Source organism: Suncus etruscus, chromosome 7 (assembly GCF_024139225.1).
Source record: "Suncus etruscus isolate mSunEtr1 chromosome 7, mSunEtr1.pri.cur, whole genome shotgun sequence".
In the NCBI taxonomy this organism is placed as follows: domain Eukaryota; kingdom Metazoa; phylum Chordata; class Mammalia; order Eulipotyphla; family Soricidae; genus Suncus; species Suncus etruscus.
In genome coordinates this window covers 58,127,379-58,270,643 of record NC_064854.1, presented here as the reverse complement: position 1 = coordinate 58,270,643, position 143,265 = coordinate 58,127,379, and the positions used below count along the sequence as shown (strand labels likewise).

General features: G+C 48.7%; 3 protein-coding genes across 5 annotated transcripts in view; 2 read left to right on the top strand and 1 right to left on the bottom strand.

Annotated features, from left to right (window-relative positions):
- CREG1 (cellular repressor of E1A stimulated genes 1) overlaps window positions 1-3,815 on the top strand; it is a 10,705-nt gene extending 6,890 nt beyond the window's left edge. Inside the window, exons 3-4 of one of the 3 annotated variants that reach the window (XM_049776601.1) lie at window positions 1,492-1,676; window positions 3,640-3,815. In XM_049776601.1, coding sequence (XP_049632558.1) covers window positions 1,492-1,676; window positions 3,640-3,643 — 189 coding nt within the window. In that variant the 3' untranslated portion in view covers window positions 3,644-3,815. Of the gene's footprint in view, window positions 1-1,491; window positions 1,681-3,639 lie in introns of all 3 variants that reach the window. The other 2 variants (XM_049776600.1, XM_049776602.1) reach the window with 2 other exon arrangements.
- A 24,750-nt stretch (window positions 3,816-28,565) lies between these two features.
- On the top strand, window positions 28,566-35,253 carry CD247 (CD247 molecule). The gene is made up of 9 exons (XM_049777593.1): window positions 28,566-28,601; window positions 28,857-29,007; window positions 33,081-33,184; window positions 33,388-33,444; window positions 33,780-33,860; window positions 34,186-34,218; window positions 34,461-34,517; window positions 34,786-34,827; window positions 35,188-35,253. Exons 1-9 carry the CDS (start codon window positions 28,566-28,568, stop codon window positions 35,251-35,253), a joined length of 627 nt encoding a protein of 208 aa, XP_049633550.1.
- A 7,732-nt stretch (window positions 35,254-42,985) lies between these two features.
- Window positions 42,986-128,901, bottom strand: POU2F1 (POU class 2 homeobox 1). The gene is made up of 16 exons (XM_049777592.1): window positions 128,841-128,901; window positions 76,823-76,888; window positions 65,516-65,616; window positions 64,113-64,166; window positions 62,300-62,419; window positions 59,004-59,192; window positions 57,764-57,890; window positions 56,617-56,711; window positions 55,718-55,891; window positions 51,678-51,819; window positions 49,617-49,762; window positions 48,262-48,441; window positions 46,952-47,060; window positions 45,405-45,714; window positions 45,199-45,287; window positions 42,986-43,758 (listed from the first exon to the last, which is right to left on the bottom strand). Exons 1-16 carry the CDS (start codon window positions 128,899-128,901, stop codon window positions 43,448-43,450), a joined length of 2,274 nt encoding a protein of 757 aa, XP_049633549.1. The 3' UTR covers window positions 42,986-43,447.
- Window positions 128,902-143,265: the final 14,364 nt, after the last annotated feature.

Genomic DNA, 143,265 nt, shown 5'->3' with positions numbered 1-143,265 from the left:
AAGACTCCCAATTAAGTCTTTTGATATATTCTTGTAGGAAGTAAAAGCCAAGGTACTTTTTGATTCACAGGCCTTGGAATTGAGTTTGAGAGATGCTTTGCTGCATTACGAGACCATATAGTGTCTTTGAGCCGGGAGTTTTGCTGAGGCTGATTTTTGTATCGTGCAACAGTCCATGATTTGGTGGGGGTGAGAGGGGCCATCAAGCATGAGTCAGCAGGCGTGCTGGTTGTAGTTCTTTGCCGATGCATGAGAACGGGGACCCAGAGGGTGTCTTTCACTGAAGAGCTGGAAGGTGGTCTGTTGGGGCAGGAGGTCAATCTTGGTGCCTACCGAGTTAGGAACTGAGGGTAAAGAGGGTTAAATTAGGGGAAGATAAAGGATCAGGATTGAAAAATGAGGGGATAGAGGAGACACAGGGGAAGGGGAGAGGCAATACATGACAGGGGCTATATACAATACACATATATGAATTGTTTGTGATTTCGGCTTGGAGTCAGTACGGAAAGTCACATCCATAAAGACTGACTTTAAAGATCTATTTGAGTGTTATCATCCAAATCCGTTTCCTTCCTAGGAACCGTCTAGAGTGAAGAACATTTTTAGATAATGCTTAAAAAGTATATTTGTCGCGCAGGCGCATTTGCGCCTGTGTGATTATAAAAATGAGTATTAGTAAGAAAAGAAACCGCTGCAGGGGGTCCAGTATGAATACGTGAGGAGTTTCCCTCCTCTCCCCTCCCCCCAGAGCCCAGTTGCCAAACCTGGCCCTGAAGACCAGTTTGGCATGGGGGGGATCTTGGTCTCTTGGACTAGGTGGTCAGCCCAGGAGGCCATTGGCCAGCTGTCTGTCCAGATTCCTAGCCATGCCAGTAGAAGAGGAACAGTAATCCTGGCATGTGGGATTTTCTGGGTCCAGCTGCAGCCTTCCTCTCCAGTTTGAAAAAGCATGGGATTGGAGTTTCTCTCCTCCCCCTCCCCCCAGAGCCCAGTTGCCAAACCTGGCCCTGAAGACCAGTTTGGCATGGGGGGATCTCGGTCTCCTGGACTAGGTGGTCAACCCAGGAGGCCATTGGCCAGCTGTCTGCCCAGATTCCCAGCCATACCCGTAGGAGAGGAGCAGGAATTCTGGCATGTGGGATCATCTCGTAATCTCAGTTCTTTTTTTTTTTTTTTTTTTGGTTTTTTTGGATCACACCTGGCGGCACTCAGGGGTTACTCCTGGCTGTCTGCTCAGAAATAGCTCCTGGAAGGCACGAGGGACCATATGGGACACCGGGATTCGAACCAACCACCTTTGGTCCTGGATCGGCTGCTTGCAAGGCAAAGGCCGTTGTGCTATTTCTCCGGGCCCGTAATCTCAGTTCTTAAGGGGAAAAGTGAGAAACCGCATAGAGAGATGTCAGCGGTGGGGACCTGTGGGGCCTGAGGGTGGCGGATGAAGAGCAAGGCGAGGCGTCAGTGGGTCTCAATCTTTCTGGCACCCCGCAGGTGAATGAGACGGAGCTGGAATTTGCCAAGCAGGCCCTGTTCACGCGGCACCCCGAGATGAAGAGCTGGCCAGCCAGCCATAACTGGTTCTTTGCCAAGCTGAACATCACCCACATCTGGGTGGTCGACTACTTTGGGGGCCCAAAGACGGTGACACCTGAGGAGTATTACCACGTCTCCTTCCAGTGAGTCAGCTTGGCCCTGCCTGTCCACTCCCTGAGTTGCGGGGGCTAAACCATCCAGGGACCCTGAATCCTAAGCAGTGTAGAGGTTTGGGGGGTCCCTCCAGGTGAACCAGCTGGGCCAGATTAGGGCTTAGACCCTATCCATGCTGCCTGGCCATGCTGAGAGGACCAAGTGGTGCTGGGGATCCAACCCTGGCTGGGCACTTTTCAGTCAGGCACCCTCAGCTGTGCTGCCTCCCCACACCCCCTTTCTTGTCGTTTGTGCTGCTGTGAATTCTGGGTGTCTTTTTCACTTCTGCTACCCCTTCCCCAGCTGTGACACTTGGAGGATGCTTGCATGGTGCTGTGAGTCCATGTGTGCTCTGGGACTGGCCACAGCTCTAGTCCACGAGTCTCCTGGTACAGAGGCAGCTCTTGGCTCAACTACGGGACTCCCTGTGGTTGAATATTTCTTTTCTCTGGGCTTATTCCTAGTTCTGTGCTGGGGATCCTTTCTGGCTACTAGAGGCGCTTCCGGGACTGTGGTAATGCTGAGGGTCAAACCCGGGTCAGCTACATGTTCGAACTCGTGCCTTTCCTGCCGCACTCTCTGGATTAGTGTTATCTTTCCTTTTATTTATTTAAAAACATTTTTTTTTTGGTTTGGGGCCTTACTTGAGGATGCTCAGATGGTGTTTGGGGCAAAGTCAGCCAACCGGTGTACAGCAAGGGCTGGGAGGAGTATCAGGCCATCCCCCAGATCTTGGGTCTCCTAAGCCTGGGATGGAAGTTCACTGGTGTGGCCCCATGCTCTTCAGAAGTTGCTAGGTCAAAGGTGCTCTGCTTTGCTGCTGTGTTGAGTGAGACACATTCCTGTCGCTTAGCCTTTGCCACACCCTCAGAAATTATAGGAAGCATCTTGACAGGGGAGAACCCCAAATCCTCAGTGCCTCCCCTTTGTGACTTGTTTGAGCTGCCCCCCATAGTCCTACTTGCCCTAGTTGCTGCCCCAACTGATGATTGAGGTTACCTGCAGGTAGGGACAGACACAGGGGTCTGTGTGTGTGTGCTCATGGGGGACCATGTCAAGGGACCCTGCAGTTTTCAGTACCCCCAAAGGCTGGCACCTCACTTATGTGCTCTGAGGGTCTCCATGGGCTGGACTAATAGGGGACACCATGCTAAATAGGGTTCACCTGTGGCTGAGGTGTTTCAGACCCCTGATAACATTCTTGCTTTTTTGTTTTGTTTATTTTGAGGGAGCACACCTAGTGTTGCTCAGGGTTGACTCTTGGCTCTGCACTCCGGGATCACTCCTGGCAGTCTCAGGGGACCCTACAGGATGCTGGGGATGAAACCGGGTCAGACATATGCAAGGCGAATGTCTTCCCCATTGTGCTATCACTCCGGCCCCTATTCTTGCCCTTTAAAGTGAAACATCACCTTTACCCACTCTGTTTTGCATGCTGACCTTGGCTCTCCTGGGGAGCCCACATGTCCTCTGACAGGGTGATGGGAGGTCCTGGGGATCCCAGCCACCCACATCCAATTGCCCTGATGTGGTCAGGGCGGCAATAAGATAATGCGCTGGGGTCACTCATACCTGCCCCGGCGCAGATTCGAGATACCCAGCCACTCAGGACCACTGTGTGCCCTCTGTCCTGTGTTCCTTGCTATTGCTTCTATCTTACAAACTGCCAGCTTTTTTCTGAGCCATGTTGCAGTGATGTGTGGATAGGCCACGGACATCAAGAGTCCTAGGTCCAGCCTAATCAGGCACCTGGGAATCTGCATTCAAGTAGGCTACTCCAGGTGAAGTGCTCAGGTCCCTATCCCCCCTTGCTATGGGAAATTCCCGGAACCCCTGAGAACCTGGAGTTCCTCCAGCCCTTGGAAGTGGCTGCAATGGCCAGCTAAATGATCAGTAGCTTTCACTCTGGCTAGGACCAACCTGGGGTCATAAGCAGTTTTCGGTCCCCTACAGGTGAGATCTCCAGGATGCCTCTGGATCCCTCAGCAAGGAAGCCCTGGATGTGGTGTTTCCTGGACAGCAGAATGTTCCTCCCCACGTGTGAGCATTCACCTACCTGCTTGCTTAACCGAATCGACTTGGATCCTTCCGATGTCCCCATAGATGGAGCCATTAGAATTTCCCCCTCCCCTTCACTTCTAAAGAGGTTGCTTCCCAAGTACCCTCAGCTCCAGTATTCTGGCACGGGTCCTTGGAGAGAGTGAAGTAAGTTCTGAAGTTCTACGTTCCTTATTTCTGGAAGCAGATGGGACACTGTCACCCAACACCTTCCATTGCTGCTTCTCCTGGCACTATGAACACGGAGAAATCCCTCCAAGAAATTGACTCTCCTGGACCATCAAATCTCACTGGCCTGCAATGGGCAATTGTTCCACCAGGGGGCGCCACTCTACTCTCAGGAAAATATTTTATATTGTAATTATCAAGTGATTATTAAACTAGAACAACGCAAATTCGCAAATCATCTCCTGAATTTGGTTTTTCCCACCCGCGTGAATGCTAGCCAACCCATTTTCTTTCTCAGTGCCTTTTGCCACTAAAATGTGTCCATAGCCCGTGGGGGATGGAGGAGGATCTAGCATAGCACTTGGGTGCTCAGCTTCTGGTCATATTTTATGAGATTTGACCCTAGAAGTGGAACCAAGTCACCCATTTTTTGTGGGGGGTCACACCCAGCAGCGCTCAGGGGTTAGTTCTGCCTCTGCGCTCAGAAATCATTCCTGGCAAGCTTGGGGATCCATATGGAATACCGGGATTTGAACCACCGTCCTTCTGCTGCAAGGCAAACACCTTACTTCAATGCTATCTCTCCAGCCCCCACTTCATTTATTTTACATGAAGGATCCAGTCCTCTCTTGGCCCCAAGTTTCAGGGCTGCTGAAAGAGGTGACGCAGAGAAGAGCACTTAGAAACGAGTCATGTGGGCCCGGAGAGATAGCACAGTGGCGTTTGCCTTGCAAGCAGCCGATCCAGGACCAAAGGTGGTTGGTTCGAATCCTGGTGTCCCATATGGTCCCCCGTGCCTGCCAGGAGCTATTTCTGAGCAGACAGCTAGGAGTAACCCCTGAGCACCGCCGGGTGTGGCCCAAAAACCAAAAACCAAAATGAAAAAAAAAAAAAAAAAGAAACGAGTCATGTACCATTTGAGGTGAGAAAATCCTTCTAGGAGGCTGCACTCTGCATCTCTATGGTTACAAGGGCCATTTCTTCCTTGGCTGAGAGGGAAGAAGGAAATTGGAAGTGAACCCCAACACTCGACACCCCCAAACATGCATTTCCCAACTGAAACCTGGTCTCTGGTGATGATTAAAGGCTTATTCTTGTGCTTTGTGTTGGCTGAGTGTTCTGGGGTGCCGGTGAGAATCTTTGTGTGTAATCAACACAAGGGTTCATTTAAAAAATTTTAATCTAGGGGCTGGAGAGGTGGCGCTAGAGGTAAGGTGTCTGCCTTGCAAGTGCTAGCCAAGGAAGGACCACGGTTCCATCTCCCGGCATCCCATATGGTCCCCCCAAGCCAGGGGCGATTTCTGAGCTCTTAGCCAGGAGTAACCCCTGAGCATCAAATGGGTGTGGCCCAAAAAACAAAACAAACAAAAAAACAAAAAAAATTAATCTAGAGTCAGAGATATATAGCACAGCGGTATGGCATTTGCCTGGCATGCAGCCGAACCAGGAAAAATAGTGGTTCGAATTTTGGCATCCCATATGGTCCCCCCATGCCTGCCAGGAGTGATTTCTGAGTGTAGAGCCTGGAGTAACCCTTGAGCAATGCTGGTTGTGACCCCAACCCCCCCCCCACGAATTTTTTTGGGGGGTTACTCCTGGCTCTATGCTCAGAAATCGCTCCTGGCAGGCTCGGGGGACCATATGGGATGCCAGGATTCGACCACAAAATTTTTTAATCTATTCGAGCTGAGGGGATCTCCCAAAGGGTCCCCAGCATTGATTCTGGGCCAGCAGCAGGAGCTTATGATACTGGGTCTTGCCTGGGGGGAACCCCGCAGATGCTGGGTTCTGGACAGGGGCCGACTGCCTGTAAGGCAAATGCCTTCTCCCATGTGCTCACCAGCCCCTGTATGGTGGTTTGAATCTGCCACTGACTGTGTTAGAAGTTAGCTTGGCAAATACCTTTAGACAACAGGTCCTTGGATAAGTGTTCTGTTGAGGATCACGATAACATTGGCAAGAATCTCAGCCAATGCAGAACAGGATGAGGTCAAGAAGGGACCCCAGTCCTGTTTCCCCGACCCCAGGCACAGGTTCTAGTTGAGAAACTACAGTGTCCCTGGTATATCAGAGTTAACCAGAAGGAGGCACTCCTCACTGCTTTTGCCTGGTACCCTTTGGTACCAACTAATGACCCTTTGGTTTTGGAGAGATGATGCTGGAGATGATATTAGGAGAGAAACTGAAACTTGGTCTCATCAATCCCCTGAGCCAGGCCAGAGGAATCCCCTTGACAGCTGGAATCAGAAGCCCCCTGTCCTCAATGTCCCTCCTTTTTCCCCACCTGTCCCATGAATGGGGCCCCTTCCAGCTTGTTTCTGGGACTAGGGGGTTCTGGTCTGTTGGGATCCTGTGACCCTCCCAGCCTACCCTGTTTGCCTTTTTGCAAAGGACACAGAAGTGGTCTTTGAAAGTGTCACTTGCCTGCCAGGACCACAGGTTGAGGGAATCATGGTTCCACATGAGGCGGTTTCTGAGAATGGAGTGGGTGGGAGGGGAGGAGGCTGGGCACAGCAACAGAAGCAGCAGCCCCATGTAGAGGTGGTTCTCACCCCAGGAGGGAGAGAAGGTGCATCTGAGTTGGGGAATAACCCCTCTTAGAGGGAGCAGTCATTAAGGGAGACAAGAGGGATCCAGGGAGAGATAGACTTCAGCGAGAAATTGGGGTTTCTTCCTATCCACACTGTTGTTTTTCTGGTATTTTGTTTGTTTGTTTTAGGGCCATACTTGGCAATGCTCAGGGTTGACTCCTGGCTCTGCACTCTGGAATCACTCCTGGCAGGTTTGGGAGACCCTATGGGATGTTAGGGATTAAGCCCAACTCGGCCACCTGCTAACAAGTGCCCTCCTCCCTGTGCTGTCCCTCCAGCCCCTGCCCATTGCTTTCTGATCAAGTTAGAACTTGATTCCACAGAATCCTCTCTAACCCTTTGCCATATAAAGAGGTAGGGGGCGCACACCAGATGGTATGCAGGGCTCTGTTTTGGGGATGGTGCTGCAAGCCACACTCAGGGGGACCATATGAGGTTCTGGAAATCAGAACAGGGTCAGCCACATTCAAAGCAAGCTGCCTTAACCCCTGTACTATCTTTCAAGTATTTTTCTTTTTCCTTTCTTTCCTTTTTTATGGGGAGGGGTGTTGGTTTGGGGCTACACCCAGCAGTATTCAGGACTGACTTCTGGTTCTGCACTATGGAATTACTCCCGGTGGGATCCCAGGGGTTCCTTGTGCATTCAAGGCAAGCACTTCACCCACTGTCCTAATCCTCCAGCCCCTCAAGTGTTTACCTTCCTTCCTTCCTTCCTTCCTTCCTTCCTTCCTTCCTTCCTTCCTTCCTTCCTTCCTTCCTTCCTTCCTTCCTTCCTTCCTTCCTTCCTTCCTTCCTTCCTTCCTTCCTTCCTTCCTTCCTTCTCCTTCCTTCCTCCCTCCCTCCCTCCCTCCCTCCCTCCCTCCTTCCCTCCCTCCCTCCCTCCCTCCTCTCTCTCTCTCTCTCTCTCTCTCTCTCTCTCTCTCTCTCTCTCTCTCTCTTTGTTTTTGGGCCACACCCGGTGGCACTCAGGGGTTACTCCTGGCTCTACGCTCAGAAATTGCTACTGGAAGGCTCAGGGGACCATATAGGATGTGGGGGATCGAACCCAGGTCTGTCCTGGGTTGGCCACATGCAAGGCAAATGCCCTACCATTGTGCTATTGCTCCAGCCCCTTCTTAATGCTCTTAACTTTGTTCCCCAAAGTTTGTTTAAAAGGCAGCAGCTGAGGAAATCCTTGTTTAGTTCAAATTCTGCTGCTCAAACTCAACCCTGTCTCAGCAACTGACCCTCGTAGGGATGAGAACACAATTGCATAGACAGAGCTGGGGGCCTTGTCAGGATCACCTACTCAGTTAGGGGAGGCAGGGACGGCCCTGAACCCCAGTTTGGTCTCACAACATACTGGCCTCTTCTGGCCCAAGCTTTGTCGTCCCCAGACTGGACTGTCAAGAACATTGGCAAATGTCCCTGACATTCATACAGGCCTGTGGGGGTCTGTGTTTGCCTGTGGATCCATTTCTGTGAAGAGGTATTGGGGTGAAAGCTGGGGGCGGGTGGTGGGGAGCGAAGAGTGAGGGGAGAGCAGACAAACACGCCCGCACACACAAACACACCCCAAACCCTCAAACCTCCTGAGCTTCCTGCCCCGGGGTGGTGTGTGGGGGTGATCGCGCAGCCCGAGGCAGGTGCCTCCCTCACCAGGGCCCCTCCACTTCCTGAGGCGGCGGCAGCATCACCAGCTACTCCGAAGTCTTTCCCGGCCCCCTACGCCTTGGCCCGCACCCTTGAGGGACGGTCAAGATGTCCTGGAAGGGCCTGGCTATGGCCATCCTCCTGCAGCCCCAGTTCCTGCACACAGGTAGGGAAGGGCCCCTGGGGTATCAGAGCCCCTCTTTGCACAGCTGGATCCCCCACTGCCTTCTGGCTGCCGAGTTGGCATCAATGCGGTCTCTGCTGCAAGACTGTGAGCCTAGAATCATCCCCAGAGCAGATGTTCCCCTGAGCTCTAGAAAGTTCCCGAGTTCTAAAAGGTTCCCAATGCAGGTGTTGCCTGAGTTCTAGAAGGTTCCTGATTCTGACATCTTTCCTCTGTCTTACCTTCTTGGGGAATGGAGGGAAGTGGGGGGGAGACAGTCCTTGTTTGGGGGCCCCAACAAGCAGGATGGAGAGACTGACGACAGTGGCTGAGGCAGGCTGGTGTCAGCCTCACCCTTGTTTCTTCTTCCTGTGCCCACAAAGAACATGTCACTGTTGGGGGGAAGCAGGGGACACCAGGGCTATGCTCCTGAGGGCTCTTGATGGGCTAGAAATGATGGGGGAGGCGGGAGAGAAGTTGCTTTGGGGCATCCATGGCTCCTGTGCCCAATGATGTGATCGCCCCAGGCCTGCTCCTCGCTGCACCCCTCACTCAGTTGCTCCCAGAGAGCTGCTCGGCCAGGGAGGGGACGGCAGAGGACACGGGTGTGAGAACACCAGCAAGAGTCCCCAGAGGAAACTCATCTCCCACTCCAGCCAAGGTGCTAGGGAACAAAATGCTGGAAAACCTATCAGGGGACCTCAGGGCAGGGGTGGTATCTCAGTGAGTTACTAAGACACCGATCAGGGTTTTTGAGAGCCCCTGGATGCCCAGGGCAGGTGGAACCCAACAGGATGAAGGATAGAAATGGCACTGCCAGAATGCCCGAGGGTTTTCTGGAACATTCACCTTCTCAGCAGGGCCTGAGTGGGAAGCTGGCAGGCTGGGGACAGCAAAGAGACAGAAGCGTCACTAGGTGGGCCCGAAAAGGAGGAAGGCCCCTGGCCTGCATGGGCCCAGGAATCGGTGATTTAGCAGGGGCCAGAGATATGGGGGGGGGAGCTGATTTCAGGGGAAACTGGCAATTTGGAGGGGTAGCTTGTGATTTTGGGGGGACTTTTAGGTATAGAACATGAGCTACATCCAAGTCCTGCCTCTGAACTGGGGCCTCAGGGCTCAGGGAGAGTTGGACAGGCTGCTGGCAGGCTTCTCGGGGCCTGAGTACATACCACCCATCATTCCCTCTGTGGAAGTGGGCCTTTGTGCCCCTGCTGTCCCCAGTGCCAGTATGTCCAGGTGGAATCCCAGGGGGCCTTGGGGTATCTGAATCCCTCCCTGGCCATACCCACTTTTCCCAAAACTCCTGTTCCCTCCCCTCATCCTTTGAGAGTGGACCTGGGGGTACAGTGCCTGTCCAGAGCACACCCGGTGTGACCCCTGCCCTGTCCTCTCCCCCACCAATGGATCCCTGGGATGGCGGTCTGAAGTGAGGACTGGTTCCCCCTCTCCGGACTCTGCAACCTCCAGCTGGTCTCAAAACACCACTGGGCCTTGCTGTCCCATGCTGAGGTGGGAGAGAGCAGCCTGAACCCTAGAGTTTGTCATTGGGGATCCTGGGAATCCCTGAGCCTGCAGGCATGGCCCTCCGGTGAAGCCCAGCTCACCTCTCCGGATTTCTGGGGTGCAGAATGAGGCTGAGTCACAAGGGACTCAGGCCCAGCTGGTTTACCCCTCAAAAAGAAACAGGTTTGGAAGGAAGGAGCGGCACAGTCTAACTATTAGGGGGAACGTTCGCCTGCAACCAAGGCCACCAGCTCATCTCCAGGCCTTGGAGGTGCATCCATCCATGCCTGAGTAGTTAGGCATTTATTACTCATCCTGGAGCAATCAAGTGGTTAAACTCATGGCTGAGTAGTTAAGTAGCTATTGCTCATGGTCGAGCACTTAAATGTTTAGTACCCATGACCAAGTATTTACTATTCACGCCAGAGTAACCAAGTATTTATACTCACAGCAGAGTATTTAAGTAGTTGTTATTCATGACTGAACACCTTAATGTTTAGTACCCATTACTGGGTATTTAAGTATTCACTACTCACACAGGAGTAATCAAGTATCTATACTCATGCCTGAGTATTTAAGTAGTTATTACCCATGGCCGAGTATCTAAGCCTTCACTACTTATGCTTGAATATTTAAGCATTTATTACGTGTACGTGCATTTCAGCAGACACTTCTGAAACACCCTGCCTTTGCTCGAACTGTTAGGAACAGGGCTGGAGGGGAGCTTTGCTGTGACAGCAGGGCTGGGGGCTGCAGGCTGATGCCCTCCCAGGACGTTCTGGCTTCCCACTGTGTTTCTAGCACCACCCCCAGTAGGTCCCTCTTTCTCTTGGGCCACATTTACTTCATAAAGCTTTTTACTTTTGCTTTTGTCTCTGAACATCTAGATTAAATTTTATGTGTTTCTCTTGGGGGTTGATAAAAGTTTGGGCCACACCTGGCAGTGCTCAGGAGGGGGACCCTGTGAGATGCCAGGGATTTGAACCTAGGTTGGCTGTGTGCAAGGCAAGTGCCCTCCTTACTGTGCTACTTCTCCGGCCCTGGCTTATCTTGCTGTTTTATTTGAGGGTCACACATCCCAGTGTTCAGGGATCACTTCTGGCAGTGCTTGGGGACCCTATGTGATGCCGAGGATCAGTCTGAGTTGGATGAATGCAAGGCCAATGCCTTCCCACTGCACTATCAATCGGGCTCCTCTAGATTTAATATAAACCTTTCCCACTTGTTGTTCAGGCCTAATAGTGCTAATGTGGCTTTGCCTGCAGTTCTAGCGTCGACAGTTCCTGCCTCACCCCAGCTCTGTGGCCAGTGGGCTCTGTTTCAATGGTTCCACAGTAGTGGTTTGACTTCCCAGTGGTCCCAGCGTGGGGCTTCTGCTGTTTTTTGAGGGTGCCCACCCATTGGGGACTCCCCATATTTAGCCTGTTCCAATGCTCCAGGACTCCCTTCTCTGCACTGGTACCCGGGTGGCCTGTTGTCAGCCAAACAGCTCTGCCGGTTCCCTGGGCCCAGGCACGGAGCCCAGGACTGAGGATAGGGAAACAATGACTTGGATAGTCCTGACCAGGGGTTGAGTCTTGGTGAGAAGAAGGGTCAGAGCTGCTACTGCCAGCCAGAGTGGTGGCGCAAGGGGTAAGGTATCTGCCTTATCGGCACTAGCCTAGGACGGACAGCGGTTTGATCCCCCGGTATCCCATATGGTCCCCAAGCCAGGATCAATTTCTGAGCACATACCCAGGAGTAACCAGTGAGTGTCACCGGGTGTGGCCCAAAAAACAAAAACTGTAGCAGGACAGCCCCTGAAGAGGTTGACTGATGGAGGGATGGAGAATGAGGCCCTTTTCTTCCAGCTCGGAGCACGTGTCTGCCACCCTGTCTAGCCCACGGTTCTGAGGTGAAACGGCGGGTAAACAGCTCGCAGACAATCAGGCTCGTGGAAATATTTGCTTTATTCGGATGGACAAAACTGAAGTCCAAAGACTCAGATTCAGTTCCAGCCAGCAAAAGCCTCTCGCCTTCCACAGACCCTTGCTCTTATAGTCCAGAGTCAGGTCCCACCCAATGGTGGGATCAGATACCAACCAATGGTGGAAGCAGAATCAGGTCCTACCCTAGGGTGGGGGCAGAATGCCAGGTCACACCCTAGGGTAGGGCACAATCACCTAATCAGATTAGGGTGAGCAACATAGTAATCCCCCCAAATATTTACATACACAACAAAAAACAAAGGCCAGAAAAATAGCATGGAGGTAGGGAGTTTGCCTTGCATCCGGAAGGATGGTGGCTCGAATCCCGGCATCCCATATTCCTGAGCCTGCCAGGAGCAATTTCTGAGCACAGAGTCAGGAGTAACCCCTGAGTGCTGCTAGGTGTGACCCAAAAACCAAACAGCAACAACAACAACAACAATAACAACCACTCTGAGTTTTGGGGCCGGAGTGGTAGTGCAAGCCATACGGCGTTTGCCTTGCGCATGCCAGCCTAGGACGAACCATGGTTTGATTCTCCCGGCATCCCATATGGTCCCCCAAGGCAGGAGCGATTTCTGAGCACATAGCCAGGAGTAACCCCTGAGCGTCACCGGGTGTGGCCAAAAATAAAATAAAATAAAGAACTGCTCCTGCCAGCCCAGACATAAGCAGATGGACAAGGCCTGGTTATTCTCTCTCTCTCTCTCTCTCTCTCTCTCTCTCTCTCTCTCTCTCTCTCTCTCTCTCTCTCTCTCTCTCTCTCTCATATTCACAGATCTACATACACATTCACTCACACAGACATTCATAGACACAGACTCAAATTCACACACATACTAACTCATAGATGCATCCTCGGGCTCAGACACACACTTATACTCACACTGAGTCTAACACACTCATATACATATAGACACACACATATATATAGATACATGGAAACACGAACACATATAGACACAGACATGCATATATACAGATACACAGACAATGCACACATACATATCACACAAATACATTAATACCAGACAGACACACACTCGCACTCACATTCATACACAGACACTCATAGACCAACAGTCACAGGCTCACACACATCCACACCCCTTCAAAACAAACCCTGAGCCCCGTGGAGGTTCCAAGCTGCGTCTCCTCTTTCTCCCATGAGAGGGTCCCCCCAGCCAGGACCAGCCCCCATGACCAGCCCTGCTCTGACCAGAGCATCAGTTGTAGATTTTCTGTGGGCCTAGAAGGGAGCTCGGACTATGGGGGAAGCAGGTCACTGCCTAAGGTTACACAGGTCAAGCAGGGGAGGAGGTGTGAGTCGCCCTGGGCTCCTTTGCCCCCTGTTCCCAAACTCAGGAGAAGGAAGGGAGTGTGAGAGTGAGGCAGGGGCGCCGGGTGTGTGTGTCCTACGAGGGGGCAGAGGACACCCCTCCAAGGTGGTGCTTACCCACCCACAGTTTCTCTTGGATTTGTGTTTCTGTTTGGGGTCCTGGCCTGCTGCTTGACATTTGCTTGGAGCCAGGAACAGAGCCGGGGGTGCCATGTGCAAAGTGTACCCTCAGTTTTGGGGTCTCCCAGCTCCCTCGGACTTTATCCACGAGGACGGCAAGATATGGAGCCAGGTGCCCGGAAACTGTTCTTTTTTTTTTCTTTTTTTCTTTTTTTTTGGTTTTTGGGCCACACCCGGCAGTGCTCAGGGCTTACTCCTGGCCGTCTGCTCAGAAATAGCTCCTGGCAGGCACGGGGAACCATATGGGACACTGGGATTCGAACCAACCACCTTTGGTCCTGGATCGGCTGCTTGCAAGGCAAACGCTGCTGTGCTATCTCTCCGGGCCCCGGAAACTGTTCTGGTCAGGGCATGCCTTCTAGAATGTTCCATGTACACTCTGGAATATTCCAGCTGCCTCTCTCAGTATCATTTAACTTGAGGTCTTCAGCTGAGCGTCTAAACCTGTGTTGTTTAAAGAGACCCCGGCTTTTCTCTGGCCACTTGCTATTTTCCAAACTCCAAATTACAGTGAATTGGGAGAAGCTGAAATTTCTTACTCCTAGTGAACACAGATACTTGGTGATTTGTTTTGTTTTTTTGTTTTTTTTTTTTTTTTTTTTGGTTTGGGGACCACACCTGGTGGCACCCAGGGGTTACTCCTGGCTCTGTGCTCAGAAATTGATCCTGGCAGGCTCAAGGGACCATATGGGATGCCAGGATTTGAACCAGATCCTTTCCGGGTCAGCCACATGCAAGGCAAACACCCTACCACTGTGCTATCACTCCAGCCCCATACTCAGTTTTCACTAGACAGTTCTAGCTTCTCTCTCTCTCTCTCTCTCTCTCTCTCTCTCTCTCTCTCTCTCTCTCTCTCTCTCTCTCTCTCTCTCTCTCTCAAACACACACACAGCAGGACTCCTGGCTTGTGGGGGTTCATGAGCAGCAGTGCCATAATCTTCGTCAAACCCAGGGAGTCGGTAGAAAGGAGTGACTGTCAACTGCAGCTCCCCCAGTTTCGTGTGAGGTTCATAACTCCTACACTAGGTGTGTGATTTGATCCCTGGCAACACCAAGGCAAAATATTGGGGTATCAGCAAATGCTGCACTGGGTCCTGTGAGGACCTCTCGAGTCCTGTGACAAGATGGCACATGGCTCAGTTTGGATCTAGATCTGATGCTGTGTGCCCCGAATGCAGACCAGCCACGGGTTAAGGGTTAAGCAAGCACCCTCCCCACTTACTATGGCTCCTGCCCCGAATTCTTGACCTTAGGAGGGGGGACTGCACTGGTTCCCCTGCTGAGCTTAGTAGCTGATGAGGGTCAATTGGATGTTAGGCTGCTTCAGAAACCATATGTTTGCTCAGAAAATTCTGCCCCATGAGGCCGGAGTGGTAGCACAGTGTAGGGCGTTTGCCTTGCACACTGCTGACCTGGGATGGACATGGGATCGATCCCCAGCATCCCATATGGTCCCCAGAGTCAGGAGCAATTTCTGAGCGAAGAGCCAGGAGTAACACCTGAGTGCTGCTGGGTGTTGCCCCCCCCTCCCCAAAAAAAGAAAGAAAAAAAAAGGAAAGGGGCCAGAGGGGTAGCTCAGTGGTAGGGCATTTGCCTTGCATGCGGCTAACCTAGCATGAATGAAAGTTCGATCTCTGCATCCCATATGGCCCCCAAGCCAGGAGCATTTCTGAGCACAGAGCCAGAAGTAACTCCTGAGTGAGCACCACCGGGTGTGGCCCAAATAAAAAAAAAAAGAAGAATATTCTGGCCCAGGACCCGAGTGATAGTAGCAGCAGACAGGACATTTGCCTTGTATGCAACTGACCTGGTTTCAATCCCTGGCATTCCACAGAGCCTGCCAGGAGTAATTTCTGAACACTGCTGGGTATAGCCCCAAAATCAAAAATATAAAATAAATTTCTGGTCTTTGTCTTCTGTCCCTCCATCCATATGGCAAAGCCAGAGTGTCACAGACCTTCCCCAGTGTCTGGCCTGTTTCCTCTGTCCCCCACATCAACACAGATGGAGCTGCTGGAAGAGTCCACAAGGTCCCACAGCTCTGAAGGGCAGAGGCCACCAGGGAAAGAAAGGGATTCATCAATGGGCAGTACTAACTACCGGCCTGGCGTAACCCCCCTTTTACAGAGCGGCCCTCCTGCCAGCCCCAAGGCTGACCTGCAGAGCCTGGTCTGGCAAGTCCATGGGGCAAGAGATGCCTCCAGAGTAGCCCCAGTGTCCCCTCTACGGTGTCATGTTGAAGAGGGACCCCAGGGCTGTCTCACGGAGCCCAGCACCGGTTGATGAGGAGGTGGAAGAGATGCGGCCAACAGGTCTGGTTTCATGGCGGTTTCTCCAGTTCATTGTTTTCTTCTCCTCAGAAAATTCCTGTTGACCATGGAATGTGCTTGGGGCTTTTGTTAAATGATAGGGAGGGGAATGTGTGTGTGTGTGTGTGTGTGTGTGTGTGTGTGTGTGTGTGTGTGTGTGTGTGTGTGGTGTGGTATGTGTGTGTGTGTGCGCGCGCGCGCACGCGTGTGTGTGTGTGTGTGTGTGTGTGTGTGTGTGTGTGTGTGTGTGTGTGTGTTTACCTGGAACTGGGCAGGGCTTACTCCTGTCTCTTCCCTTAGGGATCCCTCCTGGTAGTGCACAGGGGACCCTTTCTATAGGGTGCTGGGAATCAAACTCAGCTTGGCTGTGTGCAAGATCGGTGCCCTTCCTGCTGTGCTGTCTCTTGACCCCACAACAGCATTTTTGTGTTGTTTTGGGGTCACTCTTGGCAGTGCTCAGGGCTTACTTCTGACTCTGTGGTAAAAGGAGGCCAGAGACTGAATTTCGGTCGGCCGCATGCAAGGCTAGCACCTTGCCCACTGTACTATCACTCCAGTTCCCAAGGGTGTATATTATACTTTTTAAAAAGTAAAAAGTACTTTAGGGCCGGGTAGGTGGCGCTGGAGGTAAGGTGTCTGCCTTGCAAGCGCTAGCCAAGGATCAGGACCGCGGTTCGATCCCCCGGCGTCCCATATGGTCCCCCAAGCCAGGGGCGATTTCTGAGCACATAGCCAGGAGTAACCCCTGAGCGTCAAACGGGTGTGGCCCAAAAACCAAAAAAAAAAAAAAAAAAAAAAAAAAAGTAAAAAGTACTTTAAAAACAAAATTTTATTTTTTGCCCACACCTGGTGCTGCTCTAGGGTTACTCTTGTTTTTGTTTTTGTTTTTTTGAGCCACACCCGACGGTGCTCAGAAATTTCTGAGCTGTCTGCTCAGAAGTAGCTCCTGGCAGGCACAGGGGAACATATGGGACAAGGGGATTCGAACCAACCATCTTTGATCCTGGATCGGCTGCTTGCAAGGCAAACGCTGTGCTATCTCTCCGGCCCCAGGGTTACTCTTGACTGCACTCAGGAATCACTCCTGGTGGATCTCAGGACTATGGTGTGTTGGGGATTGAACCCAGGTCAGCAAACCCCCTCCCCGATGTTCTATGACTCTGGCCCTCCAGGGTGGATTTTTTTTTTTTTTTTGATCACATGGATGGTTCTGCGCTCAGAAATTGCTCCTGGCTCAGCTGGGCTGACCATATCGGATGCCTGGTGTTGGTCGCATGCATGGTGTTGGCCACATGTTATTGGCCTCATGCCTTACCTCTGTGCTATCTCTCCGGCCCAAGGGTGGATATTTTTAACGCAACATTCAAGCCTCAGGTGATTTTAGTTTAAAAGGACAAAAGCATGCACAAGCTCACCTCTAAAGGAACTAAATCAGCTCAAATTCAGGATTCTGTTAGGGAGCATGGGGGCCACTCTAGGAAGCCTTCTCTATGGTTTTGTGGGGCTCTTTTTATAAAGTTTTTTCATATTTTCCTATGAAGTCTGGCTCCAGTGGTTGTCCCTTCAGTCTTCCCTCCCTGCATACGTTCCCTTAAAGGCTCAAAAATTAAGCCTGTTGGGGGTCAGAGAAGTGGCAGCTGGCGGGCAGGTACCTCCAAGAACAGAGTCAGAAGTGACCCCTCCAAATCTTGGATTGTGAATTCATGTGGGACTCTGTACCCTCCAGGGTCCTTACTTGTTGCAGACTCACCCTCAGTTTAGATCTAGCTTAGTCCAGGCCATCCCCTCAGCTGGACCCTCTGCAGACACCTCTTTTCAAATGAGGGTCACTTAGAGGGATGAGGGCCTGGCCCCCATATCCACTTGTGGAAACACTTGCCTTGTGCACCCCCTCCTGACTTCAAGGTTGGGTGGTGAGTGAACCCCATTTCAGATGGGCCCCTTCTCTGACCCCACAAACGAAGGGACAGTTTGGGGGACATCTGAATTCTCTAGACCTGGCAGGCCACTTTCTGGGTCCCCTCAAAACAGCTTCAGCAGTGTGTTGGCCCTGGGAATCAGCATCCGCTGAGCCCCAGGGGCCCGGCAGGGGCAGGGGACGAGCTGGGGGCTTGTCAGACACAGCAGCACTTGGGGGGGTTCAGCAGCGGTTTGGGGGCTTGGCCGTGGGGACACGACCTCGGCTTCCGGCTGGGCCAGGCCTGAGTGCAGCTGGGAGGCAGCTTGGGGGTGCGTAACTGGAAGGTGGAAGCTATGCGCCAGAGGGTGCCCCCAGCACCGGGGTTGCCCTGAGAACCCGGTGCCAGCGCATTCTGTGATCTCGAAATGAATGGGGGGCGGAGGTGGGTGGGGGCTGGGGCCACCCCTGCGATGAGCCCAGCAATTCTCCTGCCCCTCCGAGGGCCCCAGCACGGAGTGGGGGACAGAGGATAGGGCACACTCCCAGAATCTACCTCGTTTTAGGGACTCCTGTGCCCTCAAACAGGGCTCGGCTCCAACTTGGGGTGACATTTTCTGTGTCGTTATGAGAAGAGAGTGTATAGAGAGTGTATGACAGAGACAGTCTGTATTAGTGTGTATGGGAGTGTTAATATGTGACTGAGTGTCAGATGTGTGTGAGAGTCAGTGTGTGTGTGTGTGTGTGAGTGTGAGATCATGTGAATGTGTCAGTCTGTGTTAGTGTGCAAATGAATCTTAGATTGTTGTGTGTTAGTTTGAGTGTATGAGAGTGAATGTGGGATTATATTAATGTGAGAGTCTGAGCGTTTGTGTCTGAATGTGTTTGTGAGTGTGTGAGAGTCTGACAGGCAGACAGACAAGACTGGGAGCCGAGTCAACTGCCAGGAGAGGAAGGCTCCTTGCTGTGTGCTCCCTTCCCTGTTGGGTTACTAGCAGGAGCCCCCTTGGTGAAGCCCCCTGAGCCCCTGTCCCAGCCGACTCACCCCAAAGCTCCCTTGATTTTGGGTCGCGGCCCTGGGCCCCTTTCTGCTCACCCTCAACTTCCGTCTCTAGCAATTCAGGTCACATTTCTCTGCACCTGGTACCCCTTACCATACTCAGAGTCGGGGCCCACCAGTTTATGGGCCTGAGAGCCCCTGCACTGAGCCATGCTAGGCTGGCGGGGTGGGAGGACAGGTGCCCCTAGGATCCGTGCTGAAGGCTCCACCATTGGACCCAAGGGTGCTGGCGCACAGTCTGTCTGCCCGACCCAGGGCTGCAAGTTCACTTCTCAGGACTGAAGTGTCATCCCCTTGTGGAGATTCTCAGGCTGCTGAGAAGAGACACAGGGGTGAACACTGCTGAGGATTCCCTGAGCCTTGCAAGGGGTGAGCCCTGAGCACAGAACCAGGAGTGATCCAATTCCCCTTCCCTTGAAAAGCAACAAACCCAAACCCCAAAAGGTTCTTATAACCAGGCTCTGCCAGGCCCCTGTTCCTGATGTACCCCAGAATTTGCCATTCAACTTATCCCCTAAAACTTTCTGGGCCAGCAACTCTACCTCTCCCTACCCTAAGAACCTGGTCACAAACTATAGGTTTTCTCAGATCAGTGTGTGTGTGTATGTGTGTGTGTGTGTGTGTGTGTGTGTGTGTGTGTGTGTGTGTGTGTGTGTGTGTGGTGGCGGGCACAGTGACTAGAGAAAAAATAGTGGCCAAGGAGGAGGCACTGCTAAGGGGTTTCATTTACTTTTATTTGGGGGGGGGGGGGCTCACCTGGCAGTGCTCGGAACTCTTAACTCTGTACTCAGGAATCACTCCTGGAAGTCTCGGGAGACCATATGGGATGCTGAGAATCAAACCCAGGTCAACCTCGTGCAAGGCAAGCACCCTCCCCACTGTGCTATGGCTCTGAACTTTCATTTACTCATTTTTCTACAAACCAGGCAGCTTTGGCCCACTGGTTAGGGACAATGGGTCAGAGGTCACCCTGCTCCTCAGCTTCATTTCTGCTCTCTGACTTTTATTTTGATGGGGCCAGAGAGATCGCACAGCGGTAGGACATTTGTCTTGCATTCGGCTGGCTGACTGGGAGATACCTGGTTTGGTTCCCGGCATCCTATAAGGCCCCCAGCCTGCCAGGGGTGATTTCTGAGTGCAGAGCCAGTAATAACCCCTGAGCATGGATGACACTCTGGGCCACACTTAGGGGCCCTTCTTAGCATGCAGATGCCAGTTTCTAGCCTGAGCCCCCTGCATGCACAGCTGGGATCTGGTTTTGGAACCATCCCCTCTGCCTCGACCACAGGGTGTGTGGGGAGAGGCACCCACATCTTCTTTCCCTCTCTGCCTCCCCATGATCCCTTGCGAGGCAGCTGGGGGTGCCCACCCTGGGGAGGAGGGTCAGTGGCCCCAGGTGTTGGGTCCCCCAGTCCCCCAGGCCCAGCCTCCAGCTCCACTGTCTTGGGCAGCCATGCAGGCCCAGATTTGACACACATTATTCTGAGTGGTTCTGTGGGGCTACCTGCTGCAGACGTGTTAGCGTCCCTAAGCCAAAACTTAGTGGGTTAGATAAATCTCACTAGGAATAAGCAGGTACACAAGGAAGATGAATATGAAATATGAAAATAAAATAAATGAGACCACAAAAAAATGAATTGTATGGGGACCCACGTCCAAGGGACGAGAGACTAATTTATTTTTCAGCTGATGACATTTTTAAGCACGAGCTCTGGTGTGCAGGGTGTCGTCAGGGAGAACAAAGAGTAGGAGAGCAGTACAATGGGGAAACAGGCCTAGAATCTACATATCAAATGACTATCCTATAGGTGAGAAAGACCCTTGTTGGAGGTTGGTGGTGAAATGTTTTTGGGTAAACAGAAAATCAGGTTTAACAAGGAAACAGGAGGAGAGAGATAGAAATATTTATGATGTTTATCTGGTTGCTGGAGAGTAGATTTTTTGGGGGATGGAAATAATAGTTTACCATCATAGAGCTAGACTCAGAAAAACAAGCTGCTGGTGCCAGGTTATACGAGTCACAAATAAACTAGCCAGTGGGGAACTTTTGGCGGGCTTTGGTACTGACATTTCTTTGTCTGTAGGAAAGCTGAGGCCGGATTTCTATAGTGACCAAATAAAGAGAAAATGTAATGTCACAGCCATGTTGGAATTACAGCCAATAATCCACGTAAAGGGTCAAATGATTGACTTCTCTGAACGGGCCTTTTGGCAAATAATTCTTTGGGAGGAAGGCACTGCACCAGGAAGACAAAAAGCCATGTCTGGTGTGTGCTTTCTTTAAGTGGGGGGGTAACAGCTACCCAGCTCCTGGGATTCTGTCTTGGGTCCACACTCATGTACTGGCAATATAACCCTGAGACCCAGCAGGCCAGGAGCTCTCAAGGAGAAGCACTGGCTCAGGTGAAGGGGTTCCCGCAGGCCCCTCTCTGTGGAGATGGAAAGTCTGGGTTCAGGAGGTTTCGGAGCCCCGACTGAAAATGATGCCTCACCTGCTCCTAGTTGTGTGGCTCAAGTGGGGACAGTTAGACCAGACCTTTCTCCGTGGGAAAATTGGGAGATTCTTTTCACTCTTGTTATCTGGGTTGCACTCAGAAATGCTCAGAGGTTACTCTCTACTCTGCACTTAGGAATCACTCCTGACAGTGCTCAGGGGTACCCTATAAGGTGCTGGGGCTACAACAACATGGGTTGGCCATGCACAAAGCAAAGCTCTCCCTGCTGTGCTGTTGCTCCGGTCCCTGAACTGGAGACAATTCTACTTCTTTTCTTTTGTTTTTGTTTTGTTTTTTTTTTGGGGGGAGTCACAACCGGTAGCGCTCAGGGGTTACCCCTGGCTCTATGCTCAGAAATCGCTCTGGCAGGCACAGGGGACTATATGGGATGCTGGGATTTTAACCACTGTCCTTCTGCATGTAATGCAAATGCTTTACCTCCATGCTATCTCTCCGGCCCCAATTCTACCTTTTTCAAATTGGGATGTGGTTTGGGAGATTTGGGGTGGTATGTAGCACCTTGAGATGGGGCTGGACACAGGCTGGAACATGGGATGGTGTTTCAATGTGTCTGTAAATATAAAGAGGATTGGGGGAGGCACACCAAAGACCCCAGAGTGAGTCTAGAATGATCCGGCAGAAAAGGGGAAGAAAGAGGGGCTGCAATGGGTCAGGAAAGGGAGGAAGTGGCAGCAAAGACATCTGGAGCCTGTTTCATTTGCTATAAGTGGAATTTTATGTATGGACCCCAAAATATCTTCATCCCACTTCACTTTCTGCCCCATTCAGTCCCTTTTCTGGGGGTTGGCCACACCTGGCAATATTCAGGGCTCACCCGTGGCTCCGAACTCAGGGATCCCACTTGGTGGTGCTCCGGGGGTCCCATGGGATGCTGGGGATCAAACACAGGTGAGCTGTGTGCAAGGCCAGTGCCCTCCCTGCAGCCCCTGGACCCCCTCCTGGCTGTGAACCTTCTTTACCTTGGAGCTGCAGCTGGTAGTTTCCCACCTGCCACTGGGGCGAACTGTCAGATGGGGGGTGGGGTGTCCTCTCTGGGGTTCGCCCAGCCCGGGCCGGTTGTTTATGATTTTTCTGGCTGAGAAAAAAATTCCCCTATAGCCCCGGGACGGGGTCCCTCACAGGCTGAGCTCATGATCGATCTTTGTGGGGGTGTTTCTCAGTGGCAATCCCTCCTCCCGCCCCAGACCTCAGCCTGAGTTAGGGCCTGCAGGTGTTGGGAGCAGCAAGGGCAGGTTCAGGCTAGAAAGGGTTCACCCCACTGCCTGAGCCCCACTTTCTGCCAGGCTGTGTGCCCCTACAAACTCTCAGCCCCTCAATGCACTTGTATCCGTCATTCACCCTGCTTGGTTTCTGGGCCCCTCAGCTGTGCTGAGCCAGGTCACCCCCTTTGTCATGTATCCAGTTAGGACCGTGTTCAATCCTGTAAGAGTCCACTGACCCACAAACGCCTCTCTGGGCCTGTCCTTCATCCATCTCAGCATCCTGCTGGTCACTGCATGGGCAGAGGCCTGGGACATGGCTCTGGTGACTGACTGATGGCCTCTCGCTGGCCCAGGCACTTTCTAGGACAGTTTGTGGCTCCGAGTCTTTTGTGTGGCCCAGTTCTGGGGTGATGCCGCTGTGAAGGTGTGGTGCCCCCAGCCCCTACACATCTGCTTCCAGATCTGGCCACACACCATGGGAAGGGGGTACAGCTGCTTCCTGTGGGGGACAGGCCTTGGGAAGAACCAGCAAGTTTTCTGTTTCCCCTGAGCTGCAGTTTTGCCAGCCCCAGCTGCCATCAGTGTCTTTTCGGTTTATTTGGTTTCTGGGGCACACCCGGTGATGCTCAGGAGTTAATCCTGGCAGCCTTGGGGTGACCCTATGTGATGCTGGGAATCAAACCTGTGTCAGCCACATGCAAGGCAAATGCCTTCCCCACTGTGCTATCGCTCCGGGTCAGTATATGGAGGGGAGTTGCTCCTTGGGATGGAATTCGGGGCAAATCATAAGATTCATCCCTCCATGGCCACATTAGAATTTCCTTTTAGGTTCTGTGTTTCTTCTCAGCTTGGGGTGCTCAGAGTGGACCATAGGGTGCTGAGGAATGAACTCAAATTTCCTACATGCAAAGCCTGTGGCTCCCAGTGATTTTCAGCACCCCAAACTCAAAGCCTTTACATTATAGAGAAAGGGGGACATGGTTCATGACCCCTATTTTCTTTTCTTTCTTTTTTTTTTTTTTTGCAACATAATATCTTCCTTTAAGCACAGTGATTACAAACATGATTATAGTTGAATTTCAGTCATAAAAAGAACATCCCCCTTCACCAATGCAACTTTCCCACCACCTATGCACCCACCCTCCTTCCCCACCCCCTGCCTATATTTGAAACAGGCATCCTACCCTCTCACTCATTAACATTGTCATGGTAATTGTTAGTATAGTCATTTCTCTAACTGCACTCACCACTCTTTGTGGTAAGCTTCATACTGTGGGCCGGTCCTTCCAGCCCACATCTCTATTGTCTCTGGGCATTATTACACTAATGTCTTTAATTGTTCTTAAAACTCATAGATGACTGAGACTATTCTGTATCTCTCCCCCTCTGACTTATTTCACTCAGCATAATAGTTTCCATGCACATCCATGTATAGGAAAATTTCATGACTTTATCTCTCCCCTATTTTCATTCTTTATTTTGCTTTTTGCTTTTTTGCGGGGGCACATCCAGTGACGCTCAGGGATTACTTCTGGCTATGTGCTTAGAAATCACTCCTGGCTTGGGGGACCATATGGGATGCCAGGGGATCTAACTACGATCCGTCCAAGGTTAGTGCTGCAAGGCAAACACCCTACCACTTGCACCACTGCTCCACTCCCCATTTTCATTCTTGTGGGCACACAGCTCTGGTGTATGGACACTAGTAATTTGTCCCTGGGGGGACCCGGGCCAGCATATACGCCTCTGGGTCCCCAAAGAAAGTGTCTTGGGGCCGGGCGGTGGCGCTAAAGGTAAGGTGCCTGCCTTGCCTGCGCTATCCTTGGATGGACCGCAGTTCGATCCCCCGGTGTCCCATATGGTCCCCCAAGCCAGGAGCAACTTCTGAGCGCATAGCCAGGAGTAACCCCTGAGCGTCACCGGGTGTGGCCCAAAAACCAAAAAAAAAAAAAAAAAAAGAAAGTGTCTTGGTGAGAACAGCTGGTCAGGGCCCCCTGGGGGAGATTTGCCCTTGCAGAAGGGGGGGGTGTCTGAGTCACTGCCGCCTCCCCCAGAGTGGAAGGATGTGGTGGTAGCCACACTGCCCATGAGCCTGTCCTCTGGCTGCATGCACTGTGGTGGGTGTGGGGTGCCAGTCAGGCGCTGGGCACAGGCAACCCTGGCACTTCTCTCTCACTCCAGGACAACCTGCTTCAGGCTCTAGTGCTGTTGGGAACCCACTTCCCCTCCTGACCGAGGCCCCCTGGGTGCTAATGCCTGGGGTGGGGGTGGACTGGAAATGGGGTCTTCTGTGCCTCAACTCGGGAGTGTCTTGATAAAGGTCTGTTAGCTGAGTGTGCACAGGTGAGTCTGGAAGGGAATTTGTTTCATTGTTTTTCTTTTGTTGTTTTGTTTTGTTTTGGTTTTGGTTTTTGGGTCACACCTAGCAGGCTCGGGGGACCATATGGGATGCCGGGATTTGAATCACTGTCCTTCTGCACACAAGGCAAATGCCTTACCTCCATGCTATCTCTCGGACCCCTGTTTCTTTGTTTTGTTTCGAGGTCACACCCAGCTATGCTCGGAGCTCACTCTGGGTGAGGCTCAGGGGTCCCTATGGGACACTGAGGATCTAACCTGGGCCGGCTTTGTTTAAGGCAAATATACTGCTGCTCACAGGACTATCGTGCTGGCCTAGCAACTTTTTGTTGTTGTTTGATTTGAGCCACACCCAGCGGTGCTCAGGGGTTACATCTGGCTCTAGGCTCAGAAATGGCTCCTGTTGGGCTGAAGAAATAGCACAGCGGTAGGGCGTTTGCCTTGCATGTGGCTGACCCAACCCAGGATAGACCATGTTCGATTCCTGGCATCCCATATGGTCCCCCAAGCCTGCCAGTAGCGATATCTGAGTGCAGAGCCGGGGTAACCCCTGAGCACTACTGGGTGTGATCCAAAAACCAAACCAAACCAAAACAAACAAACAAACAAATAAATAAAAGAAATGGGCCCTGTTGGTGCTTGGAGGACCATATGGGATGCTGGGGATCGAACATGGGTCGGCAACCTACAAGACAAACACGAACACCCTACTTACTGTGCTATTGCTCTGGCCCTTAATTCTTTAAAGAAAACAAGCTGAGGGAGGATTTTAAGGGTGTGTGTGTGTGAACCCTACAAAAGGGCATGTGCCTCCCGCACCACCTACTTTTCACTATATCGAAGCCTTTGATAGAAGTCAATGAAGGTGGGGCAGAGGTTCCAGAAGGGCCTGGAGACTGCAGGGAAGCTTCTGTCAGAGAAAAGGGGTCAATTGTGAAGTGTAGGATGAGATTTCTGGTGGTAAAAGTCCCCCAGGCCATGTGGACAAGCACCTGCAAGTTCTAAAATGCAGTCAGGAAAGGAAGGAAGGAAGGAAGGAAGGAAGGAAGGAAGGAAGGAAGGAAGGAAGGAAGGAAGGAAGGAAGGAAGGAAGGAAGGAAGGAAGGAAGGAAGGAAGGGAGGGAGGGAGGGAGGGAGGGAGGGGGGAGGGGGGGAGGGGGGAGGGAGGGAAGGAGGGAGGGGGGAGGGAGGGAGGGAGGGAGGAAGGAAGGAAGCGAAGGGCCAGGCAGAGAAGGAAGAGAACACAGGAGGATTAGGTTAGGGTTAGGGACAGAATCTGGTCCTGCACCCTGGATAGATTCATGATGGAGTCTGTCTCTGTCTCTGTCTCTCTGTCTCTTTCTCTCCCTCCCTCTCTCTCTCTCTCTCTCTCTCTCTCTCTCTCTGTCTCTCTCTTTGTGTCTCTCTGTGTCTCTCTCTCTGTCTCTCTCTCTCTGTCTCTCTCTGTCTCTCTCTCTGTCTCTCTCTCTCTCTCTCTCTCTCTCTCTCTCTCTCTCTCTGTCTCTCTCTCTCTCATCTCCCCGATAACATCTTTTCCGTTTTAGGAACTCCTGTGTTTAAATGCGCTTGGCTGTGAGGGCGTGGGGGGTGATGGGGGGGTGGATGAGTGTCATTTCCTTCAGCTGTTGGGAAGGAGAGAGAATGTTATTTTTCCATCTCCCAGGGAGGGTCAGCAGCCCTTCTGGGTGGTCTCACAGAATCAGTAATGTTGAGTTTCACTTAGTTAATTTTTTGGGGGGGTCACACCCTATAGCGGTGCTCAGGAGTTACTCCTGGCTCTGCACTCAGAAGTCGCTCCTGGCAGGCTAAGAGGACCATATGGGATCCCAGAATTCGAACTGGGGTCCATCCTATGTGGGTGTGTGCAAGGCAAATGCCCTACCACTGTGCTATTGCTCTGGCCCCTCACTTAGTTATTTTTTTGAGGGGCCACTCCCAATGGGACTGGACTGGGAGCATTGCCCCCTTATACACAGCCATGCTGGGTGCAAGGCAGGGGGCAGCTTTCAGGGAAGAAACTTGGGGCCCCACATGTGCAAGGCTCATACTCTGCCTCTTGAACCCAGCCCCGAGGCCTCCAACCTTGGGTTTAGCAAGACACAGCTGCATCTGAAAGTCATAGGCTGTTCTCCAAAGAAGGTTCTGGAACCAGTTTGTAGGGGTGGAGATTCAGTCTGGCAGATGTAAATGATGGACAGCTGCAGGGGTCTTTCAGGGGCCAGACACTGCAGAGAGGCGTGGGCTGGGGTAAGGAGAGCTTGGAAAATAGTTGGGATGGAAATGAAAGAAAAAGCCAACAAAAACTCATCCTGAGGGTGCTGAGTCCTGCGAGGCTCACGTGTGGGCGCTCTGCATGGTTCTGCCCTGCTCAGAGGCCGCTAGGATCCCTCCTTCTCCTGGGTCATCCTTGCTTGAGATGGGGGAGCACTGTCGCTGTAATGGGGCGGTCTAAGGTTAATAGGGGTGTGAGAAATCTGCTCTTCTGCACAGTAGGCTGTGTGTGGACCACAAGTGAACCCCCTGAGCACAGGAGTGAGCCCTGAGCCCTGTGGGTGTCACCTCCAGCCCCCTAAGCTCACTTTTCTTTTTTTCCCCTTTCCCCCCACATCTTTTCATGGTGGATCTCACTGAAGAAATTTTAATGAAAGGCCTGAAGTAAGAGCAGTGTGGAGTGTGGCTGACCTGGTTCCTTTCTCCACCTCCCATAGGGTCTCCACGAGCACTGCCAGAAATGATTTCTGAGCACAGAGCCGAGGTGGCCCAATCGTACAAAGCCCACCCCCCATGAAATGACAATGAAGAGTGATGGCTGACGTGTGTGGGTATATGGATGTATCTATCCGTGGACTCTGCTGAGTGATACATCTTGGCCTTGCGCCATTTTTTTGTTTTGGGGGCATATCCAGTGGCATTCAGGGGTCAGTCCTGGCTCCGTGCCCAGAAATTACTCATGGCAGGTTTGGGGACATATAGATTGCCGGCTATTGAACCTGGGTCAGCTGCATGCAAGGCAAATGCCTCCCCTGCCGTGCTCTCCTCTGGTGCTGGCCTTGCACCATTTTTTTGGCTTTTGGGCCACACCCGTTTGACGCTCAGGGGTTACTCCTGGCTTGGGGGGATCATATGGGACACTGGGGGATCGAACCATGGTCCATCCTATGCTAGCGCTTGCAAGGCAGGCACCTTACCTCTAGCGCCACCTTCCCGACCCCTTGCACCATTTTTTTAGTGCCCTTTTCCATGTTAGAATGCAGTCATGATTGTTTTGGTAAAATCTTAGAAAATACCTATACAATTTCCCACCAACCTGCTTTTCCAGCCCAGTTTCCCCCACTCCCCATACACATTCTTTGTGGGTATTTTTTGTCTTGAATTTGGGGCCATTCCTGGGCCATGCTCAGGGCTTGCTCCTAACTCTGTGCTCTGTGTTGGGGCTCTTGGTGTGGCCCAGCAGAGTCCAAGCGTCTGATGCAGAGAAGGGGTGCTGAAGGTCTCAACTCTGCATGACAGAGTGTGATCCTGTCCATGGTCTTCATTGGGGGGAGAATCTCCAAATACTTCAAGAAGCTGGGGGTTCCCAGGGGTGCAGTCAGGGGACCATCCCACTCCTACATGTCAGAAAGGTCTTTGCTTATGTCTGTCCTGACTGGAGGTGATACCAGGGAGGTCCCTGCAGGGCTTGGGAGGAATTCCAGGAATTAGGAGCAGGCACTGGCCTTGGTACTTTTGGGGGACTCCGACTCCCCCAGGGACCCTGCCACACCCAGCCTCCTGAGCAGAGGGTTGGTGAGACATCGGAACTACCCTTAACCCCCAAGGCAAGGGAACCAGCCAGCACCGATCCTTCCCACCTCTGCAGTGCAGGGCAGATAAGTTGGGGGGGGGGGGTTTGCTATGGTGATGTAGGAGGAGTGATGGGCTTGGAGCCACGAGTCAATGTGGCTGTCTCTGGCGATCTGTTCCTTGGAGAGTGTGAGTTGGGGGCAGGTGACAGGGTCACGGGTCCCCACAGGGTCAGATTCAGCCTAGTCTCCCTCTACTCCCAGCTCTATCTAAATTCAGAATCAAAACACAAACCAGTGGGTCTCTGAGGTCTCTGGTGACTTCGGGTCTCATGGTCCTGAGGATCCAAATGAATGCCAGAGGGGAAGAGGCAGGCACTGAGAAGGGGGAGCCCTGGACGCCCCTCCCCACTGAGGCCCACAGCCACCTTGTCCCTCACCGCAGGCCCCCCGCTGCGGCTCTGAGGCCTTTGATGGGATCCAGCTCCTGCGTCACAGGCGAGAAAAGCGGGGGCCGTGGGCTGAGCCTCAAGTGACAAGAGCGCAGGGAAGCCTCGGGGCTCTAGCACCCATGCTCAGCCCCAGTGAGGCCCCAGGTGAGCTTGGGGGTCCCCAGCAGAGGCAAGGAAGTGAGGGCAGATTCTTGGGGCCGAGGGAAATGGATTTCCGAATCTGGGCCTGAGCCCCCAGATCTGAGACTGTTATTTGATTTTCACAGGGCCAGAGGGAGAGGGAGAGAGAGGGACAGAGAGAGAGAGAGAGAGAGAGAGAGAGAGAGAGAGACAGAGACAGAGACACAGACACAGAGACACAGAGACACAGAGAGACAGAGAGACAGAGAGACACAAAGAGACAGAGAGACACAGAGAGACAGAGACAGACAGAGACAGACAGAGACAGAAAGGGAAGGGGAGAGAGAAAAAGAGGGAGAAAAGAGAGGGGAAAAGAGAGAGAGGGTGACCCTGTCCCCTGAATATCATGTATTCATACACACAACTTGTCTACAGGGCAGTGGGGGTCAATGTGTCTAACTCAAGGAGTCAGGCCTGCCCGTTGATTTGTAAGAAAGAAGGTTTCAGGTGTTAGAGGTACCTTTCACCTCTTTTTATTTATTTCTCTCCTGGGGCCCTTCACTATGGTGCTGAGGAGCCCACGTGGTTCAGGATGGCCCCAGGCTCCATTGTCCACTTCAACCCTGTCTCCCTCCCAGAAACCTGGGCTGAGTCATGCGGGGAACATGAAAGGAATTTAGGGGACAGATTTCTTTTGTGTGTGTGTGTGTGTGTGTGTGTGTGGTTTTTGGGTCACACCCGGCAGTGCTCAGGGGTTATTTCTGGCTCCAGGCTCAGAAATTGCTCCTGGCAGGCACAGTGGACCATATGGGGCGCCGGGATTCGAACTGATGACCTCCTGCATGAAAGGCAAACGCCTTACCTCCATGCTATCTCTCCGGCCCCGGGGACAGATTTCTAACATACAGGACACAAGCACAGACATGGAACACTGGAAAGTCATGGGACACAGGCCAGATGGGACATCAGATACAGGGCATAGAAACGGGACATAGGACAGACACAGGGAACAGGCATGGGACATACATGGGACAGACATGAGGAACAGGCATGAGATACAGACACTGGGCACAGACAGAGACACAGTCTGGCATCGGGCTGCAGTGGCATGTTGGGGAATGAGTCAACTCTGTCCATTGCTGTCCCAGGGGCCTGGCAGGGGCTTCCATAGAAAGGTGACTCTGATGACAGCAGAGCCCCCATTGACAGCAGGACACTCCACTTCCTTCCCCTCCTTGAGGCTGTAGGAGACACAGATGGTCTCTTGAGGTGCAGCGGGGCTCCACGGGGGTAGCTCAGGCTGGATACAGCAATACAGGAAGCCTCGGAGGAGGCAGCTGGGTCCGAAGGGCGTCTGCAACTTAAGACCACACGGACCACTACATGGTTGCCCAGCAACCAGGTGGCAGCATTGGGGGGGGGGTGCGTCTGGAGTCCTGGACTCCAACCCCAATTCCCCTTCCTAAGACTTGGGGGGACCTGAACCAGTTCTCCCTGATACTACACTGGAGAGTAGCATTTGATCCAGTCTGTGATTCTCTGCCTGCTGTGATCCTGATTGTTTGACCATCTGCATGTGACCCTGTCTATGTCTGCATGAAGCCTAGAAATGGGCTTGTAGCTGGGAAGAGGAAACTCATAGGGAATTAGAGACCAAACTGTCCAGAGCCCAGAAGGACCCACCCGGGGGAATGGTAATCAAAGGTCTGAGTGGATGATGGGTGGTTCTGGGGAGCACAGAACCCCTACACTCATTCCAGCTCACTGGAGCAGCTGGCAGAGGGAACATGACCTCATATACTGGAAGGTCTGTGCAGGCTTCTGGGTAATCCTGAGGTTCTTTCTGCCTCAGTTTCTCTCTGGGCTGCAGAGAGGCAGCTCAGAAAGCTCTGGCCTTCAGGCAGGTCTGGCTCAGAGGAAACTAGGAAGAGTTGTCCTGGTCAGAGGAGTGTTGCATTAAGCCCTTAGGATGGACTTGGATGGTGGATGGAGGCCTTTGTCCTTAGGCTCAGGACCACATGGCTCCATCCTCCATTAACCGTCAGGTCATCATCTTCAGGTGGTCTCGGCAGGAATCAGACTCACTCAGACAGGCATCAGGAAGTATCAGCTTTATTCATACCCTATCCACCACATGTGTGGCCTATATCATAACCAATTAAGCATTCAGCCATTTCTAGCTAGCCCTGCATCTTAACTTCTTTCAGCCATCTTCCCTTTGACCTCCATGCTGGCAAAAGACCAAAAAGACCTTAATCCCCTGGCCCAAAGGCCTTATCTCACCTTCCCAAGACCACTCCCAGGAAATGGGAGGGTTCTAGCAGGTAAGGTAACATAATATCCGGTTCCCAAGACCCCACTCAGAAATGGGTGGGTATCAGGTAGATACACCTAAATCCAGGGTGGAGTCACATCTGCCCCCCTTTTTTTACATAAAGACAAAAGGCATAATTTATGTGGCTTCCACCTATAGCCAATGGTGGGTAATATTTCCAATGCAACAACGTAATAAAGTGAAAATTAACATACCAGCCCTTATTAAAAACATAACATTTCTGCATAATATACCATACACCTGTAACTTAAAATTCTCTTAATGCTTTTTTACCAAGCACTATCCCAGAACTTTCATGTTCCTATACTTTTAAACTATATTGGGGGAACTTTCTGTTCCTTTTAACCTTCCTCTGCACAAGCATAAAAGCATAAACACAGAATATACATTTTAAAAAACAGGCTTAATACATAAAATACACATTAAATCATTTTGCAATTGAAAATATTAACTATGGAAAACAATATAGCATATTTAATTGGCAAGAACATGACTTAGGTTACAGTTAGATGCAGGCTGTTATTTATTAAGATCTTTAAATGGGCTACGCTGTATTACTTCCCTTTAAAATTTTTTTTAAACCACTAACTAAAACTTATACAATCACCAACTATGTGTAAAATATATGACTACACTTTACCTAAAACCAAATGTCCAGACGGTGAATCTGTCCCACGCTGCTATCACCACGTGGCTTGTCTTGGGAAGGTGAGATAAGGCCTATGGGCCAGGGGATTAAGGCCTTTTTGGTCTTTTGCCAGCATGGAGGTCAAAGGGAAGATGGCTGAAAGAAGTTAAGATGCAGGGCTAGCTAGAAATGGCTGAATGCTTAATTGGTTATGATATAGGCCACACATGTGGTGGATAGGGTATGAATAAAGCTGATACTTCCTGATGCCTGTCTGAGTGAGTCTGATTCCTGCCGAGACCACCTGAAGATGATGACCTGACGGTTAATGGAGGATGGAGCCATGTGGTCCTGAGCCTAAGGACAAAGGCCTCCATCCACCATCCAAGTCCATCCTAAGGGCTTAATGCAACAAAGAGGAGGTGGGCACCAAGGGGGTAATAAAAGTGTGAGTCGGGGCTGGAGAGATAGCATGGACATAAAGCGTTTGCCTTGCATGCAGAAGATCGGTGGTTCGAATCCTGGCATCCCATAAGGTCCCCCGAGCCTGCCAGGAGTGATTTCTGAGCACAGAGCCAGGAGTAACCCCTGAGCGCTGCCGGGTGTGACCCAAAAAAACAAAAAACAACCAGTGCGAAGAGTTACGAAGAGTTATGCTAGGGGCAGCTGTGCCTCTCCTGGTATAGACATGCAGCGGCCACCAGATGGCTGGGACAGATGGAGATGTCAGTCCAGCCTAGAACCCTGACCTGAAATTCCAGGAAGTGGCACTAGAGGGCACATTTGCACAGGAACGAATCCCAGCCCGGAACACTGGCCTAAAATTCCAGGCAGCGGCCACCAGAGGGCGTCCCTTGCTTGGACCAAAAGGAGTTATGAGGCCAACCTGGGACTCTGGCATTGAAATTCCAAGCAGCGGCCGCCAGAGGGCACTCAGGGTCACAAGAGGGGATTCCAACCTGTTTAAGGGGTGTTTTTTTTTTTTTTGCCTGAAGCACCCAGTACATTACTCCTATGGCACGGGGTTTGTAGGCAGATGTGGAGTGTTAACAGCATGGGAGGTGATCTCCAGTGCCCTGGTGTCAGGGTCTATTTGGGGTCCTTGGGCCTAGCTGACCCAGATGTCCCTTGCAGAGGCCCAGAGCTTTGGCCTGCTGGACCCCAAACTCTGCTACCTGCTGGACGGGTTCCTCTTCATCTACGGCGTTATCATCACCGCCTTCTTCCTGAGGGCCAAGGTGAGTGCTGAGGGTTGGGACCCCAACACTCAAGGCAGAGCCAGGACCAGCCACAGGCACACTCTGGGTGCTGGGAAGAGGGCCTGCATCAGGACCTACAGAAAGGAGTCAGGGAAGGGAGTGCACTGCAGTAGTGTGGGGTGAGGCCTCCCCACAATGGGGGGAGACAGTGGGGGGACTAACCTGCTTCACTCTCCTTCCAGTTCAGCCACAGTGGGGAGAGTCCCATGTATCCACAGGGTCAGAACCAGGTTTACAATGTAAGTCAGCCTTGCGGGGTGGGAGGGGCGCTTCTGGGATTGTCCTGACCACCCGAGGAAGGTCACCTCAGGGTGTGCTATATGGTGAACCAACTTGCCCTCCTTATAGTACCAAGCACAGAAGCACTGACTAAGCACTAGCACTAAGTGTGAACTAATTTGCACTGGCTAGTGCTGGGTGCTGAGGAGGAAGTGGGTAGTGGGCTCTCAGGAACTTCTTTTGGGAGCCTCTCAGCAACCCTGGTGGCGGGTGGTGGCTGGAGGCGCTCTGGGCGCAGGATGTGACTGTGACTGTGAGGTTCCCCTCCCGTCCATCCAACACCTGCCACACATAGGAGCTCAGTCTTGGCCGAAAAGAGGAGTATGACGTCCTGGACAAGAGGCGCGGCCGGGACCCCGAGGTTGGGGGCAAGCCGGTAAGTGGAGGGTGGCCTGGGCAGCCTTGTTTGCAGTTTCTCAGGGACAAGGAGTTGAGGGTCCCAGGTACCAGGTGAGCATGGAGCCCCCTGGAGCAGAGCTGAGCATCATGTCTGGGGCCTCCCTGCTGTTAGCCCTCCTCTCCCCTGTAGGAAGGTAAGAACTGGGGGCCCTGCATTCATCCTGGGATCCAGCCCAGGGCCCTGAGGCAGTGATTGGGGAGACACCCTGTGGCGGAGATCGGATGGTCACACTGGGGGGGGGAGGGGGGACTGCAAGCATGGCGGGGTGTATAGTACCTGACCTCTGATCCATGTCCCACAGAGGAGGAAGCCCCACCAGGAAGGCCTGTACAATGTAAGTAAGAAACTCATGTGGTTTTACGGGAGGCCCTCATGAGGATGGGCATTTGCCCAAGTTCTCCTGGCCCATCTAAGGGTGCTGGGTCCCATCACCCGTCATTGTAACTTGACCTCAGCTGATGGCTCTGAGGTTCTGGGGTTGGGAGAGAGGAGGGTGGAGCTGGTGGGAGTCCTCACCTGGCAGAGCAGCCTCCTAGTGGGGACCCCTAGGTGAAACCAGCCCCCTTCTTCTCCCAGGCCCTGCAGAAGGACCGCATGGCCGAGGCCTACAGCGAGATCGGCATGAAGGGCGAGGTGAGGCAGTTATGTGTGTGGGTGCTTGCCCAAACACACGTCCCATGGTGGCACACAGGGGGGCCCTGGCTTTGTAAAGGTGGGGAGGATGTCTGGACCAGGCCCTGAATTCTGGCCCCCTGATCCCTGACTGGGAGACAGTCAGGCTCCATTGCTAGGTGACCCCAGAAAAGCTGGGTGAGGGTCGCATAGCTGGACATGGAGGGCCCGGGGACCCTATGGGAAGGGTCCCCATGGCACTTCCTTATCTCTTTGGGCCATCCCGCAGAACCAGCGCCACAGAAATAAGAACCACGACGGCCTCTATCAGGTGAGAATCAGGGCAAGTTGCCCCGGCACCCCCACCCCGGCTCCTTAAGAGTGAACAGACACTGCCCACTGCACTTCCAGGGCTGGCCTCAGAGCAGCATGAGATCCTCATGAGCGTCCTGGGGCATGTGGGGGACACTTCGATTCTTGGAGCAGCAGGTCACTCCAGCTGTGCTGTGTGCCCCTTTCCTGGCTCAGAGCCAAGAGCACAGATAGATGAATTGCCCATATGGATCCCCAGGGGATGAGCTCGTGGCCACACCTGGGACTGCAGGGGGACCATGTATGTGTCCTTTAGAAAAAGGCAGGAAGAGATGTGAACTCGAGTCTGACCTGTCTTTTTGTCCTGATTCCCTTGTAGGGGCTGAGTACGGCCACCAAGGATACCTACGATGCCCTCCACATGCAGGTCCTGCACCCCCGCTAAGATGCAGACCCCCTGCCGTCCCCTCCCGGTGGCCTTCATGTCCCCAGAGCCCTCGAGTCACCTGCATTTGCTTGGTGGTTTCACGCCTGCTGTAAACTCAGCTTCTGCTGCTGCCATCGCCAAACTTCGTCTAGGTCCCAGAGGGCCACAGTGGGGTGCAGGGAAGGGGCTTGAAGGACCCTGGTAAAGACTCACCTCTGGCCTCACACACCCTGAGGTCCCCACAATAAATGCCTCTGAGAAAAGTCTACCTCTGAGCTCAATTTTCACACATAGAGCTTCAGACACAGGGTGTATTTAGGGGGACAGGAGACCCCAGGAAAAGGGCCTGGGAGCAAAGGTCAGTGCTCTGAAGGTGACAGAGGGTCTTTGGGGTGGAGGGTTCCTGCATGACCCTCCCAACCTCCCTGATTTTGCACAGGGGTTTTACGTGCAAATACCTCCCCATTGGCTGTGGGTCTCCAGGCTTGAGGGCGGCCGGATAGACTTACTTACCAGGTGTCTTGTGCACCCCTGTCCTGCCCCCATGGACCTGCTCTCTGCAGGCATCTCTGGGAGGACTCGGGGAACTGGAGGAGAGTGTGATGTGGGGTCTAGAGTGCCCCTGAGCCTAGAAGGAGCCCCCACAGGAGGAGGAGGAGCTGAAATGTGAAGAAGCTTCTGGAATATCCACTGCCAACGTCCCAAAAAAGCACTGGCAAGGCGGGAACACTTGAAAAATGGTTTAATGATGTTTTACAACAGAAATGAACTGTACAGTTACAGTAAGTCTCATATATAAAAAATTACAGCAGACAAATGCATCTACACAAATTCTACCATTTCACTCGGTCACTGTCGCCCGCGGGCCGAAAGGGGCCCCTGGGGGCCTGAAGAAAGGGCACTTGGAAAGAGACAGCACCTTGGCTCCCCGGGTCCCCGCCACCTCCTCAGACTCCAGGGGGCCTCAGTGCCACCCCCACCCCCACAATGTCAAGTTCTGTGGTCGCCAGTTTTCGAAACCAGGAAAGCAGCGGGTGTTTCCTAGGGGATCAGACACCGAGCCCCCCACTGAGTTCCCGGCAGGACAGTTCAGAAATTCTTCCCTCCTGGAGGAGAGACAATCTTGGACATCGCCCCAGCCGTAGGGGGCAGGGGTGAGCCCCTGGGAGAGAAATAAGGTCCCCTGCCCCCCACCAGAGACCCCCCACTTGCACTCTGCCTGTTGAAGCGGCTGGTGGGAGTCACTGACACCACATCTGAGTCTCCACACACGAGAACACAAACTCACATTTTAAAGTACACAAAACCAAAGTTTTGGGGGGCCGGGGAGCCCTCCAGACAACAGTGGAAACACACCCTGAATCAATAATATATATATAATATTTTTTCCTTTAAGGGGAAACAAAAGAAAAAGGTGGGGGTTAGGATCGTGAAAAACAGAAAGAAAAAGCATCTTCAGAAGTGAGCGCACAGCCGCGTCTCCGAGCCCAGCCCAATCCCAGAGGCACGAGCCAGTGCGCAACCGGACTCGGCCCAAGGGTGGCGGCTGCTGAACAGTATGTACACTCAGAGCTGTTTCATTCTCTTTATTAGGAACACCTAGGCAGTGAAAACTGTTATGTTAATACATACAGAGACACTCCAAACATACAAAAATACTATTATTCCAAACTACGAAGAATAAGGACAGTTTTCAGTTCTTCCCATGCTATGACTAACAACAGTCTCACGCTGAAAATGAACGAGAAGTCAAATGACATTTCTTTCTTTTTTAATATCCCAGAAATATACCAAAATATACATCTAAGCTTTGGAATTGCTGAGGTCAGACTAATGCAAGTGCTGGGTCGAGTTGAACTTGATACACAAGTCTAAGGTTCTGCAGGAAAGAAATTCTCTTTGGTATCTGCATCAGGCGAATATTATTAACATTTGGATTTTGCTTTGGGATCGAGCTTGTATGACCCTAGAACCAAAGGCCCCCCCCACCCGCCCCTGTCAACTGAGATTAAAAAGACCCATGTAAAAAGTTCCTTCATTTGGAAACCCCCCGCCCCCCACCCCGAGTTAAAAAGTCACAGGCATCTACCTAGCACACAAGGTCGTGAGGACAATGCATAGTCGCAGGTGGTGCTGCCAGAGGGACGGACAAAGGACAGAGAAGAGAGGCCGGAGCACTGTGCGGCTGAGCATTTCCAGTGAAGGGAACGAGCAGGGTCGGAGCGGCCCCGAGACCTTTCTAGCTCCACTCCAGCTATGCCGAGTCCTGGGGTGCCAGGGCCCTGACTCCCACCCTGTTTATTGACCAGCCCCCCGAGGCGGTGTTCAAAATCTTGCCAGAGGGCCCCGCAGGCCAGGACCCCCACCCCCCAGGGCCAGGGTGCCACAGACCAGAGGCCGCTCTAGACTTACTTCTCTTCTCTTTGGTTTTTTGGTTTGTTTTGAGTTTATACAATCATCAAGAAATCTTTGGTTTTGGCTGGAAATTTCAAGAACAAAACAAAACAAAGAAACTGCCCCCCCCCACATGCCCGCCCGCCCGCCTGCCCCGGCTTTTAGCAGCATTAAGGTCTGGGCAGGCTTTCTGTCATCCTGGGGGGAAACTGAGGGGGATACATTCAAAGAAAAGGCGGAAGGGCTGGGGGCGGCTTCGAGAGCGCCTCAGGAGAGAAGATTGTCAAATAATAATAACATTAATAATAATAAAAACTTAAATATTTGGATTCTTTTTTTTTTTTTTTTTTTTGGTCATCAAAGGAAAAAAATAGTGAGATGTGTATGCAGCAGGCGGCACGGGGGGCCAATGGCATCGCCCCTGCCCCCCAGTCCTAAATTCAGCAGAACCCAGAGCTGGGCCAGAAAGGGAAGGGTGGTAGTTTCACCCTCATTTTGCAGTAGCTTTGCAGCAGCGACATTCAGGGCCTCTGGGGCCACCCGGGGTGTGGGATGCATGGACGGACAGAGGGACACAGGAGGGGCAGACTCGAGAGGGTTCAGAGTCAGCCGTGGGACTGAGGTATACGACAGCATCTGGGGGGAACACACCAGCCCTCCTAGCCTGGGCCACACAACACAGGGGTGAATGGGGGGTGGGAGTGGGCAGGGACTCAGGTCATAGTCAGACATACAGGCTGGCTATGGGGCAGGGAGAGGGGACCCCGCTGTGGCGGGAAAAGGCCTGATGAAACGTGGGAAGCAGGGACTTGAGGACCAGGCCAGTGGGGAGATATGAGACAAGCAGGATGTGACATCTGGTCACAGCCAGGGAGCCCCCCAACAGGAGAGAAGGGGGATTCATCTTGCTTTCTGGGACTGGGAGAGCTCAGGGTCACGGGACCCTCCCCCTGTTATGGGGGTAGGGAGGGCCAAGGATTCCCAGGAACTCCTGTGCCCAAAAATGCCTGTCCCTAGACCTGGGAGGGGGGGGGGCATACAGAGATGGACAATGGGCCACCACCTGCAACAACTGAGCAGGAGGAAGGGGGATGGTACCCCCAAAACCTCCCAGCTCCACCAGGCCAGTGGAGAGGCACATCTCCTCTGAAGCCATAATCCCAGCAATTCCCATGGACAGAAAGGGAAGGATGGGATCAAAGGGAAGCCGAGCCCAGCTTCAGGGGCTGCCCCCCCTGTGAGATGGGGGAACTGGCCCGCGCAGTGTCTTTGGTATCTGACCCCCTGAGCTGGCCGGCGGAGGGACCCGACTCTACAGGTGGGCTGGCAGCCTGTGCATACAGGCAAGAAACCAGCCAGGACACATCCGGCCCACAGCGTCCAACCCTGCACAGCCCAGCCCTCACACACACCATCCCTGACTCAGCCTCGGGCACCCCGAAGTCATGGAGAGGCAGTCAGAGAAAGGAAAGAGGCCCCAGGGACCCGACTTGCACTAGCTCGTCACTCCCACTGCTCAGAGCCCATCAGCTGCTTGAGTTTCCTTTGGCCTGACAGAAATAAGGAGAAATAGAGACACTCGAGCACACACACGCGCACATCACATGTGTATACACATCCACATGTGCTACAGAACTCACTGCACCTCCCCCTAAAGGCCCCCTAAAACTAGAAATCGTTTCCTATAAACAGGGTTCCCCCAAGCATACAGCGACTAAACACTACAGCTAAAATTAGCTCCACTATTTAGAAAGTTTCTTTCTAGTTATTTGGTTTTTCATTTCAGCCAGATCTGGGACAATGCTAAGCTACACTGAGGTATTTAGTGAAGGTTCCAGAAGTATCAGCATCCTCGCAGCTGTCACCAGAGAGAAGGGGGCACCAGAAGGAGAATGGCAAAGGCTGAAGGGGACAAGAGTCCTTGCAGGGCCTGTCACAGGGAGAAATGACAGATAGTGCCATCCACAGGCAGCCCTGGACCCCGAATATCTCTGGACCAAGTCGCACCCTCCCAGGCCTCTGTTAGAGGCCTGGGAGACAGACGGCCATCGACGGCAAGGGTTGGGGTTAGCTATTCTCAGACAAGAGCAAAAGGCAAGAAAGATCTGTCACTTAGAGGCAGCCCAGAGGATTGTGAAGATGTTCAACAGGACCAGGCAGGGAACTCACTCTCTCTCCTCTCTCCTCTCCTCCCCCCCCCCCTCTCTCTCACACACACACACACCACTCACTCTCACACTGACACTTGCACACATTCTCACAACTTACACATACATTCTTACTTTGATATTCTCACACACTCACAATCTCATACAGAACACTCAGAGGGCTCATCAATATCTGAGACAGAGCTCAATGCACACTTTGTACACAGGATGCCCAGGGTTCAATTTCAGGCACTGTAGGATCCCCAAGGATAGAGCTGGGAGTAGCCCTAAACCTTGCCAGTATGGCCCTTGCAAACAAACAAGTCTGAGGGTGCTTGTCTGAAGCTGGGATCACACCCCACCCTCCTCTTTCTCAGCCCCAAGCCCCCCACATTTCCAGGTATCCCCACTCCCATCTCAGTGCTTGGGAACATGGATGAGGCCTCCCTAATGCATAGCTGTGCCCCCTCTGTGCATCTCTCCCTCCCCTTCCCATATCTCTGCTGGGCCTTGTTTGGGGGAAAGGATTTGGGGGTGATGGAGCTCAAACTCCCAAAAGACACTAACTTGGAGATGTGCTGAGCTTCCCAGCACCAAACTTAATGTTCAGAGCAGATCCAAGCTGCGCCTGGACCCGCTGCCCAAGTCCTGTGCCGGCACCCGCCATCCCTCACGTCCCTCACAAACACCGAGGACTGGAAGGAGAGACCATTGTGCTTTTTCCGCCCTTCTCTGGCCAAACCCAACAAATGAGTCATGCAGAACAAAGGGCAAACCAAGCTCGATGACAATCCTTTAGTGAATCTCTGGGGGCTTTCCTTCCCTCACAGGCTTCAGCCCAGAGGGCATGAGATTGCGGGGTTCTTGTGGGGTTTTCTGAAACTCTAGACTTTGCCTGTACAACTTCTAAACTGTTCCTGAGATGCCGTGTCACTGCTGGGACCAGGAACCAAGTGTTTTGGTTCCTGAAGGCCTGTTCTAGGTCTTCTTGCTCCCCCATCACTAACCCTAGGCTGGCCCACTGCCACAGGCACACTTGGTGCCCTGACAACTAGTCTTTGGTTCAATGTATGGTGACTTCCTGCAGGGATGGCAGGAGAAGGGGTACAGTGGGCCATATAAACCGATCTGGCCTGACCCTGGAAATGCAGACTGCCAAGGGCTTCTCTTTTGTCCAATGACTCCCCCAAATGCAGGGCCACCATGAAAAGGAGCTGAAGCCTGCAGAGCTTGGCTAGGGAGAGTCCCTTGGCCTAAATCATTTCTTGAGAGGAGGGAAGATGAGATGACGTTCGAGTGGAGAGTGGGGTGGGGTGAATCTGATGCTGCCACCCCCACTGGCCGAGAGTCCCTACCCACAGACAGACACCAACCTCCCATTCCACTTATTTCTAGATAAGAGGGAAGAGAAAATGATTCTCAAAGACCTTCCCTACTAGGTATTTTCAGGTGGTTATGCTGGTTTAAGGCTGATCCCCATCAGAACACACATATACATGCATACCTATTAGAATCTCCTTCTCCCGAGGGGTTTAAAGACACAATGGGGAGTCAGCTGACAGGCACAGCTCAGAGTTTCTGGAAACAATCAAACCTGCCTGTGTACCTCACCTGGGGATGGGCATATGTGTGGAACTCCAAGAAAACACTCACCCTGGTCCTTGCTCAATCCACTGGGACTCAGCCCATGGGATCCGCCACCCCTTCAAACTTATTTACACTTACACACATACACACACATGCACGCACGCACGCACACACACCCCTCAGGAGTCAAGTCCACATCTGCTCAGAGGCTAGTCCCATTATACTAACATTAATGAGTAAAACAAGCAGCAACTTTCATATAAAATCAACAAAGACAAGTGAAACAGACATTGTCAGTAGCATGTCCTTCCGCCTCATGTCCAATCTGCGTGTTCCAAGCAGCAGCTGCCCAGGGCCGCTTTGGTTCAAGCTTAAAGTCACCACAACGTAAACAAGACACGGACGGGGATGGTGGTCAGGGGCTGCTTTCCCTGCCTGCAGTTTACTGATTTGGAAGGGAGTTTTGGGGGCGTGAAGGGTGAGATGGTGGCTAATTAAATACTTGGGGGAAATAAAACAGGAAGACAGACAGAAGGGCCCAGGAAGGCTGCAGGCCCCTCCATATTGACATGCCTGTGTCCCGCCTAGTCGGTCTGCGTCTGCTGAGCCCATTCAGCATGAGACCAAGTTAGCCCAGGGCCTGGCAGGAGATGGGGAGCCTGGCTGAGCTGTGGAGTTCAGATTCCACCATCACACCCATCACCAGAAAGGCCTCATTGATGAAGTCCCTCGCCCCTTACTCCAGGCTCCTTTTGAATGGTCCCATCCACCCTTCCCCGCCACATAAGCGCCCCACTGTCCACCTCACACAGAGCCATGTATAACCAGATCAGCCAGCAGGAATGACACCCCACAACCAGCAGATACTCAGTACATGCTGAGTCCCTGCACCCTCATTGCCTCGGTCCTTCTGGAAGGTTCTGTGCCCAAGCCACAGGGGCAAGCCAGCCCCGGGGACCTCACACTCTTTTTTTCTCCTCATGTCTCAGGGTGACCTATCACCCAAGGGAGAGAGAAGAGCAGGAAAAGGGGAGAGAAGGACTACCCGGTGTCAGCACGTGCTTGTTCTATGTGAAGTTAAGCTACAAGAAGTTCAGAAGTTTGGGTGGAAAATGGTCCACAAAGTCATACTGACACGCGCGCACACACACGCACCCCAACAGTAGGAGCAGTCATAGTCTCGGGAGGGAGAGGGGGAACCCCGAGTCAGTTATCTGCAGTAGTCTTGGCTTGCCAGGGCTCAGTCCCGCCCTGCGGCACGGCCCTTCGCGAAGTGGGGGGCCAGGGAAGTGGGGAGGTTGGGCGCCACTGGCCCAAGATTTGGAGTGAAGAGAGTTATAGCTCAGCAGGAATCTCCTTCCTACACAAAAGCGCCCCTAAGGCACGGCTGACAGGGAGGCCAGAGAGTTCAGAGCAGCATTCGCCCATGCCCCGGCCTGCAGTGCCTGCACAGAGCCTCTTGCATAAGTGGCCAAACGAAAGAATGTTTCTAGCACCTGTTTAAGAGTCACCAGAAAAAGAAACCAGCAAGAACATCCTTCCACCTCCGCCCCTCAGAATACCAGCCCCTCCCCCCAGCCCCTCGTGACCCTCCCTCCTCCTCAAAGCTCACAGAAGTAGGATCCAGGAGTAAGAGACAAATGTGTCCAAACTCTCTCGAGTGGAGGGTTGGACATACAGTAAGACAGAAGCAGGGAAGAAAGGAGCCCCAACATGACCGGTGCATCAGAAACGCCTTGTTAGGACTCAATGGCCTGTACAACAGACCCGTCCAAAATTGTTCCGTTCCAGAAACAAGAAACCCAGACAGACACACAGACGACCCCTGATGGCCGGAGCAGTGACCCACCTTCGGCCACGGCTGCTGACTCTTGGAAGTGGTCCTTTCTCTTGCTTGGTTGGTTTTGAAAAATTGTTTTGTTTTGTTTCTGCCTTTTTTTCTGTGAAAATTTTTTGGTTAGAAAGTTCTCCGATGCATGAAGCAATCCTGATAAGACTGTGTTTTTATTACAAAATTAGGCAAAGTCATCCATCTCCGGCCGTGTCTTCTTGGCTTCCCATGGTGGTGTTGGGTGCCCAGCCGCTCACTGAGCCTTGGAGGCGGCTGTGGTGGTGGCTGCGGCCCCGCCAGCGGAGGCCACGGTGAAGAGCGAGTTCTGCACGGGTTCAGCTGACGTGGACGGGGCGTGCAGACTGGCTACAGGCCCTGAGCTCCCCGTGGAGGCAGAAGCAGCAGAGACTAAGCTGACAGGGTTGCTGGTGAGCAGAGAGAGGTTCTGTGGGTTCAGGAAGAGAGGCGCTGTGACGATGTTCGGGGCTCCACCTGCGTTGGCAAACACCAGGTTCCCCGTGGCATCCAGTGATGTGATTGGGAGTGAGCCACTGGAGGCAAGAGCTGTGAGAGAGAAGGTTAGTTGGTTTCCGAGAGGCCCAGCCATGGCTGCCCATGTCCAATTCTTCCTCAGGGACTCAACCAATGCTCAACAGACCAGAGCAGAGGCTCCTGAAGAATTGAAAGGACTGAAACTCGGACCTCAGTGGGCAGGCAGGGAGGCAAGAGGGAATGCCCAGAAGTGACAATCCTCCACCTGGCCTATTTCTGGGCCGTGGGATTGCCACCGGCCAAATCTAGAGACAGTTCCAGGGATGAAACGCTAGTTCAGCAGGAAGAGCTGCCAGTTCTGGCCCTTCCAAAGGGCACTAGAGGCGATCTGAACTTGCAGAGCCAAAGCGCAGACAGGGCATCAGGAGCAAGAAGTTTCTACTTCTGGGGGTAAAGCCCAGCTGCAGAGCCGCACAGAGGACTGTGACAGGAGTCCCCCAGGGTGCAACTTCTTTGGGATGGGTCTAGATAGGCAGAACCTTCTGAGGTGCTGCCATTGCTGCTGGGGGCTGGTCCTGGGAGGCACCACAGCGGCTACACTGGATCCATGGGATCCTTTTCCTGCAGAGGTTCTGGGCAAACTGTCTACAGGGGCCTGGCACTGCTGAAAGTGGTCCTGTCCCCTTGTTCTCTAGGAGAGCCTCAAATAACTGGTCAAACAGATAGCAATAGGCCATGGCACCTGGCACTGTAATGGAACAGGCCCAGGGCCCCTCACAGCATTCAGGGAGATTTAGCACTTACTGAAACCTAAGCTCAAAGCCACCCAACAGAGAGAACACGGGACCTGTTCAGGGCTTCACCCAAGAAACCCCAAATAACAGCTGGTCAGAGCCTCAAGAACTCTCAGCAGCAAAACTTCAGGGAAAGAAAAAGAACTGCACCATGAAGGGTCTGTCCAGCCACCAGAGTGAGGGCCTCACACCACATCCCACCGCACAGCACCAAATCCGTCACTGATGGGTACCAATGTTCCAGGATCCTGCATCCTGCCACAAGGCAAACCCATCACCTCATGATGTGCCTCTGGACCCTGGAGAGACAGGCCAGGCAGAGTAGGGGTATGCCAAGGGCAGGAGCACTCACTTGGAATCTGCAATAAAACCCATGCTCTGCCACAGAAGCACCTAAAATTGAGGCATGACCTGTGCATCTGCCCAGGGCTGGGGATCAGGGTGACCATCTGGCCACGCACCAGGCAGAGTTGGCCTCCAGGTCTGTCTTCAGAGGCACCATGAGGGAGGGCGACCTCCCTGTCCCGACAGACAGCCCTGCTTGTCTCACAGACCCCTGATCCCTTTGATGGGACCAGGATACAAGTCCTCGGTCCCCAGAGAACTCCCAGGTCAGTTCCCTGAGACAATGGGGTCCTCTGAACACTCCTTGGGACAATGTGGTCCCACCCATAGGACAATGGGATCCCCCCGTCTAGGCTGCCAGGGCCCCACTGACCTTGGATAGTGGCCAGCGTGCTGTTGCTCATCAGCGCAGGGCTGAGGGCGCCGCCCAGTGTGCCCGGGTTGAGGCTGAGGAGGGCACCTCTGCAGGGGGAGAGAACCTCAGTGGCCGCGGGCAGCACCCAGTCCCTCCCGGAGGACCCCCGTTCCTGACACGGAAGAGGAGCCCCTTCCCGGGCACACGGGTGCTGCCTGCCTTACCCTGCGGCGAACTGTGATGGAGCCATGAGGCCTGGGCTCAGGCCAGCAGCGGCAGCCATGGCAGCAAGGCTGGCGTTGGTGGGTAGGGGTGTGGCACCCGGCAGTCCTGATGCCGTCACCATCACCTGGCTGGTGCCCAGTGGGGATGGCAGGGGTGCCGACGTGGTCTGTGTCGTGCTGGTCTCACTGGCACTGGATGCCTCGGAGGCGGAGGCTGAGGGGGACGGGCTCAGGGAGGGTGATGTGGCAGCGGCCGTGGGGGGGGCTGTGGAGATGACGGTGGCGGGGCTGGAGACGGTGTCTGCTGTACCTGTGGAGAGGAGGCTGTTAGGGTAGGTGTGTTCAGGAAGTTCAATGTCCTCCAGAGCCTGGGGGATCCTTCCTGTGTCCTTTCCCAGGAGGCACCTTCCCGCTTCCTATGAAACCCACCAGGAAAAGACATATTTTCATGCCAAAGTCAGGAAACAGGGCTAAAAGAATTTGGGCACTAAGAGACAACAAATCTACCCACTATAGTGCCTGGTCAGAAGCGCTGGGCAGAGCCCCAGTGGCAAACAGCAAGACCACTGCTCTGGGGAAGTGAAAATGCCACTTCCATTGAGGAATCCTCCAACTTCCATCCAGGGATCCTCTACTTGATTTTTTGTGTACTTTTCTTTGAGGGACCACATTTGGTAGTGCTCAGGACACCCTGATCCAGCCTTAGCCCAGTTGAGAACCTGTCAATGTATAACCCCAAGTTTTCCAAACTGGAATGGGATCAGGGCCTGGGGGTAGCATGGGCACCAGATTGGAGCTGACTAGCCCTACAGGAAAGGGCAGATAGTAGACTCTTGGTCCCCTGTTCCAAACCCTGAGCAACAGTGAACTGGAACCTGAACCAACCCTTCCTCCTCACGGTTAGTCTCGGGTTCAGCTTCATCCCAGCTAAAGACTCATGCTCCAACTTGGCTGCAGGAGATTCTCACACCTCAGGGCATAGGAGCAAGTGTGGGTGCACACGGGATGCGGGGAACTAGAGACCTGGTCTTACCAGAGGCCAAACAAGCACTGTCCTTTCAGAAGACAGTTCGGGAATCGACAACTGAATGACAGAGGTAGAATCTTTGGGCCGAAAAAACCCTGATTCTAGAAATTCACCCAGACATTGTCCCAACACACACACACACACACACACACACACACACACACACACACACACACACACACACACACACACACTCTGGAGACTGCACACACATCGGCCCCGAATGTGATTAGTTTATTGGGGTGCGCACGCACACATACATACACACACACACACACACACACACACACACACACACACACACACACATACACTCTCTCTCACTCACTCACTCACTCACTCACTCACTCACTCACTCACTCACTCACTCACTCACTCACTCACTCTCTGGAGATTGCACACACACACATCAGCCCCAAATGTGATTAGTTTATTGGGGCCCCAAAACTGAAGGCAGAAACGGCAGCTGGCTCTGACCAGAGGCTCCCAGGAGCTGAAGTCTGCCTGTGTGCGGCCCTACCTGTGACAGAGAGGTTGGTGACGGCTGCGGGACTGGGCAGAGAAAGCACTGGGTTGACCGTGAGTGTAGTGGCTGTGCTGCTCGTTACAAGGCTGGGCGTGGTTGCCACCTGCAGGCAGACATGAGAATTAGCAGCAGCGCTGACACAGCCCAGGGGAACTGTTGTCTCAGTCCCTTTGCTACCTAATAGGATAGAGTGCAAAAAGGCCCAAGAGGAAGCAGTTTTATATTCTTTAATCTTTGAGTTTTCAAAATTAATGTTGGTTGAAAGGCTGCACTGAGAAGAGGAGGTTTCTCACAGACAAAAATGGCTCTGCATGTTATAAAATAAATTAATGCCCAAACTTCAATAAATGGGGAGACATATGTTTTAAACTGGTAAGAAAGAGACAAGCCATAGACTTAACCCAAACAAAAAAAACTATCCCCAGGATGGGCTGATCTGGCCAAAGTCCAGGTCCACTGCTGCTCTGGTCTGGGGGAGGTGGGTGCAGGGCTGTCCCATTACTGAACTGAAACACTGAGATGGGGAAGGAAATGCTAGGAAGATGAATGTCTCTTATCTCCTGGGATAGCCTCCCCATAGCTCCTTTCCTGGGGATGGACATGGGCTCCTGATGCTGACCCAGTGACCGCCAAGAATCAGAAATGCCACCTCCATGGCTAGCATTGGCTAGCACCTTCCAGTCAGCAAAGAGGCCACCAGCTAAGTGACTCCAGAACTTAAGCCTCAAAGAGCCCTGAGTGTGGATCAGACTGAGCTGATGGCCGCAGTGGGAGCCCAAGGCTCTAAATAGCTAGTAAATCTCTATCGCTGCTGGCAGAAGCACCAAATCCAGCCAACTAGACTTGAGGATTCCTACACAGACTCAAAGTAAAATGATACCAACAGCAAATTCATTCCTGCAGTGATCAGACAAACGTTGCCACAGAAAGGAACAGGGGAACCACCACAAAATAAAAACAAATTCAGTTTCCTCCTTTAAAGGAAGACCAGCAAATCCTAGGGCCTACAGCCCTGGTGAATTCACCCACATTTCTGGAGGGGGGGACCACAGAGCACAGATCTCGGAGCATTAAGAGACAAACAGAGGGGTCCCGGAGAGATAGCACAGCGGTGTTTGCCTTGCAAGCAGCTGACCCAGGACCAAAGGTGGTTGGTTCGAATCCTGGTGTCCCATATGGTCCCCCGTGCCTGCCAGGAGCTATTTCTGAGCAGACAGCCAGGAGTAACCCCTGAGCACCGCCAGGTGTGGCCCCCCCCCAAAAAAAAGAGAGACAAACAGAAGGGACCCAGGCTGAATGCATACCAGTGAGGTGGGGCCGGGGAACACAGCTTTGATGGGGGAGCTGCTAGCCCCCCCACTGCTTGGAGGGTTGATTCTTTTTTCCTTCTGGCGGCGATTGCAGAACCAAACACGAATCACCTCCTTCTCCATATTGAGCTGCTCGGCAATCATGGTGATCTCCTCCGAGGTTGGTTTTTGGTTCTATGGGGAGAAACAAGCTTTTGGAGGAACTTTCTGAGCAGTGGCATAGCCTTGTCAGGATTATGTCTGTAAACAGGCAGAGACTGATGTACTCAAGTAACATGAGTGCAATTAATAGACATTTTTCTTGGGGCCAGAACAGTGGCACAAACGGTAGGGCGTTTGCCTTGCACGCGGTTCTATCCCCCGGCGTCCCATATGGTCCCCCCAAGCCAGGAGCGATTTCTGAGTGCATAACCAGGAGTAACCCCTGAGAGTCACTGGGTGTGGCCCAATAACCAAAAAAAAAAAAAAAAGACATCTTTCTTTTTTGGGAAGTGGTCCCCTCAATTCTGCTCAGAGAAACTGGGGTAACTCCTGGCAATGCTCAGCAAGTGTTGGGGGGAATCAGTGCTAGGGCCAGAAGCAGCAGGGTTCGGGGGATCCATATCTGGGGCCAGAGAGTGCATTGGGGTGTAACATGTGCAAGGCAAGTGCATTAACCTCTGTGATGAGTCTTGGACTCCAAAGGAAGCTTTTGCCTCCATGCTTCCTGTGTGTGTGTGTGTGTGTGTGTGTGTGTGTGTGTGTGTGTGTGTGTGTGTGAGAGAGAGAGAGAGAGAGAGAGAGAAGTCCAAGGTGCAGGAACCCTGGCAAACGGCAAAGTAGACAGCATGGCCAAAGTGGCCACTTCAGTGCTACTTTCTTTTTTTTTTTTGGATTTTGGGTCACACCTGGCAGCACTCAAGGGTTACTCCTGGCTCTATGCTCAGAAATCGCTCCCGGCGGGCTCGGGGAACCATATGGGATGCTGGGATTCAAACCACCGTCCTGCACGCAAGGCAAACACTTTACCTCCATGCTACCTCTCCAGCCCAATTCAGTGCTATTTTCAATGTGCTCAAAGACCTTTTCTGAATCATAAAAAGAAGCTTTAATTCTGTTATTTCGCAGTGCAAAATAATTCCTCCCAATTCTCTGGTCCGAAACCTCTGTTCTAGGGATGCAGACGCCAGAACGTGGACAAATCCCTGTGTGCCTATCCCTGGACAACAGCTGTACCTTGCACTGAACTCATGGGGGAGTGAGCTTGGCCCCACTAAAATCCAAATGTTCAGAAGCGCAGTACCTCCTCCTCGAGCCATTTGTGGATTCCCCTGCCTTCCTCCCACCAAGGAAAAGCAAACTTCACAAACCTCTTCAAAACTTTTCTCTAAGGCCACACGGATGTTGGTCTCTATGCTGGTGCGTTTCTTTCTCCTGCGGTTCAAGCCCTCGATACCCTGCCCTGGAGAATTCAGGGCACTCGGACTAGAGACGGTTGAATCAGATGAGAGGTTTTCTGGAGGGGAGACAAGAGAAACTTGATCAGCTGCACAAAACTTGTGCATCTCAGACATTGCATAGCACCAAATGGCCAAAGTATCTGAATCTATAAGCGGGAGAGAGGGAAGGAGAGAGAGGAAGAGAGGGGAAAGAGAGAGAGAGAGAGAGAGAGAGAGAGAGAGAGAGAGAGAGAGAGAGAGAGAGAGAGAGAGAGAGAGAGAGAGAGAATGTGTACATAGATACCCTGGCATAGATACCTCCCCCATCCCGATGGTCTGTCACACAAGCTCCCCCCAAAATCCCTGGTCATTCAGCACCCCCACCCCATTCAGCTGACACTGTCTCTAGGTTCTGCTCTGTGTGCTGATTAATCTGGTCTAACCTGCTTCTTATTATTAATTCGAGGGATAAAAGGAATAGAGCCAGAATGGAGGAAATTACTGGATATTTAAAACCTATCTAACAAATGGCCACACTTTATCAGTGTAATTAGGACAACCCCCCCCTCCACACACACACACACACACACCCTGCAAACAATAACACTCCTCCAAGTTCTTGGAAGTGACACCAGACTGTAGGGGCATGCCAGGTGTGGGAATCTGGGAGTAAAGAGCAGACGGGGCTGGCCCAGAGCCATAGAACCACACTGGCAGTCACACCAACACACAGGGGCTGGCAGATCAGCTCCAAGGAACCTGAGCAGCTCATGGCCACAACTGAAATCACAATCAGGCCTTCCCAGAGCGGCCCTTGCAAATCTATTTATGGTTCTGACTCTGTACACAAGGTGCCAGAGGACAACTTCAGCTCAGCACAGAGAACATACAGTAGAACTACATACTCAAATTTCCATGTATCAAACAATCACAAAAGCAGAAATAATGCCAGGAACTATATATACTTCACTGTATTAACAGCACTATTTTTCCATGTTTATGTTAGCATTTAAAGACCTTACTATCTTCATTCACCTGTCTCCACACCCTGTTTCAGAGCTAGAAACCATAGTCAACTGTGTCCACTGTAACTACTGGGCTGAGAAACTGAACTTGTTCTCAATTCGCCCTTGATTTACACTGATCCACCCAAGAGAAACGAACTTAGTCCAAGGATGCAGTAAGAAATCATAGTTGGATGGAGCCAGAGCAATAGTGCAGCGGTAGAGGATTTGCCTTGCATGCGGCTGACCCAGGGCGGACCTTGGCTCAATCTCTGGCATCTCATATGGTCCCCCAAGCCAGGGGCGATTTCTGAGTGCATAGCCAGGAGTAACCCCTGAACATCACCAGGTGTGGCCCAAAAACCAAAAAAAAATAAAAAAGGCAAAGTTGGCTGGAGAGAGTGTGTTCAGGGTGAGGGTGACTGGCTCCACTTAGATCACTAGTACCACTTGGTCACCCCAAGCATTCCAAGTGCAAAGAGGTCTGAGCCCCACCATCTAAGCTTCAGTATGTTTTTTTTTTCCTGTTTGTTTCTTTTTGGGTACACCTGGTGGCACTCAGAAGTTACTCCTGGCTCTTCACTCAGAAATTGCTCCTGGCAGGCTTGGGGACCATATGGGATGCTGGGGATTGAACCTGGGTCCGTCCCGGGATGTCTGCATACAAGGCAAATACTCTACCACTATGTTATCACTCCACCCCCTCCTTTTTTGGTTTTGTTCTGAGTGTTTTTTGGGGGACTTGTTTTGTTTTGAGGCCACACACAGTAATGCTCAGGGGTCACTCCTGGCAGGGTTCAGGGGGTGATATGGTATGCTGAGGATCAAACTCAAGTTGACCATATCCAAGGCAAGCACCCTCCCTGCTGTCCTCTCACTCTGGCCCTGAAGCCTGGCTGTTGAGTGTCTTTGCGAGTGGCCCCAGGACCCCTGATAGGAAGGAAGACCCAAGTTCATCTGCAACCACCCTGTGGGCCTGAGCACCCACCTGCATCATTCAACCACTTCTCCAGAAGGGGCTTTAACTTGCACATGTTCTTAAAGCTGAGGTTCAGGGCTTCAAAACGGGAGATGGTGGTTTGGCTGAAGTCGTTTCCGTATAGTTTACCCATCGCAAGCCCAACATCGCCCTGCAAGGGGGAGGAGAAAGGGAGCAGAAAGAGGTTCATATGACCATGGAAAGCACACCCCAACCTCCTGGAGAGCATAAGCACACCCTAACTTCTTGGGCTCATGAAATGCGGGCCTAGGCCGAGCTGTGACCATGGCAATTGGCAAAATACTTCTTTTTAGTTCTGGGGTTCAAGTCATTCATTTCCTGCTACCTCATGGAATAATCCTGATATCTAATATCTCTACCAAGTCTTAAAAGGGAGCGCCAAGCTACACACACCCCTTAACGGACAACCAAAGGGATCAGCTTCCTAATATCAGCTACAGGATTAATAGCCAGCCAGAACTCTTAAGATCGCAGTGGGTATTTTTGAACCAGTCCAACTTGGCATAAAAAAAAAAAATTCAGAAATTCCTAGGCCATTTCTTTTTGTTTCCTGTAAAGTATTTTTAGAAGTAGTAAAAAAGAAAAAAAATCTATTTTCCATCCCTCATTTGGATTTCAAAGTTAGTTACAAAACACAGGTATTCTAAAAGACGATTTTTGTGAGCAGGACAGAGAAAGGAACTCACAGCAGAGAGGTTTGACCCATTTAGACAAACCTTTTCAGACAATGGAAAGTTGGTAACCTCATAGCAGTAGAACAATGCGCCGCTGAATATTTTACAAAAGATATCTCTCTCCTCGCCTGCACCCTTTGAAATGTCTGCAGTGCTTTTTGCCAGCCAAACGGCTCTTGTTAAAGCCACAGAAAGCCTGTCCTCAGAGCTGTGCGGTGCTGGAATGATTTGGCTGCTCGTTTCAATTAAGTTAGCGAGAGAGATGAGGGAGGTGCCACTCCTCGGCCACAACCCCAGGTTGGCTGAGAGACCGACTGACAGCCTACAGGGCCCAACAACAAACAGTGGCTTTGAGTGAGGATCACCCCAGTTTTCCGGGCCTCCCCTCTATTGTTGACCTTTCAAATCCCACAGTGCTCATCAGCACCTGCCTTAGGTGGGAGATCAGGTAAAGAGGCACCTTTAAGCTCCACCTATCATCTCACTGGATAGTGGAAAAATGTAGGAACCAGGCCCAGTAAGGTGGATGTGGAAGCTCAGTTCATCCAAGCTGTGGATGCCATTCATGGGGTGGAGGTGGGACTATAAGAGCTAGCAAGGGGGTCTCCTACTGGAGGGGATTGGGAGTCTTATTTCCAGGCAGGCCAGCAATTTTCATTCGTGTGAGATGTGCTGAGCTTAACACTTTTGGTACTCACAACCACCTCGAAGTAAGCACATGGCCTCAGCAGCTAACTCAGAACTGGTGCTTTATTATGTCCCTTGGAGATTCATTTGAAAAGAGCAAAAGAATGATTAGTGAAATGTGGCACATGATGGAAAAGGTCATACTACGGCTCGTCTTCTAATTAGTATCGACATGTTCAGCAATGATGTGATCAGAAGGCACCACTGAGGGGGTTGTGCATGATGAGCATTTATTTACTCAGAGACTAGGGTTTTTCTTTTGTGACAATAGGTAGCTGAATAGCCATCTTTCCCCTCAATGCAGATGCAGAAATAAGTTGATTCGATAAAAAGCTGCCTTCAACTGAGGCATGCAGGTTAAAAACAAAGACTGTGGGACTGTAATAAGAGCACAGAGGGAAAGGTGCTTGTTTTGCAAGTAACCAACCTGAATTCAATCATACCATATGGTCCCCCAACCTCCACCAGAGGTGATCCCTGAGCACAGAGCAAAGAATCAGTCCTGAGCACCACCAGGTGTGGCCCCCTCAAAACCCACAAAGACGGTTTTCTCTGCCCTGCTCTGGTCACACATCTCAATAGTGGATCAAAGCATGTGAAGTTTGTCATCTGGAAGGCAAAGTAATTCTGAACAAAAAGGAGCCAAGAAAACTGGGAGCAGAGGAGAGAGTAGGCACTAGCCAGCGTAGACAACATGTGGGGTCAAATGGCCCTAACGGGCCAAGTCACTACAGGGGTAAAAGTTAGTGTTTCAGAAGTCTTTACCTTGAGATGGGCTACCATGGCCAGAGAAGCTAAGAACAGAGTTCTTACCCTCAAGGAGAGGCAGGGCTGAACATGCCAGCCACGCACTTCTTTAAGCCTGCTGGCTAAATGCTCCCTGTTGATTCTGTTTTAGCCATAATCCTCTTTCCTTTTTTTTTGGGGGGGGGGTGTCACCATCTGACAATGCTCAGGGGCTACCCTGTACTCAGGAATTATTCTTGGTGGTGCTTGGGGATGCCTGAGATAGAAACTGGGTTGGCTGTGTACAAGGCAAATGCCCTTCCTGCTGTCCTATTGCTCCTAAGATGCTTCAGAAGGGATAGATCTTCCCAACTGTTATGACTTCTTTTCACAAACCAAGTTGCACAAATATAAGTGCATTTTACCTGAAGTCACATTAATTTAAAAACCATCTTAGATTCCCAGTATAAAATGTGTTTCTTTGAGTAAAAATAAATAACCAAAGAAACTGAAATAATTCATGTGTCTCTCTACACTCACATACACACATGCAAACATACTCATTCATATGCACACTAACACATACACTCACATATATGCATATGTGTACACAAATACACTTGTATCCCCTAACATATACATTCAAATACACACATTGTTCCCGAGCTAAGTCTACAGGAGTGGTGTGGGTATACGGAGGTTCCCCAGAAAATAACTGGGCAAATATTTTTGTAGTGGTTTAAGTTCCAAGTAGTAATTCTAATTTCTGGAAAGAAGATGTTATTTTTTCTTGTTTTATACACACATACGATCTAATCTATGCCCCAAATGCCATCCATCTAATGAGATCAGGTCATTCTGTGGACACGGGGACCTCTGATCCTTTCTTGTCCAGCTTTGAAAGTGTTACCTGTGATAGGACAATCACAGTTCAGCAGTGATGGGGCCTGGAGCCTAAATTCTATGTACTCAATGCCTGTTAGGCCAATTGAATTCCACTTTCAAAGCCCTTTGCTCGGGAATGTTTACAAAAATTTACTTGGATTTTTCATTATAGATTTTTACCTAACTAGTTTGGGTGCGTGTTGTCTGCATGCATTGTGTTCCATTCCATCCTCCAAAACCTGACTGTAAACAAGCCTTTTCCCTCTCAGCTTCTGTGACTGCTCAGTGATGGACTCTGACTCTCTCTCTCTCTCTCCTCTCTCTCTCTCTCTCTCTCTCTCTCTCTCTCTCTCTCTCTCTCTCTCTCTCTCTCTCTCTCTCTCTCTCTCTCACACACACACACACACACACACACACACACACACAGCCAAGATAGAACTGTTCTTCAAACAATCATACTATTTCTACAGTTCTTTCGCTCCCTTCCAAATCATCTTTCAAATTCTCACCCTTTAGTTGGGAGATTAGGGTGGGGTTTAGACGGGAGGTGACAGGGAATGGTATAGAGGTGACAACGTGGAGGGCACCTTGGCAGTGGTGGTACAGTCACTTTGCCCACCATTATCATCTCCTTGAATACAACTACAATCTTATCTAAATTACAGTAAAGTACTATAACCCCCTCCCCATTTACTGATATGACTATAATTGCAGAGGTCTGTGTTCTAGATGAAACAGAGGTGTGTGTGTGTGTGTGTGTGTGTGTGTGTGTGTGTGTGTGTGTGTGTGTGTGTGTGTGCCTGGCAGTACTCAGAGGACCATAATGTGTAACAGGGATCAAACTCAGGCAGGGTGTGTGCAAGGAAAACATATGACCCACTGTACTATTGCTTTGGCCCCAAGAAATCCTACAGGTTTTAATTTAACAGCAACCATAAAATAGCAACAGGATCCACTTGTTCTCACTTGTCAAGACAACACCCACTGAGAAACCATCCCAGTAGGTCAATGCGACGGTGGGCTGAAGGGGAGCCCATGCCAGCTGCTCAGTCCTACCTGAGTGAATCCAAGTTTGATTCGTCTTTGTTTGAAGGTCTTGGCGAACTGCTCAAGCTCCTCTAGGTCACTGGGCTCCTCCAAGCTGGGGGTATCAATACGCTTTGGTGTCGACTGATTCTGTGGAAGTGTCTGGATTGGGGTCGCTGCTATCGTGCGTGTAGGGGTTGCTGGCTGTTGGGGAAGAAGCAGACACACACACACACACACACACACACAAAGTCATATTACAATGGGCCTGTGCAGCAAGCACCCATATCCAGCAAACAGTTCTGCTTCTTTCTGTAGCATTCTGAAGAACCAGCAACACTGATGAAGGCACAAGAGTGAGCGAGAAGAGTAGAGGCAGGATGGGGCTCCTACCACAGCTCTACAGATGGGCATCTCAGATGCTCCATAACTAGGAGTGCATCCTCCAGATTCAGTGTTACACCGTCAGGGCATGGGAAGAGGGCAGGGGGCAGTTGAGGTTTTTGTTATCACAGAAACATCCCAACACACACACTCACACATATTAAAACACACATTCATTCATTCACACTAACATTCTCTCTCTCTCTCTCTCTTACTCTTCCCCCCACCCCACCATGATATATCTGCTCTGCTCACTGCCTTATTTCTGACACAAATGTGTTTAACATGCATTTTAGTCCATCACTCCCCATCAAACACCAGGATGCGACTGACTGGAAGGGAGCACAGAAGAGCAGATTCCTCCCAAGCAGTCTGCCTCATCATCCACTTCCAGAAGTTTCCTCCCTCTCAAAGCAACGTGGTGGTACTGTCTTCCCTAGTGTTAGGCTCAACTGTCCCCTGTCTATTCCTGCATACCAGCTGGGCTATTCCTCTGGGAGCTCTGGTGCATTTCTAACTGAACACAGCCCTAGGAGGAGGCGCACCTGGGAAGTAAGGGTGATGCTCGGCTGTGACTGCAGGAGGTTGGCTTGGCTTTGCTGAGGTAGTTGAGTTAAAAGATTCTGCGCTTGTAGGAGACCTGGAAGACACAAACAGGCCACACCAGATCCATTAAAGATGCTCTGGGCACAGCCAGAGCGAGCAAGGATGAGGAGCGAGACTTCCCAGCAGCTCTCCTGGTGGCCCAGTGGTCTTCAAATCCCTCATCTGCCTCAGCTGCCTGACATTCAGATCTGACAGACCAGACTGTGCCAAGAGAACAGAGTACAATAAGCAATAAGACAAATGTCTCTGGCACAGCCCGAATAACCTCTCAGACTGACAAAGCTCACTCTGAGAGAGGATGTGGGGAGAAGTGATGGGAGTCCCCCTGATATGCCAGAATGACCTCAACATCGAGGCCCAGAATCCACTAGAGACACAAGTACAGGAAGGAGCACAGAAGGATCTAGTTTTAAAAGAATGCAGGGTGAGGGGCTGGAGAGACAGAACAATGGGAAGGGTGCTTGCCTTGCATGCAAGGCAACTGGGGCTCAATTTCCAGCATCACAAAGGGTTCCCCAAGCCCACTAGGAGGGATCCGTGAGTGCAGAGCCAGGAGTAACCCAAGTGCCATGGGGTATGGCTCCAAAGCAGCAGCGACCAGCTTGATAGTACAGCAGGGAGGACATGTGCCTTGCATGTAGCTGACCTGGGTTTGAGCCCACCATCCCATAGGGTCCCCCAGTATCACAAGGAACTATCCTTGAATGCATAGCCAGGAATAACTCTGAGCATGGCTCCAAAACAAAATATAAAACAAAATAAATAATAATAATACAATAATAAATAAACTGTGCCCTGTCACACAGATTCTGTTCCCTTACCTTAAACACAGCCCTCTTTCCCACAGAAATGAGAAACTCTCATTCTCCAAGAAGCTTTTCAACAACTCACAAGTGGGTCCCATTTTTAACACTTCTCGAGGGACTAGGGACATTTTTACACCACTGAGGGATTCCTTTGTCTCTGGCCAAACAGGCTGAGAGGCTGCCCTTGGCCAAGCCAACCACATCCTCCGTAGGATTACAGAGCTCCAAGTGACTGGGCACATCAAGGAAGGGGTACCCCAAGATTGGGGGCAATGCTTACCCTGCTGTCCCTGGGGTGTTTGGGAGATAATGAACTGGGCTGGCTGCAGGTTGGTGGTTGGATGCACCAGCACGAACTGCTGCAGGTTGAGGTTCTGCTGCTGCAGCTGCTGTAGCTGTTGCAGGTCCTGCAAGATCAGAATAAGACAAATAGGGTCCTGCAAGATCAGAAAGGGGCAAAGGCCAGAAGGGTCTCCTGGGGGATGAATCCTGTCCCACCCCAATAAAGCAGTGTCCAAACTTCATACCCCCCACCCATTGCCCAATGGGGTGTGGAAAAGCCCGGAACTATTCCAATGATCCACACACTTTCGTGGGCCTATGCTGCAGGGCAGTGCTGGCAGATACTCAGTCTAAATTTCAGCTATTTAAATTCTCTCAGTATCAATAGGGACAGCTGTGTAGGCCCAGAGTCACAAGGAAAGAAGCAAGGCAGATCTGTAAAAATCAAGTGAGGGAAAAACCACATTGACTTAGAAATACCAGATTGATTTTTCTCAATTGGAAAGTGGAGACTACTAGATTTGAGTTTTGTATCAATCAATTAGAACAGATGTAATGATTTATTAAACTGCCACTTTCCAGTTAAACTTGGACAAGAAAACAATGTAATAAACTTAAAAAAAAACTTATCAGCTATCTCTATAAAAATTGGATCCCCAATTCATCAACAAGAATCAGCCTCATGTTCTGTAATGTTTACAGAGCTTTAATGTAAATGATCTCTCACCTCTTGGGCACTGTAAATAGCTAGGGAGGATAAAAAAAAAAAGTGGCCCTGGGACAAGAAATGTTTCTATAGTTCCACCTGACGGTCCTTCTTTCATCCTCAGCCTAGCCAGACCCCAGTAACAACAGGAGGATGTTTTTGGGTCTTCTTGGGGATAAAGCAATGGTGCAGTGTGAGCTGACAATCTCAGAATACTCCCCCCCCACCCAGCTGTTAAGGCCATGGAGACCTTCCCTTGCCTCAAGGCAGAGGATTTCATGGTCCCTTCCCTTGGGGTATCTTGTCAGCATCCCCTAAATCAGAGGTGGGCATTTCAGGGTACTTGGCCCTGGAAAGGGCAGAGCCGTGAGCACCCCCTGCCTCAGTAATTAGCTAATTACAATAAACAGTCACCCAGCTAATTTCTTGGGAACTGCTAAGTCACTACAAACAGGCAGTTCTGCAAAGACACAAGTTATGAGCATCACATACAACATCCCCCTTCCCTCCCCCCCAGTGCCTCAGTGCTCACCTGTGCAATCTGGATGGGCTGGGACAGGGGGATCTGCGTCATGGGTGTGGCAGCAGAGGCGGAGATGGTGGCCCCAGCTGCGCCATGCTGCTGGCTGGCCGAATGCTGTTGCACAGCGGCTGCCAGCAGCTGGGCCTGTGCCTGTGCCTGCTGGAGCAGGAGCTGCTGCTGGGCAGGTGTTAGGGTCAGCTGGGCGAAAGGAGACAAGAAGCACAGTTGGGGGGGGGGGCATCGCCATGACTCGCATATGAACAGGGCGGTTGTTGCCACATACTTTTAGTCCCATGGGCTTGTCCAGGGCCATCGGGCTAAGGCCAAAGAGGGGCATTTAGCCAGTAATTAGAAAGAGAGAAAATGACCGTGGCCTGGCTCTGAAAAGCCACATCCACCCATTCAACCCGGGGCACAGGAGACATCAGTCAGATGCCTGCTGGGTTGCCTGGGACAGAACAGGTAAGGCCCAACTGTTCCCATTGGCATGATCTCTTCCCAGTGCCTGTTTCCATTCTGTCTGGAGCCTCCTGGCCTCATCCCCAAGTATCCTCACCAGCCCCTTATGTTTTCCTCTATGAAAACAGTGGTTCTCTGCCTAAATCATCCCTGGGAAACAGGTGCTGATAGCAGCTCCTTTTCCACACTTGAGTCCTCGTGCCAGGCCCAATCAGAGTCTAGCCACAGGGACCTGCTCTGGTTACTGTAGTCACTGCCTGCCCACCTCTATCCAGGCCTGAAGAGTGGAACAGGAAATGTGGTGAGAGCAGATTGAAAGGTGCGACCTGAGTACCCCTCATATCACATCCTCGGGCGAAGCAACTTGGCCTGCTCTGGGTGCTCTTGTCCACAAGACGGGCCTCTTCAGGGGCAGCCACTTTGGGGCACAATTCTGAGGCTCTGAGCCAGGCCCAAACTGAGCACCCTGCAGGGCAGCTCTAAGAATGTTTTTTTTTTTTTGGTTTGTTTTGATTTTTGGGCCACACCCGGCGATGCTCAGGGGTTACTCATAGAAGGCTTGGGGAACCTTATGGGATGACAGGGATGGAACCCAGACCTGTTGTATGCAAGATGAACGCCCTATCTGCTGCCGTGTTATCATTCTGGGCCCCTGTCCAAGAATGTTTTTAATCAGACACAGAGCACATCAAACCAGAGCTGGAAGTTTGCAGCCTTAACATGTGCGTCACAAAAATAAAGCAGAAAAATAATTTGCAGTTGGAGGTGATGGAAACCTAGTCTAGAAGAAATTGAGCAGCTGAACTTGACCTGAACTTAGATTTTGTGAGCTGCTACTATTTAAACCCTGGAGACAAGTACAACCATAAAGACTGTTACAAGCTTGAAACAAATGCAGTACAGCCCAAGAGAGAGAACAGAGGTTAGATATCTGTCTTGGTTAGAGATCCCAGCAAAGCCTGGGGAGGGGGCGCCCAAGAAGCCACAAAAAGTTTTCAACAGTAAATCTCAGGAAACTTCTCAACCTTGGGAATGATTTTTTTCTTTTCTTTTTTTAATTATCTTTATTTAAACACCATGATTGTATATATGATTGTAGTTGTATGATAACAGTCATATAAAGAACACCCCCCCTTCACCAGTGCAAGATTTCTACCACCAATTTCCCAGATCTCCTTCCTCCCCACCCCACCCACACCTGTACTCAAGACAGGCTTTCTAGTTCCCTGATTTATTCACATTGTTATGATAGTTTTCAGTGTAGTTATTTCTCTAACTGCGCTCATCACTCTATGTGTTGAGCTTCATGTCATGAGCTGCACCTACATGGGAAGATGGGGGGAAATAAGGGTTGGGACTGAGGCAGTAAAAGATTAGATATGAACTTTGTAGGGCAGTATCAAGGTCACAATACAAGTTGGATATTATGCATATATAAACTATATGCATACAATACTGTCAATAGGAGACCAAGGAAAAAAAATTTCCAGTGACTGTCCCAACATAAACCAATGCTAGAATGACCCGCCCTCCTCCCAAAGTGCATTCCCATTACTGTAGGGAGAGGTAGGGGGAAAGCCTGATGACCCACCTGGACTGGTGCCCAGGGAAGGCCTGGAGTCAGGGGAAAAAGAGAGGGATGGATGGGGGCCTGCCAAGCATCCCAGCACTCCCCAGTCTAGGGAGAAGGCCTCCGGAATGGGGACTCCCCAAACCCCATACCTGGGAAGAGCTGGCCTCCAGAATCAAAGGAGAAACCGGAAGCCAGATATTTGCCCACCCTCCTCCTCATGCACCTCCCCCCTGGAGTACGGAAGGAGGAGGGAAGCCTGAGGACCCCTAAGAATCCACCTGAACCCACTCTGGCCATCTGAGCTGGCACCCAGGGAGGGCCTGGAGTCCAGGGAAAAAAGAGAGGGACGGCTGGGGGCCTGTCAAGCCTCCCAGCACTTCCCAGGCTAGGGAGAAGGCCTCCGGCATGGAGCCTCTCCAAACCCCATACCTGGCACGAGCTGGCCTCCAGAATCAAAGAGGAAACCGGAAGCCAGATATCTGGCCGCCCTCCTCCCCATGCACCTCCCCACTGGAGTATGGAGGGAGGGGGGAAGCCTGAGGACCCCAAAGAGTCCACCTGAACCCACTTCTGGCCATCTGAGCTGGCACCCAGGGAAGGCCTGGAGTCAGGGGAAAAAGACAAGGATGGCTGGGGGCCTGCCAAGTCTTCCCCTTGGGATTGATTTTTAATGTAGTCTTATGATAAAGACAGCTGAAAAGTTAAAGTTAATATATTCACCAGGACCAATTGATTACCTAAACACATGCGACATTTATTGACTAGTACATGGCAAATGCTGCCATTTCATCTCTGTAAGGACTTGGGGGGGCTTTTTACATCTGTCTGATGGGGAGAATCGGGGAGATGAAGGAAGCACATTGACAGCAGTGTGTGTGGTCTGAGCCAAGAAATAAAAGCAGGAGTTGGAGCATTAGCACAGTGGGGAGGGCATTTGCCTGTACACAGCCAACTTGAGTTGGATCCCCAGCATCCCATATGGTGTTCTGAGCACTGCCAACGGTGATTTCTGGGTACATAACCAGTACTAAGCAAGCCCTGAGCATCACTGGATATGACCCAAAAACAAAAAAGGAAAAGAAATCAAAGCAGGCGCTTCACCTGATGAAGACCTAAAATCCTGGCAGCACCAGAACTCGTTTTCCAGGGCTGCTTACACTATGGAAGGTTCCTGAACTAGTCCTGGAAGCAGGTGGTACATAAGTCTCTGGCCCACCCCTCAACCTGCCAATGGCAGGTGACCCCAAGATGCCATCCTGCCCCCAGCACTTACCCCAGTGATTTGCCCCCCAGCCAGCATGAGCTGGGGCTGAGTGATGGCGGCTTGCACGGGGGGCTGTGGGGTTGGCTGGGTTGGCTGCTGGGAGTCCCCTGACTCTTCATTCGACTTGGACTGCGGTGAGGGGAAGAACAGAGATACCAAGAAGCTAGTTTCATGATAAACACCCAAATTCACATTTTATAGCAATTTCAAACATGGGCTGAGTCATGGACTTCCTGGTTTCACTTTTTCTTTCTTACAAACCTCACTAATCTCCGCACTGTCATAAGAAGTGTTTTGGTTTGTTTGTTTGTTTTACCAGGCCAGCAATACAGCACCTAGGATTTCTTGGAAGAGAGAAATGATCTAGTGACCCAGAAAAGGAGAGAATTTCTGAGTAGTCAGTGCCCCCAGCTCTGGAAATGAGAGCAAGGGAGAAGCCATTCTGAGGTCCCTCCAGGTGCATGTTCTGTGCCTCAGGGGGGTTTAGATGCCTTGGGCATCTTCCACCATGTCCCCTACAGGCTCAGGGGCCCACAAAGCTGCACACACAATGCTCCGGCAGGACATTTCATGGTAATTAAAACTGGTTATGCGGAGCATTCAAATTCTGCATCTATTTACATATTTCCCACCACCTGTTTGGGAGACTGCAGCAAGGCTAATTAACATCAAGGCTCTGATTAATTCTGCCAGTCACTGTGAGATAATTACAGCGCAGGACTGCAAACATGAGGCCCTGGAGAGGCGGCCTGTTTGCCAACATCTCCCAGGGCTGACAGCTCACCATGGCAACCCGCTGCCTCTCCCTCCATCAGGAAGGTCACATTTACCCCTTCACTGGGCGCCTCTGGCATGCCTGTGTTCTGGGGTCCACATTCCATAGGGCTCAGGACTCACAACCCCAGGCCTTGAGTCATGAGCTGGACCCCGCTCCTTCAGGACTGCTCAAAGACAACAGCAGGTGGGCTGGGCTATTTGGGAACAACCCAAAAAACCTGGTGGGTTTTGCCATGTAGAGGAGGCAAAGAAGCCAGATTTTTATTTTCAAGCCTGACTCTCTGTAGCCTAATCCACCTATAGAGTCCATGTCCTTAGACCCACACCTCCCAGAGCAACCTACTAAACTCCCCCCACTTAACTAAGGTACGGAACAATGAGCCCTGGCAGATGAGGGGTGACATGCCATTGGGCTTGTGGCCACTTGGAGGCAGAATATGCTCAAACCTCAACCCTCTCTCCCCATGCAGAGGCCTTTTCTTGGCTGTGAGGCTTCTCCAAGTCATGCCAAACAACAAAGAGAAGAGTTTTCGAAGTAGCAGAAGGGCACCTGGATATCATTCTGCATTGATTCAGGATATGTGCCAGAGCTGTGAACCTTAGAAGTAGGCTGACTGAGGGCCCGGAGAGATAGCACAGCGGCGTTTGCCTTGCAAGCAGCCGATCCAGGACCAAAGGTGGTTGGTTCGAATCCGGGTGTTCCATATGGTGTCCCCCGCCCCCACCCCCACCCCGTGCCTGCCAGGAGCTATTTCTGAGCAGACAGCCAGGAGTAACCCCTGAGCATCGCCGGGTGTGGCCAAAAAAAAAAAAAAAAAAAAAAAAAAGAAGTAGGCTGACTGAGCTTACAAAGAAAAGCCTGAGAGTAAATGTTTCCTTCATGGTGGCCTGATACAAGGCCAATTTTCAATAATGGCAATGATTATTGGTTCTTGAATTTCCAAATAACGTTTCAAATATTTTCTACCATAAAATAATTGTGTGCTCAGTATCCAGTTTCTGAAAAAATGAACCTGTTTTACAGAAACCCAGAGTCCCAGCTTACCTGTACATTTAAAGACTGGGCAGCTGCCTGTAAACTCGTCCCAGCGAGCTGGACCTGTGAGCAGAGAATCGGGGAGGGGGAGATTTAGTCTAACAGTCTAACACCCCTTGGCTGAGGCTACCATGAGAACTATCAGCACTACCAGCAATAAGTCCCCCATGAGTCTCTATTAAGAGGATGCCCCCAAGTATAGGCTGAGAACACAGAGATCTCTTCTGGGGCTGAAATTGTATAGGGGTTGGATAGACGGTACATTGTGGAGGGCACTTGCCTTATATGCAGTTAACCCGGGTTTGATCCCTGGTGTCCCATAGGGTCCCCCGAGCCTGCAGACTCCTGCAGTGATCCTGAGCACAGAGCCAGGGTTAATTCCTGAGCACCTCTGGGTGTGGCCCCAAAACCCAATAAAAACAACAAAAAGCCTTTCTGCATAAGCGCCCAGCTCCCTCACTCCTTCCAGAAAAGACCTATGAACACTCCTTTTCTGAAGCGGGTTCCCACAGGAGTCAGCAGCACTGGGCCGGCAGCTCCTATGTGAGGGAAAGCTGGGACATCCTGTGAGTTTTTATGGAGTGTTTGGAGTTCAGGGCTTCATTCCACCCAGTGCACCCAGCACAGAACCCCTGAGGTACGCCTGTGGCCCAGGTTTTTCCTGGCATGGTCTCCTGAATACCAGTGGGGATAGCTCAGAATAAAAAGGATGCCTGAGAATGAGCTACTGGTTTACCTTTTTCTCACAGTAAAAGATCTAACTTAGCTACTTATTCTAGTTCTCAAAATCCCCTGTATACTCCAAGGTGACACACATACTTGTGTGCATGTGTGTACAAACACACATGCACCCCACACACATGTACATATACATGTGTATGCGTCCACACACACAACCCCTGCACAGCTGAAACTTTTAAACTCTGGTTGCAGCTTGTCTCAAATTATCCAGAGCATGTTTAGATTTAGGAAAAATTCACACACTGGAAGGGTGGAACCAATTTTTTTTGAGGGGGGCCACTCCTCAGCAGTGCTTGTGAATGAGAGACAGGGAGGGGAGGGCCCCACATAGGCCAGACAAGGCCACAGCAGCACCCTCTGGGCCCTCAATAGGAGGCTCCCCCTTTGAGCGTGGCTCTGGGTCACTGATGGGTAAAGGAGAAGCTCTGAGCTGGGGTCCCTCATGGCCAGAGTCTCAGTGATCCCATACTGTATCAGTGGCTGCCCAGACTCACCTACGCCTACAGAGCCTCACAAGGCCTGCTCTCTCTTACACAGCCGGGGTCCAGAGCTGGACCATCAAGGGAGCAGCAAAACACACAGTGACCCTCACACTGTGCAAGAAACATCAAAGCACCAGCCTAGGAGCCCCCCCTTCTGGGCCCCCTCCTCCCGTGGCCCCAACAGCCCACCTGGTGGAGGTGCCCCAGGAAAGCCTGTGCCTGTGCCGTTGAGATGGCCCCTCCCACAGGCACAGGCTGCTTCTGGAAGTCCAGGCCGTTGGTCTGGGTGCCTGGAATGGAAGCAGAGCCTGGATTAGGGGGTGCAACAGCCAACCCAATCACCCTGGCCCATGCTTTTTAAGGCTCTCTAAGATAAGGGCCTCCAAAGGGAGAGAAAGGAGTAAAAAGGAGTAAAAGGAACCCCCTCCTAGAGAAGGGCCGCAGAACAGGCGCCCCGACACCATTGACTCCGCAGGGATCTGAGGTGGGAGGGAAATGCTGGATCAGCACTAGCCAGAGACTCTAAGAAAGGACAAAAGCAAGGAGATGGGCTGGGGCCTATTCATTCTTGAATCTGGACTGTGACAGAGGATAGTTCATGGCGGACACTGGCAACACCAAGGCAGGTGGACTCCCAAGAGCTTTAGTGTACAACATGGTATAGCGGCAGGAGCAACCTTTTGCAAGGCCAGAGGCTTCTATGCCTTCCTCCACTCACATGCACAAGCTGCTATGCTAGAATCCTGAGTGTCCTGCCAGTGCAAATGCCAGAACCTTTTTCCTGGAGCCCAGACCATATCTTAGGGCTCTAGAACACATAGCACTATAAATTGGAGCTTGGAGAAATTTGCAGGAATCTCTGGGCCCAGGGATATGAGACCAGGCCTCCGTTTCCAGCACATGAACTCCCCAATCCCACCCAACCCCCTAGCCTGTGCACATGCAGGTGGGTCCATCAGAGCACAGTGAGTGTTTCTGGAAGGTTCTCTCTCCTGCTGGTCAAGCCAATGCACCTCTTTGACAAGAACTAAGGATCTTCTGGGATCCTCAGGAAGGGGTGAGCAGGTATTTCCCCTCCCTGTGATGTTTATTCCCGTATGGCTCCCCTCACCATTTCCCATAAATAGAAAATGTAGAGTGACCTGGAGAGCCACTTAATGAAATTTTCCCCACCCCTGTTTAATGAATTTAAAGGCTACCACATGCGTCAAGTAATGAGAAACTAGGATAAAATAAAATTTCGAGTAATTAGGGTCACTCCACCAGCCACATCCAACTTGAAGACGCACGTTTTGTCATTCATTAGTCGCTTACTCTGGCATTCTCTGTGCGGGAAATCATTACTGGGTGAAGATTTTAATACCGTTAAGCCATTAGGAAGAGTGCTCATGCTACAGTAAATAAATGAACAGAGTGAAAAGAGATGACAGTTTAGAAAGCGGAAACAGGCAAATATTTTACTTTGGGGAAGCCACACAAGGTGCTCCTTTGATGTTCCCATAAAAATGATCCCCTTGTATGACACAAATTACTACAGCCTCAAGAGGGATGGTTTCCAGTACCCCAGGACTGAGCCCAGCCATAACACTCTTTACTCGCTCAGGCAATGCTTCTGTGGGAAGGGTCTGAGGGCATCTTTTCTGATGCTAGTTAAGTCGACAATGCAGGTAAAGTGAGGTTTAGGAGGGAAAGCAGCTGCAGTGAAGGAGGATGCTTTTCAATGAGGTGCTGATGCAGCAACAGGAGTGAAGGGGTAAAGGACCACAGGTGTGGACTCTTTCTTGTGGGGAAAGGGACACCAGTCCTCTCCCACCCATTAGCTTTCCAGAGAGGAGACGAGAATGTCAGACTTCAGAGAAGCCAGAGGTGACCAGAAGGGAAGCAATGAGCTTCTTCATTTGCTTTTTATTGGTGAGGAAAAAGGTGAAAGAATCTCAAAGTGGAAAGTTCAAGAGGAGATGGTTGAAAGAAACAGGGTCCTCGATCCCATATGATAGCTCATGGAGGCTGCAAGCTCATGAGAAGAGTGAAAATGTCTCAAATTAGGGCAGAGGGGACAGCAGGAGGGAGAAGGTCACTGGAGTGTCTGGGATATCTGGGACAGGAAGAATCGAGGATGATCCACTGAGTGGTTAGTTGGCACAGAGATCAATGATAAAGAGGCAAGGAAGAAATGACTAAAGAGAACAGAAAAGGGGATGAAGAGAGAGCATGGAGGTAAGGCATTTGCCTTGCAGGCAGAAGGACAGTGGTTGAAATCCTGGCATCCCATATGGTCTCTCGAACCTGCCAGGAGTGATTTCTGAGCATAGAGCCAGGAGTAACCCCTGATATCCCTGAGCGCTGAAGAGAGGGGAGAAAGAGGGGAGAGAGAGGAGAGAGAGAGAGAGAGAGAGAGAGAGAGAGAGAGAGAGAGAGAGAGAGGAGAGACAGAGAGAGCGAGAGAGAGAGAGAGAGAGAGGGAGGGAGAGAGAGGGAGGGAGAGGGAGAGGGAGAGGGAGAGGGAGAGGGAGAGGGAGAGGGAGAGGGAGAGGGAGAGGGAGAGGAAGAGGGAGAGGGAAGTAGGAGAGGGGAGAGAAGAGAGGGGAGAGGGGAGGGAGGAGAGGGGAGAGAAGAGAGGGGAAAGAGAGAAAGAGAGAGGGGAGACAGAGAGGGGAGAGAGAGAAAGAGGGGGAGAGAAAGACAGGGGAGACAGAGAGGGGAGAGAGAAGGAATAAACAAAAATAAACAACAATTAGCTTTAAAAAATTATTTCAAAAGAAGTAATGCCCAGATTTCTTGTAAGATAGAACAAGAAAATAAGAGAAGCACACAATCAAAATTAAGGCAAATAAAAGGGGTAGTACAAAATGACATAGCTACTAAAAGGGGATTATTATAAACCAATAAACTTTGTACCAATAGTTAAAACTTCCAAGTGGCCAACTCTAGAAAAGAGAAAATGATCAAGAGTCCAAGAGTAAATAAAAACAGCTGAATCACTGGGCAAAATTCTTCCCCAGTAGGAAACAAGACATCTAGGCCACTGTATTCTGCTTTCCCCAAATCCAAGGAGCACATAATTCCAATCTTACCAATTTTTCTGAGGGAGAGAGGATTAAGAAACACATTTTGGGGCCGGAGAGATAGCATGGAGGTAAGGCGTTTGCCTTTCATGCAGGAGGTCATCGGTTCGAATCCCGGCGCCCCATATGGTCCCCTGTGCCTGCCAGGAGCAATTTCTGAGCCTGGAGCCAGGAATAACCCCTGAGCACTGCCAGGTGTGACCCAAAAAAAAAAAAAAAAAAAAAAAAAGAAACACATTTTACTCCATTTTAAATGGTATCTCTTGGTATTGCATGTGGCCATGGCCGTGGCTGCTGACCCTGACTTGAATCTCTGATATCACAGGGGTTGCCCCTGAGTAGAGAGCCAGGAATAGCCCCTGAAAACGGCAGGATATGGCCCCAGCACCATCCTTCCCCAAATCATGAATCAATGTGACTTGCAATATGCATCAAAGGGCAGCAGGAATCTTACTGTCTCTTAAAGAAAGAAGAAAAAAACCTGTAAAATTCAGTAATAACACAACAAAGATGATAAAGGCGAAGCTAGAAAGACTATTCTTCACTTAATTACAAGTGCATGTGAAGAGATAGCACAGTGTTAGGGCGTTTGCCTTGCATGCAGCTGGACCCAGGACCAATGGTGGTTTGATTCCCCGCATCCCATTTGGTCCCCCGAGATTGCCAGGAATGATTTCTGAGTGCAGAGCCAGGAGTGATCCCTTAGCGTTGTTGGGTGTGACCCAAAATCAAAAAAAAAAAAAACAAATGCATGTTGGTCAGAAATATGCCAAAGCATCAGCTAGGAAAAGGCTTGGGCAAGAGAGTGACAAAACTTGGGGAAAATATATGCTCTTGTGATTATGTGTGTGGAATTGCCCAAGGAATCTATAGGTCTATTAGAATGAGCATGACACAAAATCCAATTTAATTATTAAAATATTAACAGCAATTATTACACGTCAAAAATACAAAGTTCTAGGTAGCTCTCCCAAAAGGTAGTAAATTCTTTTTTTTTTTTTTTTTTTGGTTTTTGGTTTTTGGGTCACATCCGGTGGTGTCCAAGGGCTATTCCTGGCTGTCTGCTCAGAAATAGCTCCTGGCAGGCACAGAGCCATATGGGACACCAGGATTCGAACCAACCACCTTTGGTCCTGGATCAGCTACTTGCAAGGCAAATGCCGCTGTGCTATCTCTCCAGGCCCAAAAGATAGTAAATTCTAAAAGCAAGACCCACTGATTTGATTTTTTAAATAATAAACACAAAGCTGAATAACTGTTCATTGATTGAAGAACTCAACAGTATAGAGTCCCTAGTTCTGATATAAACTGACCCAAGTATTCAAAGCTGTAACAAAATGAGAAGTAGAGTGCGCTAGAGTGAGTGAATGAGAGAGACACACACAGAGACAGAGAGATATTCTGGAGTAAGAGACACAAGGTACCAAGACACCAAACAACACAGGGGCACAGGAGCAACAGCAGAAGTAGAAGCAGCAGCTAAGCTAGGGGTCCTCAAACATTCTAAATAGGGGGCCAGTTCAATGTCCTCAGACTGTTGGAGGGTCAAACTATAGTTAAAAAAAATCTATGAACAAATTCCTATGCACACTGCACATATCTTATTTTGAAGTAAAAAGAAAAATCAAAACGGGAACAAATACAATTTTTAAAATGAAGAATAAGTAAAGTCAACAAACTTACCAGTATTTCAATGGAATCTATGGGCCTGCTTTTAGCAGGCTGTATTTTGAGGACCCCTGCCCAAGACTGAGAGGAGTTGAGAGACAGAGAAGGAGAGGAGTCATAGACTGCGGGGCACATCCTACACATGTGCACTGCGGATGTCAGCTGCTAGGGGACAGGCTGCAGCAAAAACACCTTGTGGGCCAGATAAATGTCCTCTGTGGGCCACATGTGAGCCACGGGCCATAGTTTGAGGACTCCTGAGCTAAGCAGAAAGTCAGGCTAGCAGAAGACAGGCTCTTTGGACTTGAATCCACTGCGGCTTCAGGCTGGCAGGTAGGCAGGTAGGCCAGCCAGCAGGCCTTCCAGGCTGGCCTCCTGGGGCCCCATGCCACCAACTGGCAGACTCTCTCTATAAATATCCCAGTCCCAACTACCCTCTGTTGGTAGTTACAGGGGAGTGTTTCATAAGTGTCGTCATCAACACTTAAAGATATAAAAACACACTTATAGCTGGATTCCTACAAAAGCCAATAATGAGATCTCAACATGTTATTTTCCGTCTCCTTCTCTTTCTTCCTCAGGTTGAAGTATGAAACAGACAGGTACTTTCCAACTTTTTTTTTTGTTTGTTTTGTTTTGAGGCCACACCTGCAGTATACAGGGCTTACTATTACTACTCCTGATTCTGTGCTAGGGATTACTTCTGACAGGGCTTGGGGGACTATATGGGGTGGCAGGGATTGAGGATTGAATTTAGGTCAATTGTGTGCAGGGTAAGTTCCTTGTCTGCTGTACTGTCACTCTAGCCCCAGGTTCACCCTAAAATTTCAGCAGAGAGCAAAGGAGCCCAAATGCTGCTGAAAGAACCAAATTGAGAGTGAAGAGAACTCAGGAACAGGGAGTAAACCCAGGCTGAGCTCAGTCCCTCAGGCCCAGCAATGCCCTGAGGCCTGGTATGATGCTAGGTTTGAACCCAAGCTGGCCTCATACAAGGCAAATGCCTTAACCAATATACTATCTCAATAGTCCCAACTTATGTGTTTGTGTATATATACATATATATATATACACATACATACACATATATACACATTTTTTTTTGTTTTTATGGATTATACTGGGCAGTGCTCTGAGGAACATATGAGATGCCAGGGATCAAACCTTGGCCAGCCAAGTGAAAGGCAAGAATCTTCCCTACTGTACTATTGCTCTGGCCCCTCAGCATATTTTTTTTTAATCTTTTTTGAAAACTGAATAGAGGGACTATTCCCACCTTCCTAAATCATTAACTTCTTAACCAGCAGAATTACCTACTTTTAAATTCAAAACAAATTTCTCTTTTTCAATGTTTGTTTTTCATCTTTGCAGGGAATAGCTTTTGACAAATCTATTATTAGGCATAAAACCTAAAAACAAAATTTGGGGCTGAGTCATCTCTCTGCAGTGAGACAAGACTTTTTGCTGTGTGCATTTTCTATTTTTATATAATTATCTAGGTATAAGGAACAACATAATTTCAAGTAGAACCAAGAATTCCAGATATAAAAAAACAAAGAGCCTACTGCAGAAATATTTCAACATTTACTGAGTATGGATGTGACAAATATTGAATTAGAAAGGACGCAGCATCTGGTCATTCAATCAAGAATTATATACAGGGGCTGGGAAGGTGGCGCTAGAGGTAAGGTGTCTGCCTTACAAGCGCTAGCCAAGGAACGGACCGTGGTTCGATCCCCCGGCGTCCCATATGGTCCCCCCAAGCCAGGGGCGATTTCTGAGCACATAGCCAGGAGTAACCCCTGAGCATCAAACGGGTGTGGCCCAAAAACCAAAAAAAAAAAAGAAAAAAAAAGAATTATATACAAGCATCTACCATCCACCAAGAGCTGTTCTAAATGCCAGAAACACAACAACGAAAGGTCCTTTTGCCTATTACGCCCTCAGATGCTCAGGGAATAAACCACTTATAACCTACATGAAGCCCAGCAGAGTGAGATTCAGCCAGGGTGTGGAAATACTAAAAATAAAATAACCATTTCACGAATGAAGGTCTAAGACATTCTCAAATATGAAAGTTCATTTTTCACCATCCAGCAACTCTAGACTGTTGAACTATTCAAGAAACCTATCACCTACTGCTCCTTCGATCCAGTCTATCAAATGAAAATGTTCAGTGTTTCAAGATTTCTCTTTGCCAGCAGACTAAGGAAGGCAGAGTGAAATTCACTGATAATCGTGGGTCATGGTTTTACAGATAGGCCCTGCTCATATCTCAGCTTCCATAAACAGCAGGGATTGTATCATCTCGAATAAAGTACACAGGAAGCCAAGTGGCTGGGACAGGACAGCAGGGCAGTTCCGAGTACACTTGGGACCTCTGATGGAGAGCAAGAATTCGAGAGGAGGAGGTGTTTTCCAACTGATCCAGATTCAGGAATCAGGGGGGCAGAATCAGGGATCATGGACCTCCAGGAAGTGGGTCGTTGAAGTTGACTGGAAAGTTCTGTCACTGCAGAGGCAAGAGCCAAAGGGGCTGCCAATGAATTCTGCCCACACCACCCACCCTAGAGACCAGTGTGAGCCCTCACTAGCTTGTCCTGACATCACACACCCTAGAGACCATGAAAGGGGCCTCTTTCTCAACTCCTCAGGACAGAGTGATCCCCCTCCTTCAAGCTGCGCTGCTCAGGCCCCAAGGCCCCCATCACATATGCATTGGCCATGCCACGCCTGTAAACACACTGTGGGCAGTGCAGAACAGAGGCCTCAAAGAGAAATTTGGGGTGGGTTTTAGACATGATAAAGGCAGGGAAGGGTATCAAGCTGAAAACAGGACACTAGCTTTCAGGAGAGTGTTCCCTGGTAAAGAGGTGGCAGAAATTCCAATCCGGGAGGCCTAAGGTGACAACAAAACAGAGGCATCTGAAACCATTTTGCCACATGTCTCATTCCAAGCACTGCGGCCACCTTAGACCTCTAGGTCCTAGCACCTACCATATTTTCCAGCATATAAGACGACATTTGAAACAAAAAAGTCAGCCGAAAATCGGGGGTCGTCTTATACACCGAGTATATCCCGAAAAATGTTTCAATATGCCGCTAAACGAAAAATGTCTGAATATTACCACAAAACTAATTTTCCAACTCGATCCTGCACCAATCACTGCAAGGCTGCTCAGACTGCCTCTCTAACTCAGCCAATCCAAGCAGGCTTTTTATGCATGCAAATTAGACAATGTTCTGGACCCGAATCTACACTGTAAAAAGCCTGCTCAGATTGGCCAGAGTCAGAGAGGAAGTCTATTACTGTATAACCTTTGAACCTTTGCTTGTTGTGATTGGCTCACTGTGGTACATAAAGTTGCAGCACAGGAACGTTCTGTGTGATACAGCGAATATAGGCCTAAACCTATGTTTTTTTTTTTTTTTTTTTTTTTTTTTTTTTTTTGTGGTTTTTGGGTCACACCCGGCAGTGCTCAGGGGTTACTCCTGGCTCCAGGCTCAGAAATTGCTCCTGGCAGGCACGGGGGACCATATGGGGTGCCGGGATTCGAACCGATGACCTCCTGCATGAAAGGCAAATGCCTTACCTCCATGCTATCTCTCCAGCCCCTAAACCTATGTTTTAACTGCAAAATTAGGGGGTCATCTTATACGCCCAGTCATCTTATACGCCGGCAAATATGGTAAATTGAGTATTGCCGGGAGTGGCTCCCAGGGCACCTGAGCCAGCACAGCTAAAGAGCTACCCAGACCTCCTAAGTCACCCGTTAGGTCAGTAAAAGAGGCAGGGCACAGGGTTGATAGACAGAGGAGGCGAATAGATGGGGTGGACATTTAGTTGAAGAAGCCTGTCCTTCCTTAGAGCAAGCAAGGCACTAATTCCTGTCCAGTAGTGGTTTGCTGGGGTTTGGGTTTTTTTGTGTGTTTTATTGTACTTCTTTTTGTTTTGTTTTGTTTTGGGCCACACCTGGCGGTACTCAGAGATCACTTCTGGCAGGGCTCAGGGTTATGGGATGGAATCTGGGTCAACCATGTGCAAGGCAAGCGCCCTTACCTGCTGTACTACCTCCCAGGCTCCTGTCCAGTATTGTTTTACATGAAAAGGGTATGGTTTCCCTACCTGTAAAACCTTAAAAGAGCTTCTTTCCTTTCCCAACACTGCAGATCAAATTTAATTTAGGATAAAGCATTGTGATAAGGCAGAACAATGGCCATTCAAAGGCTACAACCTAATCCCAGGGGTTGATAGTTACCTTGATGTGAAAAGGGCCTTGCAGACCTGATTATGCTCAGGTCTTGAGATGGGGAGATTATCCTTGATTATCTGAGTGGCCTCAGTCTAATCCTAACAGCCTTTATAAGAGAAGGCAGGGCACCCCATGGAGTCAGCACTGTGACAGTGGAAGTAGGAGTGGGGCAGAGGCAGAGATGGAGGAGACAGAGGTGGGTACTCTGCAAACAGGGAAGCCTGGAAGGAACAGCATGAATTCCCACAGCCACCTTTACCCACCTGGCCTTAGGACCATGGCATCTAGGACTATCAAAAAACACCTATACTGCTTACCCGGCTCTCTCCTGGGGCTCCAGCCTCCCCGAGCTCCCTGTGTGCCACATTTAACTGCACAATGGTTGACAGGTAGAAATCACAGTGGACACTGGAAGCTGAACAGACAAGCAGGAGGGCGGGCGATGCCAAGGTGGAGTGGAGCCACTGTACAGTATATTGGAATAAAGATTAATGTGTATCACAGACATGGGTGTACCTGGACAGCTACAGGGTGACTGCCTGGATAAAGCATTTGGAGAGACAGAAAATCGAAGGGAGACTGGCCAGGGTGGAAAGGGGAGGTACTCATGGCTGCATTTGGCCCAGGTGTAGAAAACAGCGTTCCCAGGTGGAAGTGACAGTATTCAGGTAGGGTGTTTGCCTCACAAACAGCTGACCCAGGTTCTATCCTCAGCTTGCCAGAGCTCCGGGGCATCATCTGGATGCTAGGGATTGAACCTGGGTGGCCTACGTGCAAGGTGATGTGCTATTGCTCCAGTAACCCAAGAGGGCACTATTTGGGCAAGATAACACCATCTTCCACTTTCTCCATTCCGGGTCTTGGACAGCTTGGAGGATGCCACAGGGAGTTGACAACCCATGCTGCCCAGCTGGAACTGGTGTGTTTGTATTACATCAGCTTGCAGGTATCCCAGCAGCCATCCAATAGACTCCATGTCAGAATAACCCTGAGGCCCATCTTCGGCCAGGAACAGAATTGCAGTAACATTTCACAACAAAATATCCATGCTGCCACCATCCATGTTAAAGCAGGCCAGGAAATTCTGCTTCGGCAAAGACTCTGCAGCTAAGATTTATTTTCTGTCACCCCATAAACGGTGTTAGACCAGAACACATGCATGGCTTTAATGTCAGCTCTAATTTACAGCCATTCCTAGGGCCTCAGGTGCACGTGTAAATCCCAGTCCTGCTTTATTTCCTGGTGGGTTTTTGCCACAACTGGACTCTGAGGAGGACTCTTTACTTGCAGTGTGTGGAAGGTGCTCCAGGATGAGCTCAGGAGGCAGCAGCCAACTGGCCTGAACAGCTTCAGACTTCCAGCCTCCATAGCCAGCGCCTCCCTTCACACATGCTATGTCCTAGGGCGGTTGTCCTGTCAACTGACCAGTTGGGCCCCTCCTCCTGGACTGTGGCTTGGATGAGAAAAGCTGTGTGTGGCACAAGAGCCCAGGGCCCTCTCTTGAAACTCACCTCACACACCAAGCACAGACCCCTGCACTGAGACAAGGTAATGGAGGATGGGCTGCACAAGGTTAAGGCCACACATGGGAGGAAAGAAACGGGCCAGGTCTGCATGGGCATCAGAAGGGCTAGATGGCAAGTCTTGGACAAATGAGCAGAGGAAAATGAGGGATCACAATGTATGGAGGGATAAAGAGACCACCATCTCCAAGGACAGCTCAGGCATAGCTTGCCCGTTCACTTTCAAAGAAAGTCTTGTGGGAAAACTCGGAGTCTTCGGTGAAAAGCCCCTTCTAGAGGGTCAGCTCAGTGCCTGCGGCCCCGGTCTGAACAGAATTGGGTTAGTCCAGACCTAGGACACCCTGGCATCTTCTCTGTAAGGATCAAACCCAAGTCACAGTACGGAGACATGTCACAGAGGCCCAGTTTTCTTGTTTATATGATCTTAATATCTTCCTGATCATGAAATTAATCAAGCATCTTTTTTTAAATGAATATCCAAATTAAAGGGCAGATCAGAAAGAGGCACATCCCCTCAGCTCTGTCCAGATACCCCAAGCCTTGCACAGACTTTAGGACGACTCATGGCTGGATGTCATTTTCCTGAACGGATTAACACGATTAACACTCACGCAGAACATGGCTGCTGCTAGGTGAGAGTGTAGCTTACACAGGGTTCACCACATCACTTCAGCCTGTGAAATGACTCAAACCTGAGACTGGACAGATGCTCAAAGAGGAAACTGGATGGAGGCTCAAAGAGAAAACGTAGATCTGTCATCCACAGCCAGAAGGATCTAAGGCACAGTCAAGCCTCGCCAACTCTGCCCTTCCCCACGGAGAAGCAGTTAGGCTGACAGAAGGGTGGGGGCAGCTCAAGCAAGAGCCCAGGGCCTCCTGGGCTGTGGTCCGGAAAGCATGATGATCCACTGAGTGGCCAGAGCTCACGGCCAGTGTCTCCAGGCAGCGTGGATGCCCCAGGCAGGCGCCAATGTGAGAAATGCCTCTTACCTGCATTGCCATCTCCACTCTCCATAGACGGTTTACTGGGTTCTGACGGATTGTTCATTCTTGAGTCTGTAAGGAATCAGAGGTGAAAATGTGCTTTTAAAAAGCTGGGCATAAAGTTAGGAATGCAAAATGTTGGAGAGCAAGGGTCAAGACAATGGTTCTATTCACAGGCCTTCGGGGCAGGGAGCTGTCATATCAGCTGCTCAAATATTGGCAAGTTCGTCGGACAGACAGTCAGGCCGGAGAGTTGGATGTTCTGTGGGCTGAGCACATGTTTGTAGATGAGAGGCCTGGACTGGATGCCAGCACACCATGTATGGCCAGCACTGCCCGAATAAAACCACGAGAAGAAAATGAAGAAATTCAGGATTCTTTTAACCCCAAAGTAATCTAGAAACAACGGTCTTTATAAAAAAAAAAAACAAAAAAACTTTAAGAGGGGTCAGAGTGATAGTATAGCAGGAAGGGTGCTTGCCTTGCACAAGGTAAACCTGGACTCAATCTACGGCATCCCATATGGTTCCCCAAGCCTACCAGGAGTGATCCCTGAATGCAGAACCAGGAGTCAACCCTGAGCACCAACAGCTGTGGCCCGAACCACCCCCTCAAAAAAAAAAAAAAAAGAAAGAAAGAAAAAAAAAAGGAGAAAAGCCATATTATTCTCCTTCCTGCAAAAACTAAAAGTATCACAAAGAGGGGGCCAGGCGGTGGCGCTAAAGGTAAGGTGCCTGCCTTGCCTGCACTAGCCTTGGACGGACCGCGGTTCGATCCCCCGGTGTCCCATATGGTCCCCCAAGCCAGGAGCAACTTCTGAGCACATAGCCAGGAGTAACCCCTGAGCATTACTGGGTGTGGCCCAAAAACAAAAAAAAAAAAAAGTATCACAAAGAGAATGAGTCTCCTTAGTCCCTAACAGTTATTTTCTCCACACCTGGTGATGCTATGGGATAACAGGGATGAAACCTGGGTCAGCCACATGCAAGGCCAGTGCCCTCTCTGCTGTGCTACTGCTGCAGTCCCAACCTTAAGACTTCTAAGTCACAGGAATGCATGATCCTCTAACAACCTGCACACAGCCCCAGATGCTTACAAGCCTCATGCCTTAGTGATGAAGCTGCTGGTGAGAGCCCAGAGGAGGGCAAGAGAAAAGACCAGAGTCACCAGCTTTCCTCAGACCTCTCCAGGAGAGTTGAGGCCCAGTCATATTCACTCACCCTATCACTCCACTGCTATCACAATTCATACTGAGCACTTTTATAATGAAACTGAACAGCTAGCCAATAAGTTCAAACTTTTTCAGCAAGGGGTTAAGAAAAAGTTTTTATAATTACTGGCAGAGAACACAAACTCAAACTTTGACATGTCTGAATTTTTTGATGACATGCAAAGGGGTTCATCGTTGGGATCTAGAGTCCGAAATTAGTGTGGTTCCTCAGCTACCGGCCTGTTGTCCAGTGGGGTTCAAACACCACCTGAGAGGAAGAGGCCTCAGCTGAGTGAAAACCAGCTTTCTGAGTGAGTCACCGGAACTCCAGGAACGTTGGCCAAGATCACAACAGATAAATGGGGCTGTCTCCTCCAGTCAACACACTGCTCAAGCTTTCCTTGGGAATATATTCTAAAGGTAAGTAAAGTGAGAAAAAAGCCAATCCACTCGGGAAATGAATCACAATCCACAAACTATAAAAACCCAATAGACCTACTACTTGGTAAAACCACGCCATGAGCCTGACCTTGCTCAACTGATAATGCAGTTTCCTCCTCTAACAAACTAAAGATGATGTCACAGGTATACTTTATGGGATCCTTCTAAAAACTTTTTATTCTACTGTCACCATGAGTTTCAAAGACAGTCAACAGAATGACAGAAAAGTGGATTTACTGAGCATCTACATGAATGAATGCAGATGTTATTAGTTATCAGTGAAATGAATCTAGTTTCCAATTCTGAAAGAAAATACTAAGGACATTTCTAGAAGGTATTTTTCAGAGCTGGAACAATAGGACAGTGGCATGTCATCAACTCAGTTTTGATCTCCAGCATCCCATAGGGTCCCAGAAGCACCACCAGGATTAATACCTGAGGGCAAAGCCAGAAGTCAAAACTGATCATCACTTAGTGTGGCACAATTTACAACCCCCCAAAAGGGTATCTTCCACTCCTAAAATCCCAACACAGTGGATATAGAAAAAGGAAAGGCTGGGGCTGGAGTGATAGCACAGCAGCAACACAGGTTGCCTTGCACACCTATGATGACCTGGGTTTGATCCCTGGCATCCCATATGATTCCCCAAACTTGCCAGGAGTAATTCCTGATTGCTGCCTTGTCCAAAAGAATACAAAAAGAAAAAGGAAAGGCTAATATCTGAGAGCACTGGGCCCAGAGTCATGCTGGGATGAAGTTCCTGACACCATCATTCCTGACTCCTTCCTCCAGGGCCCTGACTACACGGTGCATATCTGTCACTTGCACATATGAACAAACACACATCCTCTGCACCATCAGTGAACTGTCCCAGAGACCCCGGGGTAGGAGGGAGAGAGGGGCACATGAAGGGGGATGGCGCACAAGCAGGTGCATATCCCTGGCCACAACTCACTCAACTCCTCAGGTGGCCAGAGCGCACTCAGATTGGTTCTGGGTTTTAAATACAAACAGCAAAACAACAAGTCGGGGCCGGAGAGAGTGCATGGAGGTAAGGCATTTGCCTTTCATGCAGAAGGACGGTTGTTCAAGTCCCGGCCTCCCATATGGTCCCCTGAGCCTCCCAGGAGCGATTTCTGAGCATAGAGTCAGGAGGAACCCCTGAGCGTTGCCAGGTGTGACCCAAAAACTAAAAAACAAACAAAAAACAAAAAAACAAACGAGTCAACAGGACAGCGCAGGTCTCAAAACTAAAGAGCCTAAAACCAACCGTTTTCAATCTCAGGCCCAATGGCAGTGACAGTGTATGGCACACAGGCTGGCATTTGCCTCCTTCACAGGCTGGTCACACTCTAAAACAACTCCCAGATCAGGGCTCCAGCCATTTCAACTGCTTTTGAGGAAACGCAAATTGATTTTTTTTAAGGATTGGGGGCAAAAAACGGATACGATTCGCCCACATTTGAAAATAGTTTCTGGTGGCTGAGCCTAAGGACCACTCCCGGAGCGAACTCTGACAGCGGCAGCTCTGCTATGACACCACCTCTTTCTTCACTGAGCCTTTTCTTTTTTCCCTTTTTGGCTTTTATATACAAGATATTCTGATTAGGTATGCAAAAAGTTTTATTAGCACATGCCTAGTCATTTAATACATCGCATACTTGGATACAGATTTTAGAGTGGTCCGAGGAAGCTCTGGAGCACTCTCCACAGAAGCATCCAGAAAGCAGGTATGGTACCTCACTGGGCAAACACCCTGGCAGCACCCTCTGAGGCGGCCCCCTGGGCAGGGTAGGCTGTGCTGTAGATAAGATGCTCCCCCCATCCCAGCTCACCCCTCTGCTCTCCACCACCACTCTGCATATGCAGTGAAGCATTTCTGCATCTACCCCAAACCCCTATTTTCATATTAAAGCTTTTGAAAGAACATTGGGGCCGGTACCCACCTAGGATACAGTCACTGCAGTCCAGCATTGCTGCGGAATCTTCTAGACCTTCAGTCTGTCCACAGCGAGCAGGTAGCAGCGGGCCAGGGAGGGGAAGGCAGGGAGCACGACTTCTCCCAGACCTGCACTACTGTGTGGTGCTCGGGTGCTGGGGCAGGAGGTGGGGAGTGGGCTGGGAGCAGCAAAGCTCAGCCTAGATTACACCATAGCGATATTCCACTGAATAAAAAACTTCAGTTGCTCTGAGAGGAGTTTGAAATCTCTCCTACCAGCGAGGACTGACACTGTCAAGGCAACTGAAGCATGAAAAGTTCCCCTTTTTGTAATAAAATAGAAACAAAGATTGCAGCTGGCAGTTTCCATAATGAAGCTTAATCAGTATGCGCATGATTAGGGCGTTATGCAAATCTCTCCTCGTTAGCAAGGCAGCCCTGCACTTTGAAGTCCAGGAACAATTCATTTACAGAATACACTGAAAGCACTCCCTGCATAATTTAAATAGCTGCATAAATATTTATCAGCACATTTGCATATTAATTGGCAGTGCATGAAGGGAAAAATTATCTCCTGAGTGCCAGCATAATAATTAGAGGAGGATGAAATGAGATTTCTTCCAATGCCCTGCTTCCCGGACCCAACAGGAGATAGTGCTGGGGGAGAAAGGGACAGGAGACCCAAGTTCTGTTAAAATACCACTGAAATGACACGTACAAATTAGAAACCATGCCACAGACCTCAGCACCTTTAATCTTATTCCTGCTGGCAACAATGACTTCAGTAATAAGAGGATTTGCAAAAAGCTTTCCACACAATCCAAATAATCCCAAGGAAACAATTAGCAAGGTAGAAGCAGAACGAGGATGCTGTTTGCCTGCTGATAGGGAGGAATTTTCCAAATATTAATGGGACCCACTGGTAGGGCAAAGGCTGGCTTTAAAACAAGGCCACGCAAAGAGCCAGAAGCAGGCCCTATCTATTATCTCCCAGAGTATGGAAATCCATTATCTGTGAATCTTTTTACACTACTAAATTAACAGGCCAGATTAGTGTAATGCAGCGTCATCAGCACTGCCTTGGATGGATCATAGAGGCCAATTTGCTCCTCCAACAGCAACTGTCCAAAAGAAATTTGACTTCATGCTCTCTCCCTCCCTCCTCCCACCCACACATCCCCCTCTCACACATGTACACACACAAACACAGAAATGTTTATTTAAATTACTATTTACAAGGTACTGTACCAACCCCAAACCATTTAGGTATTACAAGCCATTTAAGCATTACAATATAACAGTAAAAACAACTCAGGAGACTATTTATAAAAACAAAAACAAAACAAACCAGGAAGTAGTAGCACTATCACTTGGGAGTCCAGTAAGGACGTATTTCCGATATCAGAATCCATGGCTGGGCTCTGAGCACTAGGAGACCAATGACTGACTGGTGGTAGTTGAGGTTTAAAAGACAAGCATGGGGACCGGAGAGACGGTACAGTGAGTAGGGTGCCTGCCTCATACATGGCCAAGCTGGGAGTCCCATATAGCCCCCCAAAACTCGAAGTGATCCATGAGCACAGAGCCAGGAGGAAATCCCCATGCATTGCTGATGTGGCCCCAAACAAACAAGTCAAGTGAACAGACCAGCAGAGACAAGGAAGGACCAGGGACCAAGCAGAGACCAAGCAGGTCCCAAGCAGGGACCAGACAGGCCCCAAGGAAAGAGACAGACCCTTAGGAACATCATCAAGTTGAGTGGGTGTTTCCTTTTCACAAGCAGGCTTTGGCCATTCCCTACATTACGACTAAAATTAAACTCAATGTGCACATGAATAAAATAAAAGACAAAATATGAAGGAATCTGAACAATATTTTCTTCTAAATCAATAGCACAGGACACAAGCAAAGTTGGGCCCTTTTCTGGCCAACACTATGCTAAGAGTTCTGTGCTTCAGACTCACCGGGGGTGCCTGGAGAAAAGCTGAAAAAAGAAACTGAACTCTGGCCCTTGTTTCTGGGGAGGAAGCCTGCCTAGAGAAGGTGGAATGTACTGGACTATGTAAGCAGGAATCAGCTAAAAACAGTGAGACCATGAAGAATATGCCTAGAACATAGAGCTGGCAATGGTGTCTCCTGCATTCCATCTATGTACATGTACAGGGGATGTCAACTACACTGGTTCTGTACCCCTATGTACTATGTTCAGAGGGGCATCCAAAATAAATAAAGTTAGAAAAGACTTTGGTACATTTCTTTGGCAAAAAGACAAAGAATCATAAAATGTAGCATCTGATTTTAGCTCTACACTGACTAATGGAACTTCATTAAGCTAGTTACTCTGACCTGAAATGCTAACTAAACAATAATTTGCAATTTTCTGATCACCAGAATCATTTTACACAACTATGATTTACAAAGTACTTGTATTAGGCTAACACACAGAACTTGGCACTGATGTTATTCTCTCACAAATCAGGGTAATGACTAACATGAAAACCTATCTAGATACTCTACAGGCCTTGGTTTCACCTGTTTTTCTAAAAGAAAACTGAGCAAATCCTAATCCTAAAAGATGCTCTGCTGCTGACGCGGGAACAAGCATCACTCTGCTGGGACAATAAACCGCAAACACATTTGGGGTCATGAAAAACATGGACCTACATGTCTAAGCCATTTTCTAGTCATTCCACCCTTCAAAATCACAGGCTAACCCATAAACACCGGGTTTATCCATGCTAGTCCACTAGAGGCTCTTCCCAGGCAAGAAATATCATGCAGCCATATAAGGACCATGTTCTTTCTGCCCTCAAACTGGGTCGCAGAGAGCTGAGGGCAGTTTGGTAATTAAGTAGGCAAGATAGTTCCTCTGACTTTTCCAGTCTAGGGATGGGGTGAGGGGTGCAGGGAGAAAAAGCCAAGGCTGAGTAAACTGTTGGCAAACCAGGCAGGGGGTGCTGGACCACCCACAGAGGCAACAGTGGAGCTCGGGCCCATCACCGCCATCACTAAGGTGATGCAAATCTAAGTCCCCTTGGACCGCCCCCTCCTACCCTGAGAGCAAGAACCAGTGAGTGCAGGGTGGAAGGCTCTCTCCTGTCTGGTGGGAATGCAAACAGGTGTAGCAGATGCAGAAAGGAGAAAGCCAAGAAAGAAGTGGGCTGTTTCGACTCTGGGAAGCATCAAATTCAAGGGTTCCATCTCTCCATCCACTCACTGTGGCACTGTTGGCCAGGCTGGAAAGTGGCCTTAGATGGATGTGGGTAAAATGGGGAAGATAGACACACATCAATACCTGCAACCAAAGAAAAGCTGAAGACACAGTCACCCACAACAACAAGGAAGGCAGTGGGACCTGGAGGATGAAAAATGACAAACACGTGGATGAGCAAAGCAAAAAAAAAAAAAAAACAAGCAGAACTCTGATACTGAAAAGGAAGTGGGGGTCACCGCCTGAGAAGCGGATCGTGGAGCTGAAACAGGTAATGGGGGTTGACTGAATGGAGGGCCTGGAGGTAAAGAGATTCAGAGCAGTATATCCCAGTCCAAAGCTCAATGGTCCCCTGTGGGTCCCCAGGAAATGCCAGGTGGCAGCTGTTCATGGGACTGGTAGGGAGTGGGGTCCTGGAAAGAAAATAAGGTTGAGAGAATGTTGAGAAACACTAGTTTAGTGTAGCCAGATGTTAAATTCTAATGGTATTTGACCAAAATGCCTATGTTGTCTCAATAAATATTGGGAGGGGATCAAAGCTGGGGGGAGGGGTAAATGTGTTACATGAGGGCGGGTCCCGAGTTTAGTCCCCAGCACCACCAATGCTGCAATGTCGGCCCTTTGCTCCATTTTTAGATGCCACTGAGAGATAACTGGCCCTGAAAAAACACTGGGTGGGGAGCAGAGGGTGTGTCTCTGTGGACACACACACATGCTGCCTTGCATATGTTGAGGCCTTACATTCCATCCATAGCACCACAATAACAACACAATTTAAATACAAACTTGGTACAGGAGAGGTTGAACCAATCCAATATGAACATCCCCCAAATTCCTAAGTACCGACTTTATCCAGCCTTAATTTTGACAGATTTGCCCTCCTGACTCCAGAAACAGGACCGTGCTGCATCTGCTTAGCCCGTAACTGGACTACGGTCTCCACGCATCTCTCTGGTTCGCTGGCATTAGGGCAAAGGAAAAGCATCTCTTGTTCTACAGGGCACCATACTCAAGACTTCTGGAGTTGGTCCACATCAGTGTACCCCATACAGTTGGGGATGACCCAATTCCCACCATCCCAGAACAGCTGAAGTTGAAGCTGAATGGTGTTAACAAACTAAGACATAGACATCACTTATGTTGTTGCCTTCTTTGAAAATTGGTTTTGTGGGAAGCAAAGTAGGGCCACTCATTAATAAAGAGTAAAACTCAACATAATATCCAGAGACGATAGAGATGAGGGCCAGGAGGACCAATCCATGGTAGGAAGCTTACCACAAAGAGTGGAGGGTGAGTGACAATAATAGTTAGAATTGATCACTCTGGACAAGAACTGGGTGCTGAAAGGGGATAAAGTGATATGCATAATACCACTTTAGTAATAATATTGCAAAACCATAATGTCTAAAAGAAAGAGAAAGAGGGGCCAGAGATAGCATGGAGGTAAGGCATTTGCCTTGCATGCAGAAGGATGGTGGTTCAAATCCCGGCATCCCATATGGTCTCCCGGACCTGCCAGGAGCGATTTCTAAGCATAGAGCCAGGAGTAACCCCTGAATGATGCCAGGTGTGACCCAAAAAACAAACAAGCAAAAAAAAAAAAAACAAAAAAAACCAAAAAAAAACAAACAAACAAAAAAAAAAACAGAGAGAGAAGTAAAATGCCTTCCCCAGAGGTAGGAAGGAGGCGGGAGGGAAACTAGGGGACACCGGTAGAGGAAAATGTGCACCAGAAGAATGGTGTTCCTATAACAAACCCAATCAACAATTTTGTATCCATAGTGCTTAAAATAATTATAAATAAAAAAAGTAAAGCTCAACATAGAATCATCAGACCCAATAATTACTCCAAAGTTGGTTCCATGACACAAAAATTAAGAGAAAAGGAATTTCTCTTAGGTGGGGGGAAAAGGTATCTGATCTGCGAAGGAAGGAAGGAAGGAAGGAAGGAAGGAAGAGGAAGGAAGGAAGGAAGGAAGGAAGGAAGGAAGGAAGGAAGGAAGGAAGGAAGGAAGGAAGGAAGGAAGGAAGGAAGGAAGGAAGGAAGGAAGGAAGGAAGGAGAGAGGGAGGGAGGGAGGGAGGGAGGGAGGGAGGGAAGGAAGGAAGGAAGGAAGGAAGGAAGGAAGGAAGGAAGGAAGGAAGGAAGGAAGGAAGGAAGGAAGGAAGGAAGGAAGGAAGGAAGGAAGGAAGGAAGGAAGGAAGGAAGGAATCATCTAACTGTAAGAGTTTGTACCTAAAAGAAACAAGCAAACCAAAATGAAAATGCACCAAGACAAAAACACAAGGCAAAGATAAACAGCTTGGAGCAAACCCTCTGGAACCCAGGAACATCAGCAGATCCCACCCACCCTCTTGTCCCAACCCACACCCTGGGTTTCAGGCTGACAAGCTCCTTCTGGCTGGCCACTGGCACAGCCACAGACCTTTTATTCTTTTGGAATCCCCCCAACTTAAATTGGATGCAAATAAGCCAGGTGTGGTCCCTATAAAAGTGGCAGCCTAGTCTCCATAGAGATGTTCACAGCTGGCAGGGTCTGGGAGGGCCACACACCAGCACCCATACCCAGACTCAAGTTTCAAAACCATTGAGGGAAACTACAGTCATGATGGTATCTCAGTAAAGAACAAATAGCAAAAATCCCATCTTTGCTGGAAACATCAAGCAAAAAAGAGAAACGAGGTATTTTTTTCTGAGCAGGACTGATGACCTGGGTCTGTGCAAAGCTAAATGAGAGGGGAGAGAGGGAAGGAGGGAGGGGGAGGAAGAAGGAGAGGAGAGAGAGAAGATGAGAGAAAGAGGGAGGGAGAAAGAGAGGGAGAGAGAGAGAGACAGGAATTTAACCTAAGTGTGCTAAATGCTCTGCATCTTTTTCAGAGTCCTGTCCTACCTGATTGGTCCCTTTTTCTCAGGTAAACATTCAGTTGTTCACAGCAGTGGCCCTCAGAGGGCATCACTTCCACACCACCATCACCTGGAAACTTCCAAAAGTTCCTGGCCCGACCCAGACCTAAGAATCCGGCTTGGGGGAGGTGGGGGACCACAGCCTCAGCTCTTCCCAAACCCTCAAGGTTTCGGCTCCTCCTGAAATGTGGGAAACACTGATCAATCCATGACTATTAGGAACTTTCCCCTTGTTTTATTAAGCCCAAGATAATGTAAAACAGGGCCAAGGATGTAGCCCAGTGGTAGGGCCCTTGCCTTGTACAGACGAGACTTTAGGTTCCCAGTGGTAGGGCCCTTGCCTTGTACAGACGAGACTTTAGGTTCAATTCCCACCCAAAAAAAAAAAAAATTGACATTAAAACATTATCTTTGGGGCCGGAGTGATAGCAGAGCGGTAGGGCATTTGCCTTGCACACAGGACACACCTAGGTTCAATTCCCATCATCCCATATGGTCCCCCGAGCCTGCTAGAGCCAGGAGTAATCCCTGAGCACCGCCGGATGTGGCCCCAAATCCAAACCAAATCAAACCAAAACAATACAAAACTAGAATACATTATCTTTATTTCCAGTAGTAATGTATTAACCTGATAGATATTGGTGTAATCTAGCAGATCCCCATAGTAAGCCTAATTAAAACACACTCCCTTTTTTTTTTTTTTTTTTTTTTTTTTTTGCTTTTTGGACCATACCTACCTGTGTTCAGGTGTTACTCCTAGCTCTGCACTCAGAAATTACTCCTAGTGGTGCTTGGGACCATATGGGGTGCTGGGGATTGAACATAGGTTGGCCACAGCAAGGCAAGTGCCTGCCTCACTGTATTATATCTCAGGCCTGGAAACTATGTTAAAAAAGAGCATATTTATCTATGCTGGCAGTGAGTCTGACAGATCTGCAGCCAGACATATGCTTGGTGTATTCATCTGCTCAGAACCAAGAGGGAACCAGAGAAAGGGGCCCTGGTACCCCACCCAACCACCCAGGCCCCCTCCTAGACCTGCCTTCCACTCCTTCCCCCTGGCTCAGAGCCATGCTACCCACAGCCACACCTGTCTTCTGTCCTCCCCTCTCTGTGCTCCATTAAATAGTTCAGTTCTATCCTTTCCTCAAGCTCTGGCTGCCTGGACAACCTCCTAGAAATCTAGCACAGAGCTGGTCCAGGGAAATGTCCATGAATCTGAAAAAGGAGCTGAGAGAAAACAGACACAGAAGCAGGAAGGAACTAAACTGGAGCCCCTCTAATTCTAAGGATCTATGACTCCCAGACTATGAAAACTGCTTTAAGAGCCTTGAACTGTTTAACATTTATGAAACATTCTTCCACATGACCCCATTTGATCCTAATACGACTTCAGGAAGCAGATCCTCCAGTGCCAAAAAGGCAAAGGGGGATCCAGCCGATGATCCTAATGCAAACACTCCACACTGAACCGAGCCTCGAATGGAACCTTTGAACACTGAGCAAACTGTTCTGATCCCATCATCATAGCTGCCAGCTGATCTGGAAAATAATTCAATTTCCACATCTAGCCGAGTAAAATAAGCAGAAAATTCAATCGAGCCATGAGAATTCAGTAAAGGTAGTGGAATAATCACAAGTTAGTCTTTTATACCAGCTTTGGCAAAGCAGAATCATTCTTCTATTCAGCAGCGTCAATATGACAAAATGTAGGTCGTAAAAAGCAAGAACAGAATGAAGGGGCAGGTGGCTGAGTCTGGCACACCACAGGTTTGAGAGTCCTCAAGGGCAGGAGCAAGAGCAGAGCTTGGCATAAAAGGTGATGCAAAAAAGTCACACCCTGGCCACGTTCATGTCTCTTCAAGCCAGTGTTCTGCATGGTGCCACTGACCCCAGTTCAATTCCCAACACCAGAAGGTTCCCTGAGTGTCATCAGGGACAGCCCTGGGGTGGGCCCAGTGTGGGTGGGCCCAATCAGGGTTGGCTGCATACAAGGCAAGTGCCTTCACTCCTGTACTATCTCTCTGGGCAAAAAAGTCACACCCTGGCCACGTTCATGTCTCTTCAAGCCAGTGTTCTGCATGGTGCCACTGACCCCAGTTCAATTCCCAACACCAAGAAGGTTCCCTGAGTGTCATCAGGGACAGCCCTGGGGTGGGCCCAGTGTGGGTGGGCCCAACCAGGGTTGGCTGCATACAAGGCAAGTGCCTTCACTCCTGTACTATCTCTCTGGTTTTTACCTAGCACTTTATTTTTATTGAAACAATTGTGATCTACAGAGTCCTTCAGAGTTAAATTTCAGATATAGTGAGTCAGGGACATTCCCACCACCAGTGTCAACCTCCCTCCACCAATGGACCCAGAGTGCATCCTATACCACCACCCTTTGCCCACTGGCCTGCCAGTATAACAGGCCCATTTAAGTTTAGTTGTTACGGTTTAAGTCCCTTGATTCTATTATCGTTAACTTTGGCTTGGATATTTAGCTCTGTCCTTATTTATTTCCCCACCAATGCATCTGAGACCACTTGGCCTCAACCACCTTTCTTTATTCCTTTCTTCTTAGTTTTGTAGAAAAATGAAGGAATATGTGGTAAAACAAAGTAATCTGTGTCCCAAGGTTCTCTGAAAAAAGGCAGGAGCCCTATTTATAAGGTAAGAAATAATAAAAAGTGGGCTAGAAAGATAGCACAGCAGTAAGGTGTTTGCCTTGCACGCAACTGACCCTGGACAGACATGGGTTTAAATCCTGGCATCCCATATGGTCCCCTGAGTCTACCAGGAGCAATTTCTGAGTGCAGAGCCAGGAGTAAACCCTGAGTACTGCCGGGTGTGACCCAAAAACCAAAAACCAAAAACCAAAAAAAAAAACAAAAACGGTGTGATGGCAGGTTGTTGTGTTTTTTTTTTTTGGGAGGGCACTTTAAAATCAGTTAACAGGGGTCAGAGCAGTAGTTACAGTGAGTATACCATTTGTCTTGCATACATCTAAATCAGGTTCAATCCCCAGCATCCCATATGGTCCCCCAAAACTGCCAGGAGTAATTTCTGAGTGCAGAGCTAAGAATAACCCCTGAACACTGCCAGGTGTGGCACAAAAAGCAAATAAACAAAAAATGGCAGTTAACAGATCTGACTTCCAAGGGTTCCTACATTGTTGTAGTAAAACTCAGCCTCATAGCAGGGTCCTGAGAAAGTGGCCAGGTTAAGGTGCTTCTTAGCAAACGTAGCATCATAGCAATATGGATATTTAATAAGTGTCTTTAACATGAGAACTGCTTGGGCTTTATAAAACTTACAATTTAACACAATAATTACAGGGAAGGGGTCAGAAAGAAAAAAAAGACTTCCTTTTTTGAACTGAGAATTGGAAGGACCAAACAAAACAAGTTGAGACTGCAAAGACAATGCAAAGAAAACTTCGATGAAATCAAATCAGCCCCTCCCAAAAGCCTGTGTTAAAATGATTGCAAACAAAGCAGCATATCTTGACCCTCGCCTTTAAATAAACCAAAGTCTAGCAAAAATAAATAAATAAAACAGTGCTGTGTCTTTTTCAAGGTGACCATCAGTAGTGCTAATTCTGCCTACTGTCATTGCAGCTGACACCAACACCAAACTATAGCAATTATTCTGCAGGAAGCCTACCTGCTCTTAGTGGGAAATATGCAGTTACTTCAACCTCCTTTGAACTTGCACACATTATAAAAACTTAAATAAAAATACAAGCAATGGGGCCGGTGAGGTGGCGCTAGGGGTAAGCACTAGCCAAGGAAGGACCACAGTTCAATCCCCCGGCATCCCATATGGTCCCCCCAAGCCAGGGGCAATTTCTGAGTGTTTTGCCAGGAGTAACCCCTGAGCATCAAATGAGTGTGGCCTGAAAAACCAAAAAAAAAAAAAAGAAAGAAAGAAAGAGAGGGAGGAAGGGAGGGAGGGAGGGAGGGAGGGAGGGAGGGAGGGAGGGAGGGAGGGAGGGAGGGAGGAAGGAAGGAAGGAAGGAAGGAAGGAAGGAAGGAAGGAAGGAAGGAAGGAAGGAAGGAAGGAAGGAAGGAAGGAAGGAAGGAAGGAAGGAAGGAAGGAAGGAAGGAAGGAAGGAAGGAAGGAAGGAAGGAAGAAAGAAAGAAAGAAAGAAAGAAAGAAAGAAAGAAAGAAAGAAAGAAAGAAAGAAAGAAAGAAAGAAAGAAAGAAAGAAAGAAAGAAAGAAAGAAAGAAAGAAAGAAAGAAAGAAAGAGAAAGAAAATACAAGCAACAATAACCACCAAAACTCCTAACTAACTGAATCAGCTACAGAATCTTATTTTGGAAGACAAAATCAAGTCAAACGTAGACATTGCTGTGAGTAGCATGTGCACTTTTATCTTTACTTGCCCGAAAGAGAGAACCATGGCACAGATTTGAAATTGGTTTCTGTCAAGAGGCATTTTTGTGTTTGGAAAAGGGAATTTGGGCAGACTGCCCTGGTACAGAGGCTATGAGGCAGGGGCACAATTCAATGAGGATCAGAAATAAAGATGAGTATGAGCACTGAACATATGAGCATCCTGAGCCTGTTTTCCTGCTTGCTGAGCACCACCCTGACCCACCCCACAACCCCGACCTGCTACCCATCACAGTCTGCTCCCTCTGCATATTCCAGGTCATGGCCTCTCTGGCAAGAACGTTCCTCCCCGACTTGAAGCTGAATGCCTTATTCTTCCTCAGCATCACAGGAGGTTAGTTATAAGCTTCTCTAACCAAGTTCTGTGTTTATCTGGGTCATGGGGGAGGTCACAGGTTATTATTGCTTTAGAGGGTATATATTCTATCAGGAAAGCTATTAGGAAAGAAAAAGATTCAGCAAAAAAAAAACTAGGAGCTCTTGTAAGAGCTCTGGTCTACCGCCTAGAAAAACAGTTGTATTATATATATATATATATATACACACACACATACATACACACATATATGTATGTATGTATATAACTTCATTGATGTTAGAGCCTTTATAAAATCACTTTTACTGTCTCAACCATAATGACACATTATGACCCCCCCACTTAATATCTAATAAGTTCTCTGGTATTGTTTTATATACATGATAAACAAGTCTACATGCATTCTATAATGCCACATGTCCTATGTGTGTTCTACATATATGCTACATGTTTTCTACCTATACGCTCATTCAACACTAAGGTGGGGATAAAAGGAACTTGGACACATACACACACAATTATGTTCTAACAAAATTTGAATACCTTTTAACATGCATAATTATATAAATTAAGGGGGATTTGTGTAACTAATCACTGTCAATTAGAAAGTCTTCCAAGTAAACATTTTAATTGTGTAGTGATTGGTTTAAAGTAAGAAAACGGGACCAGAGAGATAGCACAGCGTTAGGGCATTTGCCTTGCACACAGCCAACACAGGACGAACAGTGGTTCGAATCCCGGCATCCCATATGGTCCCCTGTGCCTGCCAGGAGCAATTTCTGAGCAGAGCCAGGAGTAACCCCTGAGCGCCACCAGGTGTGACCCCCCCAAAAAAAAAGTAAGAATATACTAAAATGCACAAATATGTACTCTTATAAATAGAGGTTTAGGAATCAAATCTAGGGCCTGGATCGATAGTACAGAGGAAGGACTCTTGCCTTGCATATGGCTGACCAGGCTTTGATCCCCAGAGTCCCTATGGTCCCCTGAGCCTGCCAGGGTTGATCCTTAAGCACAAAGCCAGGAATAACTCCTAAGCATAATCAAGGATGTTTCCCCTCATCAAAAGCAACCAAATCTAAGTTCCCATTTAAATCCCACTATCACTGACAGATAAATGAAGGGGCTAGGGAATGTTTCAAGTCTATTGTGGTCAGGTGTAGTATGGCCCCAAGTGTTTGCTAAAGGAAAGAAAATCCCCAATTCACATGTCTTCTTTTAGGATTCACAACGGGATAAATGAACATGGATTTTCCAGACTATCCACCCATGTCAGAAGTGGGTGGTTTTGCATAGACTGATAAACATAACAGCACCCTTGTCTGTCAGACCTAACCAGATCATAGAGTGCCCTAAGAGTGCTTGCAAAGCATCTATAAACAGTGAGAAAAACACATGCATCTAGAGAACAGACAGATTCAAGCCACTAAACACTATTTATTAGCTGCTTGCCTGAGCCCAGTCCTGGAGGTTCGCTAGTGAGTAAAAGAGCCAAGGGCTCAAGTCTCTTGGGAGTTTCCAATCTCATCGCTGATAAATAATGACCAAGGGTGATGAATGCTAGGAGGGAAAAGAACAAGCTACAACCAGGCCATCTATCAAAGAGCAGTTTTTTTCTGGGAAAATTGTTGTGCTCTGCAGAACGAGGCGGTGGGGAGGGCGGCCAGCACGTTGGCCCAGGAACCTATTCTAAACTAGACACACAGGAGCCGAGGAGGCAGGGGAGAGGCTTGCATGTGGGTCATGGTCCTGGGTCAGAGGGCTGTAGAGGTCATTTTAAGCAGAGGACTGGCATATCTTGTTGATGTGTCTGGTCAACACTCTGGTCTACATTAAACCGTGAGATGGAGACGACAATCACCCCACCAGGGTAACAGAGAGGACAGGCTGAGAAATAGGCAGAGCGCGCACACACACACACACACACACACACACACACACACACACACACACACACACACACACACACGTAGGGCCTGTGGGAACAACTTCCAGGTTCTGGTGTGAGTGAAGAAGGTGGTGCTATTTCTACCAGCTGGATTAGGACACACAGAGCTGCCAGCCAGGGCCCACAAGATGAGAAAGAAAAATCAATGTTTGGAAGAACTAGTCTAAAACTAAACTAGTCTTAATGCCTCTTAAAATGCCCGATTTACAAATCTGAGAAAAGCTATGATCATAAAAGATCAACTGCCCGCTTCAATATGCTGCAATTTGCCTGTGTAAATCTAGTTTTCCAACTTTCCCAAATGGTAAACAGTGTTCCTGCAGGCCAGGTGCTGTGGTCCCGCCACATGTTGAGAAAGAGCAAACCAAGAGCTCAGCAGACTTGGAAATTATGGCTGAGTTCTAACTATGGTTTGAATTTCTTATATCTTAATCAGAGGGAAACGGGCGTGAAGAGTCAAATTATCCTATTAAAACGAAAACAAGAGCAATATTTACCGTGCTTATATTTTGTAGAACCAATAAAATACCTTTCCCAAGAAAAAGTGTTTATTCCTGATGAGAAAAATGCAGGACTATAGAAACTAACCTTTCTTAAAGGCCCAGGTTACTAGGACAACAGACTTTACCCTCTGCACCCCAGCCTGCTGTTCCATCCAATTCCAGTCACCCCCACCTGTGAGATGGACAGTTGCTGGAATACAGCAACTTGTGGGTTGTCTGACAAGTCAGGATTTGGCTTTAAGCTAAAAGCCTGCCTAGCAAGTGTGAGATCCTGGATTCAATTCCTGACCGCTGCTTCCCTAAAACCTACTTTTGGGTCAGATTGGTCACTCAGAGCTCTGGATACATGCTCTATACACTTAAGGGCTGGCTCGGTTCCTCCCCTCCCCAGCCCCAAACACCAGAGGGTCCCCCGAACTAAAAACAACAAAAATTCTGATTTTAAAAATAGCCAGTGAAGCCAGAACAACAGCATAGCAGGGAGGGCATTTGCCTTGCATGCAGTTGACCCAGATTTTTATCTTCAGCATCCCATATAGACCCTGAGCCTGCCAGATGTAAATTCTTAGTGCAGAGCCAGGAGTGACCCCTGAGCATTTCTGGGTATAGCCTAAAATCAAAAACTGGGGGGCATGAATGTGCCAAAAGATAAAAATACAGATACTTTAATTTCATTTAATTATTTGAGTGACAATACTATATTGGGTCTCTCTTTAACTCCTTCCATATAAAACTGTACCAACAGGAGCCCTGAGAAAGTGTGTGTGTGTGGGGGCCTGGAGAAATAGCACAGCGGCGTTTGCCTTGCAAGCAGCCAATCCAGGACCAAAGGTGGTTGGTTCGAATCCTGGTGTCCCATATGGTCCCCCGTGCCTGCCAGGAGCTATTTCTGAGCAGACAGCCAGGAGTAACCCCTGAGCACCGCTGGGTGTGGCCCAAAAACCAAAAAAAAAAAAAAAAAGTGTGTGCAGCTCGTGCCAGAGAGAGAGAGGGAGAGAGAGAGAGAGAGAGAGGGAGGGAGAGGGAGAGAGGGGGAGAGAGAGAGAGAGAGAGAGAATCTATCTGGCCCCACTGCCATTGTGCAAGTGTCTTCTTTGCCAAGTCCCTCATCCCCTCCATTCCTGCCTGTGATCATGAACCCACTGCCTCCCCAAGAAACAGCCTACCCCGCTCTAGTACATTTTTCTTGTTTTGTTTGTTTTAGGGCCACACACAGCAGTGCTCAGGGGTTACTCCTGGCTCTGCACTCAGAAGTCACTCCTGGCAGGCTCGGGGGGACCATATGGGATGCCGAGATTCGAACCAGTGTCCGTCCTGTGTTGGCTGCATGCAAGACAAGCACCCTGCCACTGTACTATCACTCCAGCCCCTCTAGTACGTTTTTTTTTTGGGGGGGTCATACCCGGCGGTGTTCAGGGGTTATTCCTGGCAGGATTGGGGAACTACATGGGATGCAGGGTATCGAACCAGGGTTTGTCTGGGATTGGTCCCATGCAAGGCAAATGCCCTATCACTGTGCTATCACTCCAGCCCCTCTAGAATGTTTTGAAACCAGACTCAATCTTTGTCAGAGGTGAGTCCCCCCAGACTACTGCACAGATGCCTCATTCCCTCCAGGTACCAGGCAGGGAGCTCTGAGGCTGCTCAGTCACAGCTGCCCATAAGGAGTAGGTAGGTACTCACCCCAGGGGAGAGAGCTGGTTAGTGAACCACCTCTCCATTTTTAAAACACCTTCTCCATCCATGTGCCCAATTACTTTTTTGTTTCCACTGACTTCTATTATCTATCTAATTACTATTTTTACATTATCCCTAGGGTGAAGTTTAGAACCATTTAAAATTCCCCTATCTCCTTCCAGTTAAAACCTCAAGGTTAAAAATGACCAATGAGGTCATTAAAGATATAAGCAGAGATTCAACTTGGCACAATGTACTGGAAAGACAGGAGTTCAAGTTGAAGTCTAGGAAAAAGATGGGATAAAAACCCTCATTCCAGGCAGTGCCCACAGAGCTTCTAGGGCTCAGGGCAGGAAAAGTGGTGCCAAGAGAACAAGGAAAGCCATGCAGGAGCAGAACCATGCCCAGGGAAGTGCCAGACAGAAGGGCTCACTCTCCGTTCTCCCCTTCCAGAGATCCAGGGAGTCAGTGCTGTGATAGTAAAGCCAAGGCAGGTAAATTTGGGGTAAGAGCAGCAGCTGCAAAAATTTGCCCTTGGGCAATCTCTGATTGACTGTGCAGTGACTTCTCCCAAAAAATGATGCCACCTCATGGAATGAAGGCAGAAAAACCAGCCACTGGATGACCATGGACTGAAGCAAGTGCAGAACGGAGCCACAAGCTTCTCTCCTCACCACCATCTCCAAGACACCGGGCTAAACTCAGAAACATTTTGCAGAGACAAGAGAAACGGTAATTTCCTACAGGGCACAAAGCAAGGTGCTCCCTCTCTCTGTCTTTTATTCTGCTGCCAAGGACATAAACTGAAGGATTTCTTGCAAACTGCACCATCACCCCCAAACAAGACACCAAGTGACCTGATTCCTGAAAAGTAACACGAGGGTTAGCTGAGGGTCAAATACTTCCTTCAAGTAGAGTTTTCTCATTGGCTCTCCTTTTTCTTCAAGTATATCAGAGCCAGGTTTTACTATAAAAGATAGATCTTTAAGAATCCCTCCACCCCCCCACAAATAAAAGGCTAGGAAAGAGGCTTGAATGACTGCATTTTTATTTGCATGGCATGTGGGAGGAAATAAAAATACTCAAAGTATTACTTTGCTCCTACAAAGGCTATTTCTTTTGTGTGTGTGTGTGTGTGTGTGTGTGTGTGTGTGTGTGTGTGTGTGTGTGTGTGTTTGGGTCACACCCAGCAGTGCTCAGGGGTTATTCCTGGCTCCAGGCTCAGAAATTGCTCCTGGCAGGCACGGGAGACCATATGGGACGCCAGGATTCAAACCGATGACCTCCTGCATGAAAGGCAAACACCTTACCTCCATGCTATCTCTCCGGCCCCAAAGGCTATTTCTATGGTCCTTTGACTAATAGTTCTTTGGAAACCCATCAAACTCCTACCCCACCACTAAACAGACAGACAGCCCCAGTACCATCACACAGGCTGGCTAAAGGTCTCCATGCAAAAGAAAGAAAACACCAGCCAATATTCAAATGTTGCTCCAGTAAAAGAAAAGTTATAACTGAAAGAAAAAGAATTTTCCAAGATAGACCTTGAAAAAAAGAAAATCATTCCCTATCCTGTTGAGTGAATTCTCTCTGTCTGTCTCTCTTTGGCAACCCCCAATCCCTACCAGAAACATTTACTGACCATTCTCTGATGAATAAAGATAAAGAAAAACACAGTCCAGCCTGCTGATCATCAGGTATTTTATCTTTGTGAAAACTAAGAAGGTCTCGGGCTATTTCAATAACTCAGTAACATTCTTCTCAATGACTCATATCGCAATGCTAGAACAATTTTCCAGGAAACAGGCTAATTGCATTTAGATTCAGCACAAAATCGCAATCATTTCTTTCTTTCTCTCAAATTTAAGTTGGGATTAACACATATTATTTTTCTAATTCATCGTCAGAGTGCTCTATCACAGGATGGAGTGACAGCACAGCGGGGAGGACGATTGCCTTGCACACGGCCTACCTGAGTTTGATCCCCAGCATCTCATATGGTCCCCTGAGCACCGCCAGAAGTGATCTCTGATTACAGTGCTAGGAGTAACCTCTAAGCATCACCAAGTATGACCCCCCCCACTAAAGCCCCCCAAAATGGTTCTTCAACGCCATCTGCTGGGCACCAAGAGCGGTGCAAGTGAGCAGAAAGGACAGGACAATGTCCAATATTGCCGGAAAGGTTCCTGCTTAGCACCCATCAGAAACCCTAAATTCAGGCAAAGAAGGGAACCAATTCCAGTCACAGCATATCAAAGCTCAAATATTCCCAACACAGGCTGGGTGTGAGAGCTGGTATTCCTGTAGTCTCATCCTTGCCCTGTGGGGCTTTTCGTGGCTCGCTCAGCTCCACACTCCCTGGCTGCCCCAAAGGGGCTGTTCAAAGGGGATGAAGCAACAATCCAAGAAGGCCCACAGCCTTCCACATGTGTGTGGCCCGGGAGGAAGAGAAGGCTGCCCGAGGTAATGAGGATCTACTGCTTTCACCTTCTGTGTGGGGCGTGTGGACAACAAGAGAAAGCATGTAGGGGCGCTGCTGGTCAGAAAAGAACATGGGAGGTCTTTGTTCTTCCAAAGGGGCTCCTTCCCCCCTTTTGTGCTTCGCTTAATTCATGGCATCTGAGCTGCTCTTGAACTTGACAGGCTGAGAGAAAGAAAGGGAGAGGAGAGCGGCCAGCAGACACACAAAGAGAAGGGGAAAGGAGGGACATCAAAGAGAATTCACTGGAGAAAATTAATTCTCCTGCCAGTGTAGATGAAGTTGGGGGACTTTTAAGGAGTTAGGGTAGCATTGGGCATGGAAATACACTTAAAGTCCCGAAGCCAGTAACAAGTAATAAAGTGACAACGAAGAAACAAAATGGATTGTTTCCTTAAAAAAAGTTACAATTTCTTTTCTCTGCTACACTGTATATCTCAAAATGACAGTAAGCAACCAACATTCCCTTTTCAATGACTCCACAGAAGACTGAGTCTATTAGAAGGAACAGTAATTAAATGATTTTCCATGGAGGGGAGTTTATTTGTGTGGTCGAGGATGGGAAGGAGAGAGGCAAAGCTGCCAGCGCCCCCTGCAGGAAATTCAGGCCCACACTCTAAGCAGATTTCAAAACTTACTTTTAGGGAACACAAACCACTGACCATCGATACTTCTATTAAGTAGTCAAGAATTAAATTTTTTTCTTTTTTTTTTTTTTTTTTGGTTTTTGGGCCACACCCTGTGACGCTCAGGGGTTACTCCTGGCTATGCGCTCAGAAGTTGCACCTGGCTTCTTGGGGGACCATATAGGACGCCGGGGGATCGAACCGCAGTCCGTCCTAGGCTAGCGCAGGCAAGGCAGGCACCTTACCTCCAGCGCCACCGCCCGGCCCCTAAATTTTTTTCTTAAGCCGTGAATAACCCCTACGAATCACTGGCCAGTTTGAGGTTCTCATGGAATAGGAACAGCATTTCTGAAGGATCCTTGTGATGGGTTGTTATTAACACTAAAAGCAGCTTTATAACTTAGGTGTGCTGCGGAATTGGGAACCTATAAAACATACCTTCATAAGAAGACTATTGGGTGTGTCAGAAACAAAGCAGCTGATGGGACCAATGTCAGGCTCGTTATTTATTCCTCAGGGTGTCTCTTCTCTGCCTTACCAAGAGTACCTGCTCAATAACATCCCTCCCCTGTTTTAATCCAATTACACTTCAGTTCAACGTCTTCCATCACCCAACACTGTTGGGATGGACAAGTAATTTGTTTTTTGTTTTTGTTTTTTGTGCCACACTCGCAGTGCTCAGGGGTTACTCCTGACTTTGCACTCAAAAATTACTTCTGACAGGCTCAGGGGACCATAGGATGCTGGGGATCGAAGCTGAGTAGCTGGCTGTGTATAAGGCAAATGCTCTATCTTCTGTGCTATTGCCACCCTAGGAAGAGTAATTGTGACCAATTGTCCCTCCCACTCCTCCTTCCCCTCTCCCTCACCTTTCCTTTCCTCAGTAATAATACTGCAGGGACCAGACAGGCCAACCCAAGAAACTCCAACTCCCCTCCCCCAAGCACTGCCAGCAGTTTTGTCAAAAAAGAAATAGCACTGCATTTATGTATCTGTCTAAAGGTATCGAATTTCTGTGAATTAGTCACCCGACCTAGAATTTGAAGTGAAAGGGTTGAACCAACATGTTCAAACCAGCTATATTGCCAAATTGCACTGTGACTCTACCAAGTCACCTACTCACTGGGAAGAGCCTCAATTTCCCCTGACCCAAACTAGGACCTCTCCCACATTGGTCATTTCAACAGACAGCACTTGTTTTAAATCTTCCTCCAATTTTCGCAAATTACTTCAAGAAAAGTAAGTAATACATTATTCCTAGAAGATGAAAATCTTTTACAAGAATACTACTTTGAAGTCAGTATTACCTGGAGTCGTGTCTCAATTCGATCTGTTATTCTCCATGGCCATCCAACCCCACTATTCATCATGATGTTCAGAAAATACCAAAAATGTTTTAACCCCTTTCAGAAGAAAATGTAGTAACAGGGAGATGACTGAAAGGGTCAGTAGAAGGTGACAAAGGCAGGAGGGTCACATTCTCTGGACCATCCCCCATTTCCAGGTGCTGCTGCATATTCAGCTTTCCCAACAAGTCCCATAGCAGCCCAAAGGCCCCCAAGTCGGTGCCACAAGCCTTGCCACGGCCTCACAGATCCAAGTGCCCTTGCCAGTGGGCAGAGCTGCCTGACTGCAGGGTCCGGGGCACACAGCAAACTGAGCTCCATCCCAGCCAGGAAAAGAATCCCCAAGGGGCCCAGCCACCTGTGACAGGGGTCTCAAACTCAATTTACCTGGGGGCCGCAGGAGACAAAGTCGGGGTGATCCTTGAGTGCAAAGTCAGTAAGCCTTGAACATTGGGGGGTGTTACCCAAACAACTAAAACAAAACAAAACAAAAAAAAAATTCCTCTAGGACAGGGCCACAAAATGTTGTATGGAGGGCCGTTTGCGGCCCTCGGGCTGCGAGTTTGAGACCCCTGCGTTAGGGTGTTTGACCTGTAGCCACCTATAGCAGAGCAAAACTGCCTGTCACTGGCAGGTCTCTTCATACTGTGACAATGAATATTCACGTGTGAGTGTGGGCATGGTTTCTGAACCACAGACATGTGTATACTATGTGGACAACATTATACATATGAATAATAAAATCAAATTTCTCAACTCTCAGATGCTGCCTCGGGGCAAACTGCCAAACCTGCTGTCCTAGGTAACCTAGCTGGGGCACTGTCCTGAGGCTGATTCTAAGAGGACATGAAGATGTTAAGTTTTTCAAATATCCAATAAGAACTCAATGGAAAAAAAATAGCTCTACTAACCTTCACTGCAGTGCGGCTACCTTGAGTGAATAAAGCAACATCTACTCCAACTTTAAAAATGACAAAATCTTACCCTGATGTTATTAATAATGACACTGGTGGTAGATTAATAGAAAGAACACTAAATCTGTGAGGAAAAACAAGTTATTTTTAACCATTCTGAGAGATCCTGTTGACTTTCTCTCAAACTGATCCTGACTGCCTCGCCTCATTGCTGCTCTGGACATAGCCTTGATCCCATTCAGGATGGTATCTCAGGATCCAGTTTGGGACACTGTTATCTTGGCCCCTTTGAGATCCCTCAGCTGCTCTCTATCTGTCCATCCATCCATCATTCTCACGTTTGTGATTATCTCCTCTACACCAAACATTCTGAACATGGAAAAATCAGCTCATAGAAACCTCACAGATCCCTTTCTCGAGTGGCCGCTCCACCCTGGATCAGATCTGTCACAGGATGAGGCTGCCACATCCTTGTGCCCAGCCTGAGAATGAGCAAGTTTAAGGCCCAGCCCAAGGGGCTCCCAGAGCACTGCAGGCCCCAGCACAGTGAAGACTTGAAAGAGAAAGGAGGAGATAAGTGGTGAAGGATGGCTGTGGACAGACACAGTGAGTGCCCAGCCGGCCGTGGAGTCAGACACTGGGAGCATGCTACTTTGGCTCTCAGGAGCCAGGAAGCCACCAGAAGATATGCTGCACTGGAGCAGGCTCTCAGGTACTGCCAAAAACACCTGTTGAGTGGGCACTGAGCTCAGAGTCACAAGGTGGGCTAGGAGAGTTGGCTGCGGGCAAGGTGACATTGTCCCCAATAAACACTGGGCTGTGCCATTCTGCGATTTGAAAGCCCTTCGACCCCAGTTTTCTCCCCAGTGATTCCCCAAATCCTTCACACAATCTAAAAGCCTCACCTTACTCCGTTGTAGCTCAACTATGCTCTATCCCCACTGCCTATCCTCTGGCCTTTTCAAGCCTCACCCAGCTGTTAACCATAAACCAGACTAAAGGAGCACAAGTTCACTTCACCCACCAACACAGCACCTCTGGACCTGGCACGGCACCTGGCATGGATCAGTGGCTCTGCTGGAAGGAGCTAGAACTTGGTCAAGATCTTGGGACATAGCCTGGTGCTCCCCAGCTTCAACCTTCAAGCCCAAAGCCCACAGAGCCATGCCACAGGCCATGCCATGTGTGAAACCCAGCATCCCTTAGATGGGAGCCACATACAAGAATGGGTAAGGTGCCTAGAATTCATTGTGCAACCAATGGGTCGTGGTGGCCAGGCCTGGGAGGCATCAGGGCCTCTTGGTTGGCAGCTGCCAAACCTTAGAGAGCGAGAAGGGACAACATGAGTGTAAATGGTGCCTCAAGCAGTTTTGAACTTAACTGAAGATGACAGTGCAAATATGCCAGTTTCTTATGGCATCAGCAAAGATTCTTGGCATTATTATCCAATAACTAGTTTACCTTGTGTTAAGTCCTATTTGTACAGAAAAATAAAGTGATCCAACCATGAAAATTACTTTCATTTTCCCCTTCATCCATTACAATGCAATCAAATTAATCATCCAAAAGCATGACTCAGATCATATTACTGAAAAACAAAACAAAAAAAAAAAAAAAAAAAAAAAAAAAAACAACAAAAAAAAACCCTTGTGGCTCCCCACTGTCTACTGAATTAAACACCTTGGCCTGACACTCAAGATACCCCTGGCTCACCAGGTGCCAGGCACCCAGGGATCCTCAGCCAGGCCTGCTTGTGGGTTCTGCTCCAATGGATCCTGATTTGCTTTGTATCTGCACTACCATCAGGCCCAGATCATGAGGGAAGCGGCTTCTTTCCAGGACCTCTGACCCCGCAGCTTGTCCCTGCTCTTTCCCACCCAGGACTGGGCTCCCCAATCAATTACCAACAACTTCAGCACCACCACCCCTTTCTGAACCTAAGAAGGGCCCATCCACCTCTCCCCAAACCACTCTGAGGCTCTGCTCTATTTGCTCTCTTAGAGGCAGGCAGGGGCTACTTAGGGCTCCTTTTCTACTCCCTGCACATCTTTGATCAGAGTAGGCACTGAAACAATGTGTCCAATAAAACACAAAAATGTCTTAAGTTATATAAAATCTGTCCTGGGGCCAGAGCAATAGGACAACAGGCAAAGGACTGGCCTTGCAGAGAACTGACTCAGGTTCGATTCCTGGCATCCCATAGGGTCCCCTGAGCCCCATCAGAAGAGATACCTCAGCACAAACCAGGAAGTCAGCTCTGAACAATGTTGGTGTGTCAAAAAAAAAGAAAAGAAAAAGAAATCAAAATGTTGTCCTTATCACCACCTAATCTAAGTCCTGTCAGGTACAATAACATTCTAAATTACGAATGTGAAAAAGTACCAGGTCTCATTAACAAATGGGGTGGGGGGAGATAGAGTACAGTACATGGGAGGGCACTGTCCTTGCATATGGCTGGCCTTGCACACAGGCTGACCCAGATTGATCCCTGGCATCCTCTATGGTCCCTTCAAGCACAACCAAGAGTGATTCCTAAGTTCAGAGCCAGGAGTCAGCCCTGAATATGGCTGGATATAAACCAAAACAAAAACACAAAAAAAGATAAATGTCTTGTCTACATGATTCCTGGTACTACTTCTGACAAATCAACCATTTTAAGTTGTTTGCCTCAAATGAGGTTTAATAAAGCTTCTGCTTCACTTCTTGATAAGTTTCTCTTGAAGTAAAGCTACTAAATATTCTCAGCCTTGTGTATTTCCAACATTTCCAACTGAAAATCGATGTGGGGCTTTAAATGAAAGCACTTTTTCTTGGGGAAAGAGTTATAGCGCTGACAGTGGGCTGAGAGGCCTCCACTCCTCATCATTTGGACACGGGTATGGAGATGCACTATTGTGGCACTCTCCTGCACTTATATTCCCCACAGAAGACATAAAATAGAGTTGCGCCTCCAAAAAAGATGTTTTAAAGCCCTCTCTTACCCAGGCTCACGTGAATAGTTACCCGCGTTTTCTCTTTAAATCCGAGAAAACGAAGTGCGAGTGTCAAGTTTTAAAGTATGAAACCATCTGAAGCCTGAAGGGAGTAGGAGCTCCAATCCTCAGCACTCCCTGGTCTATAAAGAATAATCAGTGGCTCCCCACAGGACTCGGGACTCAGCTCCAGCTCACCTGCTTGACTTAATAACAATCTTCATACTCAGCAACAGATGTGTGGCCCAGTGGCCTCTGTTCTAAATGGAGCCAAATTAAAGGAGCCTAGGGAGACATTTTCCCCCAAGTCCAATCCACCCACAAGAAGGAGCTGCAGCACTCATACAGGACTCAACTCCCTGCAGCAACTCAGTTACAAAAGCCACGAAACCAAGATTTGTGCAGCAGCCACCCAGGTAGCTAGACCCTTCTAATTACAGAGACTTCAGTAGCACCTACCACCTAGCAGCTGCTAATGATCTTCTGGTGGCCTTTACCTCTAATATTACAAAGGCCTAGCGCACACTTAAAACCCTTGAGACTCATGGCAAGAAGTTTAAATGTATGTTTGACACAGGTGTTGATATTTCCATCATGTCTTCACAACACTGGCCCCATAACAGTGCTGGGCAAGAAATACCCTATGGCTTGAGGTAGTAGGTTCATTGCCCTCTTCCTCTGTCCAACAGAGTGCTAGGTGGCTAAAAAGTATTGGGCCAGAAGGACAGGTGACCACAGTCCACCATATGTAGCTACCGTAGTCCTGAATAGGGTTCAAGATCTACACAAATAGTAGCACTCAGTACACTATTCCTCCCCCAGCTCCCTCTCTGGCTCCTAATCCAGAGGTCATGCCTTCTTCATTGGGGCCCGCACCCCTCTGCATTCAGTGGAAATGTCACAATCAGGTGTGGATCCTGCAGTGGCCACCAAAGTAAAACAGAAGGCGCTAGTGGATCTGGTAGAGGAGCAACTTAAACTGGGACATATTGAAACCTCATTTCAAAATGGAATTCTCCTGTTTTTGTTATACAAAAGAAGTCAGGTAAATGGCAATTGTTAATTGACCTAAGGAATGTTAATTCTACCATGATTCCTACAGGTATCTTGCAACCTGCCCTTATGGTTATTCCTAAAGATTAACAACTGGTTGTAATAGACTTAAAAGACTGTTTTAACATATCCATACACCCCGAGGACCATAAATGCTTTACATTCTCAATTCCCTCTTTTAACAACCAAGTGCCCTTACATAGATTCCAGTGGGTTGTTTTACCTTGGGGAATGACCAATTCATCTATCATGTGTCAATATTTTGTTTATGTGGCTTTACACCCTGCTCATGCAAGGTTTATTATTCACTATATGGTTAATATATTGCTTGCATATTCTAATGACAGGGAGCTTCAGAAATTATGTGAGGATGTGATGACATGCTTGCCAGTGGCTGGTTTACAGGTTGCCACAAAGAAAATTCAGAAACTGCCCCTGTATGAATATTTGGGCTATGTTATGGAACAGTGCATCCTGATAAAATCTCCAGATTTTATCTCCAGAAAGATCTCAGAACTCATAATGATTTTCAAGATCTGCTTGGAGGGCCCGGAGAGATAGCACAGAGGTGTTCGCCTTGCAAGCAGCCGATCCAGGACCAAAGGTGGTTGGTTCAAATCCCGGTGTCCCATATGGTCCCCCGTGCCTGCCAGGAGCTATTTCTGAGCAGACAGCCAGGAGTAACCCCTGAGCGCAGCCGGGTATGACCCAAAACCAAAAAAAAAAAAAAAAAAAAAAAAAAAAGATCTGCTTGGAGACATTAATTAGATCTGGTTCTCCCTTGGAATTCTCAACTGTGAGCTCAGCAACATTTCACACCCTCAAAGGAAATCTGCCTTGGATAGTTCAAGGCAGTTAACATCTGAAGCTCTAAAGGATTTAGACTTTTTTTATGGACCTCCAAAAGTCCCTATCTTTCCAAGTTCACCCCGGGAAGACAAAGTATGGTTACTGCTCATTGCTATACCCCAATACCAACACTGCTATACCCAATTACCTGGCCCATTAATAGAATGAGTCTAGTTATACAACAAACAGCCCTGCACCCTTGTGCCATATATAGAGTTAATGTATGCATTAATTCAATGCGGTCGCATGCATTACCAGGTTATGATCCATATAACATGGTGAGTGACAGCATATGTGGTCATTCTCTTCCCTGGAATTGTCACTGTCTCCCTAAATGTCCATGTCCATGTGGTTCAGGATTTGCTTCAGCAATTACAAGCTCTCTTGTAAAAGTACTCTGAACCTATTTCTTTTTTTTTTTTTTTAATAATTTTTTTTGTTTTGTTTTTGTGGGTTTTGGGTCACACCCGGCAGTACTCAGGGGTTATTCCTGGCTCCATACTCAGAAATTGCTCCTGGCAGGCACGGGGACCATATGGGACGCCGGGATTCAAACTGAAGACATTCTGCCTGAAAGGCAAACGCCTTACCTCCATGCTATTTCTCCAGCCCCAATTTTTTTATTTTTAATTATGTGAACAATGATGCAAAGAAAGAGGACAAGGTAGTTACAGTGGAAGGACAATCACCCAAAAACAGAGTTCTCAGAAGAAATCCCCCTGCTGACACCTTAATTTTAAACTTATAAAGAAAGATAAAACAGAACCCATGTACAATTACTTTGTCCCTCAAGACCCCAGATTGTAGTACATTATAAAATTTCTTAGCGGCACACAAAGCAATCTAAAGCCATAAAATTTATGTAACTCCTTAAACTTGAAGACATAGTAGTTTTTTACATTTCATGCACATGCATATTAGTTTAAGTTAACCTCAAAGTTTAAGTGGATTTTTTTTAAGGTTTAGAGTCAAAGGAGCACAGTAAAAACGGTGTTAGAGTGGCAATTATCGTTTGCATAGGCCCACCAAAGTATGGGGGACATGTAAAGGAAAAGCCTTGGCCTAAATACAAGGAGGCCCTACCCATAAAGTTTCCTGACATAAGACCAATTCTAGGGTCCAGGCAAACTAGTTTGTCCAATCCAGGTCATTGTCTGTAGTGCCAATACAGTTTTATTTTTCACACAGTCTCTGTTGTTGGTATCATGTTTCTGTATTGAAGATCCTGGAATCTGTATATCCTACATTGAAGTCAGAATGGTGCAGAGTGTGTACCTATTTTCATTACTCATATTCAATCTCATTCTGGCCTCTCACAGCCGATGACACAAGAAATAAAACTGCTGATTGCCTAGCAGTGCCCATTTTTACATCACCTGTGGAAGAACATTAAGTCCCACACACATAAATGCCCACTGCCTTCATGTGCATTAATGCATTCCATGGAGGCAAGCCAGACAGATAGTCTTAGACATGTCTAGGTTACACTGTGCTTCACATGTAGCTGGAGCTACCCCCTGAAGTCTATAGACAAATGAATTATGGCAGATGGATGTTATGCATGTTAACCTTTTCCCAAACAATCCCTAATTTCATGTAGTAGTTGACACTAATTCTTATTTTATATGGGCTGTTCCTATCTGAAAGAGCTAAAGCTGTTTGTTCATTTTTACTATAATGTTTCTTTTTCTTTTTCTTTTTTTTTTGGGGGGGGGTCACACCTGGCGACATTCAGGAGTTACTCCTGGCTCTGTGCTCAAAAGTCACTCCTGGCAGGCTTGGGTCGGTCCTGTGTTGGCCACGTGCAAGGCAAACGCCTCATTGCTGTGCTATCTCTCTGGCCCCAATATAATGTTTTTCTTTGTAGTAACTGAGCCATGCAAAAAATTGACATTCTCCATACCATCAAAACTGGTAATGACTTGGCCTATACAAGTAAAACTTTTCAATGATTTTATAAAGAACAGCAAATCAAACATGTCACTTGCATCCCTTACAATTCTCAGGAACAAAAGGCATCGTTTAACATGCTCACAGAACCCTCAAAACTCAATTATTAAAATACAGAAAAGGAGGTATGCCAACGCTTGACTTCTTTATTCTTTTTTTTTTTGTTGTTTTTTGTTTTTTGTTTTTGGGCCACACCAGGTGGTGCTCATAGGGTTACTCCTAGCTATCTGCTCAGAAATAGCTCCTGGCAGGCACGGGGGGGACCATATGGGGATGCTAGGATTCCAAACCAACCACCTTAGGTCCTGCATTGGCTGCTTGCAAGGCAAATGCCTCTGTGCTATATCTCTGGTCCCGACTTCTTATTCTTAACATTATGTTCACAAAACCTTTTCCCATATGCTTAAATAAAGATATTAATTTTTTAAAAATACTTTTTAAATTTACCCCAAGAAGAGCCCCATACAGATGCCCAAAAGATACTTTCAAGAAGCTGTAGAGGCTGAGAAAACAGTCTAACTCACTATTTAGGGTTAAAACCTGACAAAGCAAATAATCTCCTCATTTGAGGAAAAGGATATGGTTATACTCTCTTCAGGTGGCAGCCTCACCAAAAAATTCAGTGTCCCATTATACCTCGTCAGAAGCAGAATTCTTACAAATGATGAAACCAAGCACAGCTTCTGCTGATTGGGATAAGGAACCCTTCCAAACCAAAGCAGCACAAACTCCTCTCCAGATCTAACATAGGCTATTTCAAGAGGAAGAGAAAAGGAAACCAACAGCAACTTCAGCGGATAATTGGGATATTAACAAACCAACATGTCACCCTAAAGCTCAGATTCAAAATTTCAGTCCTGTTTTGAGGGCAACTGCTCCAGTCTCAATGGACTTTGTAACTTAGGATACAACTTGTTACATGAACCCAATATTGCAGTGCCTGCGTGATGCTCCATGTTTGGGCTGATATCTCAAGTGAATTATTGCCAAATAATATTAACATGTTGAATCTATTGGGGCATAAAGTTAAAGTGGCCAGAAGAATTAGGCCTAATTATGAAAGCCCTTGTGGGCAGGACATTAAGGCATATTAGCCCCCAAATTTTAAGACAACCATCTAGCATGATCAATGACCCAATATACAGGAGATAGCCAACAAGATTCACATGAACTACTTCTATTTCTGATGAATAGTTTCCATGACGACCTGATAAATAAAGCAGGTAATCAGGAAAGATATAAAAAGGAAATGATAATGATCATCTCGACTTGAAAGCTGCAGAGCATACTTGGCAGAGACACGAGCCACTCAATGAGTTTGGCATTATTATACTTTTTCCAGGGTCAGTTCAAATCCACAGTCCAGTGCCTCACTTGTCACAAAAAGTCTTGGACAATTGAGACTTTTATGCATCTATCTCTGGACCACTTGCATCTACCAGTAAATGTACATTACAGAACTGCCTCAAGTTATTTTCCAAGAAGAAAAACTGACAGATAACAATAGGTTTTACGGTTAGTCACTGCAGTGCTCAGTGAGATTCTCTAAAAGTATAGATATTTGGAAATTGCTACCTGTACTTTTAATACATCTGAACTGCTTTTCCTATGAGGGCAGACAAAAGCAAATTACAGGCATACGTGGACATCCCCTTAGAAAATCTTGACTTGGGGGCCAGAGAGACAGCAGCGCTCAGGGGTTACTCCTGGCTCCACGCTCAGAAATTGCTCCTGGCAGGCACGGGGTATCATATAGGATGCCTGGGATTTGAACCAATGACCCTTCTGCATGAAAGGGCAAACGCCTTGCTAACTCTTCAGCCCAATAAAACAACTTTTTAACTCATAAAAAACTTCTTAAAAGTCGAGGTCGTCTTATATTCAGGTATATAGCATGCTGAAACTTACTCCAGCTTCAGAGATGAGTGATCCACCCCCCTCTTAACTGCTGCATCCCATCCAGATGTCAGGCATCATCACTCAGTCCTTTGCTTGTCCTGATTCATCTCTTAGGGCACCACAGAGGAGAGGAGTTACTGAGTGCTACATCTCATCCAGCTGCTGGGTATGCAGCTTTCTGGTGCTCAGTTCTCTGTTCAGCTTTTATGGGACACAGAGGAGGCGCTCTGTCTCCCTCTAGCTGTCCTATTAATCACTGCACCCCAGCCAGCTGCTCTTGGAGGAGCCCCCTCTCCCTGTTCTCAATGTAGATCATAATCAAGAAATCAGTCACTCACTACAAATGACAAATGTAAAATGACTGTTGGCACTCAAAAGTCTAGCTTTATTAAAACACTGTGTTGGAAAAAAAATACTGTGTTGGGCTACATCTTATTTTACCTAAAACAAAGGTTATCCCTGGTTTCTTTGTTTGTTTACAACTTGGTTTCACCCAAAACAAAAATCTCTTACTTGTATACCTGAGTGGGGTTTACTGCCCTACCCAAGGGGTGATCTCTGTACTCAATAAAAATGGTAGTTCTGGCAGGCAGGGAACTTGATGCTAGGTAGAAGACTGCCAGACTACCCGTGTTTCACCCTCAGTCTGGTCTGGATTGTTTCTTGTATGACCCCTGATTCAGACTCGTACACCCTGGGCATGGAAATAAGGTGCATGGGGGTAATTTTACAACTGGTTGCCAATACTGTTAACCTTTGAGGTTTTCTACTCTTTCTCTTACATTTTTTTAATTTCTATTTGGAGTACGTTTAAAAGAGAGGTAGTCTTATACTGTGAATATAGATCAAAACCCTATATATATATATATATTTGGTTTTTGGGTCACCACTGGCAGCGCTCAGGGATTACTCCTAACTCTATGCTCAGAAATCGCTCCTGGAAGGCTCGGGCACCATATGGGATGCTGGGATTTGAACCACTGTCCTTCTGCATGCAAGGCAAACAGTCCTACCTCCATGCTGTCTCTCCCAGCCCCTCAAACACTATATTTTAACAGGAAAAGTAGGGGGTCGTCTTATACGCCGGAAATATGGTAACTTGTTTTCTGTTTTAAATCACTATGGTGACCTGGACGGAGGCTAATTACACGGTATATTGTAAAATGCAGCAAGACAACACTGGTTTTAAGTTCAATTATCACAAATTTTCAGATAGCCCCACTTCTCTGAAATCCTTATATCCTCTTTTATACTTCAGTAGGATCTAAGAGCAGTAGATATTGCTACATAAATCAAGGCAGGTTATCAGCCTTGTCCTTAAATTGTTCTTTAAAAGAAGTCTGCAATAATGTTCTAATGAAAAGGAATTTAGATGCTATGGGTTCCCACTCTAGTGCTCATTATTAGAATATTTTGGCAACTTATTTCCAAATTAACTATGATTCCAAAATGTTCTAATGTTTTTATTCACAGAATTCTACAGGAAAAGAACTTGGATGCCCTGGACTCATATTATAGTGCTCATTGCTCTAAATTCTCATTACAATATTCATTATAATAATGCTTTAGAAATCTATAAAGGCTCCACTATCCCACTTAGGAAAAGTCTGGAGTAGGGATTGCAGCATAATCCAAACCAGGCTGAGAGGATGAATTACCACATGGTCAGGGTAGCTTTCTGCCTTGGAAAGAGAGGGGGGTAGTGGGGTATAGGATACAATTTTATTGAGTACAGAAACGTACCATGTACCACCACAAGGAGCTGCATCCACTTATCCCAAGAAAAAGTATAATCACATCTAAAAATATTATACAGACAACTTCATTCCCCAAATCGGGGTATGGGGGAAGAACCCCCCCCCTTGTGCTATAAATACCTTTTCTTCTTTAACTGATCCAACACAGAAAACTGTAATGACAGTTGGCTGAGAATCAGTTATCTATCAAAACCTCAAATCACTCTGATCCAGTGGTTCTCAAATAGTGGGCGGGCCCACGGGGGGGGGGGGGGTCGTAAGGCCTCCGTAAAGGGGGGGCACATTTGACCTTGGCAAACACTGTCATAAGAAGCTAAGCCCGTGTTTCTGCCTCTGTATGTCTCTGGAGCTGAGAGTTGCTGTGTCCTGCCTTCAACCCCTGCTTCGAAATCTATGCATTGCCAAAACGTGCTATTGTAGCCATTAATCTCGATATCACCTCTGATTAAAAAATCAGCTCAAATTATTTGATATATATATATTTGTTTTGCAGGTTAAAGTTTTTTTTTAATAAAGATACTATTTACCGTCGCACGGGGGGGGGGGCCGAAAATATTTTCTTCTTCCTAGGGGGGCATGACAGAAAATAATTGAGAAGCACTGCTCTAATCCCACAGCTTTCTAGATTTTCAGATTCAGAGGAAGGCACTTAACCTAAGTCCCTGGGTCTCAGGGCATACTGCTGTAAGGTAGAGGTGGGACACTCCAGGAGGACTAAAGTGAGCTAATTTATGTACAGCACATTGGACTGTCTGTCACATGAGCTAAAAACAAAATTAAAATGCTCGTGATTTCATACCCGCCCCGAACCTTTCTTAAACTAACGCTACCACCTGAGGTTTTCCATTGCAAGCATCAAACCTTCCTGTTGACTTATTTCTCCATCACAAAATCTGTTTTCAGATCCTTTTTTTTTGTTTGTTTGTTTTTGGGCCACACCCAGTGACGCTCAGGGGTTACTCCTGGCTATGTGCTCAGTTATTGCTCCTGGTTTGGGGGACCATCTGGGACACCAGGAATTGAACCAGGTCGTCCTGGATCTGCCATGTACAAGGCAAATGTCCTACTGCTGTGCTATCTCACCGATCCTGTTTTCAGATTTTTGTAACAGCATCCCTTCATCTGCCCAAGTCTTTCATTTTATTTTATTTATTTATTTTTGCGACATCATTATGTATACAGCCAGCAGGAGCTGAAGCAAGGAGATTTGACTGCTTCCTTTTAAGACAAAATACTTAGTTATTTCACCGGGTATCAGAAGACCATTTGGAGTCATGCCCAAGCATAGACAAATGGAAGACAACAGAGCAATGGTCTTGGGATTATTGCTTTGCACTAGCCAACTGGAAGTAGTGGGTCATGACAGAGAGCAAGGAGGCTCAGCGAACTGCTCTTGCCTGGCTGAAAATGTCTCTGTCCAACAAAAGTGCCAGCCCTAAACATGACACTTCCAAAGAGAAGGGCAGACTGGGGACTGTTGCAGAAAAGAAGTTTCACCCATATCCGGGAAATACTTAAGAAAGACATTCACGGAGCCGGAGAGATAGCATGGAGGTAGGGTGTTTGCCTTGCATGCAGAAGGACAGTGGTTCGAATCCTGGCATCCCATATGGTCCCCCAAGCCTGCCAGGAGCGATTTCTGAGCATAGCTGCTGGGTGTGACCCAAAAACCAAAAAAAAAAAAAAAAAAGACATTCACACATGTCCAAGAAAACATGAGCTTAAATAACAGCAGCTTTTGTTGGGAGACACTGGACCACATGAATAAAAGGGTAGGCAGGAATCAGCTCAACACCTTCTCAGAAAAGGCAGCAATCTGTTCTCTGACTGTTTCACAAGGTTAAGTCTTTCCCTTCTTTAACAATGAAACTATCCAGTATATTTAAAACACTCCTGAGTTAACTTGACACCATCCATCACACATAGTACTTGTTGCCTCAATTCTTTATTTTCCAAGACGCTTGAAGAAAGCACACATTTCCCAATTGCTTCTTACCTTTTTAGGGTATGGGGTTTGAACCATATGGTGCCAGGGATTGAGCCCAAGCGCCTATTTGCAGAGCATTTGCTCTGGGCTCTCAACCCGCCCTTCCCTCTTTTGCCCTTGCAGCACTGTCTGAGGGTGTCTGTGAAATGGGGGTCTTAAGGGTCTTCAACAGGTGCTAGGTGCTAGGTGCTGTGGGAGACCAGTTAATCATGTCATTTGATTATCACTGGGGGACACTGTCATTTCATAGTACTAAAATCCAAGAGATGAGGGGCCGGAGAGAGAGCATGTAGGTAAGGCATTTGCCTTGCATGCAGATGGATGATGGTTCAAATCCCAGCATCCCATATGGTCCCCGAGCCTGCCAGGAGTGATTTCTGAGCATAGAGCCAGGAGTAACCCCTGAGCACTGCAGGGTGTTACCCAAAAAACAAAAAACAAAAATCCAAGAGATGAATATTAAGATATTAAGTGTGGGGCTGCATATGCCGAATCCCAACCCGGAAAAGTGGGGCGGGGGGAGGAGGAGAGAGACAGATGTTTAGATAAAAATAAGTTATAAAACAACAAATACAAAAAAAAAATACAAAGAACCTAGAAAAAAATCTTTGTTTTGGGTCAAACCAAGTTGTAAACCAATAAATAAGAACATTAAGAATTAAGAAAGGAGAGATAGCACAGCAGCGTTTGCCTTGCAAGCAGCCGATCCAGGACCAAAGGTGGTTGGTTCGAATCCCGGTGTCCCATATGGTCCCCCGTGCCTGCCGGGAGCTATTTCTGAGCAGACAGCCAGGAATAACCCCTGAGTACTGCCGGGTGTGACCCAAAAACTAAAAAAAAAAAAAAAAAAAAAAAGAATTAAGAAATGGATGGGACCAGAGAGATAGCATGGAGATACGGTATTTGCCTTGCATACAGAAGAACAGTGGTTCAAATCCTGCATCCCATACGGTCCCCCAAGCCTTCCAAGGGCGATTTCTGAGCTTAGAGCCAGGAGTAAACCCTGAGCGCTGCCGGGAGTGGCCCAAAAAACAAAAACAAAAAAAAAAAATAGAATTAAGAAAGGGGGCCAGAAAGATACCACAGCAGTCGGGTGTTTGCCTTGCACGAGGCCAACCCACAGCAGCCGGGTGTTTACCTTGCACACAGCCAACCCAGGACAACAGTGGTTTGAATCACAGCATCCCATATGGTCCCCCATGCCTGCCAGGAGCGATTTCTGAGTGCAGAGCCAGGAATAACATAACCCCTGAGTGCAGCCACATATGACCCAAGAAACAAAAAGTGTTAGGGTTTGCTACTAACCCAGAACATACCCAAGTTCAATCCCCAGCAACCCATATGGTTCCCCTAGCCTGCCAGGAGTGAATTCTGAGCACAGAGCCAGGAGTAACCCCTGAGTGCTGCTGAATGTGACCCAAAACAACAAAAAAGAATTAAGAAAGGGGGCTGGAGTGACAACACAGTTGGTAGGGCATTTGCCTTGCATATGGACACCCCAACATCCTATATGGTTCCCTGAGCCTGCCAGGAGTAACTCCTGAGCACGGCTGAGTGTGGCCCCAAAACAAACAAATGAAAAAGAATTAAGGGGGGGCTGGAGATAGGGACATGCCCCCCCCACCTTGCACGCAAATAACAGGAATTGATCCCTGGTATCCCATGAGCACAGCCAAGTATGGGCCAAAAACAAAAGAAAAGTCCTTAGGGGTGGGAGGCTGGGTGTTGTGTTGCAAATCTGCATATGGCAAGCCATTATTAACAATACTGTAAACCACAAAATTACAGCCAGTTATATTTAGAAGAGCTAAGAAGATGTTAGAATAGTAAGAATAGGGCCCGGGCGGTGGCGCTAAAGGTAAGGTGCCTGCCTTGCCTGCGCTAGCCTTGGACGGACTGCGGTTCGATCCCCCGGTGTCCCATATGGTCCCCCAAGCCAGGAGCAACTTCTGAGCACATAGCCAGGAGTAACCCCTGAGCGTTACCGGGTGTGGCCCAAAAAACCAAAAAAAAAAAAGAATAGTAAGAATAGGGGCCGGCATGGTGGCTCTAGAGGTAAGGTACCTGCCTTGTCTGCACTAGCCTAGGACGGACCTAGGTTCGATCCCCCGACGTCCCATATGGTTCCCCAAGCCAGGCTCGATTTCTGAGCTCATAGCCAGGAGTAACCCCTGAGCATCACCGGGTGTGGCCCAAAAAAAAAAAAAAAAAAAAAGAATATAAGAATATTTGAGGAAACGTGTTTCATAGAGGCTAATATTTTCTGACCAACGTTGTGCCGCTTCCTCATATTTGTAGAGTAGTATGGCCAGAAGAACCTCCAATATTCTTTTTTTAATATTTATGACCATTTTTAATTCAGAAATAATAGTGTACAGCATAAAATTGGATATATTGTTTATAATATTTAGTTATAATTTGTTGTAAGAATTAAACTTTCTCTTTTATACTTTCTCACAGAACCTCCAATATTCTTAACAAAGCAGAATCCATCCATCTTTCCTTTTGTGACAAATTAGTTGTACATTATGTTCAAATGCCTTTTCCATCCATAATGCTAAATTAAAAGAATTCCCCTCTTGGCCAAGACTTAACTGAGTTGTCAACATTCTACATCTTCATCTCTCTAAACTTTTTTTGTGTACAATATGGGTAACAGCCTTGGCTTTCAATCCCCCCAGTGGAACCCCTGTATATCCTGTTAGCACTGGGGCCCTTACATGGCACTTATGGGCCCTTGCCAGGACTACTAATACTGTTGGCAGCCATTAGAGCCTGCATGAGAGGCTTACTTGGGGAGTGCAGCCTGGTGACAAGTTTGGCTTCCCCTCACCCTAGCATTTCCAGAACACACTAGAAGGAACTAGAGGGGGAAGGGTTGACACAGGGGTATCATGTTCATTGTGAAGCCACAGCTAAGGGTTGGGTTCCCTGAGGGCCTCCCTTTCAAGCTGTCTGTACCTTCGGCAAAGCAGGGACAGTGGCCACGAAGCCAGGCAACGGTTGAAAGAAGCAGGCGGTTCGCTCCAAATGGAGGAGTGAGAGAGGTAAGAGGGAGGGCGGCTCAGCCAGAATCCCCCAGTTGAATTGCAGCCCCCCCTTGAAATGGCCTTTCTGGAGGCTCCAGAGCCCCTCGTGCTCTCTCCAGGATGACAACTTTTCTCAGAGGTCAGTAGACATGACAACTGAGGATTAGATGGGACAGCAGAGGAGAAAAGGGTCTGGCCATACAACATGATCCTAACACACCACCAAGCTGGAATGTAGTACACTGGGTAGAGTGTCTGCCTCGCACAGACTAATCTGGGTTCAATCCCTGGACCAATGGGACCCCATTCTCCCCCGAACCCCCAAAAAAGGAAAAAGGATGGGCCCGGACGAAGATAGCACAGCGGCGTATGCCTTGCAAGCAGCTGATCCAGAACCAAAGGTGGTTGGGTTCGAATCCCGGTGTCCCCATATGGTCCCCCGTGCTGCCAGGAGCTATTTCTGAGCAGACTGCCAGGAGTACACCCTGAGCACTGCCGGTGTGCCAAAAAACCAAAAAAAAAAAAAAAAAAAGGAAAAAAGGAAACAAGGGAAACACTGTTTCCTGGATGCAGTTAACAACAGGGACATGCTAAGATGCATCAAGTGAGAACAACAGATAGCAGAAGCAGAGCAAGAGCACAGTGGGGTGAGAGTAATTGCCTTGCACACAGCTAACCTATATATGAACCTCCTGAGTCCACCAGTCAAGTCAGTCATCCTGAACACAGCCAGTGTGACTCCCCACCCCTAAAGAAAGATTTCAGATGGGTTGGTCCATAAGACACCCAACAGTCACCAAGGGGAGGCAGAGCTACAAGGGAAGACCCAGGAATTGCACGTGGGGAGTCCAGGCAACCTGCGCTCACAACTGGTCCTCGTGCCAAGAATGCAGGACAGTCCTCTATGGCCTTCCCAGGCCTTTCTGGCAGGTCTGAGTTGGCTCCCTCAGCTCAGCCTGCCCTGAATTCAGTCACCACATCCTCCTTTGCTATTTGTGCCACTAGTCTCACTCAACTAGATCAAGCGAGAGTCCTCGGCTTCAGTCCTGTACTCTGAGATCATCCCAGCAAATAAACTTTCTCTACCTCGGGTGACCCCCCTCAACTAAGTCAGAGCAGGCTTAGATTTTGGAACGACACACAGTACACTTAAATTTCTGGCCTCAGCAGTACCTCAGATGGTAGGTTAAAGCAGTATCTGTGCTTGGTCCCCAGCTAGTTGAGGCCCACAGACAAAGGGGCACCACCTGGTCCTTATAGTGCAGGCAGCTACCAAGATGCATCTGGAGTTTCGGGAGCAGGTAACGCTATCCAGGGCCAAAGGGCAATGGGACATGCTAGTTACAGAGAGGACATGCAGCAGAATGGAGAACATACGGGCAGAACAGAGGTGACATGCTGGGAGCAGCAGAATATGCATGAAAAGTCCTCCAAGAGCTCCTCTGGCAAGAGGGGACAACCCCACAGTAGTTGAAGTCACAGCTAGTTTTGAGAAACAGTAAATGATTTCAGACATATGCTAATCAAAATAATCTGGAGCTTGACAAGCCCACAAGTGTCTCTCAAGGCCACCAGGAAAGGAGACACTATAAATGAGGTTACAAATGCAAATGGCGAGGCAGGCAGGCAGGCGCCTGTGTATGCTGTGTGTTTGTGTGTGTGTGTGTGTGTGTGTGTGTTGTGTGGTGTGTGTGTGTGTGTGTTTGTGTGTGCCAACAGCTGCAAATGGCTCGAGTTGACAGATAAATTTTTTTTTTTTTTTTTTTTGGTTTTTGGGCCACACCCAGTGACGCTCAGGAATTACTCCTGGCTACTGCGCTCAGAAGTCGCTCCTGGCGTAGGGGACCATATGGGACACCAGAGGATCGAACCGCGGTCCATCCTAGGATAGCGCTGGCAAAGCAGACACCTTACCCTCTAGCATTACCACGCTGGCCCCAACAGATAATACTTTTTTTTTTTTTTTTTTTTTTTTTTTTGGTTTTTTGGGCCACACCCGGCAGTGCTCAGGGGTTACTCCTGGCTGTCTGCTCAGAAATAGCTCCTGGCAGGCACGGGGGACCATATGGGCCACTGGGATTCGAACCAACCACCTTTGGTCCTGATCGGCTGCTTGCAAGGCAAACACCGCTGTGCTATCTCTCGGGCCCCAACAGATAATTCTCAACATTACCCACGATGCTCAGGATTCGAGGTTACCGGGCTCAGTGAAGTTACACACCATAGGCGTTGAAACACATCTAACCAGTGTGTGCAAATGCTGGAAAGTCACAGCTGAGTCTTTTCAGAATTCATATTCTGAGCTTGAGCTCAGAGGTCACAAGTGATCCCTCACTATACAGTCCAGGGTGGGCACTACAGGGAAACCCAGATCCCCCCAGGAAAGACTCCAGCTGACCAGCCAAAGCCAAATGGGGCCAGAAATCCAGGGTAGTTCTACATGGTCCCTCACACTTCACTGTCCCCACAGCACGGTAAGGAGGAAGGACAATGCCACAGGTAAAAGAAAACGCATTGGTCTAGGAAACTTCCTGAGCCTCCATCAACATCCACTCAGTCTACTGCTGCTGGGGGCAAGCACCAGGCTAGAGGAGCATGTGGGGGGTCACTCATCAAGCAAAGGCCACATAAATGGTCTGACTAGAGCCGTTCTTCCAGCCCCCTCAGCCTCGTTGCTTGGGGGGCAGGGACAGGGGTGAAGGCACCAGTAGCATAGAGGCACAGGTGGGGGGGTGACCTAAGTAAGACACACACTGGCCACACACAGGAGGATGGGGAAGGCACAGGGAACTTTTCCTCCTGAGGTGGCTGCACACCACCAGGACGAGGGGAAGGTGTGGTTCCCCTTCTCTGAGCATTCTCACTTTGACTGTGGGTTGTCAAAGGTGTTGACCATGTCACAGTCCCCCCTGCAGTTGGGGTGGTATGGTGGGATGCAGCCCCATCACCACACAGGGGGCTCAATCATGGTATGTATCTACAATCACATTGACTTCACAGGAATTTCCCAGTTCTCAGAGAACTTCTATTTGGTTTGGTTCTGGTGCCACACCTGGCTGACTCAAGGGTTACTCCTGACTCTGCACTCAGGAAGTACTCCTGGCAGTGCTCAAGGAATCTTAAGGGATGCCAGGGATGTAACTGGGTTTGCTGCATACAAGACAAGTCCACTCCCCGATGTGCCATCACTCTGGCCGTCATTTCACAAGGATCAATGAGCAGCTAACACGTGAGCTCCCTCCCAGCTCCAAGAGTTCCCCCTTCCCTCAGCACTGCTCTGATACCTGTGTGTCCCCTTGGCTCTGAGGAACTGTAACCACATTCAGGACTCTGACGAAGCACAGGACAGAAGAACAGAATGAGAGTAAGCCTTGCCCCAGCCAGAGCACTGGGAATCCCCACCTCACAGAGCACATGGAAGGGCAGGGTCCCTCACAACTGTTCCCTGCAGGTGGCCCTGAGGAAGTACATGGCCACAGGGAGGGCGTTTCTAGGAAAGCTTCTGGCTCAATATAAAGTGGGGAATAATGAGACATACCAGAAAGGACCAAATGAGGTCACAGGCAACAAGCTTAGCTTAAATTTTAAAGTGCCATAAAAATGAAGATTAACATTATGCCAGAGCTAAGGACTTCATTCTTGCTTGTCATCAGACAAGGATGAAACCTAGCCTGTAAAATAAAATTAAATAACAAGAGTTCCAAGATAGAAGCAGCAGAGAAACACAACCCAAAAGGGGACAACCAGGCAGAGAGTAGCCACAGCATCACTGCTAATTTAAGTGTCCAAATCACCCGGGCTCACACCAATGTCACTTGATGTGAAATGAGCACTCAATCCAGCCATTCCTGTGTCTTTGAGAATAAGCACACATAACCAAGAGTCGGAAATGGCATTGTTGGGGCCGGAGCAATGGCGAAGCATTAGGTAGGGCGCTTGCCTTTCACTCAGCTGATCCAGCACAGACCTCGGTTGGATCCCCAGCATCCCATATGGTCCCCCGAGCCGGCTAGGAGCATATTTCTGAGCATAAAGACAGGAGTAACCCCTGAGCATCACCGGGTGTGGCCCCAAAACAAAAAGTAAAAAAATGGCATTGTTGCCCTGGCAAAACTGAGGCAGGAATTTCTCCCAAGGCCCTAACAGCACAGCAGCTGCCGGCTCCACCCCAGCAGCACTAGACCCACAGCCTAATGTGGCTACCAACAGTCCTCACTAGGAGTATCTATCTGTGCCTCCCAACTCAAGGAGTAACCTGTCAGTACACCCCATGCTTGATCCTTCCTGTCCTAGGTCCCTCTGCACACCCCTTGCCCCAGGACTCAACATACAAGCACGCATGCACTCACATACACACACGCCTCAGTCTGGTTCCCTGAGCATGGTCAAGAGCAACCTCCAAAGCAAAATAAAATCCTATCTGATCTAGTATTGAAGCTCAGAGCAGCAGCGATGAAGTAGTGGGAGAGAGGGCGAGCACTGTGTGGGCCCACCCACAGTTTCCAGCTCTCAGCTTATAACAGTTCTAAGATCCTACAAAGCTAGTCACTGAGAGAAAGTTGCTCACTTGAAGCCCAGAGAACTAGATGATGGCAGACACACTATGTCTAAGTCACTTATAGCCATAGGCTTAAGTGGCTGATGCTTCCTCCCTCACTTCGACCGCCCTGAAGCCTGAAGGCTGGCCTTTCTGGCTCAGGTAAACACGACAACTCCACAGTAGTCAGGCCTGCCTGCCCTGTCCTCTCCAGACACTGGGAGTAGAACAGGTATACCGAATCTCCTTGCTGTGAACTAAGGAATTTTTTTGTTTGTTTGTTTTTGGGCCACACCCGGCAGTGCTCAGGGGTTACTCCTGGCTGTCTGCTCAGAAATAGCTCCTGGCAGGCACGGGGGGGGGGGGGGGGGGGGGGGGGGGGGGGGGGGGGGGGGGGGGGGGGGGGGGGGGGGGGGGGGGGGGGGGGGGGGGGGGGGGGGGGGGGGGGGGGGGGGGGGGGGGGGGGGGGGGGGGGGGGGGGGGGGGGGGGTGGGGGGGGGGGGGGGGGGGGGGAATGACACCATATGGGACACCGGGATTCAAACCAACCACCTTAGGTCCTGGATCGGCTGCTTGCAAGGCAAACACCGCTGTGCTATCTCTCCGGGCCCGAACTAAGGAATTTTTAAATAACCCACTTTTTAAAAATTCATTCCAACATGCTAGCCTGCTTTCGGTATGAGTCAGCAAAAAAGAAAGGTTGGTGTTTTGTTGTTTCCCACTAAACAGACTATTAAGTGTACCATAAAACAAGAAACTGGGTGCTCATGGAGATTACAAAACCTGTCAGCACCGTTACTCTTAAGGACGGGTTCATCAGGACTGAATCTGGTTAACATGACAAAACATAAATGCTGCTCAGTTCCCAGCCATTCTGGTCTCTGTCACTGGTTACAGAAAGCTCACCAGTCCTCCCGTCCTAGAAGATGTGATGTTTATTCTTCTCCTGACTTTAGAGATCACTACCAGGATAGGGAAGCACAAGATAAGCCATGTGCACTGGCCAGGGTGTGGGGTGGCAGGAATTCGCACCCTGCCTTGCTGGCTGGGGGCTTTGCATGTGGCCCTGTTGGTTTTTTAAATTACTATGTTTTAACCTTTTTGCTAGAGAAACACCCTGTTTCCCTGATAACAACTCATCCTTTGTTGAGTCTTCTGTTTTTTATTACTAGTTCTGTTGTTTACTAATCAAGGCAAACCCAAAAAACTGAGTACTTGTTGAACTGGAGAAAGAAAAAAAAAAAACACCACAAAGTCAGCAAGCAGTATTGGGTACAAACAACATAACCCGTCTGGGTATTTGGGGAAATTAATATCCTCTAGGAAGAAAATCACACAGGAAAGCCTTACAAACTACAGGCATCTTAAGGAAAGAATTTGTTTAAATCAGAGGTTCTACAACTGGGGGTTGTACCAAGCTCTAAATAGACAAAATTCACCAGGCAATAAAAGGGCCACTGTGGTTTTATTTTTGTTTCCTTGTTCCTTTCAAAGGGACTCACAGACCATTTAGAACAGTTAAAACTATTTCAGTACAATGTAAAACCATTTAGAACACAGTTAAAACTATTTCAGCACAAAAATCAAACCCATCAATTCAGGAAGAAAGAAATGTTGACAAAGTTACTCAATTTATCTTTTCATCTTTATTCCAAGCATCCAGAAGGTGGGAAAAAGGACTGGAGAAGGAGATGGGAAACTGCCACGCTCTGTCAAACCGCAACTGTTCCTCTTCCAACCCTGGCTCCCCTCAAAAAGATTTTCTTCTCTTTTGGGGGTGGGACTCACTCAGCAGCGCCCATCCTGTGCTCTAGAGACCATTCGGTACAAGGAAGTGAACAGGGAGTTACCCGTGTGAGGCATGTGCTGATGAATGGATGCCTGTTGAGCATTTGTCCCTGTCATCATAAAAATTCATCACTTAACTTAGTCTTACACTAAGTTCTCACCAGCTGGGCAGTGCTTTCCTTTCCTTTTTACTTTACAATAAACCTTTCTGTATGATTAAAAATGCTAAAAAAAAAAAAAAGATTTATCACTTTAAATATCACAATAAAGAAATAAGAAAAATGCTTGGCCCACATAGTTTCCTAAAATCAAAAAGGAGGAAAGAATTCATTCCAGGGCCCGGAGAGATAGCACAGTGGCGTTTGCCTTGCAAGCAGCTGATCCAGGACCAAAGGTGGTTGGTTCGAATCCCGGTGTCCCATATGGTCCCCCGTGCCTGCCAAGAGCTATTTCTGAGCAGACAGCCAGGAGTAACCCCTGAGCGCTGCCGGGTGTGGCCCAAAAACCAAAAAAAAAAAAAAAAAAAAGAATTAATTCCAGAAGGCTACAGCTATTCCATTCAATTCCCTATTCTAAAGTCCAATTTTCAATTTCTTTCAAGAAATAAATCAAGCGTATTTGCTCAAGCACCTAAATTACAAGGAGGTCTGAGAAGAAACAGCAGAGTGATCCTACAAGCATATGTTTAGTCTGTGACTTATTCATTCTCTAAATAATAATTATTCTAAACAGTTTTAAAGGCAATTGCTTCCATTAGGAAAAAACACACTCCCTCTGAAAATTAGGCATCTAAGTCCTTAGGAATCACTGAAATGGGGTAATTGACCCAACACTGTGGGATACAAAGCAAATTAACAACAATCACAAGCCAGTATTTTGAAAGAAAATTAATTGGAATGGTGCTTGCAGGAAGACTATTAATGCACAAAGACTAAAGCATTTTCAACACAAAACTAAATAAACCCAGAAAAAGGAAATCATCACTAAGTCTTTCCATTACTAAAGAAACAGACAGTCGGGCCGGAGAGATAGCACATCAGCGTTTGCCTTGCAAGCAGCCGACCCAGGACCTAAGATGGTTGGTTCGAATCCTGGTGTCCCATATGGTCACCCGTGCCTGCCAGGAGCTATTTTCTGAGCAGATAGCCAGGAGTAACCCCTGAGCGCTGCCGGGTGTGGCCCAAAAACCAAAAAAAAGAAAAAAGAAAAGAAAGTCATGACAGTCATGAAGGTGTGTGATGAACGCTATAACCACAATATATACACACACATCTAAATTCCAGATAAAATAATAGACTCAAGAAACACCAACTATTACATATTTCATGTTTAATAGGGAACACCTAAGGAAAGACAGTTTTCAAACGTTCAACTATCATTTAAAACCATCTACCAAATATATTTTAAGCTTGTTTAAGAATCTTTGGTGGCTTGAAGAAAACAAACATACACATACACCATACAGGGGCCGGATGGCGCAGTGGTAGGGCGTTTTGCCTTGCACACAGCTGACCCAGGACAGAAAGTGGTTTGATCCCCCAGAGTTCCATATGGTTCCCCCAAGCCAAGAGCAATTTCTGAGCGCATGACCAAAGTAACCCCTGAGAGTCACTGGGTATGGCCCAAAATTAAAACAAACAAAAACAACAACAACAACAAAAAGCATGCAAGTTAACATTCTGAGCTGTAAAAATTTTTCCAAAATGTACAGATCAAATTTAACAAAAACTTCAACCTCAGCAGCAAAAAAAACACACACTTTTACTTCTGCTTCTTTGACCCATCAGCAGATCACTAGTAATTTAGAACTAACAGTGGAACCACCACACACCACTTCAATGCTGGATACAGTCGATGTTTGTTTTTTTTCCTTGACCTCCTGGGACTGTTGACAGCGACCAAAATGAAAGGAATGAGAAATGAGCTTGGGGAGTGAGCAGGGGACAATAATTTGTACAGTAATGGGTTGGAAGCAGAACAGTTCTTGGAGAAATTAGAAACATTTGGCCAGCTGTAGCATGAACTGCAGAGACGGAACTTCAAAAGCACCTTCTAATTGAATAAGGGGACAAGTTAAGAGAGAAGGGCTGCTGGGTTTTCTGGCAGAGTTGGGGGAAAGGTCACTTGAAATCCAAGTCGCGACAGGTTGGCCAGTCAGCGGCTTATTAAAAAGCTTACGCACTGACAGAGCCTGGAACCGACCACATTCCAGAGCATTCCAACCCTCACTCCCCCAGAAAATGACGTGAGGATGCAAAAAGCCTTACAGGAAAATCTATTATGTCAAGAATTCTATGTGGAATCACCACCTCATAGAGAAAGATCTTCAGTATCACTCATTAAAGTGAAAAATCTAAAATGTGTCCAGATGACTGTAATTTTTACCATGTAATTTATCCACTATAAATTTTTTTAATTATTTTTTAAAACTATTTGCCAAGCTTTATATTCTCCACTATATTCCGCCTTGTTTTAAACACTAGGAATTTCAATCTAAATTTCAAACAACTACCTGGCTCCTCCTTTTCTCTCTAACTTGGATTTATTCAAGTTAAAAAATGAAATTATTAGAAGGCTAATAATCACTTGAGCCTCAGCTTTGCTAATGTAGTTAAAAACAACAACAGGGCCTGAAGAGATAGCACAGCGGCCTTTGCCTTGCAAGCAGCCAATCCAGGACCAAAGGTGGTCGGTTCGAATCCCGGTATCCCATATGGTCCCCCCCTGCCTGCCAGGAGCTATTTCTGAGTAGACAGCCAGGAGTGACCCCTGAGCACTGCCGGGTGTGGCCCAAAAAACAAAAAACAACAACAACAACAAACAAAAACCAAGAACAGTTTCTTATTGACATTTGGGATCACAGCAACCTATCTAAAAATATGCAGGCACGTGTATCATTTCTATAATCATACTTATTTCAAGCTCCATCTCCCTTGGAGAACTGGCAGAATTGCATTTTTACAACAGTTTGGTAAGCCAACCAAAATATAAGGTCAGTTCACAACACTCATTCATTGTCAGGATGGTGAGATATGGAAAGGAGAAATTTGGTTTTGTAAAATGCAACATACTTTCTTTTTTTCTTTTTTTTTTTTTTTATTTTTTAAATCATCCAGAACCCAGAATCTGCAGCCTCGGTGGGGGTTAAATTGCAGCTATAGAGGAAATTGTCCTGAGATCAATGGTTTCCCTGGGAGGAGGCCTCATCCCGCTCCACTTCACCTCTTGGCAATCAATCAAATTAACTGCACCTTGTCCTCTGACCAATGACATCATCAGTTTGACCATATCTTGGGCCGAGGGTGCAGAAACATATGCTGGCTAAGGCATGAAATCCTATTACTGCTTTTGTCCACCCCACCTCATGCGGCAGGCCCCGAAGCGGTGCTCATACCTGAGCATTCTCATTGGAACTACACTCCCCCCCCCTCCCACTTTTCTTGGCTGCATTCAGGCTCTATTAGGCAGAAGAACAACTGGTGAACTGATTCACTTATTATGTGAATGGGGCTTGCTTTTAGCTCATCAACTGCAGGTTTTTATTACAAGTAAAACCAAAGATACCTAGCAAGCAAGTGGCCATCCAATGCCTAAGCACAAGTCAGAGGTCCTTCCGCAACTCTGCTCTGCCCTCAGAAAGGACTAACCTCAAGAAAGCACACAAAAAAGAAAGACAACTTTGCTGGGGGGACAAGAGGGGGTGTAGAAATCTGAAATATCTAAAAAAAAATCTCTTCCAAAGCACAAAAACTTAATTTGCTCTTCCCCAGCCCACACTTCTATGTGGACATAAAAGGTAAGTGCAATTATTCCATGTGTGGGGAGGGGACACAGAAGCCTGTGTGCATTTAGACCATTTTCACTGCGCGCGCACACACACACACACACACACACACACGCACGCGCACACACACGCACTCACACACACAAACACACATACACACAATTTGTTTTCAGATGCTCCAGTCTGAAACACAAACACATTGTTTTCAGGCACTTCGGTCTGAGATAAACACACACACATACACACACACACAATTTGTTTCAGAACACACACACACAATTTCTGTTTCAGACACACGCATACACATAAGTTGTTTCAGATACACACACAATTTCTGTTTCAGGCACACACACACACACAATTTCTGTTTCAGGCACACACACACACAATATTTCTGTTTCAGGTGCTCCAGTCTGTTTCAAACACACACACACACACACACACACACACACAATTTCTGTTTCAGGTGCTCCAGTCTGAAAAGCAGCAAGTTTCTGAAAAGTAAAGCCCCAAATTCACAGCAGCCACATTTTCGATGAGAAGGCAGGGGCAAGATGGAGAAATCACAAAAGAGCCGTCCATTGAGATTTCTAAGGTGCCCGGCCATCTCCCGAACTCCAGGGATGTCGCCCCAACACCCCGACACCCCACTGCTTTTCCAGCCCTCCTTGGACAAGGCAGTTGGTTAGTTAGACTGGGGGGTGGTAAAGAATAAGAAGAGAGCTCTCTGCCCAACACGAAGTGATTTGACATTTGAGTCCTTAAAAGCAAAGGGAGCTTCAAAGTGGGGCGGGGGTCCCATCGCTGCCAGGGCCGAAGCTTCAGCTTTGGGTCCAACGCGTTACTGCAAACTGCAAGAAAAAGTCTTTTTGAGAGAAAACTAGCAGCGCGGCGCTGGTGGATGCCTGGCTCGGGGAGCTGCTCGGAGGCGGTGGAGGCCCCCGGAGTAGGGGGAGGCGCTGGGGGAAGGTGCAGGGGGCGCTTCGGGGGGTTATTTGTAAGCAGATCCGGAGGCCCCGGAGCCGCGGCCTAGGGCCCCGCAGGGCTCGGGCCTAGCTGGCCTTAGCGCTCTGCCCCGCTCCGCCCCACACACGGGCAGCGTCTGATCTGGAAGCCTTTGCAGATTGCCAAGAAGGAGGAGAGAAAAGGGAGGGAAGAAGAAGAAAAAAAAAAAAAAAAAGAATCATATCGAACCACAAAAGCACATGGGGCGAATGTAAAATATAAACACGGCGTTGGGCTGTGAGTGGCTGTTATTAAAGATCTGAATTACTAAACATGAGAGGCGGGGAAAGCCGGGCGGCCATTTCAATAATAGAAAACCTCCCCGAATTAGACATTATTCAAATGAGGCTCGCCCGGGGCTGGGAGGGAGGGAGAGAGAGAAGGAGGCGAGCGAGGTTTGGGGGCCCGCAGCAGCAACAGCAGCAGCAGCAGCAGCGCGCGGGCCTAAAGTCAGGGGTGCATGGGGCAATCAATACCCGTGGCAGGTCCCCGGACCCTTTGGCAACCGAGGAGGAAGAGGAGGAGAAAGAAGGATGGGGGGAGGGGGTGGACGATCCCCTACAACTTGTCAAGGGGGACCAGCTAGACGGCGAGGTCGGGGGGAGGCCTCCACGCTGCATCTTTGGGGGCGCCCCACTGGAGGGTTCACACCCCCCCACCCCTGAACTAGCATAGGCTCAGGCCAGCTGCGAGAGGCTTCGGGGGCGAGGGAGGAGAGGAGAGAGCTGGTGGCCACAAGGCACCCACTGCTCAGCCAGAGACGCCCCCTAACTCTGTGGGAGGGGGCAGCCTTGAGGGAGTGACCCGGGGGGGTCTCCCGAGCGGCGGGAACTTCACCCCCAGAGGGATCGGACGGAGAGACCCCACTCGACTCCAGCGCAGGCCCCAGGCACACAACTGGGGATGGGGGGCCCCCGAGCTGAGCTGCCCAGGCTCTCCCCAGGGGGTCCCGATCGGTGTGACAAGGCGGTGCGAGGTGTGTGCGATGGCGGGGCAGAGAGGGGTCCCCCCCGTGGAAACGGGACGCGCTCGGGGCCCGCCGCCGCCTCCCGGGCATTGTGCTCGCCGCCCCCCGGCACGCCGCGCCCCGCCGCTATGAATATGTAAAACGCCTTCATTGTCCTCGCGTGCGGCACCGGCCCCGCCGGCCCCGACCCGCTCGAGCGGGGTTCAGCCGGGCCGCCCGCCTGGCCGGCCAGCGGGACGGGACTGGGCCGGGGGTCCCACCCGTCGGGGGCCGGGGGTCCCCAGCTCGGGCTCCGTGTGGCCCGAGCCCGGCACCTCGGGGCGCCGTCCGAGTGGAAGCCGGCGCGCGGGGCCCGGGCCGGGCGGGGGCTGCCGCCAGCCGGGCTCCTGGGCCCCCCGCAGCCCCGCCGTTAATTAGAATAATCCTGAGTACTAATAAATTATGCTAAATCGCGCGCCGCGCGCGGCGGGGGGGGGCCCGCGGCGTGTGGGGGCCGAGCGGGAGCCGCGGCCGAGTATGAATATGAATATGTAAAAATGCCGTAATGATTACCTGCTGCTGCCGCCGCCGCCGCCGAACTCTCATCTTGACTCGCTGCTCCTCCGTCCGCCATTTTGAATATTTTAACCAAAAATCAGCCGAGCCGCTCGCTGAGCCCGCCCTCCCTCCGCGCCCGCCTCCCGCTTCCGCGCCCGCCCTCTCCGAGGCCCCGCTCTCGCGCTCTCTCGCGCGCCATTCCCCGGGCGCGCGCCAGGGGGCGCGCGAGGCTGGCCCGCCCCGCCGCGAAGCCACGCCCACCATCGCGGCGCCGCTCTGCGCACGCGCGGTGAGTTGCCCGACGCTCCGCACCTGTCAGTCACCGCCGGGACTTCCCAAGCTGGGGGGCGCCGCTGGGGTTCTGCGCATGCGCATTCGTTCTTTTTCTTTTTTTCCTTTACTCCCCCCCCCCCCGACTGAGTGAGTAGTTCACGGCGCAGGCGCGCGCCCCTCGGCCGGTGGTAACCGGGAAGTGCTCTTAGCAGAGCACTTAGCGGGTCTTTGGTTACTTTCTTTATCCCGTTTCTTCTCCTTCTCCGGAGAAGGACCTACGGGTAAGACGGGCGTCCAACCAGACGCAGGGGTCTCGTGGTGGTCACGCGTTTACAAACGCCTCCTGAGTGTTGGGCTTTTAAGGGGCAGGGGGCGGCACCCTGCTCGAGGTGACTTCCGGCGCGCGGGCAGGTAAGGGCGGAAGTGCCGGCCTCCGGGCAGGCCGCGGGCACCTGCTGAGCCCCGCGCGCGGCGCGTCCCGCTTCAAATTTGAATCCGACGGAATCCCCGCCCCCCACTCCTCACCGCCCCCCGAACCCGGGCGTGGGCCACGGAGGTTTTAATGAGCCGATTCGCCTCGCAGCTGGGGTGGCTCATTAAGTCGCTGGATTTCCGCCTCTGCCCTTCCCCGGGGGCTTCTCGCGCCGCCATCGCCCGAGGGCAACAAATCGGCGCTGGGCGAGGGAAGGTGCGGAGAGCAGCGCCCACAACCTCCAAATGCAACTACCCAGCGATGGAAACGTCGGCACCTGCTGGACCTTCTTCCCCTTAAATTAAAAAAGAAAAGAAACTATTTAAAAATTGGGCCCTGGATGTCACTATGTATCTAAAATGTTACTGTGAAAGATTTGTAATCCACTTTGGTCAAAATACAAATCATTAAATAATAGGGGTGCTATTTCTCTTTTGTGGCCTTTAGACTTTTGTTGCCCTAAAATTCCATTTTATTGGGAACTCATTTTCCACCTGGTCTTTCTTGACAGGGTTTTTTTTCCTACTTTAAACAGTTTCTAAATAAAATTCTGTATGTCAAAAATAAATAAAAATCATTATTAAAAAAAATTGGGCCCTGGAGCAATAGATAGTACAGCGGGTAGGCTGGCCCGGGCTCAATCCCCGACAATCCTATATGGTCCCCCATCACTGCCAGGAGTGATTCTTGAACGCAAAGCAAACCCCTGAGAACTGCCAGATGTGGTCAAAAAAAAAAACAAGAAATTTTAAAGGGTTTCCCATGCACCAATCAGCCTCCTTGTCCCCTTGCTCTTGAGATTTCATGCTTTAGTGGATCTCTCTGGAATGCCCGTAAGGTTCTGTTTTATTTATTTTGGGTTTTTTGGGTTATACCCGTATCTTCCCCGTGCAAGGCAAGTCCCCTCCTCACTGTACTATAGCTTCAACCCCTCTGTCTTTTTTTTAAGAATGGTTTAAGGTGTAAAAACAAATTCTTCGGGCCCGGAGAGATAGCACAGCAGTGTTTGCCTTGCAAGCAGCCGATCCAGGACCAAAGGTGGTTGGTTCGAATCCCGGTGTCCCATATGGTCCCCCGTGCCTGCCAGGAGCTATTTCTGAGCAGACAGCCAGGAGTAACACCTGAGCAACACTGGGTGTGGCCCAAAAAACAAAATCTTCATAAGTCAAGTTTCTCTCAAAGAAGAAAAAGTTAGCCCCAGGCAGACCTGTTCGGAGAGACCAGTTTTAATGGGGTAGAATGGCAGGTTCTGCGAGGAAGGAAAGCTGATCTTTGAAGGCTTAATCCTGGGTCCCAGCAGCCTCCTAGGATTCCTGGCACTGCCAGGACTGTTGGAGCAATTGTCAGTGACAGCCAATGAAAATGAGGCAGAATTGATTGGTTCGTGGTAATTAAGCTTTTCTGCCGGGCTGCAATCAAAAGATTGGGTGTCCCTATAATCTCATTATTCCAGGCCATACCAACCAACACGGTGCAAAGTGTAATCGTATTACAGTTCATCTAAAAAATGGTGGAAGTTCTATTCATCAAATGTCCAAAGCACAGGTATGTTAGGGCTTAAGGGTTTCAGCTTGGAAATCATCTGCACCAAGGAAAAACTCAAGGACCCTGATTTAAATTATTTCCTTTCCTTTTCATCTTTGTTTCTGAACTTTGGTTCCAAGAGGGAAATTAATGTGACTTTCAAAAAGCAATTGAAGTCAGCATATGTGCTGTGGTTCATTCTTGATTTTATTTTCGTGAAATGAATTTTTCTTCTCGGAAAAATTGCTGTAAAAAATAAAAGTCAAACGGCTTAACCTATTTTGGATCACTGATTTTTTTTTTTAATTAAAATCTGTGTGTGTGCCTCGGCATGTGCTAGACGTGACCTAGCCCAAGGCCAGCAAAGAATGAGATACTCTAAATATTTATGAATATATATAGTTATATGTTAGAACTTGTAAAAAATTATTTGAACCTGTTGTTTAGTAATAGATAAATGAGGCTTCATTACATGTGAGAAAAAGAAAAATGGTTTATTGAGTAAAAATAAAGCTCCAAGTCAGATCCAAAGGTTCCTTAAATGCTCATTTCCACACACTCCCTAAAGTTCTGTTTCTACCAGTTAGAAAACTAGAGTCCTGAGTTGGAAACAGGACATTGGGTAAAGCCCACAAGGCCTGGGAGCTGCCATAAAGTGTATGGGGGCTCCACGACCTCACCACTCAAGATTCACCAGGCCCACCTGGTGTCAAGAGTGAAGATAGTGCAGCCCTGACTTCAGTCCAGTCTCCCCATGACTCATTTGCTCCCACGGAGAAGAATTTCAGGAGTCAGAAGAGCAAAAATATTTAGGAAATGTAAGGAAGAAAGCGGGGTGGGGGGGGAGAGGGGGGACAGGGGCAGGGGACCCAGTGCCAGAGAGAGGAGAGTGTCTTAAAAGAATTGTACCTCCACCAAGTTTGAGTTCAATAGACTGTACCTCACAAAGTCAAATGAAAATAAAGAGGCACCAGCATAGTGAGTTGTGGACAACTTCAAGGCAAGAAGCAGACAGGGTGTCTCACTTCTCCCCAGCTGGTCTTTTAGGGAATTTCCAACTGCCTGCCCTGGGGTCTCGGGCATTTTCAAGGGAGGCCAATGACTTGCCTTTGCTGGGTCCTTGGTGGACAGAGGCAGTTCTCACTATAAAAAAGACATTTACCTAAAATCTATTGCCAGACACCCTATCTAGTGCACCCACATACATATACATACACATATACCTTGCTGAAAAAGTTATTTGCTGTATCAGAGTTGCAAGCCAAATCCCCGGGACCAGGCCACGAAACCACACATCTGATCCATCAGCCTGGGAAGCTCTTGATAGATGCCTGCAGCCACCATCTCTTGTGTCTCCTGCAGCAACAGAATTCAGCTAGGATGTGGCAGGTTGTAAAGCCTACCTGCTGCTTCCAGACGCCCAGATGCAGCCCAGGAAGGCTGTGTGGCTTTCAGTTTCCTGTCCAAAGAGATTCTGTTTCTAGAGCCAGCTGCTCTGGGAACCCCTGATTCACCCCAGTCGCCCTCAGCCCCTTCTCCTGCTCAGCCTCCTCAGACATACCCTCTCAGTGAGTGCTTCTTGACCATACAGCTGAAAATTCAACTGTAATTTAGCTCAATGTCCCTTTAAACTCTAGGGTCAAGACCCTGGCACTGGAGATCCATCATTCTTGTTCCATCATTCTTGTTCCCTAGCAAATCTCTTTCCTAGGAGCAGCCACTGGACTCAGATCATCCATCCACCTCCTGTGATAGTCCCAACGAGGAACCTCAGGCATGAGGTGCCAGTGCTGGATGCAAGTTTGGACAGAGCCTCACTTCCTTGGGATGAATCTTCCTGAGTCCTAAGGGACTTGCCCGAGGTCACCCTGTAAGGAACCATAAGCCAGTGGCTGAACCAAAGTCCTGACCCCATCTTCTTTCAACCTGTGTTTTGTGGGCCTACCGTTTGCTCCAGTCTCACTGCCATCTACCAAGTGCAGGGGCCTCTTTGCTCTGTCTCAGAAGCCTCTTCCCCTCTCACCACCTGCCTTCCAAGGCCCTGACTTCTCCTGACTCTCTGGACCCTTCTTCAAATGCTTTATCTGCACAAGCATCCTGCTTTCACTCACCAACCTGTTACAGCCTAACATCTGTTCCCATAGTTCTTCTGAACTTGGAAGTCACTAGTGCCGCCAACAGTCACATATGATGAGCTCTCTGCTTGTTGGGCCCCTCTCATCAAGCTGGCCCTGTGGACAGGACACTTCCTTCTTCCTGCAACCCATCTCTCAGACCCCCACTGTGTCAAGCCCTCCTCTCGTTCACTGGACTCCCTTCTTCCTCTCCTCCTCTCACGCCTCTCCAAGCTCTGGCCCCTTTCTCTCATCATTGCCAAGGCCTTTTATATGTCATTGAGCCCCACCATTTTTGGTTTTTCTGAAGACAACCCCCACATCTACACTGTTAGAGAACTGGCAGACAACAGAAAACAATTTTTTTTTTTTTTGGTTTTTGGGCCAAATCCGGTTACTCCTGGCTATGCACTCAGAAATCACTCCGACCTTGGGGGACCATATTGAACGCTGGGGATCGAACTGCGGTCCATCCTAGGCTAGCGCCAGCAAGGCAGAGAGAAGGAAGGAAGGAAGGAAGGAAAGAAGGAAGGAAGGAAGGAAGGAAGGAAGGAAGGAAGGAAGGAAGGAAGGAAGGAAGGAAGGAAGGAAGGAAGGAAGGAGGGAGGGAGGGAGGGAGGGAGGGAGGGAGGAAGGAAGGAAGGAAGGACGGAAGGAAGGAAAGAAGGAAGGAAGGAAGGAAGGAAGGAAAAAAGGAAGGAAGGAAGGAAGGAAGGAAGGAAGGAAGGAAGGAAGGAAGGAAGGAAGGAAGGAAGGAAGGAAGGAAGGAAGGAAGGAAGGGAGGGAGGGAGGGAGAGAGGGAGGGAGGGAGGGAGGGAGGAGAGGGAGGGAGGGAGGAAGGAAGGCACTTCTGGCAGGGTTGGGGGACCAGAAATTGAACACAGGTTGCCTGGATCGTCCACATGCAAGGCAAATGCCCTACTGCTTGCTGTGCTATCTCTCCGGCCAGACAATTTTGTAAAAGATAAAAGAGACATAGTTGCAAGGGATAAAGTGCTTGCTTTGCATGCAGCTGACTCAGGTTCAATCCCTGGGCACTATCAGGTGTGATCCCTGAGCACTGAGCAAGGAGTAGCCCTGAGAAATGTCAAAAACAAAAAGGGGTTGGAGCATTAGCACAACAGAAAGGTGTTTGACTTGCATGCAGCAGATCTGGGTTCAATCCCCAGTATGATCCCCTGAGTCTTCCAAGAGTAATTTCTGAGTGGAGAATCAATAACTCTTGAGCATCTCTGGTTGTGGCCCCCCTGCAAAAAATAGATTCAACATCACGGGATGTTGTGTATGTAAATATTTTGGGGGATTACTATGTTGCTCACCCTAATCTGATTAGGTGATTGTGCCTCTGCAAATTTCAGGTTACTGTTGATAAATGACCATTCTAACAACTGCTGAATTGTAGGGACTCCAACCTTCTCATTTTTTTCCATAAAAATTTGGTAGAAGTAACAATCTTGTACTTTTTGGCCTGCTGATCTTATTTTTAACAAAGGCTCTACTCTTAAAATATGATGAAACAGAATATTCAAGAATTCTTCAGGATCTTTTTCTTCAGATGTAAACCCTGATGCAGCCTCAACTTTTTCAAGTATTTTCCTCAGTTTCATAATTTTTGTTGCACACACATATCCATATATTCTCAAAGGATTAACAATTTCAGTTCTCAGTAATTCTTGAGTTTCGCTATAATATTCTACATCATTCTTTTCTTTTTCTTAGACACCCTGTGCTTAGGTTAGAAGTTTTTCTTTACATTTTCCTGTGATGCGCTTATGCAAACAGCCGCTCTTTTATTATTGACTAATTTTTCTTTTAATAATTGTAGACAATATTGTTTGTTTACTAAAAACAAAAGGGGGAATTGTTGTGTATGTAAATATTTTGGGGGATTACTATGTTGCTCACCCTAATCTGATTAGGTGATTGTGCCCTACCCTAGGGTGTGACCTGGAATTCTGCCCCCACCCTAGGGTAGGACCTGATTCTGCTTCCACCATTGGTTGGTATCTGATCCCACCATTGGGTGGGACCTGACTCTGGACTATAAGAGCAAGGGCCTGTGGAAGGCGAGGGGCTTTTGCTGGCTGGAACTGAATCGGAGTCTTTGGACTTCAGTTTTGTCCATCCGAATAAAGCAAATATTTCCACGAGCCTGATTGTCTGCGAGCTGTTTACCCGCCATTTCACCTCAGAACCGTGGGCTAGACAGGGTGGCAGACACGTGCTACGAGCTGGAAGAAAAGGGCCTCATTCTCCATCCCTCCATCAGTCAACCTCTTCAGGGGCTGTCCTGCTACAACGGGACAGCTGGGACAGCTGGGGTTAGAGGTAAAGATAGGAAAGTCTGAGTCATGAATTTGCTTATTAAATTCACTCTTGTTGCATGGTCATCAGAGGGACTGAGGTCTAGAGAAGTCTAGTAACCCACCTCCGAAGAGTCGCATAGTCCTAGGATTTGAAGTTGGGGCCACTCTACATGAGCCAGACCACCCCTGGCTCACGAGAGAGAAATAATCTAGACTTTCTTGAGGCCACAGGGGCTTGGGTGGCCCTTGACTTGCTCATCTATTTCAATTTATGCTGATATCTTCCTGGAATGGGATTCTATAATGCTAGAAATAGAAGATGTTTATTTGCTACAAAGATGAAAAAGCCAGGCTTCCTGTCCTCACCAGCTGAATGTTGCTCATGCCAGTTAGGAGTTCCAGTCTTATGCCTTTTAAGAAGTCTCTTTTCTGCTGGATATGTATCAAGGTTGGAGTCATCTTAAATGAGTTTGCTGGGAAGTCTAATGTGTGATGAATGGCCTCATGTCAAAACAACATGGATGATATTCTCCCTTGTAATGATGCTAATTGCTTGCACAAAACTATTTTGTTTCTTTTCTTCATACAAAATTCATGTTGGAACTTCATTGGGGCCCTAAACATTTTTTTTTCCATTACAAGTTGAATGCATGATTAAATTTCACCCACCACTGCATCATACTCTTTTTTTTTTTTTTTTTTTTGGTTTTTGGGCCACACCCGGCGATGCTCAGGGGTTACTCCTGGATCTCTGCTCAGAAATCACTCCTGGCAGGCACGGAGGACCATATGGGATAACGGGATTTGAACCACCATTGGTCCTGGGCCAGCGCTTGTAAGGCAAACGCACTACCGCTGTGCTATTTCGCGGCCCCTGCATCATACTCTTGAGGCTGTTTGTGCCACCTAATTAATTCAGAATATTAACTACAGTCTCCATAAATTGAATAGTGTGATGTGGATCTATGTGGGACAGAGGGTTATGTTTATTTCTTTCAGAGATCTTGCTCTGGGATCTCAAATTATGGGATTCTCTGACCTCACCCAAGAACTTAGTTTAGGGGAACACAGTCAAGTCCAAAATTTAACATGGACTCCAACAGATAAAATAACTCAAAAACTTACACTTCTAAATAAAAATTATTATTATAAAATTTTAGAGAACTCATAATGTTGCAAAGAGCATAGGTCATTGCAGCATGGTGTATTTTTAAAGAAAAAAATAGACAAAAATTGGAAACCACCCACATTAAAAAAAATTACACTTCTGGGCCAGGGAGAAAGCTCAAGGATGGAACACTAGATGTTGGGGTTCTATTCCCTGAACCAAAAACTCCCCCAAATGTTCATGGCGGCTCTCTTATCAACAAATGAGGTATAGCCCCTAAATGCCCCTGGGTGCAGTCCCAAATATAAATAAATCTTATATTTCATTCCTCCACAAATCTTCAGAAGTTGAGAGAGAGAAAGAGAGAGAGACAGAGAGAGAGAATGTTAGGGGAGAAAACAGCATTTTTAAGCAGAATTTTCAGGATTCATATGTCTTGGCTCTGAGACAGCTTAATTAAGTATAAAATGTAGAGGGTGATGGGAATAAAGTGGATTCTTGGAGACTGCCGAGAGAAAAGCAAATGTCTGTGTGGAGTCTGATAGCCATGGGAAAAAGAAAAATAGTAGGAGTGAGAAGACAGGGTGCAGAGTGCTTGAGTACAGTGTCACCCCCCAGCCTGATGCAAGCAAGGCAGGAGCTTTATTTTATTTTGGGGGGTTTCTTCTTGCAGGAGCCAGACCTGCGCTTGTCCCTTCAATCTTTGTTCAAAAAGCAATCAGAGCCCGAAGTCTTGTCAGTGAGGAGAGACCGAGGAACAGTCAGATTTATCTCTTATGCTGCTCAAGAAAGTAGCCGAGCAGACTGTGTTGTGGCTGCAAGAGCAAATGTTATCAGTCTTCTGGGGCTGTTTCAAACCTTTGGAACGGAGGCTTGTTTGGAATGATAGTAATAATTCAATAATGGGAATGAAGGTGGATTTTCCATATTAACCACTGAGCCCTCTTTCTTCGGCCTAAAAAATAAATCACGTTTCTATCTGATGCTCTGGTCTACCCTACTGGCCACTGTGCACAAATGAAGTCAAATAATCATAGCTCACCCCGAAAGTTCTCCTATGGAGCTGAAATAGTAGCACAGCTGTAGGATGTTTGCATTGTATACAGCTGATCCTGGATGGACCTCAGTTCAATCCCCGGTGTTCCATATGGTACCCTGAGCCTGCCAGAAGTAACCCCTGAGTGCTGTCAGGTGTGACCCCCTCCAAAAAAAACAAAGTTCTCCTATGACAGCACCCATATGATCATAGATCACCCTAGAGTTCTCCTTGGCATCAGGGAAGAGTATTAGCCAGTACCAGGAGGAATGTGGGGGATCATAAATTAAGGTGAGATGAAGCATATACTAACTCTGGGTGAGCCCTTAAACCAGCCTTTTAGATACTTCTTTACCTCTTTTATTCATCTTTTTTTTTTTTTTTTTTTTTTTTGGTTTTTGGGTCAAACCCGGCAGTGGTCAGGGGTTACTCGCAGCTCTATGCTCAGAAATCGCCCCTGGCAGGCTTGGGGGACCATATGAGATTCTGGGATTCGAACCACCGACCTTCTGATTGCAAGGCAAACAAATGCCTTACCTGCATGCTATCTCTCCGCCCCTACCTTTTTTATTCATCTTAAAAGGTACAATTCATCTGAGAAAAAAAATAAATAGCAAAACAATAATTTGCCTTTGACTGCTGCCCCACAAATCTTGCTCACACCGGAGCTTCTCTTCGAACTAAATTTACTGTGGCCCTAAACACAGTGAGTCAAGGATCTGCTTTGTTTATCCCTTTCACCCAGGACTGACTTCAGCTCTGCCAAGTTTCCTGGTAAAACCCAGGCAAGAATATTTTGAAGCCTACACTACCAAACTGGGTGCTACTCTTCAGTTGAGTCCCAAAAGAAGGACACTGAGTTTTTCAAACAGCTGGGGCATTGTTTCAGGCACTGTGTCTTTGGAGGGAATGGTAGAAAGACGGGACCCAGGGGCCGGAGCGGTGGCACAAGCGGTAGGGCATTTGCTTGCATGCACTAACCTAGGACGAACTGCGGTTTGAGCCCCCTGCGTCCCATATGATCCCCCAAGGCAGGGAGCAATTTCTGAGCGCATAGCCAGGAGTAACCCGGTGGGTGTGGCCCCCCAAAAAAGGAAAGAGGGGACCTGCCCCTTGTAACAAAAGGCAAGGGGACCTTTCCCATGTAACCTGCCCCATGATTAAATGGTTCTCTGTAAATGAGAGAATCAGATTCAGGGACCGGTGAGGTGGCGCGAGAGGTAAGGTGTCTGCCTTGCAAGCGCTCGTCAAGGAAGGACCGCGGTGGTGTCCCATATGGTCCTCCCAAGCCAGGGGCGACTTCGGAGCGCTTAGCCAGGAGTAACCCCTGAGCATCAAATGGGTGTGGCCAACCCCCCCCCCCCAAAAAAAGAATCAGATTCAATGCTGGAACAAGGCAACATTTGCCCACACAGTCCCGTTTACCCAAGAATCTGTTTTCTCCATGTAATCAGCAATGGGCTAAATCCAGAAAGGCAGAGAAACAACTAGAAAGGGCAAACAGGTGAGGATTTGGACGGGAAACAGAGATTGTTAAATTGAAGGTGTGGGCCGGAGTCAGAAGCTCGGCTGTAATTAGGACCCTCCTGTTCTTCAAGGTCAGACTGTAATCATCAAATCCTCTAATACTCCAGGCATTATTTCTCCACCACCAGGTGATGACACTCCCATCTATTCTTCCCGAGTCTTTCCTAATTTCCAGGTCATTTTGTCCTGATAATTTTCATTTCTTTTGAAGTCATTCTGTACTCACAGTCCTTATTTCTCTAAGAGATTAAACATTTAGAAAGCCTAGTTTCTTCATTTAGTGAGCCCTTGTAATGTAATGTGATGTTTTCTTATCATTTAAAAATGAGTTAAGGAACCAGAGCCACAGCACAGTGGTGAGGGCATTGCCTTGCATGTAGCCAACCCAGGTTTCATCCTTGGCATCCTACAAGGTACCCCAAAACCTGCCAGGAGCAATTTCTGAGAGCAAAGCACCAAGGGAGTAACTCCTGAGAGCCATGGGGTGTGGCCCTAAAACAAAACAAAACAAAAAATAGTAAGTTTCTCAGTGCCTATGTGAAAAGGGAGCCAAATAGCACACTCTAAGGGATTAACCAATAACTAGATAAAAGTTTAGATCGAAATCAGATCTCAGGTCAGACTCAAATCACTTGAAAGAAAATCTTGTCGTTGGCAGCTAAAATTAATTGAACATTCCCCAGCCATTCACCCTAGCCCCCATCCAGCCTCCCAGGTTTGGCCAAATATTTCTTGCAAAGGCAAGTAAGCAACTAACTCCCTTCATCTAATGAAATCAACTCAAGCTGCTACTATTATGAGACTTCAAAGCCATCTGGCCTCTATCTAGAATGTTCAAGAACACTCTGAATTCTTGCCATTTTAATCCTTTTAATAAAGACAATTTGTTAAATATATAACTAAATAGAAATTATTTTTATATTTATCACTGTGAAAATTTAGAAAATTAAACTCGCAAAAGAATATTTTTCAACAAAACATTAGATTGATTCTAACTTTTACTCAATCGGATAAATTGGACCGTCAGGTTAGCACTATGGCCCCAAGGATTATACCAAGAAAACAAAAACCTCTGGGTGATTTGGGTATAATCATCAAAAGATGTCCCATCCGATGAGGGAACATAGTCATTTTATTGATCCAAAAGGGGGAGCAATGACAGGGGAGCATCCCAAAAGGGGAAACTCAAAAACTGGGCTTTGAAGGATGAATAGAAGTTCCCTAAATGCCTCAGAGATGAACCCTAGTATTCCATGGTACTAACCTGTATGTGTTAATGGTTTATTGCTTAATTTTTCAAAAATTTCTAAGGGATTTCAAAGAGCAGAACTCTCTTGAACATCACAGCCCATGTGACAGCTTGGGGTGTTAAAGTCACAATCTGGGGATACTAGCCAAACAAACACTTCAAACCAGTGAGCATCTTCTGGGCAATGATGTTTGTTACTATTCAGAAGCATGTCTGGAATTTTAATTTTGGCTTAAAATATCCTTGAAGATGGTTTCTATTGGGAAGAGAATGTATAGACTGCAAATACATTTCTGCATATACTTTCCATGTTGAAAAACTGTTTTCTGATTTTTTATTTTTGGAGGGGGTACACCCAGTGATGCTCAGGGGTTACTCCTGGCTCTATGTTTAGGGATCACTCCTGGTAGTGTTTGGGAACCATATTGGATGCAGATTGGAGCCAGGTCAGCAATGCAAGTGCCCTTCCTGGCGTCCTTTCTCTCCAGCCCCTCGGATGTAATGTTTTGAACAAGAAGGATTTTCTTCTATTTTCTTAACCTAGAACAGACTCCACATTGCCGGATCAAATCTTCTTTCTGCGTGGGAGGAAAAGTTCTCAGGTTGGTGACCTGCGTGGACAGCCACTGGCGAGGTACTGTGGCAAATGCCCAGTTTCTCCATCCTTGGAGGGGAGGACCCCCTTGGAGATGTGAGCTGCATCTCTGCACTTAGGGTGAAGATGTGGCCAAGGTGCCCTTTATGACTGGCAGTTCCGGAGAGGTCTCACCATCCCAGCCCAGCTTTCCTAGGGCCAGGCTGTAAAAGCAGAGCCTGTGGCCCTGCCTGAATCCTGGGGTGTTTATGCACATCACCCCTCGAACCCAGGAGCACACCAGGTCACATAGCTGCCATATCTGTGGGGCTCCTCCTGTTGCCATGGCGACCCAGAGAAAAGAGCAGGGGTGGGAGGACCCTTTCCGGGCTCATCCCTTCCATTGTCCTTTCATCTCTGTGTTGCATCCAGGCTTTCCTCCAGCGGCAAACACCAGCCCCCCTTCCCCACCGTGGGGTTGCTGGGGGAGGGTGCCAGGACGCTCACCTCCAGGGCTGCTTGGGGTTGGAGGTGACAGATGCCACCCAGGAGGTAGCGATGGGGCTGCCTTCCGGGCTGGCTGTGCACGGCTGCCACCAGGAAAATGATGAGGTGAATTAAACTTTAATTGGATTTTTATTTGATTTCAGCACCCAATAAAGGGACAGCAATTTTCTGAGCCCTATCATGGGCTAGAGAGAGGCATCGAGAACATCTGTTTTATTAACAGCTGCGCCCAGGAAACGCATCCGGATTGGCAGAGGGCAGCGTCTTCCACACACCTGCCCACCTCGCCCTGCACCCTGAGAAACGGTGTTTTCTTGCAGCAATATTCCCTGCCCACCTCTGAGAAGAGTCCCCAACACCTGGCCCCAAGGAAAACCCTCACAGAGCAATTGAGGGATACAGGGCTGGGGGAGCATGAAGAGGTTAGGGAGCAGCAATTCCTTGACCCTTGACCTCTATACTGTTCTCATCCCTAGGATCAGTTTCTACTTGCAGCACACGCCTGGATTCTATTCTGGGCAGCCGGAAACACGGCTCAGGGGCCAGAGGGCACAAAGGAGAAATAGCAGAAACCACCCTGCAGCCTCCTAGTCCCGCTCCCCGATAAGAGGGAAAGTCCTTCCCAGGGCAGAGGCCAGTGGAACAAAAAGCAACTCCTGGGCTGTCACATGAGCATTTGTAACCCAGAGCTGAAACAATAGCCTTGCAGAGAAAGGGCTTTGAAAGTGTGTGTGTGTGTGTGTCTGTGTGTGTCTGTGTGTCTGTGTATCTGTCTGTGTGTCTGTGTGTGAACATGTGTATATGTGTCTGTATGTGTGCGTGTCTGCGAATATGTGACTGAGTCTGAGTGTGTGACTGCATATGTGTGTGTTTGAGCGTGTGCATGTGTGACAGGCAAGACCCTTAGATAAGACACCTCACTAATGTGACATGGGGCCACAAAAGGGGTGATTGTGCTTAGACACAGGCCTTGAGGAAGACCTCACCGTGCCCCAAAGCTCAGGGGCTCTGGTGTGACAGAAGGAACTTTGTTGGGCCTGAGAAATGCTGGACAGGCTCTGGCTGTCCCTGCCTCTTCCCTCCTCAAAAAATGGTCCTGTGCCAGCACCCCCTGCTGGGCAGATTTGACAAGGCCTTTGCAGGCAACTCTGAATACCAAACCTGAGAGTTCAAGCTCTGCTCAAAACAACTGTTGTGCTTATCTTGGGTTCAAGGTGTCCGTTTTGGGAGCTATTGTTTTCTGAGTCTCTGAAGTCTTTTTGTTTTTGTTTTTGTTTTTGGGTCACACCCGGCAGCTCTCAGGGGTTACTCCTGGCTCTATACTCAGAAATCGACCCTGGCAGGCACAGGGGACCATATGGGATGCTGGGATTCGAACCACCGTCCTTCAGCATGAAAGGCGAACGCCTTACCTTCATGCTATCTCTCCAGCCCCACCAAGTCTCTCAAGTCTTGATTTGCCAGCGGTGCCCAGATAAGAAATGTGTGGGAAAGAATTCTCACTGACTGGGTCTATCCAGGGTGCCAGGTAGGCACACAGGGCCACAGCTGCAGCATTGGAAGCCCAGACTACAGCATCCTGCCCTGCTGTGGTGCTGAGCACCCCCCAAGGGGGCCTTTTGTGTTACCAGGCACCAACCACCCTATGGGGACCCACCTCCACATATCTCCTCCTCTCTTGTCACACTCATCTCAGGATATTTGTCTTGTCCTGTCCTTCTCTGCTCCTCGCACTTTACAAGACTGATCT

Coding starts and splice junctions, on each gene's coding strand:
- CD247 (XM_049777593.1), top strand. CDS start 28,566: ATGTGGCTGTCTCTGGCGATCTGTTCCTTGGAGAGT. Junction 28,602..28,856: donor CGATCTGTTCCTTGGAGAGT/GTGAGTTGGGGG, acceptor CCCTCACCGCAG/GCCCCCCGCTGCGGCTCTGA. Junction 33,445..33,779: donor GTCAGAACCAGGTTTACAAT/GTAAGTCAGCCT, acceptor TGCCACACATAG/GAGCTCAGTCTTGGCCGAAA.
- POU2F1 (XM_049777592.1), bottom strand. CDS start 128,901: ATGGCGGACGGAGGAGCAGCGAGTCAAGATGAGAGTTCGGCGGCGGCG. Junction 59,193..62,299: donor CTGGGGGGCAAATCACTGGG/GTAAGTGCTGGG, acceptor CCTTTCGCCCAG/CTGACCCTAACACCTGCCCA. Junction 47,061..48,261: donor TCCCCGGCCCCACCTCACTG/GTATGCATTCAG, acceptor GTCTGCCTGCAG/GTGGCAACCACGCCCAGCCT.